The sequence below is a fragment of the Nerophis lumbriciformis genome, linkage group LG14 (assembly GCF_033978685.3).
Source record: "Nerophis lumbriciformis linkage group LG14, RoL_Nlum_v2.1, whole genome shotgun sequence".
In the NCBI taxonomy this organism is placed as follows: domain Eukaryota; kingdom Metazoa; phylum Chordata; class Actinopteri; order Syngnathiformes; family Syngnathidae; genus Nerophis; species Nerophis lumbriciformis.
In genome coordinates this window covers 20,233,210-20,363,262 of record NC_084561.2, presented here as the reverse complement: position 1 = coordinate 20,363,262, position 130,053 = coordinate 20,233,210, and the positions used below count along the sequence as shown (strand labels likewise).

The 130,053-nt window shown below is 38.0% G+C and overlaps 2 protein-coding genes across 6 annotated transcripts; both read left to right on the top strand.

Annotated features, from left to right (window-relative positions):
* Positions 1–8,883: 8,883 nt before the first annotated feature.
* On the top strand, positions 8,884–32,502 carry LOC133616786 (tudor domain-containing protein 5-like). 3 transcript variants are annotated; one of them, XM_061976386.2, is made up of 18 exons: positions 8,884–8,931; positions 15,059–15,302; positions 15,388–15,596; positions 15,695–15,977; positions 17,921–18,063; positions 18,164–18,247; positions 21,008–21,064; positions 21,263–21,425; positions 23,095–23,240; positions 24,108–24,322; positions 24,405–24,614; positions 24,701–24,767; positions 25,507–25,707; positions 25,873–25,995; positions 26,170–26,235; positions 26,382–26,499; positions 31,135–31,233; positions 31,320–32,502. In XM_061976386.2, exons 2-17 carry the CDS (start codon positions 15,074–15,076, stop codon positions 31,191–31,193), a joined length of 2,373 nt encoding a protein of 790 aa, XP_061832370.2. In that variant the 5' UTR covers positions 8,884–8,931; positions 15,059–15,073; the 3' UTR covers positions 31,194–31,233; positions 31,320–32,502. The 3 variants fall into 3 exon arrangements, with proteins under 3 accessions (XP_061832370.2, XP_061832369.2, XP_061832371.2); XM_061976385.2 differs by having other exon boundaries at positions 26,382–26,523; XM_061976387.2 differs by lacking the exon at positions 25,873–25,995 and having other exon boundaries at positions 26,382–26,523.
* Positions 32,503–69,488: 36,986 nt separating this feature from the next.
* Positions 69,489–125,263, top strand: LOC133616787 (protein FAM163A-like). 3 transcript variants are annotated; one of them, XM_072914722.1, is made up of 5 exons: positions 69,489–69,695; positions 94,834–94,959; positions 109,609–109,630; positions 114,145–114,259; positions 121,775–125,263. In XM_072914722.1, the coding sequence occupies exons 4-5, from the start codon at positions 114,167–114,169 to the stop codon at positions 122,171–122,173; spliced, it is 492 nt and encodes a 163-aa protein (XP_072770823.1). In that variant the 5' UTR covers positions 69,489–69,695; positions 94,834–94,959; positions 109,609–109,630; positions 114,145–114,166; the 3' UTR covers positions 122,174–125,263. The 3 variants fall into 3 exon arrangements, with proteins under 3 accessions (XP_072770823.1, XP_061832374.2, XP_061832375.2); XM_061976390.2 differs by lacking the exon at positions 94,834–94,959; XM_061976391.2 differs by lacking the exons at positions 69,489–69,695; positions 94,834–94,959; positions 109,609–109,630 and adding an exon at positions 109,639–110,843.
* Positions 125,264–130,053: the final 4,790 nt, after the last annotated feature.

The window sequence follows — 130,053 nt, the reverse complement described above, 5'->3', positions numbered from 1 at the left end:
AAAAATCAATGCGCTGAAGAAATCTGTCCCGACATTGAGTAAAATGATCAAAATACGGTGAATTTTGTACATGTTACATATTGTTATGAACGTGTCTGTTACTACATTATAAATAGACTTGCATTGTGTATATAAAGCGTTGATGGAGGGTTTTGAAGTTGTTTTAGAGGGCTTTGAAGGCCACCATGGTGACTCCCAGTAGCCGCATCTTTCAAACGTTTTTTATCATCTTTAAAATCCTAAAAAAAAAAAGACGTGTATGTTCTTGTCTCTCATAATGATTGCGAACGATAGGCAAAATTCCAAAAAAAAGCACAGTTCCTCTTCAAATAGAACGTCACTTCATGATTCGGCTCCCAGAGCCATAAATCCCATCTCCAATTTGCGCATCCCCAAGTGCTACTGCGCATGTGCGTGAATGCTGAAGGACTTTTTCAGCGGTCGAGAGAATGCACTCAAATAGGCCTAACTTTCGGTAAGAAAAGATCACATTTAGTTGAACTCTGTATAACCTGTGGTCGCCAAAGAAATCTGTTTGTGGTTGATGTTTTTGTCCAGCAGAGGGAAACAGTGAGCTATGAAAGCCAGCCAGTAATGCTGATTGGCTCTGATGGAAATATGCAAAGAAAGTTTGGAGAGGTGAGCACTAAAAATAGATCATCATGCTCCTGTTTTTGTTTAGAACAGAGCCTGTTTTTTTTGTTTTGAGAGAGGAAACCAGAGTACGGTACCCAGAAACACACACACACACACACACACACACACACACGAGAAGAACATGCAAATTCCATACAGACATGCCCAACAGTAGATCGAACCATTGAGCTTCCAACTGTGAGTTCGACACGCTCAAGGACCCATAGCATCCACATGACCAAAATTTCCCTGCAAGTTCTTTTTTATGTATTTGTTGTTCCATAATATTAAATTAGTTTTGAGCATTTCGCCCCTTGCCATCTCCATCTCAGCCAAAAATATCTGTTTCTAAGCTACGGGCCGCAGTGGTACTCAGTTGTAATACACTTTTCCACCACTTTTGGCAGTAATGAAAATCTCAAACAAACAGAAGAAGTCTGGAGATAAAAGTCATAGAGAAGTTTTTTTGCGCAAAAATTATGACTAAAAGGAGTGAAGATGTATTTTCATTTTCTCTTTAATTTTTTTGAGAGTTTAGATAAAAAACAGTTTAATTTAGTTTATTTATTTTAGCACAACATATTATTATTATTATTATTATTAATATTATTGTATTATTATTTTTGTTATTATTGCAGCTGAGATAGGCTCCAGCACCCCCGGCCACTCCAAAAGGGACAAGCGTTAGAAAATGGATGGATTATTGTATGGTTCCTTTTTATTATAGAGGTTTATTTGAAATACAAAAACATAGACATCTGAGAAAGTTATCCAATGTATGCATCATACTGTTTGTAGCCAAAGCTAATTTACAACACTTGTCCCCAACAGCAACAACACAGATCCAACATCATTAAAATAGAAAATAAAAAATAGAGTAAGGCAAAGATGAGTCGATAATAATGATAATAGAAATAATACAGACAAAGTGCAAACTAGATAAAAGCCAATACTAATAATAACACAGACAAAGTGCAGACTAAATAAAAACCAATTAGTAAAAATTAGTAAAAACTAAACATGGGAACACGATTGTTGCTCAACTAGCCATCATTTTGTTTGTTTTTTGAAAGTGACAAGTGCAGGTATACTTTTCAAAGTGTCAGGTAGAGAGTTCCATAGTTGTGGTCCTTTTATTGAAAAGGCAGTCTGTTCCTCCGTTATTTATGAGTCACGTCCTATGTTGTATATTTTTTAAATCAGCCTGACATAAGCCTAAGGTTTATTGAATACAATGAAAATCAAAAGTAAGATTAGAAATTCAGTGTTAATATTTGAGTGGGCCCTGTGACCTTCTGTAGTGCAAGAGTTGGGCCCCGAAGTAAAAAAAAAAAAAAAGGTTAAGAACCCCTGAACTAGATAAAACAAGGTTTGCTTATTTATTCATATTTAATATAACAAACAATAAAATCCCTAGTAAACAGAAACAAAAAATCAGACCAAAATTTTTTATTTAAAAAAAAAAATTTTAATATTCCAACACCAGGACTGAATTGCAATATAAAGACATGACGGCGGATTGTCCTCAAGGGAGAAACAATAATAATCAATATAATTAAATTGAGCATACTTATTTTTTTCTATTGGCCAGTCTGCAGTCTTGTCTTTAAATAACATGTGAGAAAACATCTGTTTATGGTCCGTTTTTTATTTTTGTTAAATGAAATATGAGATAGGCTCAAGCAACCCCCCAGTGACCCCGAAAGGGACAAACGGTAGAAAATGGATGGATGGAAATATAAAATGAAAGTTTAACCATATTTTAAAAATCTGGTTATTGCTTTTTATCACAAAAATAAACCTGTTTTGTTTTAGGTTGGTTTTGTTTTCACACAATCGTCCTTCGTTTATCGTTTTTAATTGGTTCCGGACATGGTTCCAAGCATGACCCAAGTAGAAATGAACAATTAAAGACAAAATATTTTCATAGCTCGAGCATAATAAATGTTCATGACCTTCTAAATCAGTTTTGTTAACATTATGTGTTCTGCGCATTTTACGTATGCCTTTATTTTGACAAGCACTTTGACATTGTGTGGAAGGCATATTTGTGTACATGCTTTTATTTTGACATGCACAGTGACATCAAAGAACCAGGTGGCCATCTTTGAAAATGACCTCAAAAAGCCTGGTAGGCAAGTTGGAAATCAGTTTCACAGTCACAGCTGAAGCTGATAGCTGCATTTCTTTTAACTTCTTGTAAGCTTTTTGTTGTTTGCGCCTTCTTAAACATCGTATGTAAGTATGTTTTCTAGAAAGTTACGACATACAGTATATACTTAATGTTCTATTGTGCTAAATTTATTTAAAATTGGGAAGTCCGTTAACTTTTATTTCCATCACAATTGCTTCATGTTTTGTGCCTTTGAGGAGCCTCCAAATTATTTTCTGTTGTGTTTCACTTAAGGATGTTTACTGCTATGTAGAGATGTCCGATAATGGCTTTTTTGCCGATATCCGATATTCCGATATTGTCCAACTCTTGATTACCGATTCCGATATCAACCGATACCGATATATACAGTCGTGGAATTAACACATTATTCTGCCTAATTTTGTTGTGATGCCCCGCTGGATGCATTAAACAATGTAATAAGGTTTTCCAAAATAAATCAACTCAAGTTATGGAAAAAAATGCCATCATGGCACTGCCATATTTATTATTGAAGTCACAAAGTGCATTATTTTTTTTGAACATGCCTCAAAACAGCAACTTGGAATTTGGGACATGCTCTCCCTGAGAGAGCATGAGGAGGTTGAGGTGGGGGGGTAGAAGGGTAGCGGGGGGTGTATATTGTAGTGTCCCGGAAGAGTTAGTGCTGCAAGGGGTTCTGGGTATTTGTTCTGTTGTGTTTATGTTGTGTTACGGTGCGGATGTTCTCCCGAAATGTGTTTGTCATTCTTGTTTGGTGTGGGTTCACAGTGTGGCGCATATTTGTAACAGTGTTAACAGTGTTAAGGCCACCCTCACTGTGACCTGTATGGCTGTTGACCGAGTATGCCTTGCATTCACTTGTGTGTGTGAAAAGCCGTAGATATTATGTGACTGGGCCGGCACGCAAAGGCAGTGCCTTTAAGGTTTATTGGCGCTCTGTACTTCTCCCTACGTCCGTGTACACAGCGGCGTTTTAAAAAGTCATACATTTTTCTTTTTGAAACCGATACCGATCATTTTGAAACCGATACGATCATTTCCGATATTACATTTTAAAGCATTTATCGGCCGATAATATCGGCAGTCCGATATTATCGGACATCTCTACCGCTATGCAATCATTTATTTATGTATATTTGTTTGTTTTCTTTAATTTCACTACGCTTTATACTGGATTTGACATTACAGCACTTAGAGCTTGGATGCGACTTCCTGACTCCCGTATTCATTTTAAATGGAGTTTGGCATGCAAGTTGTTGTTGAATTGTGTCCACTTACACACAAAAGTGTTTTAATTCCTATTCATGAAACAAAAAATCAATGACAAAGACCCAGTGACCTCCCTATATTTTTTTATTTTTGGGGGGGTATGAGGCCCTCTGTGAACAATATTGTATTTGTGCTCAAAGAGGTCCAATAATTTTTTGCAGATGATGTGGTCATGATGGCTTCATCTGGCCAGGATCTTCAGCTCTCACAGGATCGGTTCGCAGCCGAGTGTGAAGCGACTGGGATGAGAATCAGCACCTCCAAGTCCGAGTATGGTTCTTGCCCGGATAAGGGTGGAGTGCCATCTCCGGGTTGGCCGAGGAGACCCTGACCCATGTGGAGGAGTTCAAATACCTCGGAGTCTTGTTCACGAGTGAGGGAAGAGTGGATCGTGAGATCGACAGGCGGATCGGTGCGGGGTCTTCAGTAATGTGGACGCTGTATCGATCCGTTGTGGTGAAGAAGGAGCTGAGCCGGAAATCAAAGCTCTCGATTTACCGGTCGATCTACGTTCCCATCCTCACCTATGGTCATGAGCTTTGGGTTATGACTGAAAGGACAAGATCACGGGTACAAGCGGCCGAAATGAGTTTCCTCCGCCGGGTGGCAGGGTTCTCCCTTAGAGATAGGGTGAGAAGCTCTGCTATCCGGGAGGAACTCAAAGTAAAGCCGCTGCTCCTCCACATCGAGAGGAACCAGATAAGGTGGTTGGGGCATCTGGTCAGGATGCCACCCGAACGCCTTCCTAAGGAGGAGTTTAGGGCACGTCCGACCGGTAGGAGGCCACGGGGAAGACCCAGGACACGTTGGGAAGACTATGTCTCTCGGCTGGCCTGGGATTGCCTCGGGATCCCCCGGGAGGAGCTGGGCGAAATGGCTGGGGAAAGGGAAGTCTGGGCTTCCCTACGTAGGCTGCTGCCCCTGCAACCTGACCTTTGATAAGCGGAAGAAGATGGATGGATGGATGGATGGAGGTCCAAGAAATTAAAGTAATCCAAATTAGACATGTTATACTGCATATAGTCTTGGAAGACTTCTTAGGTGTTTTTAATTTATGTGCAGGTTACTCACTCTGGCTTGTTGTTGTGTGTCCGCCTCGGCCTTCGCTGCCAGACGCTGCTGTAACTCCACTGAAAAGCTGAGCTCGTCTCTGACAGAAAATCAAACCCAAGCACAACACAGTCAGCAGAAGCATCAAAGTGCACCGCAAATCTCAGCATGCATTTGCTGACAGATAGAATGGTGTCAAAGTCCTAATTAGGGTTTCACTTTGATTTTGGTGTTCTTTTCAAGTCAATTTCTCTTGATTACTTTTGAATTTTGTATGGAATAAGTCGTTATGGCCCCCTTGATGGCCCAGCGGCACGCCACAGGTCTACCTGCGACTTGTATTTGTTGACTAATCCGCTTTCTTTGTTACCGGATGTGCGTGACGGTGTGCTGGGCGAGAAAATCTCTGCTGACAGTCTGGACCAGACTCTGCAGCACTGTAGTGAGACAGGACAAAGTTGAGCTCCAGCCTCACTAGCTCTTCTGTCATCAGCTGGACACACACAGTCACAGCTACATTGCAATCATCAAAAAAGTATGGTATTACCAGTCTTAGGAGGCTGTTCTTTCAATTGTTTAATGTTGTAGAAAAAAAGCAGATAACAGACATGACACAAAACTATAGTCACTTCATATTGCAACTTTGTAGCTTTTAGAAATACTAAAAGAAATTAAAACTAAATTGTGGTAGCCAGTAAAAGTGTCATTTTTAGATCAAGCAGAGTGAAACAATTATGGAATCGCCCAGTAAATTTTCATTTCCAAAGCTAACACCTGCATCAGATTAAATTTGTTCATTAGTCTTCAGTTAAAAACGAGTGTTCACACTTTGGAGAGCAGTTGCACCAGGTGAATTGACATGAATCAGGGCTGCAACACAAGAGATGTCAATTGAAACAAAGACAAGGATTGTCAAACTTCTTCAAAAAGGTCTTAAACTACAACAGACAAAATATCACTAAGTATCACAACTATGATGAGAGTAATATTTTTCACATCTTTTTTGTTGTTGTATTTTATAGTGTTGATATTGTTATATTTCTATATTGTTTAAAACTCCTGGAAGAGGGGCTTGGGGGGCAAAGCCAATCATTTTAATGACAGCCAATGGTGGTTTTAGCCTTTGTTTACTTATTTTGCAATGTTAACTTTAATTTGCTTGAACAATAAAAGTAATATTTGTATACTTTTGTTGATATTGTAACCTGCAAATTTGTCACTTGCCAAGATTTCAAATATTTTCTACAAATTTCCCAAGTTTTAGGAGCTATTCACTTATTTTTAGTCATTGACTTTACACCATAATTCTAATTTTAGCATGAATAATTATATTTTGTCTATTGTAGTTTAAAAATGTTAAAACTGAGAAAACAACTATGATGAGATCAATATTTTTCACATCTTTGTTGTTGTATTTTATAGTGTTGATAGAGTGGCCGTGCCAGCAACTTGAGGGTTCCAGGTTCGATCCCCGCTTCCGCCATCCTCGTCACTGCCGTTGTGTCCTTGGGCAAGACACTATACCCACCTACTCCCAGTGCCACCCACACTGGTTTAAATGTAACTTAGATATTGGGTTTTCACTATGTACAGCGCTTTGAGTCACTAGAGAAAAGCGCTGTATAAATATAATTCACTTCACTTCACTTATATTTCTATATTGTTTAAAAACTCATGGAAGAGGGATTTGGGGGGCAAAGCCAATGGTAGTTTTTGCTTTTGTTTCCTTATTTTGCAACGTTAACTTTAATTTGCCCAAACAATAAAAGTAATATTGGTATAATTTTGTTGATATTGTAACCTGCAAATTTGCCACTTGCCAAGATTTAAAACATTTTCTAAAAATTTCCCAAGTTTTAGGAGCTATTTACTTATTTGTAGTCATTGATTTTACACCATAATTCTAATTTTAGCATGAATAATTGTATTTTGTCTATTGTAGTTAAAAAATGTTAAAAATGAGAAAACAATTATGATGAGATCAATATTTTCTACATCTTTTTTTGTTGTATTTTATAGTGTTGATATTGTTATATTTCTATATTGTTTAAAACTCATGGAAGAGAGGCTTGGGGGGCAAAGCCAATAATTTTAATGGCAGCCAATGGTAGTTTTTGCCTTTGTTTACTTATTTTGCAATGTTAACTTTAATTTGCTTGAACAATAAAAGTAATATTTGTATAATTTTATTGATATTGTAACCTGCAAATTTGCCACTTGCCAAGATTTAAAATATTTTTCTACAAATTTCCCCAAGTTTTTGGAGCTATTCACTTATTTTTAGTCATTGACTTTACACCATAGTTCTAATTTTAGCATGAATAATTATATTTTGTTTATTGTAGTTTAAAAATGTTAAAACTGAGAAAACAACTATGATGAGATCAATATTTTTCACATCTTTTGTGTTGTATTTTTATGGTGTTGATATTGTTCAGTTGGTAGAGTGGTCGTGCCAGCAACTTGAGGGTTCCAGGTTCGATCCCCGCTTCGGCCATCCTAGTCACTGCCGTTGTGTCCTTGGGCAAGACACTTTACCCACCTACTCCCAGTGCCACCCACACTGGTTTAAATGTAACTTAGATATTGGGTTTTCACTATGTACAGCGCTTTGAGTCACTAGACAAAAGCGCTATATAAATATAATTCACTTCACTTATATTTCTATATTGTTTAAAAACTCATGGAAGAGGGGTTTGGGGGGCAAAGCCAATGATTTTAATGACAGCCAATGGTAGTTTTAGCCTTTGTTTACATATTTTGCAATGTTAACTTTAATTTGCCCAAACAATAAAAGTAATATTGGTATAATTTTGTTGATATTGTAACCTGAAAATTTGCCACTTGCCAAGATTTAAAATATTTTCTGGAAATTTCCCAAGTTTTAGGAGCTATTTACTTATTTGTAGTCATTGACTTTACACCATAACTCTAAGTTTAGCATGAATAATTATATTTTGTCTATTGTAGTTAAAAAATGTTAAAAATGAGAAAACAACTATGATGAGATCAAAATTTTCCACATCTTTTTTTGTTGTATTTTATAGTGTTGATATTGTTATATTTCTATATTGTTAAAACTCATGGAAGAGGGGTTTGAGGGGCAAAGCCAATAATTTTAATAACAGCCAATGGTAGTTGTTGCCTTTGTTTACTTATTTTGCAATGTTAACTTTAAATTGCTTGAACAATAAAAGTAATATTTGTATAATTTTGTTGATATTGTAACCTGCAAATTTACCACTTGCCAAGATTTAAAATATTTTCGAGAAATTTCTCAAGTTTTAGGAGCTATTTACTTATTTTTAGTCATTGACTTTACATCACAATTCTAATTTTAGCATGAATAATTATATTTTGTCTATTGTAGTTTAAAAATGTTAAAACTGAGAAAAATTAACTATGATGTGTACTTTGTGTACTTATTTTGCAATGTTGCTATTGTAAACTGCAAATTATTTGCCAGTTGCCAAGATTTAAAATATTTTCTAGAAATTTCCCAAGTTTTAGGAGCTATATTCACTTATTTTTAGTTATTGACTTTTCATCATAATTCTAATTTTAGCATGAATGTTTATCTAATTTTGTCTATTGCAGTTTAAAAATGTTAAAACTGAGAAAACAATATAGAAATATAACAATATCAACACGATAAAATATTTAAAAAAATAATATTGACCATCATCGTTGTGATACGCAGCACAACTATGATGCAATCGATATTTTTGGTATGGACGCTATCGATATGTGGATCAATCCGCCCACCCATTAATATCAATCTGCCCACCCATTAATATCAATCTTCACAGACTGTCAGACAGGTAAGGAAACGTGTTGTTTGGAATGGCGAACTAAATATGAAATTTACACATGTAATTTATAGCGGTGGTCTTAATGATCAAGTTGAACCAACTATTGTCGAACACATGTATTCTTTTTTTTTAAAAGTGGAACAAATAACCACGATTTATGTAGCTTTTGTTTGCTAACGCTGACTTAGCCCGTTGGGGCCTTTCGGACGTCGTTGATAAAATAGTGTTGTCGACGTAATCTTTATAATTGCGTGTACGAGTTAATTGTGGCTACTTAAACATACGTTTTCGAGCGTTTGTTGTAGCTTTTAAATTTAGAGTTTGGCGACATCGTCTCGTCTTAATATAGGATGTGGTCCACTTCCAATCAGCAATATGTCGAGCACCTGGGGACGTCGATGACAAAAGTCCTTTTCGAAAGGCACATTCCTGTTAATTGATTGATTGAAACTTTTATTAGTAGATATTGTGTACATATTCCGTACAATTGACCACTAAATGGTAACACCCGAATACGTTTTTCAACTTGTTTAAGTCGGGGTCCACGTTAATCAATTCATGGTACAAATCCCCAAAAGGGACAAGCGGTAAAAAAATGGATGGATGGAAATATATACTATCAGCATAATACAGTCATCATACAAGTTAATCATCAGAGTATATACATTGATTTATTTACAATGAGATGTGGAGGGGGTTGTATCACTACATTGTTCATCCTACGTTTTCATATCTGAAGGCAAAGTTAAAGTGGTTGTTTTTAATTTACCAGGTCAAGTGTTAGTATGAATAATACACCGAATAATAATAATAATAATAATGAATGATACATAATACATCCCACCGCTGCCACCATGAAGCGTTATTAGTATGAATAATACACTGGGTAGTTATGACTGGAACATGTTTTATTTCAGAACGGTTGTTTACCTCGCCGGCATAACAGTAGCGGTGTTACATCGGTAGAGGTCCATGCTGCACGCTACGTAATATCCGTTCCCAGCACATATCACTACACCAGGCAACTTAACTACGTCCATTAAAAGCCATTTGTATTATTTATTGCATTCAAAGCCTAATTATTGTATACACTTCTTGTTAAATGTTGATGTACTCCATCCATCCATTTTCTACCGCTTGTCCCTTTTGGGGTCGTGGGGGGTGCTGGAGCCTATCTCAGCTGCATTCGGGCGGAAGGCGGGGCTACACCCTGGACAAGTCGCCACCTCATTGCAGGGCCAACACACTCACATTCACACACTAGGGCCAATTTAGTGTTGCCAATCAACCTATCCCCAGGTGCATGTTTTGGAAGCCGGAGTACCCGGAGGGAACCCACGCAATCACAGGGAGAACATGTAAACTCCACAAAGAAAGATCCCAAGCCCGGGATTGAACTCAGGACTACTCAGGACCTTCGTATTGTGAGGCACATGCACTAACCCCTGTAGCACCGTGCTGCCCATGTTGATGTACTCAATCTACAAAAATATGGTGAGGTATACAGCTAGATATGTATAACGGTGGGAAAGAATCAATCAATCAATCAATGTTTATTTATATAGCCCTAAATCACAAAAGTCTCAAAGGGCTGCACAAGCCACAAAGACATCCTCGGTACAGAGCCCACATAAGGGACGTCGATGAAAAAGAAAAGAAAACAACTTCAAATCGTCAATGGTAGGCCAGACTATCCAATCCAATCCACTTTATTTATATAGCACATTTAAACAACAAAAATGTTTCCAAAGCGCTGCACAACAATATTAAAAATAATATTTAAAACAATATTAAAAACATAGAACCAATATAAAAACAATATAAAAATAAATATGATTAAAAACTATTTTAAAGGGAGAAACCAATGAAAACAGTAAATAGAAATCAGAATTTATAAAAAAAAAAAAAAAAACAGAGGACAGAGGACCACACAACTCACGTAGTGTTAAAAGCCAAAGAATAAAAGTGGGTCTTAAGACGAGACTTAAAACACTTCACTGTGGGAGCAGTGGGACTACTTCCAACTCCAGTCCGCTCATTGGAGAACTTTAGCAGAAAAGCCCAAAACGTTATTTTGTTTTGCCACCCCCCAGATACATGATACTGTTCATGAACTGTATTTCAAACCAAAATTTACACATCTAAAGATCACTTGTACCATATGTCTGAGGCCTCGTTTACACTAAGCCGGATAAGGTTATCCAGGTCAAATCACACCTAATCTTATCCGTGTCCACACACAACAATGCCACCGTTTAAGACACCCTGTCCGCCGGCGCAACGCAACCCAGTACGCATGCAAGGAAAATGCGCACGTCATAGTCATCTCCAGTGTTGCTTTGTGTGCAAGTTCTTAAATTTAACTTATCTGAACAATATCCAGTGTTGTGGTATTTCAATTAACTGGAATCCAGTGTGCTGTGGGGCCCTATTGTAGTGAATCACACATGAGCCATCATAAATTAATCAAATCTTTATTAGACACAATCAATGTGATAAATAACATTTTACATCAATCAAACTAGGGATTTAGATATCTGGTCAGAACACTCCTCACTCTTTTGCCTTCACCTTCATTGTCCATTCATTTTTGGTGACTTTATATACTCTGGACCGAGTCGTCAAGTCCGCGACATACATGGCGGACAATAACTGATACAGTCTGCTTTGCCAGTCCAAAAGCATTCGCCGTTTTCCTCGACGGCCAGGTAATACAAAGCACACGCTATCTTTTTTATCACATCCACGGGAGCTCGCATTCTCCTTGTCTCTCCTTTGACAAATGGACATAGTTTTTCGCTAAGTAGCATCACAGCTGACCCGGCCGGACATTGGAACGTTCTCTTGCCGTCTGAGAAGTGTTGTATCCCAAATAGCTGCAATCGCTTTCTCTTAAGGTATTCATGGGTGATTTCCACAAGCGTCAGTACATGTAGAAGAAGGAGAAACATGGCATGTCTGGATTAGGGATGTCCCGATCCAGGTTTTTGCACTTCGGATCCGATACCGATATTGTTTTTGCACTTCTGATCCGATACCGATACTGACCGATACCGATACTGACCGATACTGGCCTATCAGAGCATGTATTAAAGTTTAAAGTTATTTAGCCTACTTAGTTGTCAGAATCATGTTGAAAAGGGTTTTAGTACTCTTGATAACAACTAGCCAGCTGAATTAGGGGAGTTTGAATAATACACAATGGTTGGTAACAAGAAACTGACCTGTTTATTCAAGGATAAACACAAAATAGACAAAATTATACATGAAAAACAGAAATGGCATCATTGAAACTAGGGCTGGGCGATATGGCCTTTTTTTAATATTGCGATATTGTAAGGCCATATTGCGATACACGATATATATCTCGATATTTTGCCTTAGCCTTGAATGAACACTTGATGCATATAATCACAGCAGTATGATGATTCTATGTGTTTTGATTGATTGATTGAGACTTTTATTAGTAGGTTGCACAGTGAAGTACATATTCCGTACAATTGACCACTAAATGGTAACACCCGAATAAGTTTTTCAACTTGTTTAAGTCGGGGTCCACTTAAATTGATTCATGATACAGATATATACTATCAGATATATACTATCATCATAATACTGTCATCACACAAGATAATCACATTGAATTATTTACATTATTTATAATCTGGGGTGTGGAGGGGGGCGCCTGATGTAAGTGTCAAAAAGACAGCCAAAAGAGTTTGATATGAGAATAAAACTGAAGTTAAAATATAGGGTAGAAATGCACCCATTTGCAGGAAATGTAGTCTTGATTTTCAAAATGTTCTTTCAATGCTTGCATGTCTACATTAAAACATTCTTCTTTATACTGCATTAATATATGCTACTTTTAAACTTTCATGCAGAGAAGGAAATCACAACTAAAAAAATCCCTATTTTTTTCATACGGTGTTGATCTGGAAATGTTTGCCTCGGCATTTTGATGGTGTGGACATGTGGCACTGAATGGAGATAAGCGTCTCGACAGACGTTACAATATTTGAACAATGATGACGAAAACTGTTTTCTCTGTCGTGTCCGTGTGTCGAAAATTGTTATGCGCTTATTTTTTTATTTGATTTTGTGCGTGGCATAGATTTGCCGTGCGCAGAGGACGTTTGAGCAGGCGCGCACCTTCGCGGCTGCGCTAGCATCACAGCTAACGTTAGCCATGCTGCTACCTCTCTGCTGGGAGAGGACGTATACGTATGTGACGTGTGACGTGTGTAAGAAGTTGCGCTTGCTGTCTGTGAGAAGGAGACAGAAGAAGGAGTGGGAAGAGCCTGTAGTGCAATGCCAGCAGCTAAAAGCAACTGCGTGAGAATCCATAGACCTGTGGATGTGTTGAAGGTGTGCTGGAAAATGCGGAACGGAAATAGGGAGCAGCAGAAAAGTGGAATGTATTATTTAAATCTGTGCGTTGGAAAACACGGACCAGAGTTTTTTTTAAACTGGATCTGGATCGGCATTTTCCCGTGCCTTGCCGATACGCATTTTTTGGCAAATATCGGCGGCGGATCGGGACATCCCTAGTCTGGATGACTCACCTCCATATTTCCAGTGGTTAGCTCCGAGCTTTATTTTGAAGCTGGCCGTGGCGTGTACTTTTTGACGTCACTTCCTGTGTGGGCGAGGTCTTTATGGCGTCACTTCCTCTCCGAACTCACTTTGTAAACGATCAATGAGTCCATACAAAGCTAAGTGCCGGAGATTCAAGAATTATACGGCTGACTTACCTGGGTAAAAATTTGTCCGTGGAGGGGGACCTTAAACGCTTGTTTATTGTGGCTGAAACGGGGCTTAGGCTGAATAATTGTTCGTTTAAGGGGTTAAACGACTTAGTGTAGACATGGCCTAAGTAAGATACATTATAAAAATAACTAAGGATCAATTTCACCCAAAACCAAATATCTAACTTTTTGTGAGAAGTGTTTGGGTATTATGATTACACGAAATATGATAATGCATGTTGATGACACATTCTAGCTGTACTGCATATTGGACCCCGACAAGAGGACGAATGTGTCCTCATCGCCATGCAGCATTGTTGTAAGTAGCTGGCGTCCCTCCACAGTGCAAAGCCACTTCTAAGTCAGCAATCCTCGCCTGCATGGCAGCAAAAAAAATGTTTCTCACATCACTGGAGGACAAGGAATAGCTAAACACTGTAAAATGGTATGCTAACAGCTAAGATAGAGCTTTAAATGTAAACAGCGTAGGGTGCATCGACACAAATATCAATAGTAGTGATACCAAGTAGTATCAGTATAAGGTTAATACAGTGGATTAGATTGATATTTTTAGTATCAATAAATCTTGTCCTTTTTGTTATTGTTTACAAACTCATGAGATACATTCCTAGACACAGGGCAAAAACCAAATTGTTTGAATCAGAGCCAATATTAGGAAATAATTCAAATATTGTTACACTGCTGTCCTGAGTTTTGTCTGATTATAATGGTGATCAAACATTGAACCGTTCAGTGATCTTTAGTATCAGTATCAGCATTGACATGACCAACACTGCCTTCCCTGTAACTACTTGGTGTTGGATCGATACCCAAATGTGTAATATTGCCCTAAAAAAATTTAAGAATCCAAACAGAAGAATAATTGCTTAGTACATTTTAACAGAAGTGTCGATAAAACCATCTCAAAAGTAACAAGAGATTTACAGTAACTTAACAAGTAGGTAAATAATAGTTTTGAGAAAATAGTACAACTATTTGATATGTTACCGCATATGTAAGCAGCCTACTAAGAAGCATTTGTAACACGTTTTGAAACAGTTACATCCTTTACAGAGCAAATATAGTGATGTATATCATTGTAGAAGGAGGCTGCAATATATATCGCAATATAAATTTTAGGCTATATTTCCCATCCCTTTTGCCATCTATTGAACGTTTGTAAATTTTATAAAATAACTGCAATTCACAATTGGGAGTTAAATAATTCCAAGTAAAGCAGAAGTCTTTCGGGTCTGTTTTTTTTTTTTTGCACACCTTTGTTTTTAAGTTAAATGAAAAATAAGAAAATATTAAAATACTATCAGTACATTTGGCCAAAATGCATCATCTTTTAACACCCTGTGGTCACACGTCTTGCAACTGTGCAGATATCATCAGACAAGATGAACCAGGACAACATTTTGGCAGAGCTTAAGAAGGATGTCCGCTCCTTGCTCGTGTCATCTAAGTTAGGTTTGGACCCTGACAAACTCAGTCGGGACTACAAAACTATGTTAGGCCATCCTCTGCCTCTGAAACTCCTTGGCTTCAGAAATGTCATGGATATGGTGAAAGACATGCCTGATGTGGTGTCGGTGAACTTTAATAACGATGGTGCCATCTACTTAAAGGGTAAATATGATTTATTTTCACTCTGGCTTGAATAATTTATTCCAACACCTCAGGAAGTAAAAGACTTACCTTTGTTCTGTCACAGCTGTGAGCGATGAGTCCACTCGAAATATCGTAGAGCTGGTTGCCAAGCAGCGTACATCCACTGCAGACAAGAAAAGACTGCAAACTAAGAAGTACTTGCCACACCGCAATTTTCACCAGTCTTCATCAGTGATTCTACCTAGACGAGGTGGTGCTCCTCTGGCCCTCCCCCCTCAGCTAAGGGCAAAGTTACGCCTCCTCCTCTCACAGGTAGGACCAGAAAATTATTAATGATGTATTTCTCCATACATATGTTATTCCACAGTTGCTGCACCAACACAAATAGTAAAATCAAGCCCATTTTTCAGGGTCCTCTTAAAATGTCAGAACTGGATATTAGCTTTTTGCGATGTTTTGGCCAACCTTTACGTGTCCATGAGTTTGGCTTCTACACTACTGGAGAGATGCTGCAAGCTGCTGAAGATTTAGTCCAAGTCGAGCAGGGCAGGTTTGGCTCCATCCTGATTCTGAGAGATCGTATGGTGCCTAGACCTCTGCTGAGACCATTCTGCAAACAACCAAGCCCTGGGCCAGCGAAGACGGTTACCCCAACAACAAACACAAAAGTACAGATCCCAACTAAATCCCAAGGTATTGTTGCTTGAACATCTGATGTGATGCTACAAATCAAACAGCTTTCGATAGTCAGACGTTGGGTTTTTGCAGTCATACACCAAATATTAAGAAAATGCAGCTACCACGTTGAAATTCCATAAACTTGCGATGATCCAATCAGGGCTTTATGCTATACACTAGGGTTGTACTGTACACCGGTATTAGTATTGTACCGCGATACTAATTAATAATTTTCGTTACGATACCGTCTCTGAAACGTACCGGTCCCGCACCACCCCACGCCTGCGTCGAAGTCACGTCGTGACATTGCTGGTTTACGACCAGAGGAGCATGTTCAGCTGTGCACAATCACGGGGTACTTACAAGCAGACACAGTGTTTAGACAGAAAAGGGAGAACGGACGCATTTTGGCTTAAAAACTAAAGATAAAGGTGAAGTTATAACACTGAAACGCCCTCACGAAGTGGTACTTTAAGACATGGCTAGCTAGCTAGCGGCTAAAGTCCATCCGCCGTCGGCAGTGTTTTAGCTACTTCTAAATCACTAATCCTCGCCGACATGGCTACAAATAAAGTATGTTTCTTACAAGTATCATCCCTGCAGGACAAGGACTAGCTAAACATGCTTCACTAACCACCGTAGCTCACCGGCATCAAAATGTAAACAAACACAATTGGTAGATCTACACCTGACATCCACTGTAATGATACCAAGTACAGTAGTGTATATAGTCGATACTACTATGATTACGTCGATATTTTTTGGCATCACATCTTCTTTTTTGTTTTTTTGAAATGTATGTTATGTTTATAAACTCAGGAAATATGTCCCTGGATACATGAGGACTTTGAATATGACCAATGTATGATCCTGTAACTACTTGTATCGGATTGATACCCAAATTTGTGGTATCATCCAAAACTAATGTAAAGTATCAAACAACAGAAGAATAAGTGATTATTACATTTTAACAGGAGTGTGGATAGAACATGTTAAAAGTGAAAGTAAGCAGATATTAACAGTAAATGAACAAGTAGATTAATAATTAATTTTCTACCACTTGTCCTTAATAATGTTGACAAAATAATAGAATGATAAATGATACAATATGTTACTGCATATGTCAGCAGACTAATTAGGAGCCTTTGTTTGCTTACTTACTAATAAAAGACAAGTTGTCTAGTATGTTCACTATTTTATTTAAGGACAAAATATTGGTATCGTTACAACACTACTATACACCGATGATGAGCCAATAACAATCGCATTCATTAACTTTACATTTTCCAATGTATTTATAGTGAGAGCTATCGACAGTTTAATAATGTCATCACAATAATAAAATACATTTTAATGAGTCAAATATTTCACTCTCACTTTTACATACAATTGTTTAAGCAAAACAAAGTCAATAGTATCCAATAACTCAACAGAAGCAACAACTACTCGTATAAGCTCTTTGGTTTTTGCCTTCAAGGTCCTCTTGTGTCTAGGGAATTATTCCCAGAGTTTGTAAACCTTAACAAAAACAAAAATATTATTTTGAGAAAATAAAAATATCGACCTATTCACTTAAGTATTGATAATATACTGATATTACCTTTGGAATAAACACCACCAATTATAGATTGATTCGCTGCTCTCCAACGTTTTATGTTCTTGATGTGACAATGCTGCCCCACCAACAGTTGCTATTATAATATCCTCTCTGTGGACTTTAATTAATCTACTTATTAATATCCTATTAGTAGCTCCGCTATTAGCATGCCTGCTCCATGCTTGCCACTGGACAAAAATTAAATAGTGTCAGTCATAGGAGATCAGCGTTTGTGATCAGCGTTAAAAGGCATTAAGCCGCAATGGCGATCACGTATGTTTTGAAGAAAATCGGTCGATACTAATCATTGGCTGATCAATTAGCACATCCCTGAAAAAAAAACCCATCTACTTCCCTCTAGGGGATGTCCCGCTGCACTTGACTGGGAATTGTGTCAACACTGTGTCAACAAATGTCAGTTGTAAACAGCAGGTGATTGAGAAGAACCAAGAATCAGAGCCTAAGCCCTGCCAAGAAAGTCTCATTCATCAACGTTTCCTCGAGGTCTGTTTATTTTGGTGATTGAAATGGCACATAAAGAACATCCGAGACAGTCATTTTTGTTCATATTGCATTTAATCTTTATTGTGCTCTTCAATTCTAGCTGGAAAAGGAGTTTTGCCAGCAAATTGTTGAGAATGGAGTGGCTGGCACCATAAATCATGAGCTGAAAGAGAAACTGCTGAAGGTTAGTTCACACTTTTAATGGCTGTGTTTCTGTGTCGATGGGTGAAACTGAGATTTTTGATTTGTGTTATAAGTAATATGCAACATTATCTCATATTTTTGTAAATTTTATGAACAATACAACATGAACATATTGATTTACAGGCAGTGGTGTTTAGATCAGGGTTTTAAAGGGGAACTCCACTTTTTCTTTAAAATTTTGCCTGTTATTCCCAATCACCATATTTTTTGCATTCTAAATATTAAATGAATGCGATCAAAAGTTCTCTTACAATGGAGCCTATGGGAGCCGTTCAATTCTGCCTTTAGAGCCTCTAAAAAAACATCCAAACACCTCCATTAGGGCTTTATATACATGATGTAAGTATATACAGTATGTAATGTAGTATTGGGCACCTTTTATAATAACATTTAATGTTTACATATTGTGATAATTTTAAGCATATGTGGTGCATTAATTTAAAAAACACGTCACATTTTCTTCTTTTTTTATTAATCACTGATTTCTGCTCCCTGCAGACTTTATGAGAGTCAACAAACATAATGAAACATCACTTACTGTACAATGTCTGCTGTCATTAGGATGTTGACTGCTGGGATGTTCATATATTCCCATTTAGATGAAAAATGTCTCATAATCCTCGCAAAGAAACGGGGTGGGGGCGCAGGGGCGAACAATCGCTTTTCGTGTCGTCCTCTCCGCTTCCAGGTCCTAAATGGTTGTCGGATTATATCCTCAGCCATCTACTTTTTAGGTGAGAGGCATGATTTATGGTTTACAATAAACTTACAGGGAGCAGGGAAGCGAGGAAGCAGCAGACCACTCGATGATGTAAACATAGGCACAGAAGGAAGTGATCATGGCGCCGATACAAATAGTTTGTCTGCGTTAGCGCTTATAATAACAATATCAGCAATACTTGGTTCATATTCAAGTCACAAAATGTATATTGAGTATTGTTGGCGCTTTTTGAATGGGTATTTATGTTAATGGGCGAAATAGTGGAGCTTCCATTGGCTCCGCTGTAAGCAGACTTTTATTTATGTTTTTAGAATACATTAAAAAAAAGATCCATCTGTTGGCATGTCTTTCATACTAATTGTGAATGATAGGCAAAATTACAAAAAAGTGCAGTTCCCCTTTAAGCTGTAGATTCCAAAACCAATCATCCATAAGTGAGATCAGCCTATACTGATAACATGTATCAACTGTAAATACCAAAACTATTTAAATGTGTTCCTTATTCTCTTATTACAAACAATTGTTTGATCAAAACAAAGTCAATAGTACATAATAAACAAATGCAAAAACTCCCATCTTCTACTCATTTAAATATTTGGGTTTTTGCACTCAACGTCCTCCTGTTTTTTGGAAATCATCCTGGGAATCACCTAATCATATATTAATACTACCCTTGATATTGACACCCCCAATTTATGGATCAATCTGCCCTTCTCCTACTTGTCATGTACTGGCTTCGACCATATTGACACAACAACAGTTGCTGTTATATTATCTCCACTCTAACCCAGGAGTGTCCAGACTACGGTCCGTGGGGCCAAGTGTGGACTGCCAGCGCTGTCAATTTGGCCGGCGAGACGTCCAAAGTTAAATTTGAAGTCTGGCCCGTGGAATGTCCTGACTTAAATTTTTATAATATTCAGGGATAAGCAATAGAAAATGAATGGATGGAGGTCCATCTTGTGGACAATGTTTGTAATGAATTTCAGAAAGAAACAAGTCAGCATTAGTGACTTGGTACAAAGGAAGTTGTGCACACCACAGCAAGCGGCTGCATTGACTAATGCTATCCTGAATATGTTGCTAACTGACATGAGGCCACTATCAATGGTGGAGGATGAATGTTTTAGACAAATGATTCACGTCCTCAACCCTGGTTACACTCTTCCCTCGAGGACCCATTTTATCAAAGTGATGGAGAGGAAGTAGGAGCAGACATTCCGAGCAGTGTAGACTGACATAAAAGCCACCCATAGCAAAATTGCTCTCACTACTGATGTGTGGACAAGTGTAGCCACGGAAGCCTACCTTGGCAATACATGCCATTACATTGGAGACGAATGGAACATGAAGTCAATCTGCCTTACGACCATGCCACTAGAGGAAAGACATTCAGCATCCAACATTGCAGAATGGTTGGAATAGGTAGTAGCCAGGTTTGAAATTCCCCCAAGCAAAATTATTGCTATTGTGCATGACAATGGTGCAGTTTATTAAAAAAACAAAACATTTTTGTAACATTTTTCTTGTTTTATTTGGCAAGTTGAAAGAACATGGTGCCAGTATGCTGTTTTTCCCAATAAAATACTGGAAAGGATAGAAATGTAGTTTGTCTCTTTTATTCGATTATTAATCGAAGTAATAACCGACAGATTAATCGTTTATCAAATTAGTTGTTAGTTGCAGCCTTAATTACCAGTTGACTTTCTTGATTGCATCTTTCGCTTGTTGAGTAAATCCATAGTTCGTCTTCAAGGTGTTGTGACTGCGCAACACTGAATATTATAGCATTCAAATGCCACATAATTGACATTTTATCCCACCATACGCTCCTCTTGTCTTCCGTCTGTTTTAGAAATAGTGCATAACTCTGTATTGTATCTTTAACTGGTGTAGAAGTCGTTTACTCTGAGACATATTTCTATTTTTGGCTGATAGAACATGAGCTAAGCAAAAAGTGTGCAATTCTGTCTTTCCGACCTAATATACAGTCTTTCATGTGAAATTTCATATTTTCAGGTTGTCTGTAAAAATGACTGTGGATTATCAGTTCACAATCTACCAAATGAATATAAGGTAAGGATCACAGTTCACGAAGAATGCAACAGTTAGAATTATTTTAAAAAGAATCACAAAGTAGTTAGGAATTGTAATTATTTGTTGCAGTAATATAGTATGCACATTTTCTGTGCAGTAAAACACGCTCAATAAGTTGAGTGCTGCTTAGTTGTCCAGTCAGGGAAGGTTGTATTATTTTTGTTAATGTCTTTAAAGAGGCTTTTTGGCGAGGACTTGCCACTGAAAGAGAATGGCTTTGTCAGTGTCACTGAGCTTGTTGATGCTATGAGCGACATCTTCCACCTGCAACCTGCGGAGAAAGATAGTGGACACCACTGGCTCATCAAGAACATCCAGGCCTGCACACCTTTACCTTCAGGTAGGTGCATGCATCACTACAGTATTATTGGAAACTGAAAGCTACAGTGTACTGGAAAGTAGTCACAGCACTTCACTTTTTCTACATTCTGTTATGTTACAGCCTTATTCCAAAGTAGAATAAATTCATCTTTGTCCTCAAAATTCTACACAAACTACCCCATAATGACAATGTTAAAACATTTTTTTTTAGAATTTTTAAAACATTTGTTCCAAATAAAAAAACGGAAAAATCGCATGTGCATAAGTTTCACAGCCTTAGCTCAATACTTTGATGATGCACCTTTGGCAGCAATTACAGTCTTAAGGCTTTTTTGAATACGTTATCACAAGCTTGGCACATCTATCTTTGGACGGTTTTGCCCATTTCTCTTTGCAGTACCTCTCAAACTCCATCAGATTGAATGGGAAGTGTCGATGCGCAGCCATTTTCATATCGCTCCAGAGAATTTCAATGGGATTAAAGTCTGGGCTCTTGCTGGGTCACTCAAGGATATTTACAGAGTTGTCTTAAAGCAATTCCTTTGATATCTTGGCTGTGTGCTTAGGGTCTTTGCCCTGCTAAAAGATAAACTGTCGCCCCAGTCTGATTTCAAGAGTGCTCTGGAGCCGGTTTTCATCCAGGATGTCTCTGTACTGCATTCATCTTTTCCTCTATTCTGATGAGTCTCCCAGTTACTGCCGCTGAAATCCCCACACCATGATGCTGCCACCACCATGCTTCACTGTATGGATGGTATTGGCCTGGTGATGAGCAGTGCCTGGTTACCCCCAAACGTGACGCCTGGCATTCACGCCAAAAAGTTCAATCTTTGTCTCATCAGACCAGAAAATGTTGTTTCTCATGGTCTGAGAGTCTCTCAAGTGCATTTTGGCAAACTTTTTATAAAGGAACGGCTTCCGTATGGCCACTCTACCATACAGGCCTGATTGGTGAATTGCTGCAGAGATGGTTGTCTTAGAGGAATAGTGTAGCTCTGACAGAGTGACAATCGGGTTCTTGGTCACCTACCTGACTCGGGTCCTTCTCCCCTGATTGCTTAGTTTAGACGGCCGGCCAGCTCTAGGAAGAGTCCTAGTGGTTCCAAAAATCTTCCATTTACTGCTGATTGAGGCCACAGTGCTCATTGGGACTTTTAAGATATGTTTCTTTACCTTTCTCTAGATTTGTGCCTCGAGACAATACTCTTTCAGCGGTCTTCAAACAATTCCTTCGACTTTATTCTTGGTTTGTGCTCTGCCGTGCACTGTTAAGTGTAGGACTTTATATATATACTGTAGACAGACGTTTGCCTATCAAAATCATGTCCAATCAACTGAATTTATCCTAGGTAGACTCCAATTAAGCTGTAAAAACCTCTGAAGGATGATCAGTTTAAACAGGATGCACCTTATCTCACATTTGAGCTTTATGGAAAAAGCTGTGAATATTTGTGTACATGTGATTTCTTGTTTTTTTATTTTTAATACATTTGTAAAAAACTCTAAAAAACAAACAAAACATTGTTATAATGGGGTATTGTGTGTAGAATTTTGTGGAAAAAAATGTAATTGTTTCAATTTTGGAATAAGGCTGTAACATAACAAAATGTGGAAAAAGGAATATGGAATATTTTCCAGATGTACTGTACATTCTTCCTAAATCAAACATGTTTATCTGTTTATCAAAGGCGATCTTGATGCTATAAGTCAGCCAAATACAAGGTCTCACTTTGGAGACTCTCTGTGGGAAGGCAAGGAAGATGGTGGTGACGATTCATCAGTGGACCAGGATGAAGAGCTATTGGCCAGCAACCATTCGATGAACCAAGAAGGGGTAAAAATATATTTTCCTAAATAGGCAATCAACGAAAACATTTATATTAGTTATATTGTACAGCCTGGTTTGCGCTGAAAAAAATTATGCTTTAGAGCAAAAATATAAAACGCAAGGCCTGGGCCCGCCCACGAAAGCCTGAAAATAATATGCGTCCAAGAAGTGCTAAATGCATTCATTCTTTTTGACAGGAAAACAAATACATGGGCTGCATGCAATTGCATATCTTTTAAACTTTATATTGTCTAATAATGCAACAAATATACATTTCAAAATGTTTTTGTTGTATTAAATACTTAATGCTTGACTTATGAATTCAAAGCAAGTTATCCGTCAAGTTGTACACTGTAAAAATGACACATTTTATGGTTAAAAAAAAACCTGTCGGCTCAGTCGCCAGAATTTTATTGTAAAAAAAACAAACTGTGGTTTCGTATTTTTATTTACAGTAATACGCCATACAAACAATAACCATAGATGTACAGGTTAAAACTGACCGCTCAGTCGCCATAACTTTACCGTAGAAAAACAGTGTTACGGTTTCCATCTACAGTAATATACTGTGAAAATCACTGTAAATTGTATGGTAAAATCCTGGCGACTGAACTGCCAGGACTTTACCGTAAAATCTACATATTTTTTTTAAAGTGTACTGGACACGAATATACAATAAATGCATAAGCAGTTGTGTAATAATATCATGAGGCAAATCCGTATTCATTTATATTCATATTTTACAAGCAGCTCTCTCAAGGCAGCCAGGACTGAGACATGGCCCTTAATGGAAAAGAGTTTCACAACCGTGCTTTACTGAGTTAAAATAAAATATACCCATTCTGCTTTATTTGTGCTTTTATCTGTTTTTAGATGTCAGAGATGTGCCCTGCCATTAAGGTTTACTGCAGCACCTCTATTCCGCCGGACGCCATGCAAACTCAACGTCTTAAACAGCCGACACAGCATGCCATTCGAGAGTTGGTACAAGTCAGGGTGGAACAAGTGGAGTCTCCTGGGCTCTTCTATATATGCTTTAATGAGAGCGAGGAGGCCCATGAGTTGGTGGACATGATGGTTAAGATGAGGTAAGGACATGTTAGTGCCATAAGAGAATCCAAAGAAGAGGTTTCAGAAACCCCCCATTTAAACTTTTTTGTCTACTTCTAGACGATGTTACTCCTCTCCTGAAATCTCAGCTCGGTACCGCCTTCAAGAGCAATTTGTCAGACAGGGTCAGGTCTGTTGTGTGTCATCCAAGTACATGTTTTTCTACCGGGGAGTGATTCACCACGTTTTCAGCTTCAACAAGATTGAGGTGTATCTTGTGGACTTTGGCAATATAATCACTGTGAACATTGCAGACCTGAAGTTTCTCAAGTAGGCATATTTAATGATATAAACATCTAAGCAAGGCGGACACTAGCGTGACAAAGCTGGAGCTTTTCCTCTTACTGTTTTCTCAGGTCAAGTTTCTCCTCATTACCAGCACAAGCTGTCCCGTCATCACTAGCTGGAATCAAACCAACAACTGTAAGCCCTCTGAGTTATATAAAGAAGCAATGTTTTGTATAGTCATCATATTGACAGTGTTTTTATTATTTGACTTTACTTCTCATATCTGGAATACAATTTGTTTGGAAAGCATTTGTTTACTGGAAAGACCACACAGTCCAAAAACGTGTTTAAAGCATCACATCTTTCATAAAACTCTTTATGGTATGCATTTGGGTATAATTCAAAACTCATTTGTTATTATATTTGCGAGTACAATATTTGACATAAGTTGTCCCTTGTCTATCGCTGTTGATTGGTTCCGGATATAACCGCGATATATTTTTTTTGCGAAGTAGGAGTCCTTAATTATAAATGAAATATTTTAATAGTTAGAGCATAAAAACCTGTTTACGATTTTCTAAATATGTTTTTCAACATTATAAACACCCTGTAGATATGAAATAACACCCTTTATTCACATGTACACAATATAGTAATGCTGCATAAGTCTAAGCTGTGGCCACAATACTGAACAGCGCTCTCTGATTGGTTTGGTCTCCTAGTGTTCAATAGTGCCTGTAGTATTGATAATGTTTTTATTATTTAGCCATTTTATGCTGAAAATGCCTATTTTTGGACTTCAAAATTGTAGACTATGGTTACAAAAAATATACCAAAAAATTCAGCAATGAAACGGGATGTGACGCGGGACGACTGTAAATAGAAGGTGTCAAGCTGCAGGTAGCTCACATTGTTCGGGGTTTCTCATTTGCAGGGGGTTTGGACTTCAGAGGCCACCACTTCCTTTGCCAAGCTTTGCTGTGATCGCACCCTAGTGGCCGCTCCATATTGCTACACTAGAGATGTTCTCCAGCTCTACCTGTGTGACACACATACTGATGAAGACATCTACATCCACCAATACCTCATGAGCAAGGGACATGGGGTGGCCTGCAGCCCCTCAGTCAGTGCAGAAGTGAGTCATTTGAATAATTCTGAATCAAAAGAAGCAATTTTTCAGGTATAGTTGAAGTGCGATGCAGGTTAATATTTGCTATTGTGTGTACAAATGGCTTTAACCACTATTGTAATTTGAGTATAATATTTCTGTCCACACACTCCCGTCTCAACACTTTCCCAGTTGTGTGTCCAGTTCTCCCCTGTTAGTCTATACCTGGGTGAGGGCACATTTGACCTGCCACATATTGAAGAGTCCAACACTTGTAGCCTTCAGCCAGCAGAGTCAATGTTAGCCGCACTGGAGGTAATCCTACACCCTTCATCCCTTCACAATAGTTCTCATCGTACATCTTTGCAGTTGCTGTTGTGATTAAATGGCTGTAATTAAATTTAAAATGATTAGCATTGTCTTGAATAGATGAATGGATCAAATGCTCTGCAGTGGAAAATGTTAATCCCACTATCGTTCCTCTTGCAGCCTGAAGCAGACGAGTTGCCCGATTTGGAGTTGATAGAGGACAATGAGCTCAGCATCCATAGCCAGGTAAGACTGCTGAACTTCAGTCCATTGACAGGCAGCTAATGAGTGCAGCCTCTTGCTATCCGTAATTATTTTACTCTTAACATTGGTCAAATGTTACCAATTGTTAAAATGCAAAACAAACCTTGTAAACTAAAGTATCTCCTTAGAATCTTTCATTGACACATGAAGAGGACAAACAGGATCCTATGGTCACAGAAGCATCCACAGTTTCTCTACCTCATGCCTTTAAGACCCTGAAGCAACACCAGGACTGCAGCGTTCAGGGTACACACAGAAGCAGATATTTGGGTATGAATGCTCAAACAAAATACAGTGGTACCTCAACTTGAGAGTGCCCTAACTTGAGTGTTTTGAGATAATGGCTGTCTCTCCACTAATTGTGTGAGAAGCAATCTCGCCATTAGTTGACGTAGCAAATGTCACAGTGAACCCATAAGATCCGCCAAAAACATCTGGTCTTTCTCACTAGTATTAGCTTGTAGCTAAAGATCAACATAACTTTGTTTTCCAATCATGGGAAGGAAAGAAGTGAGTGTGAAAGACAGTGCTTAGAAGAAGTGGCTGATATTCATCTAATTAAGCAATTAATAATTTGAGCAATTTGAGCTTATCACTGCTAGTCTGCACAATACTTAAGCAGAATGAGTAACGCCAGCCAAGAATGTTAAAATAATGTGTAAACAGTGGAACTTTATCTATGAAAATATGGAAAAGCTGCTTGTGGTGTGTTTGACGGTGAAGCAACTGAAAGGAGATAACATTGAAGTCCACTCTACAAGGTAAATGCTCTACATTATTATTACGTTAATTAAAAAAACTACTGTAGTTGTTAGTTTGTAGTACTTTCTAATGTATTGTTAGTTGTTTTTTTTTTTCAATTCGTGGGTTCCCTCCGTGTACTTCGGCTTCCTCCCACCTCCAAAGACATGCACCTGGGGATAGGTTGATTGGCCCTAGTGTGTGAATGTGAGTGTGAATGTTGTCTGTCTATCTGTGTTGGCCCTGTGATGAGGTGGCGACTTGTCCAGGGTGTACTTCGCCTTCCGCTTGACTGCAGCTGGGTTAGGCTCCAGCACCCCCCGCGACCCTGAAAGGGACAAGCGGTAGAAAATGGATGGATGGATGTTGTATCTAAAAGTCTGATTTTCTTTTTCAAAGACCTGTTACATGTTAAAATTGTGCTCTTTTGGGCAAAGCTGAGCACCAGTTAGATTTATTTGAATTAATTTCAATAGGAGACATTGATTTGAGACACAAGTGTTTTGAATTAGAAGCGCTGTCTCAGAACCAATTAGGCTTGTAAGTTGAGGTACTACTGTAGAAGATTTTGGTACTGTCTGGTTTGTGATTCATAATTGTACATCATCTTGATAGCTTGACACAATTAACCTGTCTAGTGTTAGTCACCTAAAACACTGAAAGTCATATTTTTTTGGCTTTGACATTTAAACACTGAACAAGCACATTTTACTCATGGCAAAACTTTTTTTTAAATTAAATTATACAGTGACCTACCGTGCATACCGAGCACAGTTTTGAATGAAATGACATTTTGGACATTAAGGCTGTTTTTGACTAATGATTTTCCTCATTTGATAAACAGATGATGTTATGTAGCAGTTCTGGGCAGTGGCCAGGTTGAACAATGTGAAGCATTGTTTTTTTATTTTTAAACTGGGGTAAATGTTGCAATTGGGCTCCAACTGGTGTTACGCCAAGTAATTGCTAATGTTGTATCAGTGGTCCGCAATCTACAATACACGAGTTGTCTCAAGTTCCTTTTTTTAAACATGATTGAGATATACTGTAGTGTAATTTTCCACATGTTGGTTAAGGGTCGCAGTTATCATTGACCACACACATACTCTATATATCGCTACTAATTTGGACAACCTTTCAAACTCATGGTCTAATTAATCAAAACAAACACAGAACGTGTGATTAAAAACACACACAACTTGCCCACTGAACTATGTGGACATTATAAAAAATGTCTAATAGTACCATACACAGTTCAGAAATACACCCATTTAATATATGCCTAATGGGTAATGTATGCAAAACACTCTCCACACTTGGTTGGACATGTTTGACACATTTTAGTTGCTAGAGGAGCAATGGAGACATTGATAAAAAATGGATGGATGGACGGATGGATATTTCTGATTTGTTGCAAAACTTAGGAGCCTGGACGTCGTCAGGAAAGTAAACATGGATGACATATTCTTCATATTCAATGTTTTATTGTTTATACTTCATATTGTAGTGGTGGGCAATCTTATCCGGCACACTTATATTTTCAGGCAATTTTTATCGTTGGATTCAGCCGGCACAAACATACAGTATTTGGGTGGTGGACAATCTTATCCGACGTGAAGTGTGCTCACATATTGATGGGCAATCTTAAGTGTTGGATTGTGCGCGACCGTTTTAGAATAGTGGTCAATTTTATTTGGCGCACAGTGCCTGGCAATCTTAATCGACGCGCACATATCCGGGTGGCAGGCATTCTATTTTGATTGATGATGACTGATAATGAGCAGCCAGGTTCTTGACATCCGTGGTCCTTCACTGACTAAACGGAAGTCATTTGGTTACAATATTCTGTTGCCAGCAATGTCAAGAGTGGATTTGAATGAGGACCTAATCTGATAAAATTGTGAATAAAGATTTATGAATGTTACAATTTTACTTTATTGAAGAGGAAATTTCACATACTGTATTTGTATTTTGCACCAATTGTTGCAAGTTGTCTGATTTACTGTAATAGCTCAATGCTTTGCAATATTGTTTGTCAGCAATTGTCTTACAAGAAGATTCACTCCATACTTTGTAGCGGTAACTGTGGTAAACTACTATAGTAGCTACAGCTGCTCCTGGGGTAGACTGACTGTTTTATGTCTGCCACCCCCGCATAACTTGGTAACACTGGTGATGGGCGGTGTGGCTCAGATAGTAGAGCGGATATCTAGCAACTTGAGGGTTCCTGGTTCGATTTTACCTTCAGCCATCTTCGTCACAGTCGTTGTGTCCTTGAGAAAGAGTGACACCCACCTTGCTCCCAGTGCCACTCACACTAGTGTATGATTGTGTATGAATGTTTGGTGGTGGTCAGAGGTGCTGTAGTTGCAAATTGGCAGCCACACTTCCGTCAGTCTACCTCAGAGCAGCTGGGGTTACAGATGTTGCTTACCACCATCAAGCATACCTGTGGAGTGAATGATAGGTCCTCAGTTCTCTGTGAAAAGCTTTAAGTGCATAGAAAAGCACTATATAAAATCGAATCCATTTATATTATTGCATGTGCTCTCGCACTTGTCTTATACAGGGAATTTCCTGAAGTCTTTCATTTAAGTGGACAAAACAAGGATCTCATTTGTGGCTTTTTCCATCTATAAAAGAGGCTAAACTATGGTGTAAATCCCAGTTAGGGAGGTTCTGGATTCTGAATGGCGCAGCACCAAGAGGACATACCGCTCTTGGTTCAATAGAGAAAGTATATATAACAAAGTTTCCCGATAAAAACCAGTGAATTTTCATGTCAAAATATCAGTTCCGTGTTTTTCTTAATTAAATATCAATAAAAATAGGATATGAACCAAATTTGTTGAATACTGGCCTCAACCGCAATACTCACTTTTCCTTTTGCCTAAACGCCGCACTGAGTTGCAGGACGTGAAGACGATCAGGAGCACCGAAACAAGCTTGCTAGTTTGCGTAACCATCTAGTTAGCTTACTTGTAGTCGTCTTTGTTCGCTCTCAGAGCCACAATGTTGACTGCTGTCCACTTTTCTAATCATATTTGGATGATTATAATCAGAACACCTTTTAGTTCCGAACCAGTTGTAGTTCTAGATCAGTGATTCTCAAACTGTGGTACATGCACGAGCTCCATCTAATGGTACGCCAGAGAATGACTTGATTTAAGTACAGTGTTTTATTTTCCTGTATTCAAACACGGTGTTACTGTTTAACCTGTGTGTAATGTTCCAGTGGCCAAAAATATTAAAGAAATAAAACCTATGCCTTGTTTTTAATTAATATTTAGGCCTACTGCGCTACTGTAGTTTAATGTTGGTCATTATGGTGGTACTTGGATAGTGTTTTCTGAGGTGGTACTTGGTGAAAAAAGTTTAAGAACCACTGTTCCAGAGTATTTATTAGTACCCAGCGAGAATGTATATTTTTGACGTAAGGGATTGTAAACAGAGGTCACAACACCAGAAGTATATTACCCGAGGGGGCATGGCTACAAGATAGAGTTGCCAAATAAGAAATGTTTCGAGTTCTTTACAAGCATGGTATAGAATTTTACATTACATTTTCAATGATAATGTTAGTAAATTCTCTACTAAATAACCCCTAAAAATGTAGTGGTACATTAAATGGGACCGCCAAAAGAGGTTGATGAATAAATAAAGAATACATCTAAAGCTACAATATAGTGTAGAAAGCTCCCAATTGCAGGAAATGTAGTCTTGATTTAAAAAAAAAAAATTTCGGGGTTGCGTGTTAGCACTTTGTGCTGATCGAAAGTTTCCTCTTTTTTTTCCGTTTAATTTTTTTTCTTCCTTAAAGGGTGCTTACATGCCTGTAATTATGGGTGGCTCTACTTTCACTAGGAACCTGACACAGATTCCCTTGATGCTAAAATACCGTAGCCTAACAAGTTTTATTCACCTCATTCATCCTGTCATTCATTATTGGCACAACTGCACAGCTGTGCTTACATAAAATAAAAGGGCCATATATTGTACATAATATAGCCTAAGGCAGAATTCTATTTTTTTTTTTTTTACATGAAAAATGTGTTGAGACAATTGCTCTCGTATTTGGACTTGACGCAGCTGGTATAGCTTTTTTGAATATTAATATACAATGAAATTCCCATTTAACAGGTATACATGTCAAGCAAGAACCACGCTTGGGTTTGGGCTTTCTGCCTTGGTTGGGTTGAGAGATTGAACTAGAGAAAGCATGGAACACAGGGCTAGGAGGTAAGAGCTTTACACTAAACAGCTGTGATGATCCTAATCAAACAATGCTGTAGCATATCAAATTAATTACCTACTATACTCAACAGGCTGTGAACAGGTGATGAAGAGGAGAGAGAAGTTAACAGCATACTGAAATGCACACTCCAATTAGATCCCATTCGTGTACTGCATTTCATTTTACAGTTTAGTTTGCAGTGGTGCTGCTGTCTTGTTGGATCTTCTTTAGATAGCTGCATTGGTTCTGATATTGTCTGTTTATAAAGTGCTCAGTCCCAAATTATGTAGGAAAAAGCAGGCCAAGATAGATATAAAATAAATAAATAAATCACTTCTAAAATTGGACCTCTACCGGTACACTCACAATGTAATCATAATTAACTCCATTTGGGGTAAATGAAAAAAAATAAATTCATAAGTGCATAGTTTTAAACTAATACTACATTAAAGCACCTTGGTTATATACTATACTAGCAAAATGATTGCTCCATGGGAGAACATTTGGGAAGTTGTTTGCGATAATTACAGAATTCTAGAAATGAGGCCAGGGAAGCACTGAAGGTTCATTTCAGTGTTAAAAGTTTAAAGGCTTGTAGTCTTGGGCCTTTCTGTGTGGAGCTTGCATGTTTTCGCGAAGCTTTAAATTCATCTGCTTGGGACATGGAATTGCATTCATTAAACGTTATTTAAAATGTAAAGAATACAAATATTTACGTATCAATGTATGAAAGAAAATTGTAAAACAAACTGTAAATACATCCTGACTGCGCATTGTTGCGAGCCTGGAGTTTGTTTCCAAAGAGAAGATGATGGTAGCGTGGTTTGATGTACGCAAGTAAAAGGCACAGCTCGTTTTACAGCACATTTTGCTAAACTTGTTTTAGTAGTGGTCAACTACTCTAATAATTGGATGGAAATAACATCTTCAATGCTACTTTGGAAAGTTATTGGTTAATTTTAATTTTAATCAGAAATTACTGTACACAACACACAAGGGATTTAACTGATTGGTATGACTAAGTGACAGAAAACATATTGTAAAAGCTGCTGTCACAGTTTGAGTTGAATTTTGCTTCCATGTTTCCCCCATTATCCCTTATTAACCTAGGAAGTTGTTTTTTTCTGCAGCCTAAGTAATACAAATATTGTTAATGTTATTTATTTCTTCATTTATTATTTTTAAGTACTTTTATCTAAAACTATATATTTAAAAAAAAAAAAAGTGTTTATTCATTTTTTTTGTTTTTCTTAGTTGCTTTTCATTGGATGGTTGGTTATACACCAACAATGTTTTCCATACATTTGTTTTAGATTTTTCATTTATATACACATATATATATATATATATATATATATATTGTAATACAGGAATGTACAGTAACACTTCACCTTCCAGGTGATACAAGTGAAATATGTTCCACAAAACAATGAGTATGTTATGTGTTTTAAAATTAGTTTGAGATTTGAGCAACAGGCTTCCGTAGGTACAGTGTATTTGGAAGGTATTTTCAGCGCTTCAATTTTTCCCACATTTTATGTTACAGCCTTATTCTAAAATGAAATAAATTAATTTTTGTCCTCAAAATTCTACAGACAATACCCCAATGTAAAATGTTTTTTAAAAAAGTTTAGCAAATCACATGTACAAGGGTATTCACAGCCTTTGCTCAATACTTGATGCACCTTTGAGGCAGCAATCACAGCCTCAAAGTCTTTGTGAATATGATGCCATAAGCTTGGCACACCTATCTTTGGGCAGTTTTGTCCTTTCTGTATATCTTTTCCTCTATCCTGACTTGTCTCTCAGTTTCTGCCGCTAAAAACATCCCCACAACATGATGCTGCCAACTCCATGCTTCACTGTAGGGATGGTATTGACCCGGTGATGAGCGATGCCTGGTTTCCTCCAAAGATGATGCCTGGCATTCATGCAAAAGAGTTCAATCTTTGTCTTATCAGACCAGAGAATTATGTTTAATGGCAACACTAAATTGGCCCTAGTGTGTGAATGTGATTTTTTTGATTGATTGAAACTTTTATTAGTAGATTGCACAGTGAAGTACATATTCCATACAATTGACCACTAAATGGTAACACCCAAATAAGTTTTTCAACTTGTTTAAGTCGGGGTCCACTTAAATTGATTCATGATACAGATATATACTGTTTTCATAATACAGTCATCACACAAGATAATCATCACAGTATATAAATTTAATTATTTACATGATTTACAATCCAGGGTGTGGGATATGGGGGGGGGGGGTTAGTTTGGTTGGTATCAACACTTCTGTCATCAACAATTGCATCATCAGAGAAAGTGAATGTTGTCTGTCTATTTGTGTTGGCTCTGCGATGAAGGGAATAAGCGGTAGAAAATGGATGAATGGATGGATGGATGGCGTGAGAGTCTTTCAGGTGCATTTTGGCAAAATTCTTACCAAGAAACGGCTTCCGTTTGGTCACTATATCATACAGGCCTGACTGCTGCAGAGATGGTTGTCCTTCTGGAAGGTTATCCTTTCCACAGAGGAATGCTGTAGCTCTGACAGAGTGACCACCGGGTTCTTGGTCACCTCCCTAAGTAGACTAAAATGAATGCAGCAATGTACAGAGACATGCTGGATAAAAACAACGCTTCCCAACCAATATGGTGGAGCTCGAGAGGTGCTGCAAAGAGAAATGGGCTGAACTTCCCAAAAGAAAAGTGTGCCATGCTTGTATTTAGTATTTAACAACGTCTTTAAATACTTACGTCCATGTGATTTATTAGTTTTTATTTTTAATGAATTTGCAAAAAAAAAAAAAATTTGTTATGGGGTATATTTGCCTGTAGAATTTTTGAGGTCAAAAATAAATGTATTCCATTTTGGAATAATGTTGTAATATAACAAAATGTGAAGACTTTTCAGATGCACTGAAGGCAGCACACACGCAGTGCACTGAGTGTAGAAAGCAGCAGAATGGCTTAGTAGTACAATGTTAGGGGTCAATATTTGTTTACACACAGTTTGACTAAATGCCTGAAATCAATGCATTTTTTGTTTAATTTCAATTTTGTTTCGTTAGCATCTCATTCGTTTGTACAAGTTTAAAACGATCGCAATGCTAATTTTCGTTAGCCTGACAATGAGTTCGTCCAATTTTATGTTCGCATTAAGCAAATGGCTAAAAAGATCAACTTTATCCTGTATGGTTGTATTGCTTTTTTCCAGTTTATACCAAGCTGTATTGTTGATTTGACATGATTACTACATGCATATGCACTTCATGTGTATAACAATGTACTTTCCATGTGTCCTTGGTTTTACAGTACCTTCATTGTGGATACTATCAATAAAACAACCTTAAGTTAAAGGTTTTCCGTCTCTAATTTAAAGGACTGTTAACCTATATACCAAACTAGATTTCAACATTGAAGGAGAGCAGAATACCATGTAAATGCACCAGGGATGTTACATTGTAGAATTAAAAATGAAGCAACAATTTAAAAATACAGCAAAACAATAATGTAACAAAAAAAGATATGCTGATGGTAATAATAAATAACACATTTGTCTTTGTCCCCGAGAGGGACATGCTGTAGAAAATGGATTGATGGATGGACACGCATAGTCAAGTATGCAAGTTACACAGTGATGTCAATCTGTGGGAAACACTATTTTTTTTTTCCTTTGGAACACAATATGATTTAAACCCCCAAAGGCCTTGTTAAGTCTTTATGAGCAGAGCTGCTGTTGTCCCAATTAGATCCCTTTGTTTAAACTTTGCTCAATTTTTAATTGTTTTTTTTAAAAGCTCCATTGTCTGCCTGTCATGTTTGCAAGTGAGATGATATTTGAAACATCCAAACATCAGTGCTCTGTACTGATCCATCTTCATGGGCTGCTGTGGTAACAATGACGTCAGTACTTTGGCCTTAACTGCTCCAGTCTGTCTCTGACTTGTTGACGTCAATGTTGTGTGATCGCGTCCCGCTACAAGTGACGTAAACGTTGTTCTCTTCCAATTTCAGACCATATTGTTCAGACAGAAGACGTGTCTGGGGTTTGGATCCGTTTTGTAAAAATTTGATTTCATATGATGCTGTTCGGGCTTGATAACATCAAGCTGGCTGGATGTTCAAAGGCAATGCGAGCAAGGCTAAGGGTTTCACATACAGTACCAGTCAAAAGACTGGAAGCACCTTCTCATTTTATTGATAGGCAGGTAGTTTATGGTTATTGTTCCTCCTCCCAACCACACCTATGATTTTTGTGATACTTTCCTTAGAACCAGCATCTTTGGTCTTTGGTCAGAGTTACACATTTCGTAAAAGATAGCCCTGCTATGCAAAACAAATGTCCACTGCAGTGGACGCTGGTTCTCAGGAGGATATGCTTCTTGTATTCAGCTTGATTTTAAGAAGCATGAACAGCAGAAATCATATAAAGTCAAAGGATCCAAACCTCACGAGGAAGTGGCTTACTTTGCAATTTAAAACAGATCTCCACATACACAGCTTCTGTCTTGCTGTAGGACACACACACACCTTACAGTCAACATTAAGATGAAGGGTAGGGGTAAAGCTTTTGGCATACTATCAGTGATTTAAAAACAACTTTGATGACAATGTGGAAGACAAAACACCACAAGCAGTCTCATACCTACAGTCGTTTGTATTCTGCTTCGCTAACGTCTGCATCATTACCATAGCAACTCATGATGGTAAAGTTAAAAAACAAAAGTAGAAAAAAAAAAAGACTAATTAATTCAGTGGTCCCCTAACTTTTTGACTCGGAGGCCGCATTGGGTTAAAAAAAATTAGGCCTGGGGCCGGGCTGTGTGTGTGAGTGTGGTGTGTGTGTGTGTGTGTGTGTGTGTGTGTATGTATATATATATATATATATATATATATATATATATACCGCCTTCCCCCCGAATGCAGCTGAGATGGGCTCCAGCACCCCCGCGACCCCGAACGGGACAAGCGGTAGAAAATGGATGGACGTATATATATATATATATATGTACCCTATTTTCTGCACTATAAGGCGCACCTTCAATGAATGGCATATTTCTAAACTTTGTTCATATATAAGGCGCACCGGATTATAAGGCGCACCTATGCATCCATTAGATGGAGCTGCGCCAAAGGGAATGTCAACAAAACAGTCAGATAGGTCAGTCAAACTTTATTAATAGATTACAAACCAGCGTTCTGACAACTCTGTTCACTCCCAAAATGAATAAACAGCTGTTTTATTATTTTCCCCGAGGTAAAGTCAGTGACGTGGTGTTTTGTTTATCTTTTAACAACAGCAAGGTATAGCATGCACTGCAACATTTATATCACATAGTGGAGGGGAACTTTTCCCTGATTCAATAAACACGTAAAAAACAGTGATACTGTTACGGTAAATCAAACGCAATCACAATATAGTAACACTCGAAATAGTACAGAGCAATAACAATATATCAATAACTCAACGTTGCTCAAACGTTAATGTCACACAACACAACACACAAAATAAACATGTAAAGCTCACTTTATGAAGTTATTCCTCATTCACGAATCCCTCAAATTTTTCTTCTTCAGTGTCCGAATTAAACAGTTGGGTGGATACGGCATCCAACATGTCGAAGTCGTCTTTAATCGAGTCAGTGTCGCTGCTGCTCTATTCCCGTGTTCTACTGCGTGACTGATCGTCTTAAGTTTAAACTCTGCGTCGTAAGCGTGTCTCTTAATAGGAGCCATTTTGGGGTCTTTACATAAACAAACAAATGGAAATCAAAACGGCACGCCTCGCGCAGTCATATATCCCAGCATGCACGGCACGCTTCTTCTTCTTCTACGGGGGCGGCTGCTTCGGGGGAAAATTAAGTTGGCGGCTGTTTACCGAAGTTGCGAGACCTAAACTTTATGGAAACGAAGTTTAGGTTTGTTGTGGCTCAATATTGGTCCATATATAAGGCGCACCGGATTAGAAGGTGCACTGTCAGCTTTTGAGAAAATTGGAGGTTTTTAAGTGAACCTTATAGTGCGGAAAATACAGTATATGTATACACTGTATATATATATATATTCCTCACGCACTAATTGACTAAAAGAGTGCGCACTTGCCGCACGGTCGCCCGACACTGCGGCACGAGCGCGATGATGTCACGTTATTTATGGGAAAATGCATTTTTAGACAATATGATTTGTCTGAGAGGCTAGGAGACCCCGAGAGTATCAGGTGGTAGAAAATAGATTAGAAAGGACAAATTAAGAAAAAAAAACTTGAGACTTCCTGCGGGCCGGATTTTGGGGACCGCTGAACTAATTAAATATTTACTTCTTAAGTAAGTAAAGGAAATACTTTTTCCAAAATTTCTAGTTAAAGGTGATATAATTGCATCACATTTACAAAAAACAACCAATTCACTAAATTGTAGAGATGGGATTTATGGTTCTGAGAAGAGAGCTGGATCTTGAAGAGCCCTTCCTTTCAAAGAGCTGTTCAAAAGACTGATTTCTTATCTAGTTATTTTTTTTTTTTTTTTTTTCATGAAGGAATAAAATCACTTAGCAGTTATAAGATATGGATCATACGGTGGTGCCATATTCCCATGCTTTGACAGTGACATCACTATTTTAATTTTCTTTTTTTAACTGTACCGCAAGAGCATTTTAACAACACGGAAACAGATAACTAAGAATAAGATGTATACACGTGTACATAAAAATTATAAATAAAAGTAAAATGGAATTTAGAACATGGTAAAAATGTGAATACAAAAGTGTACTACACCTGGTGTGTGTATGCTTGAACTATTTTACATATCTTTATCAAACAATAAACCTTTGACTTTAACTACTTTTTTAGTCCATTCCCCAGTCAGGTGGAACGCACAACCAACCGCATGTGCATATAAAACAGCTGGCAAACAAACGGCTCAAAACAGCGAATAGGTTCTCATCGTTCACTTAAAAGAGGATTTGTTCTCAAATTTCACATCTCTGCCCAATAAACTAAATATATCAAAGGGTCCCTACCCACATTTCCAACTTTACAGACTTGTGTATATGTTGAAAATGAAGTCTTGTGCTATAGGATTGTGCCATGTCATGAGGTCACACCTGTTTTTATTTTTATGCGACTACTATATGTGAAGGGGCGGTATGGCGTAGTGGGTAGAGCAGCCGTGCCAGAAACCTGAGGGTTGCAGGTTCGCTCCCCGCCTCTTGACATCCAAATCGCTGCCGTTGTGGCAGGACACTTCACCCTTGCCCCCGGTGCCGCTCACACTGGTGAATGAATGATGAATGAATGATAGGTGGTGATTGGAGGGGCCGTAGGCGCAAACTGGCAGCCTGGCTTCCGTCAGTCTACCCCAGGGCAGCTGTGGCTACGAATGTAGCTTACCACCACCAGGTGTGAATGAATGATGGGTTCCCACTTCTCTGTGAGCGCTTTGAGTATCTAATAATAGAAAAGCGCAATATAAAATCTAATCCATTATTATTATTATTAAATCTCAGAACAGTCTGATACAAGAACATCACAAGATTTACCTGAAATTTCTATAGTAGCAGTGTCAACCATTACTCAGAACAATTTATTATTATTATTTTTGTAAATGGCAGCCAGATTTTTCCAAATTTAGCTGCTGGTGTATTTGGTAACATATTTTAGTTACATTATCTTCTAAAAATAGTATTAATCTACTTGCTAATTTACTTTGATGTGGATCCATACACACTTGTTCGGCTACTTTACACTAGTTTTGGGCGATACTACAAATTTTTCGATCCATCCAATACAGAATAGTTACAGGGGCTGTATTGATCATAACATTGTTCATACTTAAAAATGTTCAGGATCATTACATAAAAATAAAAAAATCAGAACTATAATCAGACAAAAACAAAATATGAATATTTATATTATTTCCGTATTACCCTTTTAAAAATGTTAAATAACTTCAATAATGCAAAGACACTAAAAAGAAAAAAACTAACTTTTATATAAACTTATAAAACTTATTTCCAGAATTTGTAAACAATGACAAAAACGATTCTAATACTATATGTGGTATCGATACTATTGGTATTTGTTTGGTTCCACCCACCCCTGTTTACATTCAAGAGCTTTAGCTTAGCGATTGGCAAAGCTTTTTGAATCCTCTTTCGGTCTGTAGTGTACCTTGTTTACCTGTTTCTTATCCTCTATTCCTCCAGTAATAATACCCGTTAGAGACACTTTTTTTTGCAGCCAGGAGGCAAGGATTAGTGATTTAGAAGCTGCCTTGGGAAGGGACATTAGCCGCTTGCGAGGACGCTACATTGAATTGACGCCTTTGTTCGCGTGTCGCTGTCAAATTTGTGGCACGTAGCCATAATGTGTCAAACATGCATTATTACGAAATAACGATAACGTTGGCCAAATTTACATCATTTATATCGCGCAGCCAGACTCTTGAACTATTCATTTGTTTATTTTGAGCCATTCGTTGGAGGATTTACTGGAATGTTTTGAATCATTGTCATGTTGCAAGACCCACCTTCACTTTAGCTTAAATTTTTAAACAGAGGGTCTCATGTTTTTTTCAAGCCACCTCTCATACACCTAAGAATTCAGAGTGGATTCTCTAATGGCGAGCTGGCCAAGCTCTGCTGCAGCAAAGCAAACTATGACATGTCCATCCCTATGCTTCATCGTTGGTTTGAAAATATTTTGCTCAAACACTGTCTTGGGTTTATGCCATGTGTCCTCTGTCACTGTGTCCAAATAATTAAATTTGTCCCAAAAGTCCTGGTCTTTGTCAGCATATTTTTGGGGGGATGGTTAGTGGTGGTGTTTTTCATTCCATGTGGCTGCTGTTTCCTTTTTCCATGGCCGAGTCGTCTTCAGGGCTGCGTCATGTGCATATTGTGGTTTCTTCTCCATGACGAGGGTGAGTCCATAACACTAAATGGCTGACTGTTTGTGTGAGTGCGATTTGATTTATTTTAAACAATTTCATTGGTCCCCATTCGGCAAATGAATTGGTCTGTGTGACAAGTCTAAATTTATTGGCGGCATGTACTCTTGAATTCGAACAAATCCATAAATTAGCCGCAGAATTGTAGAAAGCGCAGCGTTCGACGTGTGTGTGTGTGTGGGGGGGGGGGGATAGCAGTTTAAAATATACTATTTAAAAATGCTCCTTTTTTTGATGGACAAAAGGTGGGAATGTTTACTGCATACAAAAAAAGCAGTTGAAGCTCTTAAGTATGGCCTGTGTAGTTATCAAAGGGTATGTGACACATTAAAGGAAAACTGTGGCTTCGCCCAGCAACTCCACTTTCACACTGCTGTTGAAGCAACATTTCTGTAAATAAATAAATAAATAAATAAATGGGTTGTACTTGTATAGCGCTTTTCTACCTTCAAGGTACTCAAAGCGCTTTGACACTACTTCCACATTTACACACACATTCACACACTGATGGAGGGAGCTGCCATGAAATAACACTTTTGCAAATGTGGCCTTAATAGTTTAATTTAAAACAATGTATTTTTTTTTCCATTTAATTAATTCAAGGTAAAAAAAAATCAACATAACATTAAAATAAATCATGAATGAAAAGGAGCAGAAATAAGTACAAATGTATATGTGGCCTGTATTCACACAAGTATATTTGTTCAACTCAGGAGACCATTTAGGGAATTTTTCTTCATTCATAACATACATACAAACAAAATAATATGGAAACAAAAAATTACTCCAAATTCTATCTTTTCATCATGAATTTACACTTCTTTAAACGTAGAAGATTTACATTGTTTTGATCCACTGTCAAGATTGTTCTATTAACTAAAACCTTTGATTGAAATGCTTCTTACCATTGTCCCTGTTCTATATCTTGATTTAATAAAGACCTCAATTCCTTTCAGATTATAATTACTTTCTCTTTCAACACATCTCTTTTGAAGGTTGTTTGATATAATTGTTGTCTATGCTTTGTACATGACATACGAGGCCGCCACACTTTTCCTACTACCATGAAAAAAAAATCCTAAATTTAGTTGTACAAGTATTCAGGGATAATCTATTAACATCAAACCATCTTTTAATTTTGATACATTTGTTTTCAACCACCTCCAACACATCTCTGGTTTGTGTTGTCCGCAAATAAATTACACTTAAACAGTTTGGAAATTATAGTAATATCATTGACATACATGATATTATTCTGTAGATTTGAGTACCTCCCAAGTCCAAAAAGCCTTAGATTTGACCAGTTTTCTACATGTACTTCAACAGTCATGCCAGTATTTATATTAAGAATATTTTCTTTACACATATTGTCGCACCTATATTGTCGGGGTACTGACTCAAACACCCTACTGTTTAAAAAAAAAGACTTCTTATCGCTATAATTTCATTGTAAAATACAACATAACCAGACCTCCTTTAAATAATGATAATGATTAACAAGAGCATCTTGAGGGAGTTTGAGAACATGACGGACAAAGCAAATGTAATTACATTGATTTTTAGATGTGGTTGGTAGATACATTTGGACCCCGGTGTTCTATGTTTGCTAGCAAGGTTAAAATGTCAATGCAAAGATCTGCTAATGTGGTCCAAGTTCCTTTGTACAACGGGAGCACTCTCGTGATTTTAGGAATTTGCTGCAAAAACTTTTTCTACCAAGTTTTGAACTGAACTTGGGTGTCATTCCCTGGGCCGGATTTGGCCCCTGGGCGGGCAGTTAATTAGCTCTATCCGATACAGTAAAAAAGTAAATAACCAAGGCAGTTTAAAAAGGAAGCCATAATGTTAAACAGAATTTAGGCTAAATGATAGATAATAGACGATATTGCAGTCCATATAATAAGCAATGTGACATTTTTAGTAATCGTCTGACTTTTTTATGCAATATATAGACAACTTCCTAGCCATACAAAACAAGTGTGCGCTGTAAATAATGCCATCCATCCATCCATTTTCTACCGCTTATTCCCTTTGGGGTCGCGGGGGGCGCTGGAGCCTATCTCAGCTACAATCGGGCTAAAGGCGGGGCAATTGTATGAAATGTTGACCATTATATAAATAAGTTGTTATTGCGAAACAATGCTGAAGACCTATCTATGAAACCATATTCCAAAACAATGGCAGCTCCTTAACTGACAGATTTATTTGTTCATTTTTATGATGCTTTTCAGTCAGCTGCTGCATCGTGAAATAAAAGGTCAGTAAATAAATAAAAAAGGATCATGAAATATATAAAATGGTCATGCAATGAATACATGAATGAGTTGCTCATGACTTAAATATGTCATACTTGTCTCTATAGAAATAAGTAATGGATAATCTAATATTTTACTTTTTATCTATGGTGTATTTTTAATTGTGTATTTTGACGCGCATACACACACAAAAAAATTGATACATAAAATTGAACATGGAAACATGTACAGTATTTTAACACATGAGAACAGGATGGATTAAGTAACTAAATCAGCAAGAGAGCAGCAATGTGTTTTTTCTGTGTGTTATCAGTCATGATGTAAATTACAAACCCTGTTTCCATATGAGTTGGGAAATTGTGTTAGATGTAAATATAAACGGAATACAATGATTTGCAAATCCTTTTCAACCCATATTCAATTGAATGCACTACAAAGACAACATATTTGATGTTCAAACTCATAAACTTTTTTTTTTTTTTTTGCAAATAATTAACTTAATTTCATGGCTGCAACACGTGCCAAAGTAGTTGGGAAAGGGCATGTTCACCACTGTGTTACATGGCCTTTCCTTTTAACAACACTCAGTAAACGTTTGGGAACTGAGGAGACACATTTTTTAAGCTTCTCAGGTGGAATTCTTTGCCATTCTTGCTTGATGTACAGCTTAAGTTGTTCAACCTACCTACTCAGTGGCCTAGTGGTTAGAGTGTCCGCCCTGAGATCGGTAGGTTGTGAGTTCAAAACCAGGCCGAGGCATACCAAAGACTATAAAAATGGGACCCATTACCTCCCTGCTTGGCACTCAGCATCAAGGGTTGGAATTGGGGGTTAAATCACCAAAAATGATTCCCGGGCGCGGCACCGCTGCTGCCCACTGCTCCCCTCACCTCCCAGGGGGTGAACAAGGGGATGGGTCAAATGCAGAGGACAAATTTCACCACACCTAGTGTGTGTGACAATCATTGGTACTTTAACTTTGGCAGTCCGGGGGTCTCCGTTGTGGTATTTTAGGCTTCATAATGTGCCACACATTTTCAATGGGAGACAGGTCTGGACTACAAGCAGGCCAGTCTAGTACCCGCACTCTTTTACTATGAAGCCACGTTGATGTAACACGTGGCTTGGCATTGTCTTGCTGAAATAAGCAGGGGCGTCCATGGTAACGTTGCTTGGATGGCAACATATGTTGCTCCAAAACCTGTATGGACCTTTCAGCATTAATGGCGCCTTCACAGATGTGTAAGTTACCCATGTCTTGGGCACTAATACACCCCCATACCATCACAGATGCTGGCTTTTCAACTTTGCGCCTATAACAATCCTGATGGTTCTTTTCCTCTTTGGTCCGGAGGACACGACGTCTACAGTTTCCAAAAACAATTTGAAATGTGGACTCGTCAGACCACAGAACACTTTTCCATTTTGTATCAGTCCATCTTAGATGAGCTCAGGCCCAGTGAAGCCGACGGCGTTTCTGGGTGTTGTTGATAAACGGTTTTTGCTTTGCATAGGAGAGTTTTAACTTGCACTTACAGATGTAGCGACCAACTGTAGTTACTGACAGTGGGTTTCTGAAGTGTTCCTGAGCCCATGTGGCGATATCCTTTACACACTGATGTCGCTTGTTGATGCAGTACAGCCTGAGGGATCGAAGGTCACGGGCTTAGCTGCTTACGTGCAGTGATTTCTCCAGATTCTCTGAACCCTTTGATGATATTACGGACCGTAGATGGTGAAATCCCTAAATTCCTTGCAATAGCTGGTTGAGAAAGGTTTTTCTTAAACTGTTCAACAATTTGCTAACGCATTTGTTGACAAAGTGGTGACCCTCGCCACATCCTTGTTTGTGATTGACTGAGCATTTCATGGAATCTACTTTTATACCCAATCATGGCACCCACCTGTTCCCAATTTGCCTGTTCACCTGTGGGATGTTCCAAATAAGTGTTTGATGAGAATTCCTCAACTTTATCAGTATTTTTTGCCACCTTTCCCAACTTCTTTGTCACGTGTTGCTGGCATCAAATTCTAAAGTTAATGATTATTTGCAAAAAAAAAAAAAAGAGTTTATCAGTTTGAACAACAAATATGTTGTTTTTGTAGCATATTCAACTGAATATGGGTTGAAAATGATTTGCAAATCATTGTATTCCGTTTATATTTACATCTAACACAATTTCCCAACTCATATGGAAACGGGGTTTGTAAGAGAATAAAACAAGAGTACAAACTAAATATGTACTTTCACAAATGTTGAATCTGCATGTGGTGAATCTATACTGTGCTGGCTGACTTTCAATGGCGGGACAAAATTAATTACATTTTTAAATACTTAAAAATGTGTCAATTTATTTAAAATTTAAATAAAGTAGATAGTTTTAAATATCATTCATTTAGTTATATAATCAAGGTTGATGTAATTATTTAATGATTTACTGAATTATTTCACAATTTAATTATTGCTTTTATTATTTCATCATTTAATGATTTATTTATGATTTGATGAATTAACGATTAATTTAAGTACTTATTTAAAATTAGTTTATGTATACATTTTTTTCATATTTGGCCCTACATAAATTTCACATGGCTCTTGAAACTTTAAATGCCCTCAATGTAAATGTAGTGAATTACTAAGCAGTGTCTAACCCGTCTTGGTCAACAAACTTAGCAAGTTCTTGTCCACCAAGTCCAAATTGCTAAAAAAGTGCCCTCTTTAGTCGATATAAGTCAACATACGTGGTCGAGCTCTTTTGTCGACAGAAAAGTTGATACCAACATGGGTCATTTCTGAAATTCGTTTGTCAATGTGTTGCAGTGTTTTTACAAAAGTAGATTTGCGGTTGTATCATAAATAGTAAACATAACAGATTAATCACAGGACGGCTGTGGATTAATCATGATTAAAAATCAGTTTTCCATCATGATTGTGTTTCATTTGGCATGAGCAAGGAGGTTTAGAAAATAAGTGACTATACGGTACGGAAAGTATTCAGACCCCTTTAAAATGTTTTTCATTGCAGCCATTTGCTAAAATCAACAGTTAATTTTTTTTTCACATTAATGTACACTCAGCACCCCATCTTGACAGAAAAAAACAAATGTAGAATGTTTTGCAAATTTATTAAAGACAAAAACTGATCACATGGTCAGAAGTATTCAGACCCTTTGCTGTAAAACTCATTTAACTCACATGCTGTCCATTTCTTCTGATCCTCCTTGATGGTTCTGCTCCTTCATTGTAGTCCAGCTGTGTTTAATTAAACTGATTGGACTTGATTAGGAAAGACACACACCTGTCTATATAAGACCTTACAGAGCAAATGAGAATCATGAGGTCGAAGGAACTGCCCAGGGAGCTCAGACAGAATTGTGGCAAGGCACAGATCTGGCCAAGATTACAAAAGAACTTCAGCAACACTCAAGGTTCCCTAAGAGCACAGTGTTCTCTATAATCCTTAAATGGAGGGTTGACAAAAAAAACTACAGTTTTTCAAAGAAACGTGTCCTTATCAAAGGTGATGGGTCAAATGCAGAGAATAATTTCGTCACACCTAGTGTGTGTGTGTGTGTGTGTGTGTGTGTGTGTGTGTGTGTGTGTGTGTGTGTGTGACAATCATTGGTACTTTAACTTAACTTATTGTTACCCCTTTTGTGTTATTATTGTCCTAACATGCAAAACCAACTTTTCTTATCTGTTTTTGTGTATTTGGGATCCCCGTAAATCCTGAGAATGTGAAATCAAACCATAGAGGCATTGCGAATACATTTATAAAACTATGGAGGCATTGCGGAGATATTTATTAAACTATCTTGCCTTCTTCCAGACTTTCTCCAAACGAGCTGTTAGGAACTTTTATGACGTATTTTGCCTTCGTTACGAGCTTTGCTTTGCGCAAGTCTGCCATTCTTAATATAGCTGTTGTTCAAAGTTGTAGTCAGTAAGTTCCTTCTTTTTCTCTATCCTCTTGTTGTGGGGCAGACTGGCTCGAACATGGACATGCAGCCTTTGCTGTTGCCATTTTTAAATAAAAAATAGCATGTACCGTATTTTTCGGAGGCAAGGCAACTTTATTTATATAGCACTTTTCATACACACGGCAGACTCAAAGTGCTTCACAGACAACAAAGTGAAATGAGAGAAAATAAAAGCAAAATTAAAATGCAGACAATAAAAATAAAAACAGTGTAGACGTTAAAAGTTAAAAGATTAAAAGATTTAGCTGAAAGCTAAGGTGAACATAAAAGTTTTCAGTCTAGTTTTAAAAGTGGACAGAGTTGGGGAAAGTCTGACATCTTCAGGAAGTTTATTCCAGCTATTTGTTGCGTAGTGACTGAATGATGCTCTCCCTTGATTTGAGTTTACTCTAGGAACCGCTAACAGATTGGTCTCAGAAGATCTTAGTGATCGGAGTATAAGTCGCTCCGGAGTATAAGTCGCACCAGCCAAAAATGCATAATAAAGAAGGAAAAAAACATTTTCGTCGCACTGGAGGAAAGGCGCATTTTTGGGGGAAATGTATTTGATAAAACCCAACACCAAGAATAGACATTTGAAAGGCAATTTAAAATAAATAAAGAATAGTGAACAACAGGCTGAATAAGTGTACGTTATATGAGGCATAAATAACCAACTGAGAACGTGCCTGGTATGTTAACGTAACATATTATGGTAAGAGTCATTCAAATAACTATAACATATAGAACATGCTATACGTTTACCAAACAATCTGTCACTCCTAATCGCTAAATCCCATGAAATCTTATACTTCTAGTCTCTTACGTGAATGAGCTAAATAATATTATTTGATATTTTACGGTAATGTGTTAATAATTTCACACATAAGTCGCTCCTGAGTATAAGTCGCACCCCTGGCCAAACTATGAAAAAAACTGCGATTTATAGTCCGAAAAATACGGTAGTTCCAACTTGAATCCGTCAGTAGATTCGATATGGTAACGCAAAAAACTTCAACGTGGCTGACGGGTGGAGACACGGTCAAAGTGGTATTGGCCTAGAGGAGGACTTTGGCACGTAAATAAGAGCGCCCACAAAACAGCGCATACTGAAGAGACAGTCAGAAATCACCTTAAAGATAATCTGTAAAACCAAACTACGCAAATTTGTAACCAAAGCACCACCATTACATGTTATGTAGACCAGTGTTTTTCAACCACTGTGCCGCGGCACACTAGTGTGCCGTGAGATACAGTCTGGTGTGCCGTGGGAGATGATCTAATTTCACCTATTTAGGTTAAAAATGTTTTTTGCAAACAAGTAATTATAGTCTGCAAATGATGTGTTGTTGAGTGTCGATGCTGTCTCGAGTTCGGCAGAGTAACCGTGTAATACTCTTCCATATCAGTAGGTGGCAGCAGGTAGCTAATTGCTTAGTAGATGTCGGAAACAGCAGGTCAAAAGGTATCTAATGCTTAAACCAAAAATAAACAAAAGGTGAGTGTCCCTAAGAAAAGGCATTGAAGCGTAAGGAAGGCTATGCAGAACGAAACTAAAACTGAACTGGCTACAAAGTAAACAAAAACAGAATGTTGGACGACAGCAAAGACTTACTGTGGAGCAAATACGGCGTCCACAAAGTACATCCAAACATGACATGACAATCAACGATGTCCCCACAAAGAAGGATAAAAACAACTGAAATATTCTTGATTGCTAAAACAAAGTAGTTGCGGGAAATATCGCTCAAAGGAAGACATGGAACTACTATAGGAAAATATCAAAAAAAAAGAGAAAAAGCCACCAAAAAAGGAGTGCAAGACAAGAACTAAAACACGACACACAGGAAAACAGCAAAAAAACTCAAAATAAGTCACGGCGTGATGTGACAGTAGACCTACTTTGAGACAAGAGCTACGGTTGGTTATGGTTTAAAGTCATATCCAACAATTGCGACAACGACTTTTTACTGTCAACTGAGTTTAGTTTTTTAATGATTTCTGCTGGTGGTGTGCCTCCGGATTTTCTCAACGCAGAAAATGTGCTATGGCTCAAAAAATGTTGAGAAACACTGATGTAGACCACAAGAAGGTGTTCCAAATATAGAAAAACATTATAATGCTTCAGTGAAAATAAAAAACGTTCTTAGTTGACCGTATCATTTTGTACTTAAATGTAGACATTGAGAGGGCCTACGTGCTAATTAGCACCTGTCACACCTGGGTGAAGTCTTGTCTGGGTTTTGTCTGGTCTCAGATTGTCTTGTCACTTCCTGTTTTATTTTGAAATGCTAACTCTCCCTCTTGTTCCAGATCACTTTCCCTTCCTCATGTGTTGTTTGTCCTGATTGCTTTCACCTGTTCCCCTAGGCCACGGGTCGGCAACCCGCGGCTCTAGAGCCGCATGCGGCTCTTTAGCATCACCCTAGTGGCTCTCTGGAGCTTTTTCAAAAATGTATGAAAAATGGAAAAAGATGAGGGCAAAAAAAAATGTTTTTGTTTTAATATGGTTTCTGTAGGAGGACAAACATGACACAAACCTCCCTAATTGTTATAAAGCACACTGTTTGTATTAAACATGCTTCACTGATTCGAGTATTTGGTGAGCAACGTTTTGTCCTACTAATTTTGGCGGTCCTTGAACTCACCTTAGTTTGTTTACATTTATAACTTTCTCCGACTTTCTAACACGTGTTTTATGCCACTTCTTTTTTTGTCTCATTTTGTCCACCAAACTTTTAATGTTGTGCACAAATGCACAAAGGTGAGCTTTGTTGATGTTATTGACTTGTGTGGAGTGATAATCAGGCATATTTGGTCACTGCATGACTGCAAGCTAATCGATGCTAACATGCTATTTAGGCTAGCTATATGTACATATTGCATCATTATTCCTCATTTGTATGTATATTTGAGGTCATTTAGTTTCCTTTAAGTCATCTTAATTCAATTTATGTCTCATGACACACTATCTGTATGTAATATGGCTTTTAATTTTTTGCGGCTCCAGACAGATTTTTTTTTTGTATTTTTGGTCCAATATGGCTCCTTCAACATTTTGGGTTGCCGACCCCTGCCCTAGGCTTAAATGTCTCGTATCTTCTTGTGCGTACACGGTCTTGTCCACAGCCACAGTCATGTTTTCGTGTTGCCTTTTGGATCCTCGAGAGTTTTTGGTTTGTAAAGTTTTCAGGTAAGATTAGCTTCCTAGTATCGCCTCCCATGGAGAGCCTTTAGTTGTATGTAGTAGTTTCAGTCCTTAGAACCCTTTTCCCTCCGTAGCTGGAGCGTTTTGTGTTTGTTAATAATTTTGTAAATTTAGTAGTCAGGTTAGGTCTGTTTTTATAGCCTGTTTTGTTTCTCCCATTTTTGGATCCCTTCCCTTGTCAAAATAAAGAACTGCTTTTGATATCCTGCGTCTGTGTTCAGAGTCCAATTCTGGTCGTGGCAGGACACTCTGGCACAGGACAGAAGGAGGACGAGACGTTTAAGCCCAGGGGAACAGGTGAAATGGATCAGGACCAAACGACACATGAGGAAAGGCAAGTGGTCTGAAACGAGAGGGAGAGTTAGCATTTCAAAATAAAACAGGAAGTGACAAGACAACCTGGAACCAGACAAGACTTCACCCAGGTATGACAGCACCTTTCAGCCTTTCACTCCCGCATCAACTGCATACTTGCACATGTGCAATGGTAAACATTAGTTCCCAGAAATGTGTTGTCAGAGACAATTCAGGGATTTTAGTCAGTCTGCACAGAAAATGGGTTATTTGTCTTAGAATTTTTAATCAGAATATTAATGATGATGGATTAATCTGCTTTAAATCTGTCATTTTGACAGCCGTGGTCATAGAAAGCATTTAGGTTTTCAGCACCGAAAGCTTGGAATAACCTACAATCGAACATTAAACTTCAAACCCTAGTTACGTTGAATGAGTTTAAAGCTTCTGTGAAAGGATTACAGTCTACCTTGTCTTTATGCACATGTGTCATGTGAGCAAGTTTTAATGTTGTAAATGTGATGTTTTATGTATTTGTTTACTGTTTTTAATGTAACCTTGCTGCTGCCCTCTTGGCCAGGTCTCCCATGGAAAAGAGATCTTTGATCTCAATGGGATTTTACCTGGTTAAATAAAGGCTAATAAATAAATAAAATAAGAAACAAAAACAAACTGCAAAAGAAAAGTCCTAAGCCGTGCTTTTATCCCTCTGTAAATGTCAACAAACAAATCCATATTTATTGCAAATTCTCCGGTAAAAGTACATTTGCCAACAATGGCAATATTTTTGGTTTTGGTGGCATAAATCAGACAATCTGAGAGATGTAGGCTTAAACCGGTCTCGGTACTGTACATACATACACATTTCAACATCATTTTGTCTGTACTGCTCTGTTAGTGTGTGTTTGTGTCAGTGTGTGCACGTGGTTTTGGAGGATGGGCCTGGTCGGACAGACGCACACATAACCTTATTACGGGTTGGGGAGTAATGTCGTTGCGGGCCAATTAGCAGCATGTGTGCTGAATGAAGCAGAGAGATGCGATGGCTGTGATTTGTAGTCACATAAACTGAGGAAGAAGGTTTTGGGGGAAATCACTTCTGGCAATGTTGTTGTTTGCGTGAATCTATGACGCTTCTCGTTTAAGCTTTTGACCCAGAAAGAGGGAAAGTAGTACTGATTAACAAATGTTGCTGTTTTCTGTCATTTTGATATACATCTATTTTCTATATTGCTTGTCCTTGTTAAGGTTGTGGGCGAGCTGGAGTTTTTCCCAGCTGACCCTGGGGGCAGAGTGTAGGTTCACCCTGGACTGGTCACCTATCAGTCACAGGGTGTCTATTGACAAACAACCATTTGCACCTTTTGACCATTTCCAGTTTGGTCAACATAGTTGCCTTTTTCTACGATGTTTTATATTTCATATTGAGTAGTGGCTCAATTGATTGTCTACACAGGGCTGCCCCTCCCTGTGTGTAGAGATACGTGTTTGTCCTCATTTTGCGTGAAGAAGCGCATGTAAAATGTCAATTTAAAAATGACAGAGCACTTCATAGAAAATGCTACCGCAAACGTACAGTCGATCCACGATTTACAAACTCTTCTATTTGCGACCTTTTCGGTCTACAAACCTTTACATTGCGCCAAATATGCCTCTGTGTTTGAGGTACGAACGCTTCATTCATTCATTCATTTTGCATGCCGATTGAGGCCATCTTGGGCTGCCATTTTGATGACATCACTTCCTGCACATGTGGGCACGGCTATTTTAAAGAAGCAGGGCCCCCTACGTCACATCCTGTTGACATACTGCCATTTCGAAGAGTTTCAATGGCGAGCGGCACTTCAGACCATACTTGCCAACCCTCCCGATTTTTCCGGGAGACTCCCGAATTTCAGTGCCCCTCCCGAAAATCTCCCAGGGCAACCTTTCTCCCAACAATATTAAGGGCGTACCGTGATGGCACTGCCTTTAGCGTCCTCTACAACCTGTCGACACGTCTATTTCACCATACAAACAGCGTGCAGGCCCAGTCACATGTTGTATGCGGCTTCTGCATACACACGAAAGTGACTGCAAGACATACTTGATCAACAGCCATACAGGTCACACCGAGGGTGGCCGTATAAACAACTTTAACACTGTTACAAATATGCGCCATACTGTGAACCCACACCAAACAAGAATGACAAACACATTTCGGGAGAACATCCGCACCGTAACACAACATAAACACAACAGAACAAATACCCAGAATCCCTTGCATCCCTAATTCTTCCGGGCTACAATATACACCCACGCCCCCCAATCTCCCGAATTCGAAGGTCTCAAGGTTGGCAAATATGCTTCGGACGTATTTACTTCCAAAATTGTTGTACCTTGTGTCAGAGCTTGTGTGAGCCTGTCTTAGAGATCACTCTGTGTGATCAGAAACGCTTTAAATGTGTCCAAACTCTTACAGTCTCGCTGCAAAGCTTTGGGCTGCTAGACAACCATTTGAGCTTGCGTTTTAGCTAGTTAGCCTCTGGCTTGCGGCACATTCATTTCAACGACTTTATCAGCGAAGGGGCCTTAGTTCCGCAGCAAGTCTTTTATTGTGATGAGACACAAAAAGATGCGACAGCGGAACTTTATTAGAGAAATAGAGAAGGTACTATCAAGATTGCCTCACACCGCTAGTTTGTGCTAATGCTAGCGGTGAATATGTGAAGCCACTGCTCGTTTATTACTCCATAACTTCCAGAGTGTTCAACAATGCCACAAATATTCACAGACTTTTGATTTTGTTTTTTATTGTAGCAACGTGTTGGTTAATGTTTTGGAGCGCACCAACAAGACTTTTGTGTGTGTGGATGCGCTTTATGTGTTGACATTTAGGTTTGCTGTAATGTTGTTTAGATAGAAAAGATTTTGTTGAGCCATTGCCACTGGAGATGTCCGATAATGGCTTTTTTGCCGATATTCCGATATTGTCCAACTCATATTTACCGATTCCGATATCAACCGATACCGATATATACAGTCGTGGAATTAACACATTATTATGCCTAATTTTGTTGTGATGCCCCGCTGGATGCATTAAACAATGTAACAAGGTTTTCCAAAATAAATCAACTCAAGTTATGGAAAAAAATGCCAACATGGCACTGCCATATTTATTATTGAAGTCACAAAGTGCATTATTTTTTTTAACATGCCTCAAAACAGCAGCTTGGAATTTGGGACATGCTCTCCCTGAGAGAGCATGAGGAGGTTGAGGTGGCGGGTGGGGAGTAGCGGGGGGGTGTATATTGTCGCGTCCCAGAAGAGTTAGTGCTGCAAGGGGTTCTGGGTATTTGTTCTGTTGTGTTTATGTTGTGTTACGGTGCGGATGTTCTCCCAAAATGTGTTTGTCATTCTTGTTTGGTGTGGGTTCACAGTGTGGCGCATATTTGTAACAGTGTTAAAGTTGTTTATACGGCCACCCTCAGTGTGACCTTTATGACTGTTGACCAAGTATGCTTGGCATTCACTTGTGTGTGTGAAAAGCCATAGATATTATGCGTTTGGGCCAGCACGCAAAGGCAGTGCCTTTTAAGGTTTATTGCCGCTCTGAACTTCTCCCTACGTCCGTGTACACAGCGGCGTTTTAAAAAGTCATTAATTTTACTTTTTGAAACAGATACCGATAATTTCCGATATTACATTTTAAAGCATTTATCGGCCGATATCGGCAGTCCGATATTATCGGACATCCCTATTTACCACCTTGTTCTATTGGTTGGATATATATATATATATATATATATATATATATATATATATATATATATATATATATATATATATATATATATATATATATATATATATATATATATATATATATATATGGGATAGACTCCAGCACCCCCAAAAGGGACAAGCGGTAGAAAATGGATGGATGGAAGTATATATGTATACATAGTGTCTTTAGTGTTTAACAGCATACTGCCACTTACCATTGATTCGTATGAGGAACTCTGCTTCACTATACAACATTTTCGGTTCACCCATAATGTTCAAGAACCAAATAAGTTCGTAAATCGAGGTTCCAATGTATTCCGAGTCGCTTCCTGCTCCGTCACTGATTAGAATATAAAGACATACAGTAATTCCCCATGAAGTCACACTGGCTCCTGTGACGCACACCGCATATCCTCCTAAAAGGAGGATATGCCAAATAAAATGTAGTTAGCACCCAGGTGGTTCTGGCTTTAATAATAAATAATAATAATTCATTTTATTTATGGGTGCCTTTCTCAGCACTCAAGGTCACCTTACAACAGATAAAAGATCAATTAGTCATGTGACAAACAATTAAAAAAACAAATATGTATACATAATAAAAACAGTGCTAATGTGAAGTGACATGGAGGCAAGGGATTAACATGAGTAAGCGAGTTTAAAAAGATATGTTTTCAGGCGAGATTTGAAGGTGGCAATGAAAGAGTGTCGAATGTCCAGGGGCAGAGAGTTCCAGAGGTGGGGGGCTGAGTGACTTAATGTTCTTGACCCCATGGTAACCAGGAGTGTAGGTGGGAGGATGAGCTGGATGGAGGAAGAATACCTAAGAGAACGGGAGGGAGTCTTGATATGAAGGAGATCGGTGCGATACGGAGGGACAAGATTGTTGATGGCCTTAAATGTGAGGAGAAGGATCTTGTAGTGAATGCGATATTTAATGGGGAGCCAATGGAGTTGCTTCAGGACAGGTGTTATGTGACTAATGGAGGAGGTTCTAGTAATGACACGGTAAACCAAAGAGTAGAGCATTATAGTAGTCCAAACGGGATGTGACCAGGGAGTGAACCAGAATTTCAGAGCTGTTGAGGGAGAGAGATGGGCGTAGGCGAGAGATATTGCGAAGATGGAAGTATGCTGACCGAGTGACATTATTGATATGGGACTTGAATGATAAGGTGCTATCCAGGATGCCACCCAGACTCTTTGGTTCTTATGATGTTTACCCTATGGTCTTGCATGTTTACTTTGGGTATTCAGGTGTTCTCCAACCAGCATTAAAACTAGAGATGTCCAATAATATCGGGCTGACGATATTATCAGCCGATAAATGCTTTAAAATGTAATATCGGAAATTATCGGTATCTGTTCGGAAATTATCGGTATCGGTTTCAAAAAGTAAAATTTATGACTTTTTAAAACGCCGCTGTGTGGAGTGGTACACGGACGTAGGGAGAAGTACAGAGCGCCAATAAACCTTAAAGGCACTGCCTTTGCGTGCCGGTCCAATCACATAATATCTATGGCTTTTCACACACACAAGTGAATGCCTCGCATACTTGGTCAATAGCCATACAGGTCACACTGATGGTGGCCGTATAAACAACTTTAACACTGTTACAAATATGCGCCACACTGTGAACCCACACCAAACAAGAATGACAAACACATTTCGGGAGAACATCCGCACCGTAACACAACATAAACACACTGCAGCACAACACACAAATACCCAGAGCCCCTTGCAGCACTAACTCTTTCGGGACGCTACAATACACCCCCCCCGCTACCCACCCACCCCACCCACCCACCTCAACCCCGCCAACCCCAACCCCGCCCACCTCAACCTCCTCATGCTCTCTTAGGGAGAGCATGTCCCAAATTCCAAGCTGCTGTTTTGAGGCATGTTAAAAAAAATAATGCACTTTGTGACTTCAATAATAAATATGGCAGTGCCATGTTGGCATTTTTTCCATAACTTGAGTTGATTTAATTTGGAAAACCTTGTTACATTGTTTAATGCAACAAAATTAGACATAATAATGTGTTAATTCTACGACTGTGTATATCAGTATCGGTTGATATCGGAATCGGTAATTAAGAGTTGGACAATATCGGAATATCGGATATCGGCAAAAAAGCCATTATCAGACATCTCTAATTAAAACCGATGATGAGTCTATTGTAATAAAAAAAAAACGGACGCTATCAGCTGAGCATTGCGAAATGGAAAGGTAAATAAAGCTTTTGCATGCTAATTATTCAAATTACAGTGGAACCTTGATTTACAAACGTAATTAGTCCTTGACCAAGGTTTACAAATAGAAATGTTTTTGCATCGAAGCAAATAAGAAACAATGTAAACATGGATAATTGGTTCTGGCCTGGACAAAAGTCCATATTTTAGTAAAAGTTTTCACACGATACACACACACACAACATAAAGTGATTTACAGTACTGTACATTAAACAAACATAACAAGGAGTGAGGGCTCAACCTTGTATTTAATAACTAAGCTAAAACAACTAGCTGAACTGTCCTCATTTTCATTCCTCTGCTTTCTTTGGACTCATATTGAGCTAGCAAAACTAGAAACATGTTGTAAAAAGCCAAAAAAAACATCTAAAAGGCACACAAAGTAGCAAACAGCAGCAGTGCTGCTCTGTTGACTAAATAAGCGGGGCGATTAATCAACCCACCCATATTGGATGCTGGCACACAAATAAAATCACCAAAGTGATACCATTAAATTGTAGCGTTTGTGATCTTTTACTGGTTTTGAAATGAACAGGTTCATTCCAACTTTAATGCTACTGTAGTGGTGGTCTTGCACACTACCTACTGTACACACAATGCACACACTTTATTATTCACACTTGCTTGGAGTGCGCTTCATCTCAGTAGATGAATATAGCAGATACATTTAAAAGGGGATATTAGGTCAAAAATGACACATGTGGGGTCCCATTTCATCAAGTATACATTGTGTGCCCGTTCTCCTCCTGCATGGATATGTTGTTTGCCAGCAGCATCCAGCTACAGCTGAGCCCCCTTCCTCAGTTAATACGCAATCGCACACCCTGACACTTCCATTAAAGTATATTTATGGCAGGCGCAAATAATCGATATGCAGATATGACGGGCTGTCGGCGTACACTGAATAGTCTTTTGGTTCAGCTGTGTGATGCATCACACTGCAGTGCGCAGTCACAGTAGACACCGTCTGCACCGTCATTCCAATTCTATCTCCTACTCGCCAGAATGGTCATAATTATTGTAAGAAATATACCCAGCAGAATTCATAGGACACCAATTACAATGCAAGTGCGACAGTGTAGTAATGGTGTTAAATTAACACCTAATGTGATCATTTTCCCCAGCTAAAGTGGTCATGTTTCAGCCGACGGTTGTTTACACACTTGACACAGTCCTGTTTTATAGGCACATGCAGCAGGAGAATTATGCAGTATATACACTATGTATATAAACTACATATGGATGGGTACTTTTCACATTTGAATCAATACGGTAACAATTCCTGCTACCTGAGAATTGATGTTGATAAATGTTAATTGCTTAAATTTTTTTTTTTTTTTTTTCCCCAACTCGTAGCTGTGCTGTCCAGTTATCTTGATTTCTTACACTTGTGTGTCTATTTTGCAAGTACTGTACTACTGTATGTAATCTACTTTGCACGCAGTTGCAATTCAAAGACGTGAGATGGCAGTAGTGTATAGACAGTAGTGTGTTGCCTTCATCAGAAAGTAGACTTTGCCATTACGTTGAATGTGCCAGTCTTTTGTTTTGTTGAGTCCTACAAAGTGTTTATTCTGTAAGTATTGTATTTATTACTCAGTGGCCTAGTGGTTAGAGAGTCCGCCCTGAGATCGGTAGGTCGTGAGTTCAAACCCCGGCCGAGTCATACTAAAGACTATAAAAATGGGACCCATTACCTACCTGCTTGGCAGTCAGCATCAAGGGTTGGAATTGGGGGTTAAATCACCAAAAATTATTCCCGGGCGCGGCCACCGCTGCTTCTCACTGCTCCCCTCACCTCCCAGGTGGTGAACAAGGGGATGGGTCAAATGCAGAGGAAACATTTCACCACCCCTAGTGTGTGCGTGACAATCATTGGTATTTTAACTTTAACTTTAATTACACACATGCTGTTTGATTGTAACCTGCTTCTAAATTGTAGTTTTCATTAATACGTTTTGAGGCGTATGTAAAATTGCTAATTCTAATCAGTAGCATGTCAATGGCAAATCCAATTTAAATTAGCACCGAGCTCGTATATTTTGAGAAATGCAGCACTAATGTACTTCTTAGTGCCGTCTTCTTGCTTTGATGCCTTGGAAAATGATAAGATGACCTGAAGGCAGTCGGGATGAGTCCAGGCTGAGTGCTTGAGGCGTTGTTGAATTTGCAACAGGATGTCATGTGCAGCAAATGTGTCGAAATATGTTTGATTTTATGTAAATCAGTATCGACAGTGCTGACAGACTTTGGTCGGTACTAGAGATGTCCGATAATATCGGACTGCCGAAATTATCGGTATCGGTTTCAAAATGATCGGTTTCAAAAAGTAAAATTTATGACTTTTTAAAACGCTACTGTGTACACGGACGTAGGGAGAAGTACAGAGCGCCAATTAACCTTAAAGGCACTGCCTTTGCGTGCCGGCCCAATCACATATTATCTACGGCTTTCCGCACACACAAGTGAATGCAAGCATACTTGATCAACAGCCATACAGGTCACGCTGAGGGTGGCCGTATAAACAACTTTAACACTGTTACAAATATGCGCCACACTGTGAACCCACACCAAACAAGAATGACAAACACATTTCGGGAGAACATCCGCACCGTAACACAACATAAACACAACAGAACAAATACCCAGAACCCCTTGCAGCACTAACTCTTCCAGAACGCTACAATGTACACCCCCCGCTACCTCCTAACCCCCCCCCCCCGGCCCCCCCCACATCCCCAACCCCGCCCACCGCAACCTCCTCATGCTCTCTCAGGGAGAGCATGTCCCATATTCCAAGCTGCTGTTTTGAGGCATGTTAAAAAAACTAATGCACTTTGTGACAATAAATATGGCAGTGCCATGTTGGCATTTTTTTCCATAACTTGAGTTGATTTATTTTGGAAAACCTTGTTACATTGTTTAATGCATCCAGCGGGGCATCACAACAAAATTAGGCATAATAATGTGTTAATTCCACGACTGTATATATCGGTATCGGTTGATATCGGAATTGGTAATTAAGAGTTGGACAATATCGTAATATCGGATATCGGCAAAAAAGCCATTATTGGACATCCCTAGTCGGTACCTATTAAAGTGCAAAATGTGGTACCTAGGTTTTCGTACATGTCACTTTTCGCATACAGTTTCTAGATAAAATGCTTTCCAGTTTTGGTATGCTCATGTGTCATTCTGCAAAATCAAGAGCCCAAACAAAGAATCTCTTGTGTTGGTGACTCAGTCTGTGTGTTTTTTTAATATTGAGTACAACTGCAAAATAACCCTAACCTTTGATTGATTGAGACTTTTATTAGTAGATTGCACAGTACAGTACATATTCCGTACAATTGACCACTAAATGGTAACACCCCAATAAGTTTTTCAACTTGTTTAAGTCGGGGTTCACGTTAATCAATTCATGGTACAAATATATACTATCAGCATAATACAGTCATCACCAGAGGTGGGTAGTAACGCGCTACATTTACTCCGTTACATCTACTTGAGTAACTTTTGGGATAAATTGTACTTCTAAGAGTAGTTTTATTGCAACATACTTTTACTTTTACTTGAGTATATTTATAGAGAAGAAACGCTACTTTTACTCCGCTACTTTTATCTACATTCAGCTCGCTACTCGCTACTATTTTTTATCGATCTGTTAATGCACGCTTTGTTTGTTTTGGTCCGTCAGACAGACCTTCATAGTGCCTGCGTTTCAACAAATACAGTCACTGGTGACGTTCACTCCGTTCCACCAATCAGATGCAGTCACTGGTGACGTTGGACCAATCAAACAGAGCCAGGCGGTCACATGACCTGACTTAAACAAGTTGAAAAACTTATTGGGGTGTTACCATTTAGTGGTCAATTGTACGGAATATATACTGTACTGTGCAATCTACTAATAAAAGTTTCAATCAATCAATCAAAAGTGTGAAGGAAAAAAGACCCTTTTATTTCAACCGTACATCCCGTCAAAAGCCTAAAGACTGACTGCACAGTTCCTGTCTTCACAATAAAAGTGCCGCTCCATCGCGCCTGCGCTTTCAAAACAAGAGTCTCCGAAAGCCAGCGCAAACAAGCTAGCAAGCTACGGAGTTTGCCGCCAATGTATTTCTTGTAAAGTGTATAAAAACGAATATGGAAGCTGGACAAATAAGATGCCAAAAATCAACCACTTTCATGTGGTATTAGACAGAAAGGAGGAACTTTTTTCTCCTCCATTTGAAAACGTGGACGCTATCAGCACTACTGTCTGATTCCAATCAATGCAAGTCATCAGAATCAGGTAATACACCAACTTATATTCTTGTCTTCATGAAAGAAAGGAATCTATATGTGTTAAACATGCATGTATATTCATTAAAACACCTTTAACATGTAAACAAATACGGCAAAATAAATAAATATAAAATATATATATATATATATATATATATATATATATATATATATATATAAATGTGTGTGTGTATATATATATATATATATATATATATATATATATATATATATATATAAATGTGTGTGTATATATATATATATATATATATATATATATATAAATGTGTGTGTATATATATATATATATATATATATATATATATATATATATATAAATGTGTGTGTATATATATATATATATATATACATATATAAATGTGTGTATATATATATATATATATATATATATATATATATATATACACGATATGTGTGTGTATGTTACTCATCAGTTACTCAGTACTTGAGTAGTTTTTTCACAACATACTTTTTACTTTTACTCAAGTAAATATTTGGGTGACTACTCCTTACTTTTACTTGAGTAATAAATCTCTAAAGTAACAGTACTCTTACTTGAGTACAATTTCTGGCTACTCTACCCACCTCTGGTCATCACACAAGTTAATCATCAGAGTATATACATTGACCTGACTCTCGCCAGACCCTTGTAGTTCGCTGAGCTCCACACAAGGATCTGGGCTCGAAGGCATTGCGAATTCCTTCCAGATAGCAAAAAATAATGAACCAATCAGGATCGCCGGGCGGGATTTCATAGACGTGACGTAGCGCCGAAGCGACTGTTTGATTCAAACAACAATGGCGCAACTATGGCATCCGCTGCGTCACATGCTGACATTGATTCTGCTATTGCAACTGTTTTGTCGACTCTATCGAATATTAATTCTTTAAAAGATGAACAGAGAACGGTTTTGAAGGCATTTATTGGTGGCAAGGATGTTTTGGCTCTTCTTCCGACGGGGTTTGGATTTCCCAGCGTCACGGGTTGATTTCCATGTGAGTGCTTGAAGTAGCACGTCATTCAAGATAACGGACAAGTACTTTATCCAATCACATTCAATTATTTTTTTACAAGGCCCCGCCTTCTGAAATAACATCTCCTATTGAAAACTCCCAGATCAATGTGTGGAGCTCAGCGAACTACAAGGATCTGGCGAGAGTCAGGTTAAAATAACCCACCATTGGGCCAAAGAAAATTGCGAATGCCAGCTATGTCCTTTAAGTCTTCCGTAACGATGTTAAACGTAAGTGATGTTCATTTATCCATTTAATTTGTCATTTATATGTCATTTCTGCATGTAAAACTATAATTATTCTTTATAAAATGTGATTCGTGTCAATATTTGGGGTATTTGGAACAGACTCATTGGATTTGATTTAGTTCTTATGGGAAACATTGCACCAGTTTTCGCACGATTCTGTCTTTGTCTCACATTTTGGAACGGATTACTCACGAAAGCCAAGAATCACTGTATGGCAATGTGCTTACATCCATCCATCCATCCATTTTCTACCGCTTGTCCAGTTTAGTGTAATATTTGTATGTGTGTTTACACCACTCCACCTATTACATACACAAACAACCACCCAGTTGTACTGCATTTCATTAGATTATGGCGATATTCCTCATGTTGTGCCTGGCGAGTGTACAGCTTCAGAGTCATTCAATAGAACGTACTTTTGGATGATTGCTGTCCCCTTTGGTGCATGACTATATAGGATTCTCTCTCCAAAGACCATACATCATATCAGGCCTGCCCAGACGTGCAGCTGTTCTTATAGAAAGTGGCAGACACACTGAGCAGCATTGTCCATGCCTACAGAACCACAGATGACTATGGCAGCCTCTCCACATGTGCTACACAGATACATTTTGTAGAATGCCAGGGGCTGTATAGGATTCTCTATGAAGAACTCACAGCCATCCAGCTTTAGTGCCTGCGGGATTTGGTTTTAGTAATGCCAACAATGCTGTAAACCACTGCAACATCATTAAACTGCAGACCGCCTCAAATATGTCCACAGCCAGAAAGTTTATTTTATCAACATTCACTGGACTCGCTGCTTCACTACTCTCACTTTTCCATTTTTTTTTATTTCTGAGTAACACTTTAAGTCTACTGACAGATATAATTGAGAACATTATGCTACATTTTAGTAGAAATGGCAACGGCAAAGGATTTTAGCATGCATGTGCATGTACGAGCCAGGGTTCCCCTCAACAAGAAGGAGCTTATTGATTACAACTGAATAAAAATGGCAGATTTGTGGAAGGCTCTTTGGCTGAACCTTTACCACAGTGGTTCTCAAACTTTTTTTTTTTTTTACCAAGTACCAAACACTTTGCTCTCCAGGTACCATCATAATGACCAACATTAAAATACAGCAGTGTAGTAGGCCCAAGTATTCATTAAACACAAGGCAGAGGTTTTATTTAACAAATGTATTTAATGTTTTTGGCAACTGTAACATTGCAGAGTTTGAACAGTAACACTGTGTTTGAATATAGGAAAATAAAACACTGCGTTATTCTTCGGCGTACCACTAGATGGAGCCTGCATACTACAGTTTGAGAATCACCGCTCTACCATAAATGGAAATAGCCGCTGATGTAACTAAGCCAAAATATTAAAGTCTCGAATTCCAAACTTATTTAGAACAAGTTTGGAAGAAGGCAAGATTGTTTTATAAATATCTCCTCCATGCCTCCATGGTTTCAGTTCAAATTTCCTGGACTTAGGGGGATCCTAAATACACAAAGAAAGGTACCATTAGAGAAGAAAAGTTTTTGCATAACATGAACCCTTTAAGCCACAAGCGTGTGGAATCCTTTGTTTCGGCACTTGATTCCGCGGAAGGATACGCAGGCTATAGTTTGTTACACACAATGTTTAGCTGTTACATAACCAAGATGCTATACAAAAACCGGGCAAAAACATTGGCCAATAAATGTTGTCAAAAGTGGGGCTTATAAAAACTCAGGTACCACTGATTTGAAAAAAACAAATGATCGCAAACATGTGAATAATGTACAGTCATCCCTGGTTTATTGCTGTTAATTAGATACATTTCCGCGAAGAAGAAATCTAATATTATGAATCAATATTTTTCATAGCTTTAGCATAACAAAACTAACTGTTCACAACCTTCTTTATAACTTTTTCAACATTGTGAGAGCCCTCAAGACTAGAGATGTCCGATAATGGCTTTTTTGCCGATATCCGATATTCCAATATTGTCCAACTTTTAATGACCGATACCGATATCAACCGATACCGATATATACAGTTGTGGAATTAACACATTATTATGCCTAATTTTGTTGTGATGCCCCGCTGGATGCATTAAACAATGTAACAAGGTTTTTCAAAATAAATCCACTCAAGTTATGGAAAAAAGTGCCAACGTGGCACTGCCATATTTATTATTGAAGTCACAAAGTGCATTATTTTTTTTAACATGCCTCAAAACAGCAGCTTGGAATTTGGGACATGCTCTCCCTGAGAGAGCATGAGGAGGTTGAGGTGGGCGGGGTTGGGGGGAAGGGGTTGAGGTGGGGTATGGGGTAGTGTATTGTAGCGTCCCGGAAGAGTTAGTGCTGCAAGGGGTTCTGGGTATTTGTTCTGTTGTGTTTATGTTGTGTTACGGTGCGGATGTTCTCCCGAAATGTGTTTGTCATTCTTGTTTGGTGTGGGTTCACAGTGTGGCGCATATTTGTAACAGTGTTAAAGTTGTTTATACGGCCACCATCAGTGTGACCTGTATGGCTGTTGATCAAGTATGCCTTGCATTCACTTGTGAGTGTGTCAAAAGCCGTAGATAATATGTGACTGGGCCGGCACGCAAAGGCAGTGCCTTCAAGGTTTATTGGCGCTCTGTACTTCTCCCTACGTCCGTGTACACAGCGGCGTTTTAAAAAGTCATACATTTTACTTTTTGAAACCGATACCGATAATTTCCGATATTACATTTTAAAGCATTTATCGGCCGATAATATCGGCAGTCCGATATTATCAGACATGTCTACTCAAGACATAAAATAACACCCTTTTAGTCACTTTTACGCTCTTTTAATCCAATGTAGTAATGCTGCTTGAGGCTGAGCCAATCAGTGGCCACGATGCTGAACAGCGTGCTCTGATTGGTTAAGTCTCCTCCAGTGGCCAATATTACTGTAGTGTTGATATTTTTAGTTCATTTAGGCATTTTTTCTGATAACAAATGATTAATTTAGGACCAAAAAATTTAGACTATGCTTTCAAAATGTGCCCCAAAAAATCTGAGATGTGGTGAAGTTGCACTGTTTGAAGTGTGATGTATATATTACTAATATTGTACCTATACCATCGTTTTTATGTAGCCCACTCTGTTGTGTCCTTAATCGTCCTTAATTTGTGAGTGTGTTTTAAGGCCCATGTTGTTTAGTCAGCCAGGTCCTCAGATCGATATGTTGCTTGTAACAGTAAGTAGATGAAAAGAGCAGTGATTGAGAGCAAATCCATTACTGTAGCTCAGCGGTCTGTGTTTAGGACGGGGGTGGGTTTGTCTTACTGTCACATGGATTCTTTGAGTCACCACTCACAGCTCATTGCTTCTGCAAAAATGGCTTATACTGGACATAACAATAACCCACATGACCATATAGTGTAATTGTGTGTCCTTTAGGCATCCCCATGAAGCAGATTTGTCCCTAGATGGACAAAGTCTAGGAAGGGGTTTCATATGGCCCCATTCGTCACGGTTTACCTGACACATGAAACGTGACAAATTGGGTGTCTAATATCTTAAAATGTGTTTTCTACCAATTCCAACTTTGACCACAGTGTCAGTTGCTATGTTGAGTGGCGCTTTCCATCATTTTCAGCAGAAATGCTTATTTTTTCCAGGAAATTCCCATTTAAATGAAGGGTACATTTTTCAATGTTCCACAATTCCCACATTTTTCATGTAAATCAAACAATTCTAATTTCAAAATATTTAGCCTGTTCAGGAATTGTGTACTCTTCTTCGTCAATTCTAAAAAAATGTCCGGATTTTCCAGAATTCACAGATTTCGGGGACATTTTCCCCATTCAAAGTGAATGGTACGTTTTTCAAACTTCCACAATTCCCACATGTTTTAACAGATTCAAACCATTCCACATTCAACTCATCCTGGACCTTCAAACTAATATTTTTCTACGTTCAACAAATTTCCCGAATTTTCAGGAATTCCTGTTTTTTTCCTAACCCTATTTCCACCTTTTTTTTTTTTTTTGTTCGACTACGCCTTTCACATTTTTCAACCCAACTCAACCGTTTCACTGTCCAAACATTCCTCTTAGTCAGCGCAAAAAAACATTGAATTAGGTACTCCGAAAATTCCCGGTTTTGCCGAAATTCCAGGAATTCTGTAATACTATTTCTCAATTAAAAAGCTGTTACTACTTCAACATTTCATGACCGATTTAAAACAAATCCAACACCAACCAATTCAGCTCATTTAGGACATGCATGCTATTTTTCGCCTTTAAGGAATTCCCAACATTTAGTATTTCAAGATTGTGACTACATTTCAGTAGAGCTCAAACCATTTTAATCTATTTCAACTTTCAGACTATTTCTACAATCCACTCAGATTTCAATTTAGCATCAGCTTTTCAACATTCAAACCATGTCAACAGTCAAACCATTTCAGCATTAAAGCAATTTCAACATTCAAACCATTTCTACATTCGTCCTACATTCTATTAGCATTTCAGTTCAGCGTCAGCTCTTAAACATTCAAACCATTTCATCATTCAAACTATTCTTACATTCATACTGCATTCTATCAGCATTTCAGTTGAACTTCAGCATTGGAGCATTCACACGCAATTCCTTCTGGAATTGCTTCATCTAGTTAATACATTTATATTACTAAATACTTATTATAATAATAAATTATTGTGATAATAAAATCATAGTTATTATATAATACCATGTTATATTTTTAATGGAACATTTTCCCGTGCTAATACTTGTTTCAGTGTCAGTGCATATACAGTATTTTTATACAGTAGTCTCTCTCTCTCTATCTATCCATCTATCTATCTATCTATCTATCTATCTATCCATCTATCTATGTGTGTAATTTCTATTACAGTAGATTGTGCAAATGTACCTAATTAAGTGTCCATTGAGTTGTTTAGGTCAAATGTGATATTATAATCTGTATTCCATGTTGTTCATGATGACCAAGTCAAACAGTACTAAATTACAAGACATATCATGTGTCTTATGTATTAAAATCCAAATTGTAGCATGTAGAAGATTGAAGCTCCCGCTGCTCCCGCTGCAGACTGTGGGGGCGTCTTTATACTCCCAGTAAGGGTGGGCCATATTGAATTTTGATATCAATTCAACACCAAGTAAATACAGGTCCAGTTTTGTGTCATCACATCAACACCTGTAAAAGCTGAGTGACTGACTAAACTAGTAGATACAACCATGGCACTACTACAACACACCTGAATCAGTTATCAATACTAGTTATTACTTACCCATCCATTTAATCCACTATATGACCCTCCCTAGTGTGCTACTGATTGGCTCGCCAGTGTCTGACCATGTCTGTGACCCAGACCGCTCTGGCTGCAGTGCTTTCTGCTGGTTGTTCAGGGGAGTGTGTAATTCCACATTCAAACTCGGTCACATTTATTTGTGCATCTGGTTTGTAGTAGGAATGTCTCATCGACACAAAAGCAAAAAAGTGATCCATCCATCCATTTTCTACCGCTTGGCCCTTTTCGGGGTCGCGTGGGGTCGCTGGAGCCTATCTCAGCTGCACTCGGGCAGAAGGCGGGGCACACCCTGGACAAGTCACCACTTCATTGCAGGGCCAACACAGATAGACAGACAACATTCACACACTAGGGCCAATTTAGTGTTGCCAATCAACCTATCCCCAGGTGCATGTCTTTGGAGGTGGGAGGAAGCTGGAGTACCCGGAGGGAACCCACGCAGTCACGGGGAGAACATGCAAACTCCACACAGAAAGATCCCGAGCCCAGGATTCGAACTCAGGACCTTCGTATTGTGAGGCAGACGCACTAACCCCTGTTCCACCGTGCACATATGCAAATTCGATACAAACACTATGGACTGGACTCTCACTATTATGTTAGATCCACTATCAGAATCAGATTCAGCTTTATTGTCATTACACAAGGTAACAAGATTGAGGCCATTCCATACAATGCGATGTGTGCATGCAAGAAAACAATGTGTAAATATATAAAAACATGGACTGGACTCTCACTATTATGTTGGATCCACTATGGACTGGACTTTCACAATATTATGCTAGACCCACTCGACGTCCATTGCATCCGGTCTCCCCTAGTCTCTCCAAGGTTTCTCATAGTCATTCATATTGACATACCACTGGGTTGTGTGTTTTTCCTTGCCCTTATGTGGGCTCTGAACCGAGGATGTGGTTGTGGCTTGTGCAGCCCTTTGATACACTTTTGATTTAGGGCTATATAAATGAACATTGATTGATTGAAATACAAAATCAAGCATATTTATATTAAAATCTCAAAAATATATTTACAAATACACGTTTATTTATACAAATTCTTGATTTATTTGTATGTCACATTTTTATATTTATACATTTTATTTGTATGTATTTTTAAATCTCAATAATATATTTACAAATACGCATTTATTTATACACTTATTTATTTGTATTTCACATTTGTATTTGAATATTTAGTAATATATGCCAGTGACGTGCAGTCATTGGAGGCAGGTGAAACGGGGCCTCACGTGCCACCATGGAAAGAAAAAAAATGTAAAAAGAAAAAAAAATAATTAAATTGTTATGTATCCAGTGATTATACTATAAAGTTATTTTCCATTTAACTTCACCAGTTTTAGATTATTTTTATTCAAAATCGCTGAATTTTCACATTTGCCGTTCAAATACTGAGAAGAGACTTGCGGTGATCAGCAGCCAGTTGAGGCACGTCACTGAGTTGAGCCTCACCATGGATTGCGCAATGACTCTAACTGCTGCCTGCTGTGCAGTGAGACCGTATTGCTGTATGAATTATATTATACATTTCCATAGTTTAGTTAGCTGAGGTATATAATGTACAGTGTATTTTGTCAACAACTGTATGTGTGTAACGTATTTCTTGTGCTGAGCAATCATAAAACGGCTGCGAAGACGCACTGTGTGACGCTCACAGTAATCCCGCCTCCTGGTGGTAGAGGGCGCTAGTGATCCCAGAGATCATTCTTGCGACTACTCGGTTGCAGAAGAAGTGACAACAAGCAGCAACAGTTAGCAGCGATCGTTAATTTTTCCCTCTTGCCTGGACTTTTAACATGGAGGATTACATATCTAAAATAAAACAGTTTTCTAAACTGGACTTTCAATCGAAGCGGGAGGTAATACTTAGAGGAAGATCTCCATCGAGACAGAGAGACTTTTAAAACTGAAGAATGATAAGGAAGACTTCTATAAACAAGTTATCAATGCTTTTGTTCAAAAGGAGCTGCGCATGGACTTAATTTATAAGTAAAGGTAAGACCATAATAACGTTTTTTTTATTAAATGTGCTTTTTTGTGTGCTACAGTTTGTATGTGTTAAGTTAAAGTACCAATGATTGTCACACACACACATTAGGTGTGGTGAAATGTGTCCTCTGCATTTGACCCATCCTCACCCCCTGGGAGGTGAGAGGAGCAGTGGGCAGCAGCGGCGCCGTGCCCGGGAATCATTTTTGGTGATTTAACCCCCAATTCCAACCCTTGATGCTGAGTGCCAAGCAGGGAAGAATGCTGGTATGAGCTTTTAAACATAACCCGTTAACTGCTGCCAATCAAATGGTGAATAAGATACTCTTTAGGGTTCATATGTTTGTAAATCTGACTGTGATGAAGTCAGTGCCTCACCAGCCATCAACCTCACGTACCGCACGTCACTGATGTGTTATCATTTTGATGTATATAAGTTGATGTGAGACAATTGTACTTCCATATTTATGAGATTATTAACGTGCTAAATTCGACGGCCCTATTTTGAACAATACCACAAAAAGGAACTGTTTCTAAAATATACACTAGTATCAGTCCGATACTGCTCCCACGGCCCTTGGTATCGATTAGATCGATATTTGGGGTGGACCTCCCACCCACCCCTCCCCTCGTCTCTCCGCTTCGCCGCCTTCGACGTTGCTTTCATGTTTTTTTTTTTTTCCAAGCTTCTTCATCCTCTCGGGAGTCGGAAGAAGTGTGCGTAAAAAGCGCGCATGTTGAATCCTCGTCTCCTCCACTTGGTTCTCTCCTCTCGTCAGTGCGCCGTGGCCATGTTTGATTCTTTATTTCCTGCCAGCCCTGACCTTTAGTTCGCTTTTCGGAGCGCATTATATTTGTTTCGCTTGTCTGCTCCGTGCCGGTTTGTTGCAACCTGACCGAGATCAGCGCGTCATGTAACCAACTCAGGTATGTTTGTTCCTCTAAAACGCTACATCGCTTATTTGTTGTGATGCATATGAACATGTGCCTACATTTGTTATGATTCTTACATGGTGGTTTGCATTTTGTCCCTCTTACTTTTTCTTAAAGCCAAACTGTTCTCTTGCACTGGATTACAATGGGTTTGTGTACCTAATGAAGTGTCTAGTGAAGGGATGCCCAAAGTAAGGCCCGCAGGCCAAATTTGGCTCGTCGTGTCATTTCATTTGGTCCGCCAAAGGGTGGCTACCAATTAGATTACACATTCATACTGACCTCTTTCAAGCCAAACACTCATTGATGGCATGTTTGCAACGTTACATATAGGGCTGCAACAACTACTCGATTAAAATCGATTACAAAATAGTTTTCAATTAATTTAGTGATCGATTCGTTGGAACTATGCTATGCGAAAGCACAGAGGCTTTTTTAAAATGTTTTTTTTTTTTAATTTTTTTTTTATGAACCTTTATTTATAAACGGCAACATTTACAAACAGCTGAGAAACAATAATCAAAATAAGTACAAAAACAGTACAAAACAGCGCCAGGGCGGTGCTGAGGCGACGTCTCATGAGGTGGAGGTAAGCTAGCCAATGATGTGTCATGTGCAGCTCACGTGACGACGCCGTCTTTTTTGCTGGAAACATTCGAAAAATGCAGCAGGAAAACAGTACGGATAGTTCAGCGGAAAAACATCTTGAGGTTATTGCTTCAATGGAGAAAAGTGTACGACCTAAGTTGTCAAAAGTGTGGGAACACTTTACTTTAAAGACTTCAAAGAAGACAGTTTCCTGCAAAATGGCACCTGAAAAGGAAACATGTTGGAGCCATGAATGAAGGGAAGAACTCACAGTACGTAACTTTTTAAGTCCATAGTGGCAACAGGCATTCATGAGTTCAGCTTTTTTGTGAGTAGCGTTAACGTTATGCCTTTGTTGCAACGCGGGGCTGATAATGTGTCTCCGGCATATTTGACTCCGTTTTGAGAGAGAAAACGCAAGGTTACCAATTTCGAAATAATCGTAACGGACAGGAATATCTCAGGTTGGTTTCATAATGGATTAATGTAGCCGGGCCCGATTAAAGCTATATAAATATATTTAGATTTGAGTGACGCTTTAATATAACTAAACGTTATCAAGGTGCTGGAATATTTCATGCTATTATTTAGAGGCAGCCTAAAATGAAACCTTTATTATTCACAACAGAAACGTGTACAATATCTGATTCAGTTCTGATCTGATGAGTTACATTTCTGTGTTTATTATTGGTGTATGCTGCACCCCCAATGTCCAGAACATGGTGCCAGTATGCTGTTTTTTTTCAATAAAATACCGGAAAGGATAGAAATGTAGTTTCTCTTTTATCCGATTATTAATCGAAGTAATAATCGACAGATTAATCGATTATCAAATTAATCGTTAGTTGCAGCCCTAGTTACATAGTTTTATGAAGTAATGTAACAAATAATGTACAGCATTTATTTACCTTGAAGAGTGGACTTTTACGATATCTCCTTTCAGCACCTTCGTCATCAGCAACTAATGGCGGGGATGCTTGTTTGCAGCCAAAATACTGGCAGTAAGATTTGGTATGGGAAAAAAAATGACATTGTAGAAAAAGTTGTATTGGCAACAAATAAATACAAACACTAAAAAAAAACTATTTTTTGGTGGAAATGTTTTCGATGCCCATGTTTATAATTTTGTACTCTTGTTTTTGTGTTTCGAAGGTTTTTATGATCAACCTTTTTTTTCTACATTCGCTTTTCTTTTTTACGGTTTCATTTCTTTACTTTTCAGTTTTGTTTCTTTTCACTGTGGACGGGGTTTACAACAATTTGACTAGAATTAATCTTGCAGGTAAAATTCCATAGAAGAAGATGGGCGGACATAGGGGCGTCTAAATCAAGTTTAAAAAGCTTCAAATTATAAAATTATGAAGCAAAATTAGTTGTTTACATTTTTCTTGAGTAGGCTTGTGTGTGTTGCTGTTGGCAGATTATCTTCTGCTCAGAGAGAAAATGTGTATATTTAAATATAATATAGTGAGCTACTCTACTTTTATTACGTTTTGACTACCGCATTTTTCGGAGTATAAGTCGCTCTGGAGTATAAGTCGCACCGGCCGAAAATGCATAATAAAGAAGGAAAAAAACATATATAAGTCGCATTTTTGAGGGAAATTGATTTGATAAAACCCAACACCAAGAATAGACATTTGAAAGGCAATTTGAAATAAATAAAGAATAGTGAACAACAGGCTGAATAAGTGTACGTTATATGAGGCATAAATAACCAACTGAGAATGTGCCTGGTATGTTAACGTAACATATTATGGTAAGAGTCATTCAAATAACTATAACATATAGAACATGCTATATGTTTACCAAACAATCTGTCACTCCTAATCGCTAAATCCGATTCAATCTTATACGTCTAGTTTCTTACGTGAATGAGCTAAATAATACTATTTGATATTTTACGGTAATGTGTTAATAATTTCACACATAAGTCGCTCCTGAGTATAAGTCGCAACCTATGAAACTATGAAAAAAAACTGCGATTTATAGTCCGAAAAATACGGTACTTACCTAATTCGGGAAGCAGAGTGGTCAACTTCGTTACTTTCAAAATTGGTTTTATATATGCAGTAGATTTCAGCGCTAAGAGGTTGTTAGAATATCTTTATTTATTGTAAATTTGTAATGTATTATGCTTTAATTTATTGTTATTCTTAACGAGGGGAGGCATGACTCTCTTTACAAAGCAAGCAAAATGACTTTAAAGCAATTATTTTTAAATGTTAGTTGTGGTACAGTTTATAGAAGTTTCATTCTAAGATTGTTTTTTATTTTTTTAATCAAATGTAACAGGGCAGTCAACCATCAGCTTTGCTCAATTGACGATGATGTACTGTAGTTGGATGTCCTCTCAGAAACACGCCTGTGAAGGAAGTCCAGATGATTATTCAGAAAGGCAGAGGTCTTCTTTACGTACAGCAACATCACAAAGTACTCTCCGATATATTATTTTTTGAAGATGTTTTAATGTAATTGTTAATAGAAACGTCTTCTCTAAAAGTTCAACCTATTTCTTTAATTAATTTTGAATAATCTCTCAGCTCTACATTATAGCAGTTGATGTTTTAAAAATATGTTGTAGGTTGTACTTTCAAATATGCATGTGAATATTATGTGGAATATCATTTAGGATAGCTGAATGTATTTCCTTATTTTGTATTATTTGCAATTAAGGCAGGAAATGAATCACAATAGCGGTAGTTTCAGCACATTGTTTATTAATTTATACAAGTGAAAATAATACTTGACAATAGAATACAATACGACACACAATAAGACATGAGTCCACCTATTTAGGTCTAAACATAGAAATAAAGATAGATCAGATGTAAGGCTTTACTTCCAAATGCTGAAAAAAACCTGTGCATGAAGTTTTCTACACAGCCTGGATTGATTGATTGATTGAAACTTTCATTAGTAGATTGCACAATTCAGTACATATTCCGTACAATTGACCACTAATGGTAACACCCGAATAAGTTTTCCAACTTGTTTAAGTCTGGGTCCACGTAAATCAATTCATGGTAAAGAAAGGATATGAGGCTCTCTCTTGAGGGAACAAGAGGAAGAACCACCAGAGGTTGCTCAACATTACGATTGTTGAAGTCTCGTATTTTAACACAAATTTAGATTACTCATCTCACACCAAGCTTTACATGTCTGTTGTTAAATGTTTTAAATGAATAAATACAGCGATATTTTTACATTTTAAAGTCGCTCTTTTCCCTCCTCGTGGAAATGTAACAACGTATTGCTCCATACGGAGTTTCGCCAACACGGCTATATCGAGACAAACACTTAAACTCGATTTAGAGCCCCTTGGCCCTCCGGTCTTCTTCTACGGGGTTTTACCTGCTCCCGGTTAAACTTGTTGTAAGCTCCGCCCACAGGCACCCGACCCCATGTCAAATCACTGCCGTTAGTTTGAAATCGTAAAAAAAATCAACTAAACCGTAAAAAAGAGAAGCGAATGCGGAAAAAAAGTTGATCACAAAAACCTTTGAAACACACAAAAACAAAAGTGTGCAAAAATATGAATTTGGCATCGAAAACATGTCATAATTCAAGAAAATATCCACCAAAAATATTGTATTTTTTCAAATTTTGTATTTATTTGTTGCCAAAACTTGTTTTGCTGCCAATACAATTTTTTCTACAATGTCAAAAAAAAAATTCGATACCAAATCTTACTGGCAGTGTCTTAGCTCCATATGCTTGTAACTCTAATTTTTGTTTGCACTTTAAATCATAATAATTAGCTGAGAGACAGTTCTTATCTCAAAACACTCCTAAGGGGCCCTATTATCAAACCATGGAGGCATTGCAGAGATATACCGGTATAGAGAATCATTTTGCCTTCCTTCATACTCCCTCCAAACGAGCCGTTTGAAATTTGTTCTGTTGTGTGAAATATTCTGTCCTATCTCGTCAGCGGATATCTCCATATATGGTAAAGTTGTACCCAGAGTGCTTAGTGCGAGTTCGCAGTTGTAGTCCGCACTGTAGTCAATAAGTTCCTTGTTTATTTACAAGTTAGAATGCATTAAAAAAAATACATCCGTTGTCATGTCTTTCATAATGATTGTGAACGATAGGCGAAATTCCCCCAAAAAGTGCAGTTACCTTTTAAATTGAGGCACTACTGAACGTTGCTATAGATTTCTGGATTTGAGCATCCTGGGGTTGTACAGTATACCAGTACTAATAAGTACTTTGGTCATAATGAATTAAAAAGTACTATACTGTCATTGAAAAACACCGGTCCTTTTTTTCCATGGACATGATGGCGCGGCGTGTTCACATTGCTACTAGTATGAGCTGAGGCACATGTCGCAAATCAACACACGCGCATAACACTTGCAAGCGGAAACAGTGTGGAGACAGAGGAAGAATGAACATATGTTGGCTTAAAAAATAACAATAAAACTAAATCTCTAAACATTGAAACGTAAAACATAGCGAGCTAAGAGCTGACGTCCGTCCAGAGTGTTTTTGCTACTTCTAAATCACAGGTCCACGCCTCCATGGCGACGGATAAACTACAGTTCTGACAAATTATCACTGCAGGATGAGGTATAGCTAAACATGCTTCACTACACACCGTAGCTAACCGCTAACAGCAAACTAGCACTCCTGAATTTAAACAAATGGGTGGAGCTATACAACTATGCACTGTAATGATACCAAGTACAAAAGCTGTAGATAGTTGATACGACAATGATTACATCGATATTTTATTTATCATCAAAAAATATTTGGTCATTTTTTAATTGTGTATAAACTCAGAAAATACTGTATGTCCCTGGACACAGGATAACTTGAATTATGACCAATGTATGACCATACTTGCCAACCTTGAGACCTCCGAATTCGGGAGACGGGGGGAAGAGAGGTTGAGGTGGGCGGGGTTGGGGGGTCGGGGTTGTGGTGGGGGGTTAGGGGGTAGCGGGAGGTGTATATTGTAGCGTCCCGGAAGAGTTAGTGTTGCAAGGGTTTATGGGTATTTGTTCTGTTGTGTTTATGTTGTGTTACGGTGCGGATGTTCTCCCGAAATGTGTTTGTCATTCTTGTTTGGTGTGCGTTCAGTGTGGCGCATATTTGTAACAGTGTTAAAGTTCTTTATACGGCCACCCTCAGTGTGACCTGTATGACTGTTGACCAAGTATGACTTGCATTCACTTGTGTGTGTGTGGACTGGGTGTGTGTATCATGTGACTGGGCCGGCACGAAAAAAGCAGTGCCTTTAAGGCACGCCCCCAATATTGTTGTCTGGGTGGAAATCAGGAGAAATTCGGGAGGATGGTTGCCCCGGGAGATTTTCGGAAGGGGCACTGAAATTCGGGAGTCTCCCGGGAAAATCGGGAGGGTTGGCAAGTATGTGTATGACCCTGTAACTATTTGGTATTGCATCAATACCAAAATTTGTAGTATCACCCAAAACTTACGTAAAGTATCCAAACAACAGAAGAATAAGTGCTTATTACATTTTAACAGAAGTGTAGATAGAACATGTTAAAACAGAAAATAACAATATATTAACAGTATATAAACAAGTAAATTAATAATCCATCCATCCATTTTCTACTTCTTGTCCCTCATAATTTTGACAGAAATGACAATATGTTACTGCATATGTCAGCAGCCAAAATAGGAGCCTTTGTAGCTCTGGTTCTTACTTGCTACTAAAAGAGAAGTTGTCTCGTATGTTCAATGTTATTTAATGCCACAATTGTTCTTTGATCGCAATAAGAAACATAGGTTTAATGTATCATAATTTTCTGTTAAAATAAAGCCAATAATGACATTTTTGTGGTCCCCTTTATTTTTGAGAAGTATCGAAATACATTTTGGTACTGGTACCAAAATATTGATATTGGGACAACACTAGAAAGTACACCATTTTTTAGTAGGAAATCCACACAAGTTTTACAACATGGGTTCCCAGGTGTATTTGAGGCCGGTCAATGCGGCGTTACAATGCATGCATACAACCCCCTTTGGGACGGAGTTGTAATGGCAAGCTACATTCATAAACAGTACCATCATAATGTGGTACTGTGGACTAGACTCTCACATTATCATGTATAATTTAATAACTGTACCCACTTGGTGTCCATTGCAGCCGGTCATCCAGAAGTGGGGGGGGTCCCCACATCTGTGGCCCCTTCCCAAGATTTCTTCTTTTATCCCATTTTGGGTTTTTTGAGTTTTTCCTTACTCTGATGTGGGTTCAGATCAGGGGATGCCCTTGTGGTTTGTGCAGCCCTTAGAGGCACTCGTAATTAAGGGCTATACAAATAAACTTTGATTGCTTGATTTATTAATTGAATGTGTTTGAGCGAGGGCGAATCGACAATTTAAATGTATTTGTTGAAGGCCATGACAAGTATATGGAAAACGAGACCATTGTTGTTAGCACGAGTCCTTCTCTCCTTAGTAACGGATGCTCGTGCTTTGTATGGCAAAGCAAAGCAAATAATACACTATATATCAATATCTCAATACTATAGTCATTTGTTTGCATGGCAGTACTGTCATCGGTTGTCAATTCACACAGATGCGATGTTTGTTGTGTGCACGTGTGTGTTTAAAGTTTAGGTGAGCGGGTCTAAAACGAGCTGGAGAAGTGCAACGTAAATTATTGAGGAGCCTTCAGGGTTGCTAGATCTGTGTTTTCTTGCCACGCGGCTGCACGTCAACTGCTGTAGTCGCACAATAAATGTGTCATGTTCCAAACCACACTGCAGCTGGAGGACAGGAAGCTAAACTCCAGTGTCTTGTTGTGGCTTCACTCAGACAGCCTTACCTTGATCTTGAATATACAAAGTCAGCTGGGATAAGCTCCAGCTCACTCGTGACCCTGAGCAGTTATACCACAATTCTTGTAGTGTGCAGCCACATGTGTAATACCACTGAACAGTCATAGTGCAGATCAATGTTTCACAACCTTTATTGAGCCGAGGCTCACATTTTACATGAGAAAGCAACTTATTTTGTTGTACCCTGTGATGAGGTGGCGACTTGTCCGCCCGAATGCAGCTGAGATAGGCTCCAACACCCCCGCGACCCCTAAAGGGACAAGCGATAGAAAATGGATGGATGGATGGAATGACAACAGGTTAATTATGTACCTGCTGCCATCTAGTGGCACTGATCAGTATCAGACGATTTTCGGGGGAAAGTGTGTAATCGCCATTGCCGTTTAAAGTCGATCACAAACGCAGATCCCTTCTTGCTGATGCTGTATTTATTTTTAATCTCCCGGCTGACAAGCCACACTGCAAAAAGTCAGTGTTCAAAAACAAGAAAAAAAAATACAAAAATGAGGGGTATTTTATTTGAACTAAGCACAATTATCTGCCAATAGAACAATAAAATTTGGCTTGTCAAGACTTTTCAAAACAAGTAAAATTAGCTAACCTTAATGAACCCAAAAATACCTTAAAATAAGTATATTCTCACTAATAACAAGTGCACTTTTCTTGGTAGAAAAAAAAAGAGACCTTTTTGCTCAATATGTTGAAAAATATTCTTAAATTAAGTAAATGCTAGTGCCATTATCTTGACATAATGATATGCGCTCAGCATTACATTTGTTGAAACCAGCAAACTTATACTAAAAACTAATTTATCGTTCTTAATGGAAAGGCAACTGCTTGTTACTCTCGGGGTCTCCGAGCCGCTCAGGCAAATCATATTGTCTAAAAATGCATTTTTCCATCGATAACATGACATCATCGTGCCAAGTGCGTGCTCTTTCAGTCAATTAGTGCACATATATACAGCCTGGCCTCCGGCCAAAACATTTTTAATTGTAATTTTGAAGAATTTATCTGAATGTGCATGAACTATTTATGTTCAAAATTGTTAGAAATGTCACATATTAAATGTTTAAATATTAACTGTCAGTTTATTGTGCCAACTGTACTACTATATGAGTACGTATTTTCTTTTGTTTCATTGAAAATAAAACAACAAAGTTCATTTGGCCGTCATCCGTTTTAATTATGAGACACAATTGTGTCAGTCATGATTGTATTTTTCTCATGCTTGAAATAAGAAATTATTACTTTAAAAAAGTAGTTTTATACTTGTGACTGTTGATGACACGGCTTTGCAACAGTTAATATTCTAGTTTCAAGCATGTTTTGCTCAATATAGGTCATAAAATCTCAGCAAAAAGCTGTAATATCTTATTGAGATAATTAAGGACCAAAATCCTTCAAACAAGTAAAACACTCTAACATAAATTTCTGCTTAGTGAGAAGAATTATCTTATCAGACAGAAAATAAGCAAATATCACCCTTATTTGAGATATTTAATCTTACTTAGATTTCAGGTTTTTGCAGTGCAGCAGCTAATTATGTATCCACATACACAGTGTGTAGCTGTTTCCCTAAGTTAATAACAATATCCTCTATTTGGTCAAATAAACTCAATTTCTTTGTGTGTTAAGTTTCATTATCACTGGAGGATGAGGCCAAATATGTTACACACCGAGAGCGAGCCAAGAGTAGGCATGTTAATATCTAAGCGAACTGCTAAGCTCGCTTGAAACAACACCAAAAAAAAGGTGCTTAGTAAAGTTTAAGAAGTATTGATGGAACCACGTTACAGCAGAAAGTAAGCAGTTATTAAGAGGAAATTACCAAGTAGATTAATAAGGTTTAGAGAGAGGATAATAGGACTGTTGGTGTGTCAGCATTGTCACAGTGCTATTTCGCTCAAACAATTGTATGTTCAAAAAGAGAATAAGGAACTTATTGAAATATGTTGATATTGTTAAACTGTCAATAACATTTACCATGAATACATTTTAAAATGGGTAAGAATTGGTAGCATAAAACCCTGATCAGAACGTCTCTACACGATTGCAAATTGAGTCAGCGCGCATTGATTTTGGCATTGTGTTGACCCATACATAGCTTTGTGTTCCATTTTGCATTGAGCATCCCCTCATACTCAAGAATATTATCAGCATTCTGTGGATGTGAGCGTTGATTTGAAGTCCAAGTGAGGGTGAGGATGAGGTCAGTAAGAGAAAGGACTTTTGGCATTGCTGAAGGCCTTTGGAGCTCACATTTAGAAGCTTCAATGCACCAGGCTTCTGTATCACACTTAGGCTGAATACCAGATCTCTCTCTCTCTCAACCCTACCCCCTTTGCCTTGCTCCTACGCCTCAAAAGAGAGGGTCATAACTTTGTGGTGGAAAACACGCCCAAAGAAATAGGACAGTACTCGCCATGTACATTTTGAAAGTAAATTTGTAGTTAAGTCTGTTAGTTGCTGCCTTGATATAGTCTTTTACTTACTAGCTAAAGCCGCGTTAGTGAGTATGATGAGCAATTATAAAATAAAAATTCAATACATAGCTATATTTATGTGAAGTAGCAAAGGAACTGTGACCTTGGTGACATGGTATTGGAGATCTCCAACATGATCTGATAGAAAACATCAAGCTCGATATATGGTCCCTCTCCAACATCATTCCAGTGCCAAAGTCTGGAGATCTGTCTCAGCCGAAAAAAACTATCGTGGTTTTAGCCTGACCTGTGTTACAGCGAAGATCAACAACCGCATGATACTAAACCGGATTCGTGTTGCCATGCCATTGATCCTCATCTGAGGGACAACCAAAACATCTTCAGAAAGGGAAGTACCACTGTATCCCATATTGTTGAGGATGCAAAGAACAATCTTGCAGCAGTCGTCTTGTTTCGTTGACTTCAAAAAAGTTTTTGACTCAATAAACAGAGGCACAATGGTCCCCCCTAACCTTAGAGGCCGTGCACAAGAACACGAGAGCCAAGGTGAAGACACCAAACGGAGACAGCGAGGAGTTCGTCATCCAGTTGGTCGTAGTTCTGTACTACGCACTCAGAAAAGTCATTACTGAACAATATTGCAGTCTAAAACAGCATTTGTATCACAAGTGTCAAATAATTATGGTTGCATATTAATAACAGGTACGAAGTCTCCAAGGCAAACACGTATTATCAAGTATTTGGTAACAAACGTGTCTGCATCATTCAATTTACAGCGCCATTAGCTTATTTTAATGAATTATTGTGACCACTAGGTGTCGCCAGAAACATTATTGCTCCACTTTAAAAAGCATCAAGGCGTTTCTAACATTCCACACTACAAAAGGATCATCTAACTGTGATTTGATGCTCGTTATCGACCAATACTCAGGGCTCCAATATCGGTATTGTATCAGAAGTGAAAAGCACCCCCTAACGATATTTAACACTATTAAAATGTATGTTCAAAGAAAAACACTACAGCTCAGCTTTGTAGTAAATTTCCAAAAAAATGGTTAGGAATCTTGTAACGTTCTTCAACTTTATTTGTAATTATGACTGTGTTGAATTGTATCTTCAGATTACCACCGGCCAATGCCAAAATGAGCTGCAGGCTTCAAACAGCCCCCAGGCTGCACTTTAGACTCCCCAGTGCTAAGATAATATACATTTTAAAAATGCAAGTAATTCAGGCAAATACGCGCAAACGTCATGGATAAAACAAATGCATCAAATATTTACTCCTCGCCTTTGGGTACAACAAGCCAGACGTTTCCCTTGGAACCTCAGTCACGAAACACACTCGCTGTAATCTGAGCCATATGGGAATAGAAAGGAAAACACTTTAAAGATTGAATGGATTGACGGTTGAGTCTCGTTCCATTTTGTAATACATAAAATATCTTCCCTAACTTAATTTTATTTTCCATCGTTAGGAATTCAGCCCTAAACTTGTGATCGCTGTCTTATGCAAGATTTGCTGGAAGCTTATAAACAGTGAGCACATCTTTTGATACTAATTGGCAACCTCCTCATCAGCCTCCTCATCGTCATGGGAAACGAGTCACCAAGTGATGAAACCTACTGTATATTTTGACATGAATAAAACATGTTGAGCAATATTGGTGCTGACAAGAGGATGCTCATTTGGAAATGGTTGTAGTATTGGACGATAGGCGTAACGAGGGTTGTCCCGATATTTTGGTACCAATACCAAAATATATTTCCATACTTTTCAAAGTAAAGGGGATCATGAAATAATTAAATTTTTGGCTTAATTTTAACGATTTTACATTTTAAATTAAAAGGTATTAAACACACTGGGCTTTTCTTGTTGCACGTACAGAACAACTTACGATTTTATATATTACATAAAGCCTGCCATAATCCAGGATGGGGGTCGGCAACGCACGGCTTTCGAGCCACAAGCGGCTCTTTAGCGCTGCCCTAGTATCTCCCTGGAGCTTTTTCAAAAATGTATGAAAATGGAAAAAGATGAGGAAAAAAAAAAAAAGTTTTGTTTTAGAATGGTTTCTGTAGGAGGACAAACATGACATAAACCATCCTAATTGTTAGAAATCCCACTGTTTCCAAGAGTGTGTATGGTGTGCGACTATGTGTAGGAATTAAAGAGTGTTACCAGGTGTGTTGAGCGAGAGGTGAGGAAGTCCAGGGGGGGAACAAGACAAGCTCGGAGGTCCGTGAGCAGGCAGGAAGTCGGGGGCGATAGAGAGGCGCACTGTACAGGACAGGTAGCTACGTTCTGGCCCGGAACGCAGGTTTGCACTGTCTTAAGAATCCCAGGGAGCTCATCAGCGACAGGTGTGCGGATTGCAGATTGATTGCGGCTGCCTGCTGCAGCCGGAGTGGCGTGCGCAGGTGCGCTCTTGGAGGCATAATCAGCAGAGCACACGCAGACCGTGACAAAACATGCTTCACTGATGAGTATTTGGCGCGCGCCATTTTGTCCTAATTTCGGAAGTCCTTGAACACACCATAGTTTGTTTACATGTACAACTTTCCTTGATGCTGCCACAGAAAGACGCGTTTTATGCCACTCCTTCTTTGTCTCTATTTGTCCATCAAATGTTTTATGCTGTGTGTGAATCCACAAAAGTGAGCTTTGTTGATGTTATTTACTTGTGTGGAGTGCTAATCAGACATATTTGGTCACTGCATGACTGCAAGCTAATCGATGCTAACATGCTATTTATGCTAGCTGTATGTACACAATGCATCATTATGCCTCGTATTTTAGGTACCATATTTTTCGGACTATAAGTCACAGTTTTTTTTCATAGTTTGGCCGGGGGTGCGACTTATACTCAGGAGCGACTTATGTGTGAAATTATTAACACATTACCGTAAAATATCAAATAATATTATTTAGCTCATTCACGTAAGAGACTAGACCAGGGGTCGGCAACCCGCGGCTCCGGAGCCACATGCGGCTCTTTGATCAGTCTGATGCGGCTCAGCCGCATACCCTGCTACCACAAACCCCGCCCCCACCCCAACCCTGCTCTCTCACACATCAACCCCCCCTCTGTGCATCGGTTGTGGTGAAGCGTTAGGGCTGCATGGGATTCTGGGTATTTGTTCTGTTGTGTTTATGTTGTGTTACGGTGCGGATGTTCTCCCGAAATGTGTTTGTCATTCTTGTTTGATGTGGGTTCACAGTGTGGCGCATTATTAGTAAGAGTGTTAAAGTTTTTTATACAGCCACCGTCAGTGTAACCTGTGTGGTTGTTGACCAAGTATGCCTTGCTGTCACTTACGTGTGCAAGCAGAAGCCCCATACAACGTGTGGCTGGGCCGGCACGCTGATTTAAGTGGGCGCTAAATGCTGTACCATCACGGCAAGTTCGAGAGAACAGTTGTCTTGACAATCATAGTCTGCCGGAAAAATCGGGAGGGTTGACAAGTATGACGCTGTCACGTGCCATTCATATAAAACCCGCGGGCTGCACTAACATTCAATTTTCATATTAAGGTGTGGGCCGCGTGTCTGAGACTCTTGGTTTATACATAGCACAAAGCAAGAAAAAAAACTTTGTATGCAGTGTTATTTCATTTTAAATTTCAAAATAATTTTGTGGCTCCCATTGTTTTCTTTAATTTGTGAAACTGGTCAAAATGGCTCTTTGACTGGTAAAGGTTGCCGACCCCTGGATTAGACGTATAAGATCTCATCGAATTTAGCAATTAGGAGTGACAGATTGTTTGGTAAACGTATAGCATGTTCTGTATGTTATAGTTATTTGAATGACTCTTACCATAATATGTTACGTTAACATACCAGGCATGTTCTCAGTTGGTTAATTATGCGTCATATAACGTACACTTATTCAGCCTGTTGTTCACTATTCTTTATTTGTTTTAAATTGCCTTTCAAATGTCTATTCTTGGTGTTGGGTTTTATCAAATACATTTTCCCAAAAAATGCGACTTATACTCCAGTGCGACTTATATATGTTTTTTTCCTTCTTTATTATGCATTTTCGGCCGGTGCGATTTATACTCCGGAGCGACTTATACTCCGAAAAATACGGTATATTTGAGGTCATTTTATTTGTAGTTTCCTTCAACTTGAGCACACACATCTTTACCTTAGGCCATTCTAAGCCAGTAATTTCCAGGAGTTATCACACCCTCTGAAAAGCCTCCGTTTTAGTAATGTTTTCCAATGTTGTAAAAATGTGTAGAATAAATATTACATTTCAACATTTCTGTCAACGAATATTTGCATCAGCCTGCGACACATAGTCATTTTGATAGAAGGCTAATATAGCTAATATAGACACTTACATCATTTTAACACTTATATAAGGCTTTACATTTTTTGCGGCTCCAGACAGATTTATTTTTTTTTTTTTTGGTCGAATATGGCTCTTTCAACATTTTGGGTTGCTGACCTCTGATCTAGGATTAGGTTAGAATAGAATAAAAAGCTTTACTGACATTTTATTATATGCTTTATGATTTATGTTTGGAATTTGTTCTTTATAGCGTTGAATAATTTTAGTGTATTTGTACCCTGGCAGTAGATGGAGTGGGAGAAGATGCTTGCAGAAAAATACTTCTTCTCTAACCAAGGTTTCATTTCATGCTACTGTCCGATAAAGGCCCCTCAACAGTCTGCTTTGCTGCCATCTGCTTCACTGTCACACACCAAACGCCCATGCAAATGTATGCTAATGAAATGATTGCGGTTGTACATTACTCCCTCAAAGAAAGAAGCTGGAACATTTCATTTGCTTTTATGAGGCTATGGTGCTGACCAGCAGAAAGGAAGTACAATAATTGCCAGAGTCACTATTCTGGGTTCAATGATGCTGCGCTGCTGTTTCAGTATGTGCTAAAGAGTTGCGGTTGAGACCTCTGCAAACCTCATAAAACCGCGTGACGCACAGCAGTGTGCATGGTTAATGTCACTTCCTCCTGCCAACCATGTCCTCACTGAATATTTGCTTTGAACTGCTGAGAAATTAACCCAACCTCCATGTCCTGTAGTTGTAAGTTTTCGTCAGCCCAATCGCAATCACACTAAGTAACTTTTTGGATTATTTTGGACTCTTGCTATTGGTTTCTATGGTTATTAAATATAATTGTTGAGGAGCAATCGCACTGCAGTCGTCGATGCATGTAGATGTTTTTTTTGTCAGTTTTCGTAAGCCTAGTCGCGATCACGTTGAAATAAATGACGCATCATTCAGGGTTTCCCCTTAATGTAATTGAATGTGGCGCGCCGCCACAACATTTTTATTACCGCCACACCTTGAAAATAAGGGTTTAAAAAAAACCCAACTGTTTTCACATATTCCTCTGTAAATTCACCAACATGTCCCCGTGGAGTTAATGAGTCTGTTTAGCTGATTAGAGAGCTAGCTTCTGAAGCTAGTTGGTCCATGATGATGACTTCTGTTTTGTTCGATCAGCCATTATACTGCCGTGTTACATACACTGTTTGGAAACGATTAAGGTATGTGGATAAACATAAAAAAAATATTTCTGTGTAAATAACTCATTTTGCAACGTATATATCTGCGGCTTATATTCTGGTCCGGCTATAATATGGAACAAGATTTTTTACCCTAAAATATAGTGGTAAAATTTACGGTAATTGTTGAGGAGCAAGAGTACTTGAATTGGCTTTCTTTGGTGTTTGTCAGCCTAACAGAGAATGCCTTTGGTGAGTTGAATGTAAGAACTCTGACTTCAACGACGGTTTGCAGGTCTGGGTGTCTTAATACTTTTGTCAGTATACCAAATCCTACTGTAGTATCTGGTGAGCCAGCGTTTTTAAAGTACCAGTAGATTGGATAGACACGTTGCCTCTCTATTGAAGCTATTATCATATATATATATATATATATATATATATATATATATATATATATATATATATGTATATGTATATATATATGTATATATATATATATATGTATATATATATGTATATATATATGTATATATATATATATATGTATATATATATGTATATATATATATATATATATGTATATATATATATATATATATATATATATATATATATATATATATATATATATATATATATATATATGTGTGTGTATATATATGTATATATGTATATATATATATATATATATATATATATATTAGGGATGTCCCGATCCAGGTTTTTGCACTTCCGATCCGATACCGATATTGTTTTTGCATTTCCGATCTGATACCGATACTGACCGATACTGACCGATACTGACCGATACTGTCCTATCCGAGCATGTATTAAAGTTTAAAGTTATTTAGCCTACTTAGTTGTCAGAATCATGTTGAAAAGGGTTTTAGTACTCTTGATAACAACTAGCCAGCTGAATTAGGGGAGTTTGAATAATACACAATGGTTGGTAACAAGAAACTGACCTGTTTATTGAAGGATAAACACAAAATAGACAAAATTATACATGACAAACAGAAATGGCATCATTGAACTAGGCTGGGCGATATGGCCTTTTTTTAATATTGCGATATTTTAAGGCCATATTGCGATACACAATATATATCTCGATATTTTGCCTTAGCCTTGAATGAACACTTGATGCATATAATCACAGCAGTATGATGATTCTATGTGTTTTGATTGATTGATTGAGACTTTTATTAGTAGGTTGCACAGTGAAGTACATATTCCGTACAATTGACCACTAAATGGTAACACCCGAATAAGTTTTTCAACTTGTTTAAGACGGGGTCCACTTAAATTGATTCAGGATACAGATATATACTATTTTGATGGTGTGGAGTCTGGGCGTGTGGCACCGAATGGAGATAAGCGTCTCGACAGACGTCACAATATTTGAACAATGATGACGAAAACTGTTGTCTCTGTCGTGTCCGTGTGTCGAAAATTGTTATGCGCTTATTTTTTTATTTGATTTTGTGCGTGGCATAGATTTGCCTTGCGCAGAGGACGCTTGAGCAGGCGCGCACCTTAGCAGCTGCGCTAGCATCACAGCTAACGTTAGCCATGCCGCTACCTCGCTCTCTGCTGGGAGAGGACGTATACGTATGTGACGTATGACGTGACAGTATGTGACGTATGTAAGAAGGTGCGTTCGCTGTCTGTGAGAGGGAGACACAGGAAAGAGTGAGAAGAGCCTGTCGTGTAATGCCAGCAGCTAAAAGCAACTGAGTGAGAATTGTGGATGTGTTGAAGGTGTGCTGGAAAATGCGGAACAGAAATTACGGAGCAGCAGAAAAGTGGAATGTATTATTTAAATAGGTGCGTTGGAAACACGGACCGGGTTTTTTTTTTAAACTGGATCTGGATCGGCATTTTCCCATGCCTTGCCGATACGCAATTTTTGGCAAATATCGGCAGCCGATCCGATCCAAATATCGGATCGGGACATCCCTAATATATATATATATATATATATGATTTATGACACCAAAGGATATCCAAAGATTGCAAATAAATAGATATGATCAAAATAGTATCAATCTCACAGAGATTCCCGAGCCATTTTGAGAGATAATGTCAGGTTCAAACACTGATGACATCTATTAAACAGACAAAGAAGCAAGGAATTAAACAGAGACATAATTCAATTTAGCTCAATTGAGGAGAAACGTCTGGGCTGTACTGTTGTACAGTCTCCCACCACGCTCTGACGAAAGATTGTACGCCTCCTCTTTTATTTGGACTTTCCCTGATTACATGGCAACAGCTGTTTCTAAAGGGGCGGGGGTCGTAAACAGCCGCTGCCTTTGGTCACAAAACAGTTCAAAGAAAAGGTGCCTGGAGGGGGATCAGGTCCTGCTTCCTCTCCGCTTTGTAGATCTCGGGTCAAGACAAAATCTTCCTGTGGATTACAATACATCAAAGAAACCGACACCTTTATGTCGCTTCCCATCCTACGCAGTGGAGTTTTACAAGCCTTCTGCTTGGTAAGATCAAAGACAGCTTTTGTCTGCTCGCCAGGAACTCATTGAAACACAAAGTTTTGTGATAACTTAGATACAATTATTCTGACAGATAATGAGGAAGCCAGTCGCGTGATTGTGTGACGTTGCCCTAGGAACCAAAGATCCCTTCCCCATCAACAACAATGCTAATCAAGCAGACTTTGTGAGACCCAACAATAATTACCTTGGAGAAAATTATGATCCAGAACCTTGTATTTTTGAGCCTGAATACAAAGAGGATGAGCAATAGGTTTTAGAAGTCGAGTGCTAAACGGATGCAGCTTCATTGTGACACTGTAGCATCAGCAGCATTGCTAAGTGCTAAACATACAAACTAACCATAATAAAACAAACATTTATTGTACAATTTCCACTCTCACTGGGATGCCGACCGGTGGGACACTCAGATAATTCTGTTTAGATGAAGAATTAATCACAATCCTCTTGAAGGGTTAAAAAGAAGTTACTGCAACTAGTGTCTTTTTTGACATCTGGATGTCAAAGTCGACTAGCCTGTCGGTCCATGGCCACATGTGTCTACTACCAGGTGAGAGATGCATGAATTATAATCTAGAATTTACTTTTAGCAAGTTTAAGACAAAGTAAAAGCAGCCGCCGGCTTAGTGTGTCAAGAATGGCAGCTAGCATTAGCTCACTGCTATCAATGCGCAAATAAAATAGTCTGTCTGCATTAGCGCTTATAATAACAATATCACTCATATTTGGTTAATTTTTCGGTCACGACATGTAAATGGAGTATTGTTGGTAGGCCTGGGCCGATACCAAAATTTGCTTGACGATAAATTGACGAAACAAAGCAAAAATAGCTAAATAAAGTATTGAGAAACAAAGTTGCAATACAATATTGAACATGTAGGCAGAGGTAGAGTTGTACATTACTTAATAATCAAGTTAGGACATTTTTAAACAGAAGTGCAGAGTAACAATATAAACACTACAGTTTAAACAGATGTATTATTAGGTAATTTGCAAAGTGTTTAGAAAGTTTACTGCCAACCATGCTTTTATGTCCTCAAGACAATTTAAAAGTTATTTTAAACGTGTCACCTTTCTTTTACAAAGGAACACAAATTTGCATATCATCAGCATAAAGATGATACGATATATTATATATTTTTTAAATGTGTTGTGAATGGGCAGGATGTACACTAAAAACAGGATTGGTCCTAGGATCGAACCCTGAGGGACACCACAGGACAAGGGAGCACAGGCTGAAGCCGAATCATCAATTTGGATCTTAAAAGTTCTGTTTGTCAGACATGACCTGAACCATTTTAAACCCTCACATTGTTCTAAGCCAGTGTTTTTCAACCTTTTTTGAGCCAAGGCACATTTTTTGCGTTGAAAAAATCCGGAGGCACACCACCAGCAGAAATCATTAAAAAACAAAACTCAGTTGACAGTAAAATGTAGTTGTCGCAATTGTTGGATATGACTTTAAACCATAACCAACCATGCATCACTATAGCTCTTGTCTCAAAGTAGTAGTACTGTTACGACCTGTCACATCACGTCGTGACTTATTTTGAGTTTTTTGCTGTTCTCCTGTGTGTAGTGTTTTAGTTCTTGTCTTGCGCCCCTATTTTGGTGGCCATTTCTCATTTTTTGGTATTTTCCTGTAGCAGTTTCATGTATTTTCCCGCATCTACTTTGTTTTAGCAATCAAGAATATTTCAGTTGTTTTTATCCTTCTTTGTGGGGACATTGTTGATTGTCATGTCATGTTCGGATGTACTTTGTGGACGCCGTCTTTGCTCCACAGTAAGTCTTTGCTCCACAGTAAGTCTTTGCTGTCGTCCAGCATTCTGTTTTTGTTTACTGTGTAGCCAGTTCAGTTTTAGTTTCATTCTGCATAGTCTCCCCTAAGCTTCAATGCCTTTTCTTAGGGACACTCACCTTTTGTTTATTTTTGGTTTAAGCATTAGACACCTTCTTACCTGCACGCTGTCTCCCGCTGTTTTCGACATCTACAAAGCAATTAGCTACCGGCTAGTTACTCTGCCGAGCTCTAGACAGTACGGAAACTCAACAACAACACATCATTTGCAGACTATAATTACTGTTTTGCAAAAAATATTTTTAACCCAAATAGGTGAAATTAGATAATCTCACACGGCACACTGGACTGTATCTCACGGCACACTAGTAGTTAGAAAACACTGTTCTCAGCGACTGATGAGAGTTGTGTGATCCACTGTGTCAAATGCAGCAGTTAGATCTAAAATAATAAAAAATTGCAGAATCGCCAGAATCAGTGGATATTAGAAAGTCGTTAAAAACCCTTGAAAGTGCAAATTCGGTGCTATGAAAGGCTTTAAAACCAAATGAAAAACATCAAGAATAGCGTGCAAATCAAGATAGGACTGTAAGTGTAAAAGCTCTCTTTAAAATCTTTTAAATAAAAGGAAGCTTTGGAATGGGTCTACAATTTGATAAAATAGAGGGATCTAAGTTTGGCTTCTTTAGCAGAGGTTCCACAACAGCTTGCTTAAAATAATTTGGGACAGTCCCTGAAGCAAGGCTGCTGTTAATTATTTCCTGGACGTGGGGGGGCGATGACATTAAGTCCGTGAAACATGCTGCAGGTTTGAGCTGTGATACAATTTTGTTGAGCGAGGACAGGGACAGCGGCTCAATCTGTTGGAAGAATGGACCAGGTGACAAGAATAGAAGGGTCCAAAAATGGGAGAGAAATGTTTGCCTTAATTGTATCAACCTTATCAATATAATAGTCAATACATTTTCCACAGACCTGGCGAAACTTCAAAGCATGTGGACTGGGGAACATTTAAAATAGAATCAATTGTTTCGAATTAAACACGTGGGTTGATAAAATTACTTGTGATTATGTCAGAAAAATGCTTGTTGTTTTCTGCCCTCAGAATGTTCTTTCCACAAGTCTTTCATGATGGCATAAGAAAACATGAAACTTATCCTTCTTCCATTTACGCCCTGCCTGTCTGCACTGACGCCTGGCCTCTCTCGTTAGGTCATTTAACCATGGCTCACCTTTGGATTTAAAAGGAGCAATGGAATCAAGAACTTGACAAGTTTGAAAGCGGGACATCAAATGTATAAATTGTTTTAGAGGGCTTTGAAGGCTACAACGGTGACTCCAATCAGCCGCATCTTCCTAGCGTTTTTTTAATCATCTTTAAAATAAAATAAAAAAGATGTGTGTTTTTGTCTTTCATAATGATTGTGAACAATAGACAAAATTCCAAAAAACTGTGCAGTTCCCCTTTAAAAAGTGTCGCATTTATCTTTTAAAAAATGTACACTGTTTTAACATACATCTTGAAGTCATCGATTATATAAGAAATAAGACTTTATTCTACCTTTTTTGTGTTTCCTCTCCCTCTGGTTGAGTGCTAGATATAATGTCCAAATAAGGACATCCACCTCGATGTGCTGTCACTGCTGCGAAAAAAGGATCCAAAACTACGTGCAAGCTTACGCAAAAATGCATGCATTTTATGATTTGATACTTTGGCATTGTTTTAAAGGGATCATTTTGGGATTTTTTTCTACATTTAAAACACTTCTTGTGGTCTACATAGCATATAATGGTAGTTCTTTAGTCCAAATTTTGCATGGATGATGTTTTATTGACCTTATTCAAGCCACTCTCTGACTGGATGTTAAAGGATGCACTGTTTTGTGGCAGGTCTTATTTACGTCCTTCCACTTCGACTGCGTCTTCTCCCCGTCATCCATGTTGTAGTTTTTAGTGCTTACACAGCGAGACTACTGAAATATATAAGTTAGAACTATACACTAGTATGTATTAAAATTGGTAACAGCAGAGTATGCATGCGCATGTACGAGCCAGTCTGCCCCACAACAAGAGGATAGAGGAAAATAAGGAACTTTTTGACTACAACGTTGGACTGCAATAGCGGACACGTGCAAAGATCTTGGCCTAAAAATAAAATCTCACATTTTTTCACAAAAAATTATATTTATATATATATATATATATATATATATATATATATATATATATATATATATATATATTAGAGATGTCCGATAATATCGGCCTGTCGATATTATCGGCCGATAAATGTTTTAAAATGTCATATTGGAAATTATCGGTATCGATTTTTTTATTATCGGTATCGTTTTTTGTTTTTTTTAATTAAATCAACATAAAAAACACAAGATACACTTACAATTAGTGCACCAACCCAAAAAACTTCCCTCCCCCATTTACAGTCATTCACACAAAAGGGTTGTTTCTTTCTGTTATTAATATTCTGGTTCCTACATTATATATCAATATAGATCAATACAGTCTGCAAGGTATATAGTCCGTAAGCATGATTGTGCGTGCTGCTGGTCCACTAATAGTACTAACCTTTAACAGTTAATTTTACTCATTTTCATTAATTACTAGTTTCTATGTAACTGTTTTTATATTGTTTTACTTTCTTTTTTATTCAAGAAAATGTTTTTAATTTATCTTATTTTATTTTATTAATTTTTTTAAAAAGGACCTTATCTTCACCATACCTGGTTGTCCAAATTAGGCATAATAATGTGTTAATTCCACGACTGTATATATCGGTATCGGTTGGTATCGGTAATTAAGAGTTGGACAATATCGGAATATCGGATATCGGCAAAAAAGCCATTATCGGACATCCCTAATATATATATACCTGTGTGTATATATATATATATATATATATATATATATATATATATATATATATATATATATATATATATATATGTCTTAATAAGGTTATCCAAAAAATAGTGCTCGATACCGTAGTAGAGCGCAATATATGTATGTGTGGGAAAAAAATCACAAGACTATTTCATCTTTACAGGCCTGTTTCATGAGGGGGGGTACCCTCAATCATCAGGAGATTTTAATGGGAGCATTCGCATACCATGGTTTATATAGGGCACAGAGTGGGTGGGTACAGGCTGGCCTAGGGGCGTGGTGATTGGCTCATGTGTTACCTAGGAGGTGTTTCCGTCTATGGCGGCATGTTGTTACAATTTTGCTGCGCTTGTTGAGGGATGACAGGTCTGGACGGTAAATAATAAACAGTTTCTCTTTCAAGCATAGGTTGCATCTTTTATTACCACTATTGTAAGGTGTGCTGGATGCAAGAATTTGCCATGTTATTGAATATTCAACATTATTGTCTTTGAGGTCCCAAATGTGTTTGCTGAGTTCTGTGGTATTTCGCAGGTTTTTGTTCCTGAAAGAAGCCTTGTGATTGTTCCATCTGGTTTTGAATTCTCCCTCGGTTAATCCTACATATGTGTCGGATGTGTTAATGTCCTTGCGTATTACCTTAGATTGGTATACAACTGATGTTTGTAAGTAACGAACATTGGACACAAATTCCTCAATCTGATTGACAAACACTTTTCCAAAGACAACACCCTAAGAAAAGTATTCAACAAGAACAACATTAAATTGAGCTACAGCTGCATGAACAATATACGACAAATCATCTCAAACCACAACAAAACAATTGCAAATGAGCCGTCGACCCCCAGACAGAGCGACTCCAAAACCAACAAAGGATGTAACTGTCGAAAGAAACCTGATTGCCCCCTCAACGGGGGGTGCTTACAAACATCAGTTGTCTACCAATCTAAGGTAATACGCAAGGACATTAACACATCCGACACATATGTAGGATTAACCGAGGGAGAATTCAAAACCTGATGGAACAATCACAAGGCTTCTTTCAGGAACAAAAACCTGCGAAATACCACAGAACTCAGCAAACACATTTGGGACCTCAAAGACAATAATGTTGAATATTCAATAACATGGCAAATTCTTGCATCCAGCACACCTTACAATAGTGGTAATAAAAGATGCAACCTATGCTTGAAAGAGAAACTGTTTATTATTTACCGTCCAGACCTGTCATCCCTCAACAAGCGCAGCGAAATTGTAACAACATGCCGCCATAGACGGAAACACCTCCTAGGTAACACATGAGCCAATCACCACGCCCCTAGGCCAGCCTGTACCCACCCACTCTGTGCCCTATATAAACCATGGTATGCGAATGCTCCCATTAAAATCTCCTGATGATTGAGGGTACCCCCCTCATGAAACAGGCCTGTAGAGATGAAATAGTCTTGTGATTTTTTTCCCACACATACATATATATATATATATATATATATATATATATATATATAAAATAATTTTTTTTACCTCTACTTTTTAAAGAAACCATTGAATACAAATTACAGGGATACTTCAAAACAATCTTTTCTTTTTATTTGATCAAAAACTAGTAGATAGAAATGACACTGCATCTTACTCTTAGCAACATTCTAATTTGTATAATGTTGTTCTTTTCAGACCAGATATAATTTGTACTAATTTTCAAATAATTTAATTAAGAGCTTCCATTGGGAAGTAATACTTCTCTCTTAAAATAACAAAACACTTTTCTTTTCTTTGGAACAAACATCTCGCTCACGTTAGCATTAGCCATGTTTTACTATGTGAGCCGCTAAGTAAGTAAGGGGACGGCGCAAGCTAAGCAAGCTCCTGAAGGACAAAAAGTATGCTGCAGCAAGAGGAGAAAAAATATATAATTTTTTATCGTCCGCAACAAAAACCTTGAATATATCGTTAAAGTCGATATATCGCCCAGGCCTAATCTCTACCGTATACGGATATATCAGCAGACGTCACACTTGGGAAAAACGTCTCAAATTGGGCAAATTCCAAACGCTTCATTTGGAGAAAGTATGAAGGAAGGCAATATTGTTTTATAAATATCTCTGTAATGTCTCCATGGTTTGATTTGACATTTTCAGGACATATGCAGATCCCAAATACACAAAAACAGGTACCAATATGTACGGAAAGTTTGTTTTGCATAATCGGTCACCCTAACACGAGTATCCAACTCTATAACATTTATAAGTCAGAAAAGACAAATTCTATCAATGGGACCTTTTAAAGCACAGTGATCTTAAATACAGTGAATTTAAAAGTACATGGCTTCAGATTTGTTAAACATTTTTTCATGGGATCGAATAAGTGTTGAGCATCGTGTAAATTCATCAGTGTAGGTATCGACTACAAAAATTCTGGTAGTGTGACAATCCTACCCACCACTGTCCTGAGTCACAAGTACTGTAGTTGGTAAAAGTGCTGAATCAGGAGCTGGCAGTCTGCAAAGCAGCACGATAGCCATCACGGCATGTTGGAGCTTGGATGGAAAAAACAATAAATAACGTCTTCTGATTCTCTCTCTTTGGCAGACCGAGTTGTTTCGCACCTCTATTGATCATGTGCTTGTCTTTACTGGGCCAAGAGGCTGATTCTGGCAAGTGGGTCTTTTGCATTTACTACATTGTTTTCCCCAAAGAGACTTCCTGAAGAATCAGGTAACTGAACTTGATTGATCTTTACGCAGCAAGAGAAGCAAGCTTGAGCAACATTTGTGCATCTTTGGCTGCCCTTGAATGTGTGTTTTGGAAGTTATCTGTTCATCTGCAGTAGTAGTGAAGAACGCTTCTATGGAAGTAGAATTGTCTCACATCAGCTTACTGTATATGTATCAATATGATATTAATATATATGCATATATTAATAAATATACAAATGTGATATACAAATAAATAAATAATTTGTATAAATAAACGCGTATTTGTAAATATATTTTTGAGACTTGAAAATATATACAAATAAAATTTATAAATACAAACATGTGACTTACAAATAAATCAAGAATTTGTATAAATAAACATGTATTTGTAAACATTTTTGAGATTTGAATATAAATATGCTTGATTTTGTATGTTTATTTGTATTGAATTTGCATATGTGCATCGTTTTTTTGCTTTTGTGTCGATGAGACATTCCTCCCACAAACCAGATGCACAAATAAATGTGACCTACACACTCCCCTGAACAACCAGCAGAAGGCACTGCAGCCAGAGCGGTCAATACAATTCAATACAAATACAAAATCAACCATATTTATATTAAAATCTCAAAAATATATTTACAAATACACGTTTATTTTTACAAATTCTTATATTCATTTGTATATCACATTTGTATTTGTATATTTATTAATATACGCAATGTATTAATATCATATTGATATATATAAGTTGACAATTCTACTTCCATACGCTTCCGGTATTTGCAGCCCTCCACAAATAGATTGGTCGCCACCTAAACACATTATGATGGGACTGTCTGTGAATGTAGCTTGTCGTTACAACTCTGTACAGTGAATGACATTGTAACTCTGCTTCAAGTAACACACTTCATACGTACCTGGTCTGCCAGAGAATAAGAAGACGTAGCAGGAGGAATCAGTGCTGCCAACTGAGCAACTTTGTCGCTATACTTAGCAAATAATCAGACCCCTCTGAATTGTGTTTTTCAAAACAGCGATTAATCTAGCGACTTTTTCTGCTCTTATTGGACACTTTTGGAGACCCTAACCATTCCTGCTGCGCCCGAAGCATGTCAATCTTAAATTACCACATTTTTAATGACAACAAAGGAATAACAGGTCAACATGGATAAATGTTTGTGTATAAAAACAGACATGAAAATATGAATATTTTAAAGGTGTTTATTAATCACGCTAAGTGCATATATAGTAAAGTATTCATACTGTATATAGTACAGTACAATCTTTGGGCACCGCTCGATTTGATCAATTCTTAGGGTGACAGTAAGATTCAGAATCGATTCCAGATTCAAACCTATTCTTACAATGTAATATTTGGTGTAGTAATTATTAAGGCTGTACAATTATGGCAAAAATATGATTATTTTTTATCAAAAATAAAATCAGGATTAATAAAACAATTATTTATTTATTAATTAAACATTTTTAATTCAGTTTTTTAAGTTTTACACTTATTTTACCACCATAGTGTGTGTGCTTTTTGTGTCACAAATCAAATGTATTAAAAGTATTTTATTTAAATGCAATAATCCTCACATTTATTGGTGCAATATATCGTTGGGAAATTTTGACCAGTATTATAAGTCAAAGCATAGTAATTGTGTAGATATATCAATAAGTGCTTTAAGTTCATTATGCTTGCATAATGTACTTTTTGAAACCTTTATTTTGTTAGTGCAGTCAGACTCGATGATGCTGTTATTGTGAAGCGGCCAAGTGTGCCGCTGTTCTGAGCTTGGCATGTGGCGACTACTTTAGGCTGTTAAAAAAAAAAGATTCAGCCTCTCAAGTTGTGACTGCTGTCCTGTTTGTACGTTGATCTTACATTGATGATGTCGTTCACAACAACACAAGCAGTTTATGGATGATTTTTACTAGCTTTAGCTTCATAGTTTAGTCGCTGTTTCCTGTGGTCGGCCATACCAACATTGTTTAGTTCAAAACTTTTACGTGTTTCATTAAAAGTTTTTTCCAATTAGAATATTTTTATCATCAAGATCATGATCCAAAATCGAAACTGAAATTTGATTAATTGTCCGGAACAGGTTACAAAACCTCCTTTCGGTTGCCGACGTGTACGCGCAGCGAGTAAGCATAGATATGGTCTAAAAACGTATTTTTAAAAATAGATTTTATTTATTTATTAATAATTAAAGAATTTCAAATAATAAAAACATTTGATTTTTGAATATTATGACTCAATCTAGAATTGTAATAAAAAATAATCGATATGGATGTGAATGGATTTTTTTCGAGCACCTGTAATGCATAGTATATTCCCTCCTGTCACCGCTGAACATCGAGCAAAATGGCGGGATGGTGATGGAGGAGATTAAAGCAACAGTTGCTGAGCCAAACAGCGCCCAAAACACAGGACAGTACTCTGATTGGTCCGCCGTCATCCAATAGTGTGCTCTGTACCATCTCGTGTAGGCAAATTAGCCCTAAATAGTGTGTTCGTCCCTACCTAATAACAAAAAATTTGGGATTTACATTTTTGTCAAACCGATACAGTTAACTTTCTGCTTCTCAAGACCGATACGTTAACTGACTTATATTTATTAATCTTTGAATTTAGATATAACTGTTATTTGTGCACATCTTTCTTTACGACTGGCTAAGTTTGCTCTTCTCAAGCAGCACAGGCGTCTTCGTAGGCTTTCAAAACACTGTCATAGAGTCGCTAGCCATTTCAGATGGCTGACAAGGTTTGATGTGTTGAAGCTTGATTCTTTTTTTCCTCCCTCTTTGCTGATTTTGCTGAACATTTGATGCGAATAGCACGCGAAATGTCTTCTTCCGAAACTTGAAAAAAAGTTCCACACGATCGACACCACGTTTGTTTACAGTGAGCTCAGTGGACGTTTACGGCACGAGCAGGAGAAAAGGAGCATTTGATTTTCTCACCTTAACCCACCTCCATCACAGTACGGGTAATCCTGCCTCACTGCAGCGTTTTTAATTTGATCAGATTCATCATGTACTGTGTATAAAAATACTACCTATGTCGTATACTGTGAAGTGTTTGCGATTCCAAAAGATGCGGCAGGTAAAATTAATCTTTACTTCGGTACCGGTACCAAAATCATTTTGTTGCTTTTCTGTACTTTTCAGTACTTTTGTAAATAAAGGGGACCACAAAAAATTGCATTATTGGCTTTATTTTAACAAAAAATCTTAGGGTACATTAAACATATGTTTACAGTATTATTGCAAGTGTGTCCTTAAATAAAATAGTGAACATACTAGACAACTTTTAGTAGTAAGTAAACAAACAAAGGCTTCTAATTTAGCTGCTGACGTATGCAGTAACATATTGTGACATTTATCATTCTATTATTTTGTCAACATTATGAGTGACAAACTGTAAAAATTGATTATTAATCTACTTGTTCATTTACTGTTAATATCTGGTTATTTTCTGTTTAAATATGTTCTATCTACACTTCTGTTAAAATGTAATAATCACTTATTCTTCTGTTGTTTGATACTTTACATTAGTTTTGGATGATACCACGAATTTGGGTATCAATCTGATCCCAAGTCGTTACAAGATCATACATTGGTCATATTCAAAGTCCTCGTGTCCAGGGACATATTTCCTGAGTTTATGAACATAATATAAATTTTAAAAAATGAAAGAAGATGTTGTGATGCCAAAAAATATTGGCGTAATCATAGTAGTATCGACTAGATACGCTACTGTACTTGGTATCATTACGGCGGATGTTAGGTGTAGATCCACCAATGGTTTTAAAGCCAAAATGCGTCCGTTCTCCCTTTTCTGTCAACACACTGTCTGTTTGTAAGTACTCTGTGCGTGTGCACATGCTCCTCTGCTCATAAACCAGCAATGACACGACGTGACGACGACAGGGACACGGGGTGTGGTGGACCGGTACTTTTCAGTACCGAAAATGATTCATTAGTATCGCGGTACTATACTAATACCGGTATTCCGTACAACCCTAATTGGTAGTGTGAAACAAACAAGGAAACTAACAAATACAATAAACAACGAACCAGCAACTAAGACAGGGAGACACCAAAATTAGAAGGAGAGTGATTAGGGGCAGAAACTGGTGAGGACGTTAATAAACAAACAGAAAACAGGTGTGGCTAATCAGCCACCTAGCAACCAGAAAAGGTAAACAAGGGAGAAAAAGAGCATTGAGAACATAACAGAACACTAAACAAAGGGGAATAATGCTTGAACACAAACACAGAATATAACCTGGTGTGACAAATCATAACAACCTATGTCCAATTTTAAAATAAGTGAAGCGCGATTCCAAACTTCATATACAAATATGCCTATACAACTACCACTAACAACTATTGTCAACTCACATTACCGAAAATGTAATTAGCCATCTTCCCACCGTCATATTGATCCCATAATTTCATTTCCTCTGCTGTTGGATTAAGTTTCCTGGCACAGCGTCACCTCATTATGTCCATTTGACTTCTGCATGCTTGATAAGATCTGTCACTGAACTGCTGAAAGCCGCAGATTAAATTCACTTTAAATACAATACTGCCACTCAGATCCTTTGTTTATAATGTATTCACATGGTGTAGATAGTAATTAATACATCATAAGGATCAATGTAATGCAATCTTTTAGTCAGGCTATTGACATTATGTCTTTATTTGTCATATATTGTACAAAGCTGTCAGTGAAAAAAAAGTCATTACCATTATTTCATCCATCCAATATACTATTACCCTACCCTCTTATCCTTTGTTTATTATACAGTATATTCCCTTAGTTATTAAGCATCTCTAAGGGTATTAAATATGCAGTAATACCTCGATTTCCGTTACTAATCTGAGATAAAAAATTTTTTTTAAAACATTCCAAAAACCAATGTTGTAAAAAACCCTTCAGATTGGTCAATGACTGAAGGCCAAGAACCCACAGGAAACAGTACATCAGATAGAGACAGAGGAGGGATTTTCTCATTACTCTGATATCTTAAAAAATATATATTTACCGAAAAACTGCTGTACGCTCAAGAGGACATAAAACAATAACAATAACCGAACCAGTACCAATTCCCGGAAGGTGGAAATCGATACCGGTACTCAACAGTACCAATTTCTGGTAATAAATGTTAATTGCTTAAAGGGGGACATTATCACAATTTCAGAAGGGTTAAAACCATTAAAAATCAGTTCCCAGTGGCTTATTTTATTTTTCAAAGTTTTTTTTCTAAATTTTACCCATCACGCAATATCCCTAAAAAAAGCTTAAAAGTGCCTGATTTTAACCATCGTTATATACACCCGTCCATTTTCCTGTGACATCACACAGTGATGCCAATACAAACAAACATGGCGGATAGAACAGCAAGATATAGCGACATTAGCTCGGATTCAAACTCGGATTTCAGCGGCTTAAGCGATTCAACAGATTACGCATGTATTGAAACGGATGGTTGTAGTGTGGAGGCAGGTAGCGAAAACGAAATTGAAGAAGAAACTGAAGCTATTGAGCCATATCGGTTTGAACCGTATGCAAGCAAAACCGACGAAAACGACACGACAGCCAGCGACACGGGAGAAAGCGAGGACAAATTCGGCGATCGCCTTCTAACCAACGATTGGTATGTGTTTGCTTGGCATTAAAGGAAACTAACAACTATGAACTAGGTTTACAGCATATGAAATACATTTGGCAATAACATGCACTTTGAGAGTGCAGAAAGCCCAGTTTTCATCAATTAATATATTCTGGAGACATACCCTCATCCGCTCTCTTTTCCTGGGGGTCTGGCGGCAGATTTCTTTGACTTTATCGTTGGAAATGCATCTGCTTTGAGTGTCGCAGGATATCCACACATTCTTGCCATCTCTGTCGTAGCATAGCTTTCGTCGGTAAAGTGTGCGGAACAAACATCCAATTTCTTGCCACTTTCGCATCTTTGGGCCACTGGTGCAACTTGAATCCGTCCCTGTTCGTGTTGTTACACCCTCCGACAACACACCGACGAGGCATGATGTCTCCAAGGTATGGAAAACAGTCGAAAAAACGGAAAATAACAGAGCTGATTTGACTCGGTGTTTGTAATGTGTTTGAGAAAATGACGGATTGCTTCCTGATGTGACGTCACGTTGTGACGTCATCGCTCCGAGAGTGAATAATAGAAAGGCGTTTAATTCACCAAAATTCACCCATTTAGAGTTCAGAAATCGGTTAAAAAAATATTTGGTCTTTTTTCTGCAACATCAAGGTATATATTGACGCTTACATAGGTCTGGTGATAATGTTCCCCTTTAACCCTGTAGGGCATAGGTGTCAAACTCAAGGACCGGGGGCCAGCTCTGACAAGCCACATCATTTTATAATTTATATTATACTTTATAATCCACACCCAAAAAATATATATTTTCATATGTTAGCTGCACCAGAATACAAACCACAGATATATACGTTGTAAAATGAGTATTTTACACTGAAAGATTTTGTAAATGTTTATTTACATACCTTCAACAAGTGCGAAATTGTGCAGACGGCTTATTTGGTGTTCCTAACAATAATTCAGTGAGCATGCTCTATTTACGTTTGAATGTTTGTCGTAATAACAAAAGAGAAGATGTGATTATGAAGGTAAGGACAAGAGATGACAAATGTACATATGCTATGTGAAATTACCTGAAAAAACCCACCTAGCTTTTCATAATGCCATGAAAGTTAAAAATAGGTTTGTTTGGGGAAAACACTGTCTCATATAAATAAATAATGTGTACACTGCTTCTGCAATGACCAGGAGCAAACCATAAGAAGAAAAGCTATCTGTTTGCTTGATTAGTCTACTTTTCAAGCAAATATGCATGTTGCATAGTTAGTTAATATTTATGAAATGCGCTGCAAAGTGCTAATGATGTCTGTTTAAATGGTTTTTTTAGAAGGTCCTCATTTAACATGAGTGCATGTTTTAGATATGTATGAGTAATGTGTCACAGTCTTATCAGCTTGTGGACAATATAGAGGATTGAGGGCTGCTCGAATCAGGACCCAGCAGTGACTGATCCAATTGTCCTTAAGCAGTCAACATCAAAACAAGTGATCAAATATATAGGTGCCAAAGTAGGTTAAAATGCGTGGAAAGCAGCGGCGGCCAAAGTGAAAATACATCCGATGATTTAGAAAAACGCAATTGGCGCTCTGGCTCCTGAGATTGTACAACAAATGTTTGAAGGAAAACTTGCTATCTGCCAGAAACATGAAGGAGTGTTGTCGTGGTGCAGATTCATTCCCTGTGGAAGCTGCCTTTTTTTTCCTGAGTTTGTAATTTTATAACCAGGGAGATGTCTCAAAACCTACTATTGTATTTTCCCAGTTATGCTTGCACCACAATACTTGAACGGAATTTCACTGGAGGATTAGACAAGCGTCCTCAAAATCACAGCACTTAAAGTTCATTATCTGGCATTAAATTAAATAGGTTGAACAGTAAATGGGGGAGAATATTTCCTAGGTATGTTCTGACCAAGAGTAAGATCGGCCGATAACAATCAATTTATTTATGATGAGTGCTATTGACAGTTTAACAATATCAACACAATACTTAAATTCTCTTTTATTACATACAATTATTTGATCCAAACAAAGTCAATAGTATACACAATAACTAAACAAAAAACTATACCATCATTTAAATATTTTGGTTGTTGCCACTCAAGTCCTCCTGTGTCCAATGAATCATTCCCTGAGTTTGTAAAGATTAAGAAAAACGACAAAACAAATATTTTGAAAAAATTAAAATATCGACCTAATCATTCCAGTATCGAACATATACTGATAGTACCCTTGGCCTCGACACCACCAATTTATGGGACAAACTGACCTCACCTTACTTGTCGTGTACTGACTGTGACAATGCTGACACCAACAGTTGTTATATTATCTTCTCTCTAGACTCTTATTACTCTACTTGTTAATTTCCTGTTAATATCTGCTTAAGTCTGGGAAATACTCTTGCGTCACGTAGCTTGCGTAAGAGACGACATCCTGCTCCTCCCCTGCGTATCCTCCTGCAGGCCGTGACGTGCACTTCCCAAAAATCCTAGCTTCGCCTCAGCAGCGACGCGGATCGCAAAGTTGTGATTGTTCAGCTTTTATCGGGGAGGGTCCCTGGTCCCTGAACATGGTATAGCAGACGTGTTTGAAATGCGCAAATTATTGTGTGAAATAAAGAAACAGTGATTAAAAATTAGCATGCAAACTGATTTTGTGTACTTAACATCTCGATGCGCTCTAAAATAATTATTAAATGTGTCATTTTTCAGCTTGTTGTGTTGTTTCATCGAGAACAAGTCACCAAGTATGATGCTCTTTTTAACTTTTATTGCCAATCTTGTACTAACAACAGGTTCAATTTCGACACATTCTTTCTTGCACACACACTTATTTTTCTCTCACACACAACACTTCCTCGTTCTCCGTCAATCATCTTTCAGGCATGGTGTGTTCACAAACTCTGAACAACAATAACACATTAACATAAACATAGCACCAACAGGTCGTTACAGTAGTTACTGAACAGTTGTTTGTTTTCAATTACATAGCTCTCTCTTGTGCCCTGTCCCAAACTGCCAAATGCGGTTGTAAATTCGCACGTCCTTCACCGCGACTCATTTAGGGGTTGCACAGCCCATCTTTGTGAACGTGTTCTCTTCCGGTTTCGAAGCAATGTGTATATTAAAAATGAACGTTGTTTCAAAAGGATTAGTTGCAGCTCCAACATTAAAGTGGAGGTCGCTTCAGATGCCGTATTTCACTACAAGTTTACAACTACTACTAAACACAAGAAGATAGTCAACAAGAGTTGTAGTTGCTCACACAGAAAAACACTGCTCCTTAGGGTTTTGGAAGAGAATTACAAGTCACTCGCCAGCCCCCGCGTTAGAGCTATGAACGAACTAAGACGCCGTCAGAGGGACGCAAGCTACTTGGCGTGAGAGTATATTCCAGCCTTTACTTTCTGCAGTAACGTGGTTCCATCTACATTTCTTAAACTTTACTCGGCACTTACTTGTTTTGGTGTTGTTTAAAGCTAGCTTAGGTATTAGAATTAGGGATGTCCGATAATGGCTTTTTGCCGATATCCGATATTCCGATATTGTCTAACTCTTTAATTACCGATACCGATATCAACCGATACCGATATCAACCGATACTGATGTATACAGTCGTGGAATTAACACATTATTATGCCTAATTTGGACAACCAGGTATGGTGAAGATAAGGTCCTTTTTTAAAATATTAATAAAATAAAATAAGATAAATAAATTTAAAACATTTTCTTGAATAAAAAAGAAAGTAAAACAATATAAAAACAGTTACATAGAAACTAGTAATTAATGAAAATGAGTAAAATTAACTGTTAAAGGTTAGTACTATTAGTGGACCAGCAGCACGCACAATCATGTGTGCTTACGGACTGTATCCCTGCAGACTGTATTGATATATATTGATATATAATGTAGGAATAACAGAAAGTGTGAATGAGGGAGGGAGGTTTTTTGGGTTGGTGCACTAATTGTAAGTGTATCTTGTGTTTTTTATGTTGATTTATTAAAAAAAACCAAAAAAAACGATACCGATAATAAAAAATTTCCGATATTACATTTTAAAGCATTTATCGGCCGATAATATCGGCAGGCCGATATTATCGGACATCTCTAACTAGAATTTGTGCTCTTGTCTTGTTCTCGGTGTGTAACATGTTTAGTTTCGTTCTCCAGTGATAATGATACAAAATAATGAAACTTAAGATACAAAGAATTATAATATTTGCAGTAATGAAGGCGATTATTATTATTATAGTAGGGAAGCGGCTCAACACTGTCTATGGAGACACATAATTAGCTGCTAGTCCCTTGTCAGCCGGGGGACTAAAAATAAATAGTGTCAGCCAGAAAGGATTTACGTTTGTGATCATAACTAAAAGGCATTAATTGGATTAACAGGACTCTTTTAGAGCACAGCTTAAAACTCACCTCTTTACCGCAGATGACTTTTGATTTATGTTTATAAATGTTTTATAAATGTTTATTTTAGATTCCTTTGTGTGTCTCAGTCTCTGTTTCTGTTTTTTGTTTGTTTCTGTACTCGGGCTGCGCCAACAGTTGGTTCGGGGGCGCATTATAAATGAAAATAACATAACATAACATTAATTGGCAAAGGCGATCACATACTTTTTGAGAAAAATCAGGCAAAACTGATTGCTGGCCCATCAATCAGTCCATCTTTATTATTTACATAGATAAGAGATTGCCTGAACACTGGCTTGTAATGGAGAGACTCATTAACACACATGACGTAGTATGCTTAGTTTAATGAACTATTTTCCATCCGCTCACTTCTGGAAGTTCTCGTCATTCTGATACAAGATCACCTTGCTTTTATTTGTCCAAAAAACACATTAGGCTTTAGATGCATTGGCATTTCAAAGCAGGATAGTTTCTCAAATGAACTACTTTATTGGTTTATAGTATAAATACAACCTGCCTGAACTCTTCTCATGGTATATACCACAATATTTTACTTCAAACTAGAATATTGAGCAGTGTATTTATCTTGTGTGCACATTGGTACAATTATATAAGAACATTACTGTGAGAACTTTCATTTTCATTCTTTATCATCCTTTGTTTTCTTGTTCCGCATCTCTTCGTTTTTTTGTGCTGTTTGGTTTCTGAGATGCTTGGCAGCTTTTAATGCACGAGTGCTGTCTCTTACTGCCACCTGGTGGAGGTTTAACTGCTTATATCAGGGGTGTCCAAACTTTTTCCACTGTTTAGATATTCAATTAAATTGATTTGAGGGCCACATTTCCAGAAAGCTGAGGACCGGCGGTCTAGATTTCTACCTTACCTATTAGTCTAATTTTGTATGAAGATTGTATTCACCTGACATCACGTCCGGCTCGTTAACTATGCGAGGCTCGAAGCGGTGGGCCAGCGAGCGTCTGTTGTCATTGCATTCTGGGCGACATTTTGCCTTTCTCGAAGAAAAATGCCCTATGCTTGCGTTGTTTTAGTCTGTTGGAACCGTTCAAATCGCGAAAAGGCTAAAAAAAATGTCAGAGTTCTTCAAGAGAGAAGGGCAAAAGATGTAAAGATTCTACAAAATACAACAAAAAAAGTGGCACGCACTCCAGTCAAAGGCAGAGTCGAAAAACGCATGAGTTTGCAGCACAAACAGAATGTTGACATGTATAGTTATATTTTGATAAAGACGGGGAAAACACGCATTCCCTCTAAACAGTACGTACAACAACAAAGCAAACATGGCTCTAGGCACAAAGTTAAATCTTTAAATGTAAGCAAAAACTATGCATGATTTACTGTACCCGGGAGAGTTTCGATACCAATTTCCTTGACCCAGCCACACACAATGAAGTTGTAGACCTCCATGCTTTTCCGAGTTGTCATCTGTTTTGTCGTGTAGAATGACCAGAGTACAAGACAGTTCGACATGTCTGGGAATGCGACTGACAGATAATCCTTGAGATCACTCGACAAATCTTATTTTGGTAACGTGTAGGGATCGATTTTATTGCATAGTTTGCATTTATCTCAGCCCCCTTGCGTACTCAGATAAGTTGCACTCAATTTGCGGCGCAGTAGTCATTTTGGTTTGGTGGCCCACTACTTTGTTCACTTCCTTTCAAAAGTCACGTGTCTGAATACAACCTATTCTGAAGGACCAGCGTCCTCTACAGTATATATTTGATTTTGGTATATTTGTCAGGGTTACAGGAGCACTCTGCTGTTTTAAGGACCTTCTGCACAAATGTAAGACTCTTACAAGTTTTTTTTAACCGAACACCAGTTGAATAGCCCAAATGATGAAAAAGACAGGCTCTAAAATGTAACTTTGAGGAACAACACGAGTGTAAGTTGAACAAATGACTACTGCCTGCATCTGAAGTAAACAAGCTACAGCAACACCTTAGTTACATAAATAACATTACAAAAACAATTTGCAACGGCCAAAAAGGAAAGGACATAAAGGTGTGCTTTAAGGAATGCCTCGGTTAAATTGTAAATCACAAGTTTGGACTAGGGCTGGGCGATATGGCCTTTTATTAATATCTCAATATTTTTAGGCCATGTCACGATACACGATATATATCTCAATATTTTGCCTTAACCTTGAATGAACACTTGATGCATATAATCACAGCAGTATGATGATTCTATGTGTCTACATTAAAACATTCTTCTTCATACTGCATTAATATATGCTCATTTTAAACTTTCATGCAGGGAGGGAAACCACAACTAAGTCAATTTACCAAAAACAGGATCTTCAGCTCTCGCTGGATCGGTTCGCAGCCGAGTGTGAAGCGACTGGGATGAGAATCAGCACCTCCAAGTCCGAGTCCGTGGTTCTCGCCCGGAAAAGGGTGGAGTGCCATCTCCGGGTTGGTTGAGGAAACCCTGCCCCAAGTGGAGGAGTTCAAATACCTCGGAGTCTTGTTCACGAGTGAGGGAAGAGTGGATCGTGAGATCGACAGGCGGATCGGTGCGGCATCTTCAGTAATGCGGACGCTGTATCGATCCGTTGTGGTGAAGAAGGAGCCGAGCCGGAAGGCAAAGCTTTCAATTTAGCGGTCGATCTACGTTCCCATCCTCACCTATGGTCATGAGCTTTGGGTTATGACCGAAAGGACAAGATCACGGGTACAAGCGGCCGAAATGAGTTTCCTCCGCCGGGTGGCGGGGCTCTCCCTTAGAGATAGGGTGAGAAGCTCTGCCATCCGGGGGGAGCTCAAAGTAAAGCCGCTGCTCCTCCACATCGAGAGGACCCAGATGAGGTGGTTCGGGCATCTGGTCAGGATGCCACCCGAGCGCCTCCCTAGGGAGGTGTTTAGGGCACGTCCGACCGGTAGGAGGCCGCGGGGAAGACCCAGGACACGTTGGGAAGACTATGTCTCCCGGCTGGCCTGGGAACGCCTCGGGGTCCCACGGGAAGAGCTGGACGAAGTGGCTGGGGAGAGGGCAGTCTGGGCTTCCCTGCTTAGGCTGCTGCCCCCGCGACCCGACCTCGGATAAGCGGAAGAAGATGGATGGATGGATGGATGTATTTATTCAACAGTTATTAAGCAGTGGCACAGACATTCATGTCATTTCAAAACAGAAAGTGCAAGATTGTCAGAGACATTTTAAAACAAGCTATTAGTGCACTTTTGTGCATGATGTCACTAAGATGACATGTAAAAACAACACTAAATTAAAGTGCACTTTTTGTACAGAACGCCACTACAATAGTTAAAAACAATTAATGTGCACTTTAGTGAATGATGTCACACAAGATGTTTCAATAACTGTCAAATAAAAATGAGCTGCATAATAGGAAATCAAATAGTGTATGTCCTTCACTATGTGGTAGGTTCCTGCGGACAATATCTTCTTTTGTTGTTGACTATTTTTTTCATACGGTGTTGATGTGGAAATGGTTGCTTGGGCATTTTGTTGGTGTGGCATCGAACGGAGATGTTGACATGTGGAGTTTCAAGCACTCTTCATTCTCTAGCGGGTGACTTTTCAAATGATGCTACAAATTAGCAGTGGTGCTACTTTTTGTAGCAACGCTTTTGCCGCGTACTTGTTCAACATCTTACCGCTTGAAGCCAAACCACCGCCAGACGATGGACTCCCTGATGTTTTTCTTGGGATTTAATTTTTCCTTCATTTGTTACCAGATTCGCACCTTCTTTCTCTTGTATTACCACTCGCACCGCTCCGCTAGCACCACAGCTAACGTTACCATGCCGCTACCTCTCTGCTCTGCGAGGGCGTGTGAGGAGAGACAAGAAAGACTGAGAAGAGCCTGAAGTGTAATGCCCGGAGCTAAAAGCAACTGCGTGAGAACGTATACTCGAATATCACGATATAGTCATTTTCTATATCGCACAGAGACAAACCCGCGATATATCGAGTATATTCGATATATCGCCCAGCCCTAGTTTGGACCCCAGTGTTTTATGTTTGTCAAGGTTAAAGCTGTCATTAACAACTAAATAGAAAAAAACAAGATAAGGAAAAGCAATCATGGTCTATGGATGACTGAGTGAAAGTCCTATTCAGTGATGAATTGAAAATCTGCATTTGGCAAGGTGATGATGCTGGAACTTTTGGCTGTTCCAGTTCTTTGAGTATTTGCCTCAGAGACGGTAAGCTGTTACAAAAAGATAGAGGTGGCGCAACATAGTACTAGTGCTGTTTTGTAGTGTTTTTCTTTTTCATGATTACATCATTTTTTCATTCTGCTTGATCTAAAAATGAAACTGTTCTAGACTACCACGATTTATTTTCTTGATTTCTTAGTGTTTTTTAAAGACAAAAGTTGCCATTTAAAATGACTATGGTTTTGTGTCATGTCTGTCATCTGCATTTTTTTCTACAAAATCAAACAACTGAATGAATATCCTCCAAGCCCAGTGGTTCCATTATCTTTGCTGGGGTTGTATGGGCTGCTAGTCAATAATGGCCCCTGGGCTGCACTCTGGACACAGCTGGTTTAGGTGAATACAAAGTACAATATTTATTACTGAAAACATGTCATTTATTTTTGTTTTCTTCCAGGTGTTAAGCCGCTTTGCTAAAAGTGAGTATAACATCATTATTCAAGGCTCTTTTCATATAAACTTTTATATACAATTAGGGATGGGAATTGATAAGATTTTTTCGGTTCCGATTACCCTTTTGATTCTGCTTAACGATTCAGCTCTTTATCGATTCTCTTATCGATTCTTATTTGGAAAAAAAGATAATATATAGATCGATCAGCATCAATTATGTTTAGTTTAGAGCGAACATGACCTTACAAAGCCAGCAGTGAGGTCTTAAGAGGCACATAGCATAGAAAAAAAACTTTTGAAAATAAATTAAACAAAAATATTCTGTAGAATTTAACAAAATAAAACATGTGGAAATTACAAAAGAATGTAACATTTTGTAGCAATCTTAAAACTTAAGAATCTCTGTCATCTACCTAGGAAATATACAATGCAAAGGTTTGTTTAGATTTACAAGGTGAAACTGATATAATGACAGAGGCTTATAACATGCAACATAAGATATTTCGAACTTTCTTTTGATACAATGTTGATGTTTTAAGATTAGGATTAGTTTATTTCAAAGGGGACAATGCAATTTCATAAAACACATGACTACACATGGTTAAAAAAGCCTGAATTAGCCAGAAGGCTAGTTTTAATCTGTAGTACCCTGGCCATGATGTAAAAAAGGCAGTAAAATTAAAATTTTAAAGAAAAAGAAAAAAAGCACACAATACATATACGATATAATAAAAAATAAAATACAACATCACAACATATCATTCATCATAGCATCAAATCAGGCTCATCTTTTAGTGCTGGCAGCTGTAGACGTTGATAAGCCACATTTTTATTGCCTAGAGCTTATAAAAACCTTAAATTGAAAATCTCAGAAAATGTGTTGTGGTTTTTTAAACTGTAAGCCATTATCATCATGGTTGTATTAAATTATTAAATAGAGGCTTGACCAATGTCACTTTGCTGCAATATTCTAATTTGATGTGTGTCACCTGTATAATATAATGACTGGGCTAAAATGTGTTTGGAGGAAATCATACAACTTTTCTCTGACTACAACTGTACATTCACCTACAGAAAGCAACAATGTGGCATATTGTTGTGAGCTTTTAACCACAAACTTGGTCACTGCTCAGTGACATTCGCAGCGGTGAAAACTAACGGTAGACGTGAACTGGAGCCATTATTGCCCGCCTCCAAACCAGTCAGAATATGTCTCCTCATGCTCATCTGAACGAGAAGGTATTTGTTTCAACTCAACAGGTAATAGCACTAAAATTATTGGTGGTGTTAGTACCTGTTGTATTTACGTCAGATGACTGCTGCCTGGGATGAGATCGGCGCGGTTCAAAAACACAACATTCATTACATGCCGTATGTTCAAATGTTTCAGTATATTTCACGTATGTCCTCCTCTGATGAAATAGCAACTTTGGAATTATTAAAAGTAGCGCTATTGCAATCTTTTTGGGGAAAATGGCGGCAAACTTCGGTGCGCTTTTTCCGCCTGGGCACCGCTTTGTTGCTGACGTCACTAAGCACGTTGCGTGATGACGTCATCCCCAACCGGAAGAACCGTTAAGAGAACAGCTAGACAAACTGGCAAGCGATTCCAAGGAATTGATACACTGGGAACCGGTTGTTTTCATTCCCATCCCTTTATACAGTGCATCTGGACACTGCAGTTCACTTTTTCCACATTTTGTTAAGTTACAGCCTTATTCCAAAATGTAACACATTTATTTTTGTCCTCAAAATCTACACACATTACCCCATAATGACAATGTGGGGTTTTTTTGTGCAAATTTATTAAAAATAAAAAACTAAGAAATCACATGTAAATAAGTATTCACAGCCTTTGCTAGAAAGCTCAAAAGTGTTTCAACTGATCATCCTTGAGATATTCCTACAGTCCACCTGTGGTAAATTCAGTTGGTTGGACATTATTTGGAAAGGCACACACCTGTCTATATACAATGTTCCACACTTGGCAGTGCACAAACCAAGAATGAAGTTGAAGGAATTGTCTGTAGACCTCCGAAAAAGGATGGTCTCGAGGCACAAATCTGGGGAAGGGTACAAAAATATATTCCCAATGAGCACAGTCGCCTCCAAGAAGTTTTGAACCACCAGGACTCTTCGTACACTGCAAAAAGTCAGTGTTCAAAAACAACAAAAAATAAAATAAAATTAGGGGTATTTTACTTGAACCAAGCAAAATTATCTGCCAATAGAACAAGAAAATTTGGCTTGTCAAGACTTTCCAAAACAAGTAAAATTAGCTAACCTCAATGAACCCAAAAATACCTTAAAATAAGTATATTCTCACTAATAACAAGTGCACTTTTCTTGGTAGAAAAAAAAAAGAGACCTTTTTGCTCAATATGTTGAAACATATTCTTAAATAAGTAAATGCTAGTGCCATTATCTTGACATAATGATATGCGCTCGGCATCATGAATTTTTTTTACATGCTTGAAGTAAGAAATTATTACTTTAAAAAGTAGTTTTATACTTGTGAGTGTTAATGACACAGCTTTGCATCAGTTGATATTCTAGTTTCAAGCATGTTTTACTCAATATAGGTGATAAAATCTCAGCAACAAGCTGTAATATCTTGCTGAGATCATTTAGGACCAAAACCCTTAAAACAAGTAAAAAACTCTAACATAAAATCTGCTTAATGAGAAGAATTATCTTATCAGACAGAAAATAAGCAAATATCACCCTTATTTGAGATATTTAATCTTACTTAGATTTCAGTTTTTGCAGTGTAGAGCTGGCCTGTCGTCTAAAATGAGCGATTGGGGGAGAAGGATGCTAGTCAAGGAGGTGAACAAGAATTCCATGGTCACTCTGTCAGAGCTACATCTTTCCTCTGTGGAAAGAGGAGAATCTTCCAGAACGACAACTATCTCTGCAGCAATCCACCAATCAAGCCTGTATGGTAGAGTGGCCAGACGGAAACCATTCTTTCGTAAAAGTTTGCCAAAATGCACTTAAAAGACTCTCAGACCATGAGAAACAAAAGTATCTGCTCTGATTAGACAAAGATTGAACTCTTTGGCGTGAATGCCAGGCGTCATGTTTGGAGGAAACCAGGCACCGCTCATCACCAGGCCAATACCATCCATACAGTGAAGCATGGTGGTGGCAGCATCATGCTGTGGGGATTTTTTTCAATGGCAGGAACTGGGAAAACTAGTCAAGATTGAGGGAAAGATGAATGCAGCAATGTACAGAGAGATCCTGGATGAAAACCTGTTCAAGAGAACTCTTCACGGTTCATCTTTCAGCAGGACGACATACAACCTTAGGAACACAGCCAGAATATCAAAGGAATGGCTTCAGGACAACTTCGTAAATTTCCTTGAGTGGTCCAGTCAGAGCCCAGACTTGAATCCCATTGAACGTCTCTGGAGAGATCTGAAAATGACACAGACACTTCCTGTCAGAATAATTGTATCTAAGTTATCACAAAACTTTGTGTTTCCATGAGTTACCGGCGAGCAGACAAAAGCTGTCTTTGATCTTACCAAGCAAAAGGCTTGTAAAACTCCACTGTGTGGGATGGGAAGCGACATGAAGGTGTCTGTTTCTTTTATTTATTGTAATCCACAGGAAGATCTTGTCTTGACCCGAGATTTACAAAGCGCGGAGGAAGCAGGACTAGACGCAAGCTCCAGGCATCTTTTCTTTGAACTGTTTTGTGACCAAGGGCGACGGCTGTTTACAACCCCTCTCCCCTTAGAAACAGCTGTTGCCATGTAATCAGGGAAAGTCCAAATAAAAGAGGAGGCGTACAATCCTTTCGTCAGAGCGTGGGATGACACTGTATAGGGGTACAGGTCTACGCGCTCTCCTCATTGAGCTAAATGTAATCCTTTCTCTGTTTAATTCCTTGCTTCTTGTCTGTTTAATTGATGTCATCGGTGTTTGAAACTGACACTTCCCATACAATCTGATGGAGCTTGAGAGGTACTGCAAAGAGAAATGGGCGAAACTGACCAAAGATAGGTGTGCCAAGCTTGTGTCATCTTTTTCAAAAAGATTTGAGGTTGTAATTGCATCAAAGTATCAAGTAAAGGCTGTGAATACTTATGTACATGTGATTTCTTTGTTTTTTATCCATCCATTTTTTAACACGGGGGTGCTGGAGCCTATCCCAACTGCATTTGGGCGGAAAGCGGGGAACACCGTGGACAAGTCGCCACCTCATCGCAGGGCCAACACAGATAGACAGACAACATTCACACTCACATTCAAATAAATTAGCAACATTTCTAAAAAAAAAATCAAATAAAACTGTTTCACATTGTCATTACGGGGTATTGTGTGTAGAATTTCAAGTACAAAAATGTATTCCCTTTTGGGATAAGGCTGTAACATAAAATGTGGAAAAAGTAAAGCGCTGTGAATATTTTCCGGATGCACTGTATTTATGATATTACGGGAAGATTATGTTATGAAATGGATTACATGTTTTTAGACGTGTGATGTGACTCTATACATTGAATATTGTCCTTTCTTGTACCGGTTTCAGAGTTTGATGGAGAGCTGGTCGGATGACAGCTGGAACTGTTGTTATAACTGGAGGAATACTGGCCACAGTGATACTTCTGTGTATCATAGCTGTGCTCTGTTACTGTCGACTCCAGGTACAGTATGTTTCTTTAGTTTTAAGTGCAAGTGTGCATCCAGTGTTCTTTTTCTCTAATAAAATCCAACACTGCTGGCAGGGGAACCAAAGAAATACACTCATGTGCCATGACACAATCTAATGAGAAGCAGTGTAAGAGTTGCATCAATACAATATAATTTGGTGTCGGAAATATTTTTGACCCCCTTATGTGGTCAAATATAGAAGACATAGCTCAGTACCATGCAGTACACTTCCACAACACTGCAATCTACAACCATAATAATACTCTTATTGTTACGGGTGGTCCTCAGGTTAGGGAACAAGTTTATTTCCATTTTGGCAGCCCTCTTTTTTGTATCTTAGTATTTTGTAAGAAAATGCTTACTTACACAATTTAATCATTTCTATATTAGAGCTGCAGCTAATCTATTTTGATAGTCGACTAATCGGATTCTAAAGCCACCTAAGCTCCGATTTAGCCATCGACTTTTAAATTCAGCCTGATATTTTTAGGTATGTGCTAACTAACGATGACTACTTAATTCATAAATATTTATACATACGTACCTACTCAATAGGCTGTTAAAAAATAACGATTGAACTTTTCTCCATTTTAAAGCAAGGACGGGCAAAGTGCTATTAAAAAAAGTATATGTATGTACAGAAAGGACAGGTAAAATGATAAAAATAAAAACAACAAAGCTATCAAACTTCTTCCAAAAAAAAGAGCATTTGTGATGACGTGTTTAGAAAGTTTAGCTGGTGGACTTTGGCTAAAATAATAGTTAAAGCTATTTTTCACACAACTCTTTATCTCTGTTGTTAGCCAGCTCGCTAACAAGCCAACTATATTACAGAGTATCCTTCTTTGTCTCATTGTGTCCACCAAAAGTTTTATGCTGTGCGTGAATGCACAAAGGTGAGCTTTGTTGATTTTATTGATTTGCTGGAGTGCTTATCAGGCCTATTTGGTCAATCCATGACTGCAAGCTAACATGCTAGTTAGGCTAGCTGTATGTACATATTGCATCATTATGCCTCATTTGTAGGTATTGTTGAGCTCATTTAATTTCCTTTACTTGTGTCCTCTGTGTAATAGATTTATATTTGCATGCCTCATGACACATTATCTGTATGTAATGAGGCTGCATTTCTCATAGTTGTTTGTGTGCCATGTTGTTCCAGACCACAGCAAACGTTACCCAGCTTGCAAAGATTGTAATAAATCCATTAGAAGAAGACCGTCTGCCGTTTCCTTAAACTTGGACACATACATCTATAACTTTGGCCATTCTAAGCCAGTCATTTCCAGAAAAAATCTCATCTGAGGAGCCTCCATGTTACTAATGATTTCCAATGTTGCAAAAATGTGTAGAATATCAATTTGAATACAACATTTCTGTCAACGAAGATTTGCGTCAGCCTGCGACACATTGTCATTTTGATAGTAGGCTTATATAGCTAATATAGACACTTACATCATGCGTCAGTCTGAGATCCATTTTTTAGTTGACGAAAATTAAAGTTTTTAGTCTGGAAATATATTTTTTACTAATAAAAGTATGTCAATAAGTATTGTAAATTGGTATAAAGGTTGACATGTTGTATCAAAAGATGATTGATTAAAAAACAAAAAACATTTAACCTTACCTCTTTTGCCAAATAACATTTTTGTCCAGTCCAATCTCATCAAGACTCTTGAACGCATCATAACTATCCCCTCAATTTCCCCCAAAATGGATTAACTCGCTGGAATATAAAGACAATATAACATACATCCATAAACATGGATGCATATGAAAAAGTGCAATATATTTATCTGTACAGTAATCTATTTATTTATATATGCACCTTATTGCTTTTTTATCCTGCACTACCATGAGCTAATGCAACGAAATTTCGTTCCTATCTGTACTGTAAAGTTCAAATTTGAATGACAATAAAAAGGAAGTCTAAGTCTAAGTCTATCACACCTCGTCATCAAGGACCCATGTTTATTAGGTTGTCATCGTCAAGTTATGGTCGTGAATACAGAATAATTTTGTCATTGTTGACAAAAACAACAGTGGTTCCTACGCCGCATTGTCAGTCAAAACGTATACCTAAATTACCGCGTACTGTATAGTATCGCACTGTACACATTAAGGACAGTCCTAAAAACACTAAAATGCAAGAATTAAGTTAAACAGTAATAGAACAAATAGAAAACAATTATTCATTATATAATCTCGGCTAACACATCAGGAAACTCACTCGTTGCTTTATCATCTCCACCAGCAGCTTGGCAGTGATACTTAAGGTTATGAGATATCATTTCCTGTGAAAAGTTAACAAATGAGCGACATTATCCTCCCTCTGTACTGTAGTGGAGGAAGGGCGTGTTTCCACCCTCATGCAGAGCACAGGGACGACTGTATTCTTCCGCTGAGCGCTGCAACTAGTTCTCGATCGAAACTCGTGTGTACGGACCAACTTAAGATGTAAATGACATTTTTAGGAGGGCATCCTTAACCATAAACACCCTAAAAAAATGATTAGCAACTTTGTCTGGTCTTATTGGAATAGGGATGTAACGATAAGCGGAATTAATGATTGTCCCTACATGATCTGTACCGGAAGACACGATCGGTCCATGCATGTGTGAACGCCACGTCATTTCAGTCAACTTGTTACCATGATTTTCTTTTTTGTCATCTTTATTTGTATACCAATGTCATGTAAAATATTACATACAAAACAAGACAAACATTACTTAAGAATACAGTATTTATTTTGAAACCTTACAGATCCGTACAGAAATCTGTACGATGTGCACAGCAGTTTTGAATGGTCAAGAAATTCTTCTTTTTTTTTTTTACTACCGTATTTTTCGGACTATAAGATGCACTTAAAATCCTTTCATTTTCTCAAAAATCGACGGTGCGCCGAATGTACGGAATAATTTTGGTTGTGCTTACCGACCTGGAAGCTATTTTATTTGGTACATGGTGAAATGATAAGTGTGACTAGTAGATGGCAGTCACACATAAGAGATACATGTAGACTGTAACATGATGGCAGTCACACATAAGAGATACGTGTAGACTGCAACATGATGGCAGTCACACATAAGAGATATGTGTAGACTGCAACATAATTGCAGTCACACATAAGAGATACGTGTAGACTGCAACATGATGGCAGTCACACATAAGAGATACGTGTAGACTGCAACACAACTCATGTAAACAACATGTAGACTGCAACATCATGGCAGTAACACATAAGATATACGTGTAGACTGCAATATGACTCAAGTAAACAATGTGTAGACTGCAACATGATGGCAGTCACACATAAGAGATTTGTGTTGACTGCAACATGATGGCAGTCACACATAAGAGATATGTGTAGACTGCAATATGACTCAAGTAAACATGTAGACTGCTACATGATGGCAGTCACACATAAGAGATATGTGTAGACTGCAATATGGCTCAAGTAGACAATGTGTAGACTGCAACATGATGGCAGTCACACATAAGAGATATGTGTAGACTGCAACATGATGGCAGTCACACATAAGAGATACGTGTAGACTGCAATATGACTCACGTAAACATGTAGACTGCTACATGATGGCAGTCACACATAAGAGATATGTGTAGACTGCAATATGACTCAAGTAGACAATGTGTAGACTGCAACATGATGGCAGTCACACATAAGAGATACGTGTAGACTGCCACATGATGGCAGTCACACATAAGAGATATGTGTAGACTGCAACATGATGGGAGTCACACATAAGAGATACGTGTAGACTGCAACATGATGGCAGTCACACAAGAGATATGTGTAGACTGCAACATGATGGGAGTCACACATAAGAGATACGTGTAGACTGCAACAGGATGGCAGTCACACATAAGAGATACTTGTAGACTGCAGTATGACTCAAGTAAACAATGTGTAGACTGCAACATGATGGCAGTCACACATAAGAGAATTGTCTAAACTGCAACATGATGGCAGTCACACATAAGAGATACGTGTAGACTGCATCATGATGGCAGTCACACATAAGAGATACGTGTAGACTGCAACATGATGGCAGTCACACATAAGAGATACGTGTAGACTGCATCATGATGGCAGTCACACATAAGCGATACGTGTAGACTGCAACATGATGGCAGTCACACATAAGAGATACTTGTAGACTGCAATATGACTCAAGTAATCAATGTGTAGACTGCAACATGATGGCAGTCACACATAAGAGAATTGTCTAAACTGCAACATGATGGCAGTCACACATAAGAGATACGTGTAGACTGCATCATGATGGCAGTCACACATAAGAGATACGTGTAGACTGCAACATGATGGCAGTCACACATAAGAGATACGTGTAGACTGCATCATGATGGCAGTCACACATAAGCGATACGTGTAGACTGCAACATGATGGCAGTCACACATAAGAGATACGTGTAGACTGCAGCATGATGGCAGTCACACATAAGAAATACGTGTAGACTGCAACATGATGGCAGTCACACATAAGAGATACGTGTAGACTGCAACATGATGGCAGTCACACATAAGAGATACGTGTAGACTGCAACATGATGGCAGTCACACATAATAGATACGTGTAGACTGCAACATGATGGCAGTCACACCGCAGAGCCCTCCACAACACTCTTATTAGTGAAGTATAAGAAACACAAAACATGCAAAGTTGTGGGTGTTGTAACTGTGGGTCTATTTGTTTTAGTTATTTTAAAAAATCTAAAGATTTCAGTTTGTATGCGTACTTTTTGAGCACATTCAAGTTAAACAATACTGCAAAAAAAACAACCATAATAGTTTTGGTCACAATGCTGTTATCAACAATTAATCAGATTAAAATAATGCTATTTGGTAACATTAGAATGGAAAGTCAAAAGCAAATACAAATAGACGGAATAGAAATTGAAACAGTAAATTAAACCAAATTTCTAGGTACCGCATTTTTCGGAGTATAAGTCGCTCCGGAGTATAAGTCGCACCGGCCGAAAATGCATAATAAAGAAGGAAAAAAACATATATAAGTCGCATTTTTGGGGGAAATTTATTTGATAAAACCCAACACCAAGAATAGACATTTGAAAGGCAATTTAAAATAAATAAAGAATAGTGAACAACAGGCTGAATAAGTGTACGTTATATGAGGCATAAATAACCAACTGAGAACGTGCCTGGTATGTTAACGTAACATATTAGGGTAAGTCATTCAAATAACTATAACATATAGAACATGCTATACGTTTACCAAACAATCTGTCACTCCTAATCGCTAAATCCCATGAAATCTTATACGTCTAGTCTCTTACGTGAATGAGCTAAATAATATTATTTGATATTTTACGGTAATGTGTTAATAATTTCACACATAAGGCGCTCCTGAGTATAAGTCGCACCCCCGGTCAAACTATGAAAAAAACTGCGACTTATAGTCCGAAAAATACGGTATAATGATTGATGATAAAATTAATTGGAAATCTCATGTAAAAAATATACAACATAAAGTAGCAAGAAACATGTCAATAATGAATAAAGCAAAACATGTTCTAGACCAAAAATCACTTCATATTCTCTACTGCTCGCTAGTGTTACCATATCTGAGTTGTTGTGTAGAAATATGGGGAAATAACTACAAAAGTACACTTTATTCATTAACGGTGTTACAAAAAAGATCAGTTAGAATAATACATAATGTTGGATATAGAGAACATACAAACACTTTATTCATTGAATTTAAAATACTGAAATTCCACGACATAGTGAATTTGCAAACAGCTAAAATGATGTACTAAGCACATTACAATCTGCTACCCAAGAATATACAACTATTCTTCTCAACAAAAGAGGAGAAAAATAATCTTAGATAAAAATTTAATTTAAAACATTTGTATGCACGTACAACACTTAAAACATTCAGTATATCATTATGTAGAATTAAAATTATGGAATGGATTAAGCAAAGAAATCAAACAATGTACTAATTTAATCCACTCCAAGAAACTCTTCAAACGTAAAATGTTTACAAAATACAAAGAAGTAGAACCATGATAAACATTCTGAATTTATTTAATCCATCCATTCATTTTCTAGATAATTGTACTTATCTCACCATATGAAATATAACTTACTTCACTAATTTTTATGTATTTATTTATTTTTATAGTTATTACTTATGGAGTATATTGTGAATACATTGAGAACAGGACTGAACAAAAGTTTTAGCAACTGCTATGTAAAGGAAGTAGGGGTAGGATTAAATACGCTCTGCTTCTTCCTACTCCTTTTCGAACATGTTGAATAGAGAAACTGGAAATTGTGATGTATCATGTTGTCTGCATGCATGTTCCAAATAAACACAAACTCAACTCAACTCAAAATCACACTTTTGAATATTGATTTGTCGCAGTAAATTACTTGCTTGCAAAATTTCAATAACTGAATAAAAAGAACAATATTTTCACACATAAAATTTTATTGTCAGAATGTTATACACAATATTTTTTTAATGTTTTGCTTAAATGCAAGTTACGTGATTAATCTACGTTTATAAAAGATGAATGCAACCTTTTTTATGTGATTAATAGCATTCTGAAAAACGTTATCCTTGACAGCCCTAATTTCTAAATAACTTTATTTCGCTTTTTATGTTTTCCGCTCACTTTTTGTCCCTCCCATAGAGTGAATAAACATTCTATGCACATTCCTAATGACCAATTTGTCAGGTTCAAACACTGATGACATCTATTAAACAAGACAAGAGGCAAAGAATTAAACCGAGACAGAATTCAATTCGGACTCAATATTGAGGAGAGTTGTCTGTACACTGTACCCTTGTGCAGTATCTCAGCACGCTGTGCCAAAAGATTGCAGGCTTCCTTCTTTAATTTTGGACCCTCCCCGACCACATGGCCACCGCTGTTTCCAAAGGACAAAGGTCGCAAAAAGTTCACAGAAAAGGTCAGTTCAAAAAGAGTTCGTAAAATAGTTCAATAACAGTTCGTAAAATACTTCAAAAAGAGGTCCATAAAATAGTTCAAAAAGAGTTCGTCTGGAAATTGGGCAGATCCTGCAATCTCTCCGCTTTAAAGTTCTTGGGTTAGAACAATATCTTTCTGTTGATTACCATACATGAGAGAAAACAGAAACACCTTCATCTTGCTTTCCCCCTACACAGTGGAGTTTTCCGAGCCTTACTCTTGGTAGGTTTCAAAGACAGCTTTTGTCTTCTCACCAGAACCTCAATGTAACACAAAGTTTTTGTGATAATTTAGAAACAATTATTGTCTATCTGTGTTGGCCCTGCGATGAGCTGGCGACTTGTCCAGGGTGTACCCCGCCTTCCGCCCGATTGTAGCTGAGATAGGCTCCAACGCCCCCCGCGACCCCAAAGGGAATAAGCGGTAGAAAATGGATGGATGGGATGGATATTGTAACACAAATTGTATCTTTTTATGTTGTTATGTTGCTTATTTGTTTACAGTACTACTGCTGTAAGAAGAATGGGTCTGACAGTAGCTCCAACTCCCTGCAGCACTTTGAATGCAACGCATGCGGCGTCTCCGGCCTGGACGGCCCCATCGACACCCCGCTGTCGCTTTCCCCGCCAGATCCGCCGGCCACCTCCAAAGCCGGGAAAGCGGCGGCGGGGCGTAGCCGCTACTGCCCCACCTGCTCCCCCTACGACTCCCCCTTTTTCCTCCGCACCAGCGATGAGATGCGGAATGGTGGCGAGCGCATTACCTACATGCCCACGCACTACGAGAACCAGGCTCTGGTCATGCCGCTGCCAACCGGCCGAGGCTCCCTGCTGAGAGAGGCCCGGCGGAGCAGAACACCTGATTTCTACTCTAACACTGGAGCCATCAGCACACAGGTGTGACACTGCAGCTGACGAGCAGAAGCAGTTTTAGCATTGAATTACTATGCGCGAGTTGGAATTCTCAAATCTGGTTGATGTTTTTGTCAAATTGTACACGTAAAATACACAATGTATCGACTGTTATTTACAGACTGAGGGCTATTTTACCTAAATCCTGGTTTACATACTGTCTGCCAAACACTGTACATGTTGAAGGAGGCGTTAAAGAATGAAGGGATGCAATTACCGTATTTTTCGATTATAAATCGCAGTGTTTTTTCATAGTTTGGCCGGGGGTGCGATTTATGCTCTCGAGCGACTTATGTGTGAAATTATTAACACATTACCGTAAAATATCAAATAATTTTATTTATCTCATTCACGTAAGAGACTAGAGGTACCAATAGAAGAGGAAGCGGCGCATTGTCTACCTTTGGAGTTGGCAGAGTTGTTTAGAAGCGACACCGAGGAAGAACATTTCATGGGATTTAGCGATGAGGAGTGACAGATTGTTTGGTAAACGTATAGCATGTTCTATATGTTATAGTTATTTGAATGACTCTTACCATAATATGTTACGTTAACATACCAGGCACGTTCTCAGTTGGTTATTTATGCCTCATATAACGTACACTTATTCAGCCTGTTGTTCACTATTCTTTATTTATTTTAAATTGCCTTTCAAATGTCTATTCTTGGTGTTGGGTTTTATCAAATAAATTTCCCCCAAAAATGCGACTTATACTTTAGTGCGACTTATATATGTTTTTTCTTTCTTTATTATGCATTTTCGGCCGCTGCGATTTATACTCCGGAGCGACTTATAACCCGAAAAATACGGTATACGCGCCCTGTGATTGGCTGGCAACCAGTCCAGGGTGTACCCAGCCTTTGGATGCTGGGATGCAGTCGTTTCTTGGATTTTGTCATCCAACCTATTCTGGGTGTTTTCAATGCATGCGTTTGTTTCCCCACCTTTTTTGTCACTATGATCTGTGTCTATGCAATATGTTTGACTGCTGATTTTAGTCTTCTTGCAGCAGATATGATCTCATAAACGTAAGGACAAAACACCAATATACAAGCATACCACCCTGGAAAAAGAATGGTTCAATAAACCGATAAGAGCGCCAATATATGATATTTATACCTACTGCAAAAAAAAGAGCTAACAATGTAAGGGAATCAAATACTAAAAACTAGTGAAATTATGTCCATGCAGCTAGTTATTTTACTTGGCAAGACATCCTAAATTAAGATTTGTATATCTAGAAATTAGCAGGACGTTTAAAGTAAAACTGCACTTTTTATTTTTATTTTGCCTATCCATCACAATCAGTATGAAAGACTTGACGACGAATGGATATTTTAAAATGCATTCTAATTTGTGAATACACGTAAATTCTAGTACGCTTACTGTGGAGCCAACGGTAGCTCCACTATTCCGCCCATAAAATCAAATAACCATCAGAAAAGCTCCAACAATACTCCATTTAGTGATTTGAATATTAACAGTGATATTGTTATTATAAGCGCTAACGCTGACTAACTATGGCAACGCAGTGATCACAAGCTTGTGTACAATTTCGACATGATTGACTGGCGAGATGTTTCCTTGCTTCCTATAAGTTTATTCTAGATCACGCTTGGATTCACCGCCCCCTTTTTCTTTGTGAGGATTATGGGTCATTCTTCATCTAAATGGGAATATGTGAACATCCCGGCAGTCGGCATCCTAGTGACTGCAGACCTCGTACAGTAAGTGATGTTTTATTATGTTTGTTGGCTCTCATAAAGTCTGCAGTCAGTAATAATCAGTGATGCTGTTAAAAATAAGCGAACATTGTGATGCCTTTTTTAACATATGCATATGCTTTAAATGATCAAAATATGTAAATATTAAGGCTCCATTATTAACAGACTTTTGATCGCATTTACTTAATATTTAGAATGCATTTTTTCTAAAATACATTCATCGTCATGTCTTTCATAATGATTGTGAACGATATGCAAAATTCCCAAAAAAGTGCAGTTCCCTTTTAAGCTAGAAATACGTATTTTATTTTGAAAACAAGCATTATTCAATCTGCAGTTAAATTAAGTATCCTGGGGATGTTGCAGAATCTTTAAAGAAGATTGTCTATGTATAGAAAACCAAAATATCTTATTTGAATAGTTATTTTCTCAATTTTAACATTTTTAAACTTGAATAGACAAAATATTCCGTATTTTCCGGGCTATAGAGCACACCGGTATTTAAAGGTGCCATACTGTATGTAATAATGTAGTCACGGTCAAAAATTATGTAGTCTCCTCCCTCTCTCCATGACTGAGGTTGCCAGATACACAGCCGAATCCCAATCCAAGGAACTTCAAATGGCAAACGACGAGTCCTAGGCTGTAGGTTTCTCTTGTTTATGCTTCTTGCAAGATGGTTTACGAAGAAATTATGCCATCTTTCACTGATGTGGATTAGCCAAATGTATTTGTAAAGTTACGCAGCGATATTTTTGTCGGGAGTCGGGACAGATTGTTGGCATTACCCTGCTAAAATGTCGAGTTTGACCACACGGATAATTATACATAATAATATATATTATATATCGCATAGGCCTACTTTGATGGCAAGCCAAGGCTAACAGTAAAATTACTGCCACATTTGGTTCTGCATAACTCCATGTTGCATCCAACCTGACGCACTGCATTCTCTTCCATGTACGCACATCACCATCTTTCAGTGCAGAGTGCAATTCTATGAGCCAACCCACGTTATGCAGAAACCACGTTACGCAGAAATCATATAGCCTACTATCATGTCAATACACCAAGTAAAAAATCCTGACATGTAATGCATGATATTGTGCCAAATACCACCCCATATATGCCTGATGCACATACAGTACCAGAAAAAGCAAATAGCCGTGCTAATGTTGGAACACATTTCCTCAGCGTATCAGCATATTGAGAACAAAAAGGCACTGACACTACCCATATCCACATAGGGCAAAATATCGAAAAATAAATTTTGCCCTGTCAGTTGGATGACACATCGACATACAGGCTAACAGGTATATATTTCATATATTTCACTGTTGTCGATGTGTCATTGACTGGGCAAGCATGCTAAGCTACACTAGTGTGATGGTGCTTCGCTCCTAAGTATTCATTGCACGAACATACAGTCACCATCAAAAGTTTGCATACAATTGTAGAGAACATAATGTCATAGCTGTCTTGAGATTCCAGTAATTTCTACAACTCTTATTTTTTTGTGATAGAGTGATTGGAGCACATACTTGTTGGTGCCAAAAAACATTCATGAAGTTTGGTTCTTTTATGAATTTATTATGGGTGTACTGAAAATGTGAGCAAACCTGCTGGGTCAAAAGTATACGTACAGCAATGTTAATATTTTGTTACATGTCCCTTGGCAAGTTTCACTGCAATAAGGCGCTTTTGGTAGCCATCCACAAGCTTCTTGTTGAGTTTTTGAGCACTCCTCTTGACAAAAATGGTGCAGTTCAGCTATATTTGTTGGTTTTTTGACGTGGACTTGTTTCTTCAGCATTGTCCACACGTTTAAGTCAGGACTTTTGGGAAGGCCATTCTAAAACCTTAATTCTAACCTGATTTAGCCATTCCTTTACCACTTTTGACGTGTGTTTGGGGTCATTGTCCTGCAACTGCGCCCAAGACCCAACCTCCGGGCTGATGATTTTAGGTTGTCCTGAAGAATTTGGAGGTAATCCTCCTTTTTCATTGTCCCATTTACTCTCTGTAAAGCACCAGCTCCATTGGCAGCAAACCAGGCCCAGAGCATAATACTACCACCACCAAATTACTGGAACTTACAGTATTGTGCAACTTATTGTCTTGTAATTAATGTACATCAGAGCTATTCAAATTGTTGTATTTTTGTATTTAGTGTATTAGATTCAGCAACTAGTGTTTGGATCCCACTGTACGCAATATCTGAAGAGCATGGAAAAAAACATTTCACTGTGGTGTACTCTGCATGTGACGAATAAAAACCCTTGAACCTTGAACCATGCTTGACAGTAGGAATGATGTTCCTGGGATTAAAGGCCTCACCTTTTCTCCTCCAAACATATTGTTGGGTATTGTGTCAAACAGCTCAATTTTTGTTTCATCTGACATCACATGGACAAATATAAGACCTTCTTGGAGAAAGTTCTGTGGTCTTTACAGAGAGTAAATGGGACAATGAAAAAGAAGGATTACTTCCAAATTCTTCAGGACAACCTAAAATCATCAGCCCGGAAGTTGGGTCTTGGGCACAGTTGAGTGTTTCAACAGGACAATGACCCCAAACCCACGTCAAAAGTGGTAAAGGAATGTCTAAATCAGGCTAAAATTAAGGTGTTAGAATGGCCTTCCCAAAGTCCTGACATAAACGTGTGGACAATACTGAAGAAACAAGACCATGTTAGAAAACCAACAAATTTAGCTGAACTGCACCAATTTTGTCAAGAGGAGTGGTCAAAAAATTTACCAGAAGCTTGTGGATGGCTACCAAAAGCGCCTTATTGCAGTGAAACCTGCCAAGGGACATGTAATCAAATATTAACATTGCTGTATGTATACTTTTGACCCAGCAGATTTGGTCACATTTTCAGTAGACCCATAATAAATTCATAAAAGAACCAAACTTCATGAATTTTTTTGTGACCAACAAGTATGTGCTCCAATCACTCTATCACAAAAAAAATAAGAGTTGTAGAAATGATTGGAAACTCAAGACAGCCATGACATTGTGTTCTTTACAAGTGTATGTAAACTTTTGATCACGACTTTACTAGCTTTATTAGACATCATAGACTGTATTGGACAATATAGTTTACATACAAAATGTCCATTTCCATTTATTACAAGTAATAAGAAAACGTAAATGCCTGACTTACCTATCAAGGAGGAAATTCGCAAGTTTGGCGTCAGATGAAAACATCTTCTCCCACTTCAGTCGTCGTCATCTTTCAAAGGCATCCCAGATACAAATTCTCATTTTGTTCCTGGCTTTGTCATGAATAAGTTGAGGATCGTGATGACGCCTTTTAGATTTACTAAGGTCTGACATGTTTAGTAACTTTACCAGTGGCAGTAGCTAGACGAAGAGGGCGGTGCGTAACTGGCAACCTGGATGTGACTCACTCACTGACTTTCTAATTGGTCAAACGGTAGAGGGCGGGACATCGAAATGAAAACGATAACAAGATTTCGGGGCTGTAAATCTAATTTGGAAGTGAGCATATCCCGGCTGAACTACCGTTATCAGTTCTAAAGGTATTCGAAAAGAACATGATTTATTAATGCCTTTTGACATATCAGGACCATTTAATGATAACTTGGCATGAAATTATTACATATGGCACCTTTAAGCCGCAACCATTATTTTTAGAAGAAAAAAATATTTTTACGAATATGAACCATATTTTTTAAATGTTTATTTATATACCTTTATTGTTTCCAAACAGTGTCTGTAACACGGCAGTAAAACAATTGATCAACCAAAACAAAATTCATCGTCATGACCCACTAGCTGCGGTAGCTAGCTCTTCAATCAGCTAAACAGACTCAATAACTCCACGGTAACGTTTTGGTGAATTTACCAAACTGAAACAATACAAAAAAATATTACTAACAGACAGTTGTAAATGTGTTAGCATATTCGCTAATGCTAACGACGTTAGCTTGATTACATTACGATAGCTCAAATAAAAATGCATGAAAACACTCCTACATACATCACACATGGGACTGTTTAGTAAGTATGAATTGTTTTAGTTATATTGTAAAACTTGCCAACATTGCTTGGGGTGATAAAAGAATCCTTTCAAGTAGTAACGCTATGGACGATTATTCTTCCGGTACATAGTCAACCTGCAGTGAGCGAACTCGTCTAAAAGATGGCACCATAGCACAAACAATAACTCACCTTTTCAGTCTCTGTCGGTGTAATATGGAAACGATTTGGTAAATACAAAAACATTATGGCCGTTAGCAAAGAAAAATCTAAAAATTAGCCGCACTGTTTTATATGCCGCAGGATTCAAAGCATTGGAAAAAAGTAGTGGCTTATAGTCCGGAAAATACGGTAATCATTCATGCTAAAGTTAGAATTATGATGTTAAGTCAATGACTAAAAATACATTAATACCTCTTTAAACTAGGGAAATTTCTATGAATAAAATGTTAAATCTTGTGAAGTGGCGAATCATTTGCAGTGCCAATATGATGAGTGTGAAAAGGTCTTTAGTCTTTACAGACCGTGATGCAAAAAGTTTTACTATCTAAGACTCATTGCTTGTGTGCTTCGGATGGAATATTATGTATACATGTTCTTTTTATGATGTGCTTTAATGGGGCGACTCTTTCACTATTTGTACTCCTATCACGTTCATGTTGAGTCTTCCCAATAAAAATAGCTTTTTAGAGGTGAATTATCATTGTTTGTGACCAGCGGTATTGTCTGCGACATAGTGTACAGCAGCATCCCTCTTCAGGACTTGTCTTACACAAATGTTGGCGATTTGGGCTCATTCACACATTTGTCATTGTTTTCTCAACAAAAAATGACATATTTGATTATCGGTGTTTAGTTTTTTCATCTATTCCTTTCTAATGCTTAAAAAAAATAATATTTTTTGATAATGAAGAGTGGATAACTTTACAGGACACTGGGATAAAGCTGTTAATTTGATTGAGTATTTTATTATACAGTAGTACCTCAACTTACGAGCCTAATTGGATTTGTGACTGAGCTCCTAACTTTAAACCAGTGGTGTCAAACGTACGGCCCGGCCCGCGAACAGGTTTTATCCGACCCGCGAGATGATTTTGCTAAGTATAAAAATGAGCCGAAATTTTTAAAAGAAAGAAACTGCTGTTCTAAATGTGTCCACTAGATGTCTCAATAGCTATTCTTTGTATCTTTGTAAATGATGCTACATATGTAAAAAAATAAAATAAACCACATGACCAGTCGAGGAAAATGATCAAACTACATAAATAACATCCTGTAATTTGATTTTGATATTATTTTTTTATCTTGATAGATTGAAAATGAACACTAATGAGTTGACTGATGAACATTTTTTACGTTCAGAAAGTATTAATAACGATAAATAAAGGTAGAATACTATTAACTGCAACATGTAAGTGGAAAAAAAAACCCAACAACATTATGATTTGTACATTTTCAGAATGTGCTTGTTCTATTTTTAAACAAAGAAAACAATCTGAAGTTGTCTTTATTTTTAAGTTACCGTGCCGTGATTTTACCAGTCCGGCCCACTTGGGAGTAGATTTTTCTCCATGTGGCCCCCGATCTAAAATGGGTTTGACACCCCTGCTCTAAATACTTGTATTTCAAATCAACATGTTTAAATTAAACTAATTGTAATCAATTGGTGCTTGGACCCCCCAAACAGCACAATTTAACATGTAACGTGCCCTTTTAAAATCAAGATGGATAATAAATATTTCATAAAAACTGCAATAGAATGTAGTACTAACAACTACAGTACTGTACTAAAAATGTACAGCACTTACCTTGGAGAGTCAACCTCTACAGTATCTCCTTCCAGCTGCTTTTCTCTCAAACACACTATCAACCACTTCTTTATATTTTCATGGATAAATGTCTTCCGTGTGGATATTGTTTTAATCATTATCATTCTGCTAGCAGTGATACGCTCAAATTGTTTCACCCAGTTGGCAACACGCTTGGTCAAGTTATTTTTTTTTATTGTTTTAATTTAATCACCATAGTCCAGGGGTCAGCAACCCAAAATGTTGAAAGAGCAATATTGGACCGAAAATACAAAAAACAAATCTGTCTGGAGCCGCAAAAAATTAAAAGCCTCATACAAGTGTTTTAATGA

Bases quoted from the DNA above. Each gene is read 5' to 3' on its own strand.
- LOC133616786 (XM_061976385.2), top strand. From the start codon at position 15,074: ATGAACCAGGACAACATTTTGGCAGAGCTTAAGAAGGATGTCCGCTCC. The intron at 18,064-18,163 runs GTCTGTTTATTT...CTTCAATTCTAG, and splicing joins TTCATCAACGTTTCCTCGAG to CTGGAAAAGGAGTTTTGCCA. The intron at 24,768-25,506 runs GTAAGCCCTCTG...TCTCATTTGCAG, and splicing joins CTGGAATCAAACCAACAACT to GGGGTTTGGACTTCAGAGGC.
- LOC133616787 (XM_061976390.2), top strand. From the start codon at position 114,167: ATGACAGCTGGAACTGTTGTTATAACTGGAGGAATACTGGCCACAGTG. The intron at 114,260-121,774 runs GTACAGTATGTT...ATTTGTTTACAG, and splicing joins TCTGTTACTGTCGACTCCAG to TACTACTGCTGTAAGAAGAA.